The sequence below is a fragment of the Brachyhypopomus gauderio genome, chromosome 11, assembly GCF_052324685.1.
Source record: "Brachyhypopomus gauderio isolate BG-103 chromosome 11, BGAUD_0.2, whole genome shotgun sequence".
Taxonomy (NCBI): domain Eukaryota; kingdom Metazoa; phylum Chordata; class Actinopteri; order Gymnotiformes; family Hypopomidae; genus Brachyhypopomus; species Brachyhypopomus gauderio.
Genome location: NC_135221.1, coordinates 10053578 through 10197756, shown reverse-complemented (window position 1 = coordinate 10197756; position 144179 = coordinate 10053578). Strand labels below are relative to the sequence as shown.

At 46.2% G+C, this 144179-nt stretch overlaps 5 protein-coding genes and 1 long non-coding RNA gene across 12 annotated transcripts in view; 2 read left to right on the top strand and 4 right to left on the bottom strand.

The window, feature by feature from the left end:
- htr4 (5-hydroxytryptamine receptor 4) overlaps positions 1-6032 on the bottom strand; it is a 64383-nt gene extending 58351 nt beyond the window's left edge. For all 4 annotated transcript variants that reach the window (XR_013134012.1, XM_077021848.1, XM_077021847.1 and 1 more), the window contains exon 1: positions 5804-6032. Coding sequence is in view for 3 of the 4 variants with exons in the window: in XM_077021848.1 (XP_076877963.1) it covers positions 5804-5879 (76 nt within the window). In the remaining variant the exon portion in view is untranslated. The remainder of the gene's footprint in view (positions 1-5803) is intronic.
- A 29329-nt stretch (positions 6033-35361) lies between these two features.
- slc26a2 (solute carrier family 26 member 2) lies at positions 35362-43354 on the bottom strand. Its single transcript, XM_077021844.1, has 4 exons — positions 43209-43354; positions 39513-40126; positions 37616-38355; positions 35362-37380 (listed from the first exon to the last, which is right to left on the bottom strand). Exons 2-4 carry the CDS (start codon positions 40092-40094, stop codon positions 36603-36605), a joined length of 2100 nt encoding a protein of 699 aa, XP_076877959.1. The 5' UTR covers positions 40095-40126; positions 43209-43354; the 3' UTR covers positions 35362-36602.
- A 1670-nt stretch (positions 43355-45024) lies between these two features.
- On the top strand, positions 45025-58219 carry pde6a (phosphodiesterase 6A, cGMP-specific, rod, alpha). The gene is made up of 21 exons (XM_077021843.1): positions 45025-45586; positions 46997-47149; positions 47385-47474; positions 47573-47713; positions 48049-48123; positions 48246-48310; positions 48588-48654; positions 48856-48903; positions 49304-49453; positions 49984-50127; positions 50342-50407; positions 50499-50645; positions 50801-50908; positions 51403-51512; positions 51721-51808; positions 51989-52089; positions 52338-52445; positions 52755-52818; positions 53465-53539; positions 53923-54006; positions 54444-58219. The coding sequence occupies exons 1-21, from the start codon at positions 45110-45112 to the stop codon at positions 54696-54698; spliced, it is 2616 nt and encodes an 871-aa protein (XP_076877958.1). The 5' UTR covers positions 45025-45109; the 3' UTR covers positions 54699-58219.
- Positions 58220-58320: 101 nt separating this feature from the next.
- ppargc1b (peroxisome proliferator-activated receptor gamma, coactivator 1 beta) lies at positions 58321-95623 on the bottom strand. Of its 2 annotated transcripts, none has more exons than XM_077021842.1 (12): positions 95278-95623; positions 69252-69437; positions 68357-68554; positions 66395-66508; positions 64352-65282; positions 64059-64104; positions 63532-63596; positions 62460-62973; positions 62283-62355; positions 62025-62143; positions 61724-61900; positions 58321-61394 (listed from the first exon to the last, which is right to left on the bottom strand). In XM_077021842.1, coding segments are annotated over exons 1-12 (2505 nt in total). In that variant the 5' UTR covers positions 95359-95623; the 3' UTR covers positions 58321-61393. The 2 variants fall into 2 exon arrangements, with proteins under 2 accessions (XP_076877957.1, XP_076877956.1); XM_077021841.1 differs by having other exon boundaries at positions 61758-61900; positions 95278-95621.
- A 22306-nt stretch (positions 95624-117929) lies between these two features.
- arhgef37 (Rho guanine nucleotide exchange factor (GEF) 37) lies at positions 117930-132062 on the bottom strand. Of its 2 annotated transcripts, none has more exons than XM_077021840.1 (14): positions 131937-132062; positions 130537-130619; positions 129284-129608; positions 128815-128944; positions 127954-128101; positions 127458-127657; positions 127167-127297; positions 126673-126777; positions 125678-125791; positions 125170-125487; positions 124822-124950; positions 123407-123602; positions 122629-122795; positions 117930-121625 (listed from the first exon to the last, which is right to left on the bottom strand). In XM_077021840.1, the coding sequence occupies exons 3-14, from the start codon at positions 129590-129592 to the stop codon at positions 121416-121418; spliced, it is 2157 nt and encodes a 718-aa protein (XP_076877955.1). In that variant the 5' UTR covers positions 129593-129608; positions 130537-130619; positions 131937-132062; the 3' UTR covers positions 117930-121415. The 2 variants fall into 2 exon arrangements, with proteins under 2 accessions (XP_076877955.1, XP_076877954.1); XM_077021839.1 differs by lacking the exon at positions 131937-132062 and adding an exon at positions 131739-131930.
- A 2347-nt stretch (positions 132063-134409) lies between these two features.
- LOC143526977 (uncharacterized) lies at positions 134410-139837 on the top strand. Of its 2 annotated transcripts, none has more exons than XR_013134010.1 (3): positions 134410-135406; positions 135655-135733; positions 136153-139837. It is a non-coding gene; the product is annotated as an uncharacterized LOC143526977 (long non-coding RNA). The 2 variants fall into 2 exon arrangements; XR_013134011.1 differs by having other exon boundaries at positions 134410-135479.
- Positions 139838-144179: the final 4342 nt, after the last annotated feature.

Sequence of the window (144179 nt, the reverse complement as noted above, 5' to 3'; positions counted from 1 at the left end):
TATCAGCTCACTCTGGCGACAGACGACATGGGTGACCTCACACTGGTTGATGCTCTAAGATTATCCAACACCAATAGGTTTCCAAATAATATTTCCTTTTTTTATTCCTGCCAATATTCAATACAACATGTTCAACTAATATGGCAAAACAGATTGGTAATGATGTAAATGTAAGGTAAGCCCAGAAGTAAGAGCTCTGTTAAAAAAAATTTGTTTCAAGAATGGTGCTGAATAATCACCTTAAAGAAGACAGTAAATGAAAACATATCTGAACCTAGCTGTGTCCAGAATGACCAGACAGAAACAGGGCACTATAAAGGTAATACACTCTTGTCCTTGTAGACAGGATATGATCTCTTTACTACACAGACAGGTGTGTACTACAAAGACAGGTGTGACGCTGGCCAAAAGCATACAACTTCCCTCTCAGATACGGGCCTAATTAAACATGACTCAGCAAACTGAGGATTCCCAAAAGGATCTATAACACATAATGTGAAGTGGGGAAAAATATTGGCACAGAAATAATTATAATGCTTGTCTCCACCAACTGATCTAAAACACTGAAACACTTGCTCACAGTCTCGGGAAGTTCACTATGGTTTATTCAATCATGCAAATTGCTATTGGTGTCAAATTCCAAAAATTCTCACAAGAGGATGGAAAATATCCATTTATGTCTGGTTGATCTGATATCAGCTAAATGCTTTTGTGTAGTGCAAGCAAGAGAGGCCATTATGCCTGTCAAACAGTGAATCTAGAGTATCAGGAAAGTATACAGACCTGTAAAAGAGGTCTTCTTATTCCATTGTTTCGCATTTTTACTTTCTTATAAATAATGGAAGAATTTAGAACTTTTATTTTCCTATAATACTACACTACAATATTGATTCTTATCTAATAAATTCTTAAATGTACTGCATATACACATTAAGGGTGAATAATGCTACAATATGAAAGCGGACTGTATTTGAAATAATGTAGAAATGATTTCATGTATTAAGGAAATGAGGATATAAAAGAGTGACTAAAGATTATGTTACTGCGATGAGCTTCACACAGCAATTCTTCCTGTCACAATCAAAATGAGACAATCCACAACAGAAATGTGTAAATTGTCCCAGAAACTATGAAAATCGGAGGGAAAACGAAAGATTGGGGGAGTCCATGTCCAGGGTGCAGCTATGGTTTATTTCTGACCTTCTGTAGTCAGCAGCCAGTGAGTGGAATGGGAAGTACAATACAACGCCAATGCAGGATGAGCTATGATAAAGTCTCCCTCGCCAAGCCTCTACCATTCATACAAACTGGGATTACAGTCACAAGGAGGCACAGCATACTACACACAACACACTACACACAGCATACTACACACTGCATACTACACACTGCATACTACACACAGCATGCTGTACTGTATCTGTAGTTCATCTGAGGCCTGGGAAATAGGAGCTGGGAGATACGGAGGACCCAGAGCGAAGGCTGGGCTGTGGAATTTGGTGCCAAGCTGCTTCTGCCCTCTTTCATCTCAAACACCCAACAGCGCAGATTCAACATATCACTCTCAAATTATGCTGCATTCTCCATAATCTGCAGGAGGATGAGATAATTTGTTGCTACATTGCTTTGCATGAGTAAGAGTATTAAATTAATTTGCTAAAAGAAAAATTTCACCTGAAGTGTAGGGCAATGGAAAGAGCAACAACAAATCTGTCATAATTTTTATGAAAAATTTTCTTCAAGCAAATCAAATAAGAGCTCACAGACAGCCTTCCCTATTCAAAATGTACGGTAGATTAACATTTCCAAAGGCCAGGTCCAGACGAACTGACCTGGCCTATAACATAAGGATCATTTTGTCATTATAAACTGTAGGTTTCCTCAGTCCGGCCCGGAGAGCAAAGAGTGACATAAACAGTTCCCCCTGCACTTATACAAGACTAAGCATTCTGTTCCTGGGTTTGTTTTCTATCCACAGGGAGCATGGTTCTGACAGCACCATGATGGCCTGTTTTCTTTAATCTTGTAGGCAGTCTCACGTCACGGACCGCGCAAGGCGCATTCCATGAGCGCTAGCTCCCTCGCCACTGGAGAGCACCGGGCCTGCCCACATCAGTTTGGGATTCTTTAATTTTCCCTGTTAGAAGTGAATCGGGAGTTTTGACTGAAGCAATTATGTCTACGGGGAAATTTCTGGAGTGTTTTATCATGCCGGCACAGAAACGTGCTCTACCAAGTAACAAGTAGTGGGACCCGCCGAGCTTCAAGCACACCTCTCAAGGGAGATCTACATGGCAATCTGAATGAGTTTCACATGTGGGCTTCCATTGATTTCCTCAAGCCACACATTTAATAACAAACAACATTCAATTTCTTGGACAATCTAGTCCGTCTAAAATAATTACGTGCATATTTCTGAAGTACAATGTAAAACTCTTAAAGTTCTTGACGAAGACACTTTTAAGCACACTTGAGCAATTAAAAACTAAACTAGACTGTAAAGGTGCATCTGTATTTTGAAGACAAGGACCAAACCGGCTTTAGACACTGCTCCCCGAATGTGCTGGTGTAAAAGCACGCTACATCTAAAAAGATCTGGTGCCCCTAAACGAGCATATACGTCCCCCTAATAGGAGCACTCTTCCCGGCTCCGGCGTGAGCAGTGCTGTCCAAAGGCCGCTGTGATCTTCTCCCAAATGCACTGTAATGTTACTGGGGCATGACAAAGCTAATGACGGAGAACTGATGCCTTATTCTCACCCCGCCAGTGTATATGGAACTCTTGTTCTAACATAGATCACATAGACGGCTCCTGTCAACATAAATGTTACTACTATTACACCTCTCATGTACTTATATTCTCATAGTTTGCAAGAAAATTATTCATTTTTGATTCAGTAAAATTGACAAAGTAATGTTTTCTAAGGAACCTGTAAAACCATGATGATACAATAGTATAAAACACAGTAATACACTGTTGACTGATCTGCTGACCAAATGATATTTAATTATGAATAATGAACATGCACAAAACAATGCAAGGTCTCTAGGATCTGTCTCTTCAGTCCCTGTTTTTGCAATGTGACAGAAAATGATCCCTTGGCCTGTCAATTTCTTGGCGACATACGATCTGAAATGTCAAGAAATGCCATTTTCCTTGCTCTGAACTGCCATCTTTCTGGATTAGAAAATCCCACCAAGTAAAATCCACTGCATGATATCAGTAAATAACAACAAACAAAGGCTAATGAGATGTGCAATGGATTAAATGAGGAATACTGTAAGGAGGTGACAGTTCAAACAGAATTCATCATGCTGTATGTGTCTGGGTTCATGCTGTATGTGTCTGGGTTCATGCTGTATGTGTCTGGGTTCATGCTGTATGTGTCTGGGTTTAGTGCCCAGTAAGACAAGTAAAGAAGAGCAATCGTGCAGATACCCCCCTCCAAAAGAACCACAGGAAACCACTGCATATGAGGCAGCTCTCTTTATAAGACATAATGCTGACCACACAGACACACACCAATGTCATAGACAGCTTTTTTCATATGTTTAAGTCATAGCACACTCCAAAGCAGAGTAAACATAAATGATATTTACCAATAGAATGAGGTATGGCATTAAAAGTAATTAATGGTGCGGCTGACCACAGCCAGGCTAGGAAGGGTAAAATAAGACCTCTGTACTGGAGAATGGGATTTCCTTTAACTGACTGACAAGAGGTCCAAAGTCAGGAAAAGTAATCTTAGTGCACTGAGTAAAATGCATTAGACCTTAATCCGGAGTATTATTTTGAAATGAGAATTCCCCAATTTAATAAATATAAGTGGAAATGTCAGTTAAGGACCGATTAGGAAATAAATAGTAGTGCTGAATAACAGAGGGTGTGGAACCTTATGGCACAGAAGTCTCTGAGCTTTTCTTTTTCTTCTTCAGTGGTTCGATCAAACATGTGACAGGTCATGTGACCAGAGGTATAACCATCAGCAAGCCAGCTATGTGAGACTGAGAAGCGAAATGCTGAAGAACTCATCATCCATCTAATCAACATTTGCCTTGAGGCAGCCAACAGCAAACATAAAGTGAATGTATCATACCGCGAGTTAAGACACTAAAGCTCCTAGCAAAACTGCATTCTTGCATCCTGTCAGCCCTCAGGTTTCACCTTTGACTGCTGCCTTTTCCTGACGCAGTGCCATAATGTGAAGAAAGAGCCGGTTTATTGATCGACCGGTGGGTACTCCATGCTGTGCTATCCATCAAAACACGTTCTTTCATGCCAGGCACGGCAGTATTGACCACCACGCTCGCTATTGCATAAGCACGAATTGACCTGACAGCCCTGGAAGTGTGTGATGAACTTCTCCTATTGTTCACCCTGCTATATCAGCACAGCCGAGTGGCTATTCAAGTGCTGAGCACATGATCTGAGATGCCACATTAAAAGCCTTATTTGATCTGTACTTCAGAGATGAATAACATCGCAGTGGTAAAATACACAGTCACACCATTCAACAGAAACACAACAGTTTTCTTATCAAGGTAGGGCATTCTATTGGATATCTGTATCACTGGGAAGTACGGTAGTAACTGAAAATTGTGGATATATGAGATTTTTTTTATGTGATTAGAAATTATTTTGGTTATGACTGATATTTCAAAACAGCACAACATCACCACCATCTTGAGGTACATTTTCATGTCAAACATAAAATGCAACCAAAGTGGAAAATAAACATCATCCCCTTTACATTTTTAGGAAAATTGACCATTTTAAATTAATATAATTCACTGGACATTTGGGAAATTGGACAAGCAATACCACATAGTCACTACTTGTTTACATGCATGTGAGAATGATCTTTATTCCTTCATATTTTATACTTAAAAAAAAATCTTTATTCCTTTCCATTTTTAGCTTTTCTGCAGTATGCACACTACCCTAAAAGGTGCTAAATTGAATCCCATGGTCTTGGAAGCAATTTTATGTGAGACAGTTTATGTGGACCTTTGAACAAGGTCATTTACTCTGGACTGCCATAAGAGATACTGTACATAATGTTAACTTGTGTAGATTACATAATACTGTGTCAACATGGGAAAAGTTTGATATTTCAAATAAATGGCACATCTACATACACAAACACAAAACACCATGTGCCTTAACCTCCGGTTAGAAAAAGTGGTTTTAATAAGTTATATAATTTTAACTGAAAACTACCTTTTAAAAAACATTTTGCTGGTCTTGAGAATTTCATCTTAGTAAAGCCTGTTGACCTTTGAGTGTACCACAGAAAGATTTTTGCCTCACTTGCTCCAGATATTACAATGCAGTTTGAAAATGATGCTGATGAAATCACGGAATCACTCTTGGCGTGTAGCCTGAGTGTGATTAAATTAAACAGACATAAAATATCTAGTGACAACGCCAACAACTCTGTGTATTTTCATATTCACGTCAGTCTATAAGTTATTGCGCTTTTCAGTGAGGTAACCCAACATATTTCAAAGCAATTAACAGAGACGAAAAATCTCAAACGTGTGAAACATCATCTTTTTTCCCCCTTGTTTCTTTTTTTTTTTTGTTTCCCTTTTCAGTAACATTACCCTCTTGTGGTTACAAACACAGTATAGCCCACCAATATTATACGGTGTTAACGTTCTGATAAACCAAAGGGGAAAAAAAACAGAAATTGATAACGTTACTGCAAAGGCAATTTTAATATAAATCACGCTATTACTATTATTGTAAAATCTTTTCATGTAATAAATAAAAATAATAATATATAAGATAATTACTCACCATTTCCACGAGGAGACCCTGGGTCAAAACCATGGCACGCTTCTAAATCCTCATGTGGGAAATCACATCCTCGCATGTGAAAGGGAGGTTAGTATACGGAAATGAACAACTTCTAGGTTCACCTACGTTTTTCAGCGGATGTCACCGGCAAAAAAATAGTTTTCCACGACTTCCAGGCGACAATAGTAGGCGCGCGAACCCGAAAGCTCCGCTTTACGCGTGCTGCACAGTGGCCAGAACTACAGTTATAGCTCGTGTCGGGAGCGCGCGTCGTATCCAAACCAAACTGTACTTTCAAGTCCCACCTCTTTCGCGTGATTCCGACCTTCATTTGGCCATTGCGTTTACCGCGTAACGCATGCCTCCACATCGGATGTAAGTGGACAGACCGTTTTGTATGACGATTAAAAGAAATTTAGATTTCATCAAGACTATGATCCACCTTCGTCACAAGAGTCAGAAGTTAAAGATGCTCTGAGTCGAAATAAACTCTATACTGTATACATCGGAGTCGGATCAGTCTGAACACTCAGACTATTTATATGAGTAGCTACATATGTCAACTGCGTATTTAATACACATAATTACACTTTACAAAGACATCGCATGTATACTAGTATTTCACACCTGTTCTATATAACGCAATGTTTCTTTATACACACATTATCTTTCATTTAATTTATTTTCATTCATTTTATACTCTATGTGAATCTCTGTGTCTGAGTCTGCCTGGTTTGTCTTTAATGTACAGTTATTACATTAATAGAGAGATATTTCACAAACTTACAGAGATCAGCTTTTGCCTGTCTAAAAAGCTTCTTAAATGTATGATTTTAAAAAATATTTCGTACAAACCCAGTTGAAGACAAGATCCTAACAGTGACATTTCCCTGCAAAACACATTCATTATAAATTCAAATATTTTACCTTGTGCCTTGAGCTGAGAGTTGTAATTGAATAGTTGAAAGAAAAGATGCAAGATGCTCAGTCTCCCTGAGAGGGGGCTTCACTGAAGAATTAATGGGTAGAAAGTCAATCAGGACAGCAGAGCATATCACACAGTCATGCCTTTTGCTGTCATTTAGCTTTCACTGAGGGCACACACTAGCTCCAAAAATTAAACGCGGCAGCAAAATTGGTAATTCTCCTGCAGCTAAGAATGAAAGTGGTATTACTATTTAAAGTATTTTAGGTCATGTGCAGTAACACTACAGTAGATGACTCTAGAACACTGGAGCTCTTTCTGTTTAGCCAGACTATTCTAATTCATCTGAAACACGTACTTCATTATGGGGGTCATAAGTACGTTTTAGAGCTGATGTAGTAGTAGCAATTACAGTCTAATGGGCTATTAGGTTTCTGAAGCACCAGTACTTTCCCAAAAATATTTTTCTTCCTGAGTACAAGGTATAGTATATGGAATATCGTATCAGTCTGTAAAATTATCTTTTTTTTTTTTTTTTTTAGCATTTCATTGATCCTGTCTCATTGCCACTGACTACTGACACTGCTGTCTGCAGGCCTTGTCCAACCAAGTCATCGTCCCTCAGTTTCCACCAGAGGATGTGACATGACTGTGGCTGTGGCATTCGCCGTCACCCTGTATCTGGCCATGTGGAAAGGGGAAAAAAAACAAACCCCTCCCCTCCAAACAAACAAACAAACAAACAAAAAAAGACAATCTAGAAGGCAGAGGAGCTGCAGAGGCATAAGGAGCAGAGGTTCTCCCCGTCGCCTGTCAGTTACCCTCGGTCTGAGGCTGAACGAGTTGTGGAATTAGATGTCACCTCCTAAGCAGCCTTTCACTCACCGTGACATGGCCTCAGACTCCCTCTATCTGTTGATCGCGTGACGGTGTGACGTCAGAGCCCACTTTACCCCGCTGCGTGTTCTGAAGAGCGCACGGCCTCCTGCGTTTCCAGCCGTGGAGCCAGACCTGGAAGCCACTCCCACTCCACCCACTGACATTATAACACAAAATCATTACCCTCGAGGTGCTCAACTTGACATTCCACACCCCGGTGGCGGAGAAACGGGCACAGCCGGGAATCTGGTTGCCCTGTGAACAAGCTAATATGTAGACCCAGTGAAAGAGTGCGCATCAGATATTAGTCATGTATCTTTCAGGGTTAGGCATTCTCCTATTAAATTGTTTATTTACTTCATACCAATAATTAGCCTTTTAGATCCCTCTTGAAACCTAAATGAAAAGCACTGTATCGTTCATACAATGACTTAAAAGCCTGAAGTGTCTATGGAGAAAGTGCAACCAGCTAGACAGGCAGGCAGACCTAAAGCATTTGACTGACCATCTCTATTTTGTCTGCCTGTATCATATTGCTTCAAGATGTAGCCTTAATTAAATTAAGTTCAGAACCTGTGTCTGTGGCTTCCTAAGATAATGTATGATCCAGAAGTCATCCAACCAGTTTGCCTTAACAAAATTAGTAATGATCGTCATATTGCAAAGGGTTGCAGGTCTGAGGTTCTAAGCATCGATGGACCACATCTTCTGTTGAGATTCTAAGTTGGAGATGTTTAGACTCAACGATGCTCCGTTCTGGCTCAGCCCATGGGGGTTAATCATAGTTAGGATCGGTCTAGAAGCCGGTGAGGTCGAGGAGCCGAGTTCCCCCTGCTGAATGCAATCAGACAGGCTTGTGATTTATGAGAGCTGAGTGGAGTTAGCGGTCCTCTGGGGGGAGAGGGAGAGGTCAGGGGAGAGGGTGGGCAAAGCAGCCTGCGAGGAGTGCTTCTGCTCTGGGGGAGTGCTGCCTGCGTTCCCCCTGCCAGGCTCATCACCAGCAGCTTTATTACCCACATTTGGCAAACGTCTCAGAGTACACTGCCAGGAGCAATCAGAATACTGAACCATAGGAGTTTGGTTTCAAAATGTTGGACATTTTAGTTACCTGCTTCAAATACTATATTTGAAGTTATGGCCTTCTAATGCTCAAGCTCTGAGAAACTCTGAACTGGAGATAGGACTGAGGATGGAGAGAATGCAGTACACAATATAAACAGAATTTCATCTTCCTGCCCAGACGTGTAAGCTACTGTGCATAGTAGGAAGTACGAGTTAAAAGAGAAATGTGTGCACATCTTTGGTATTGCAACATTCAACACAATACACACACAAAACAAAAAATGTCTCTGTTAAATGGATATGTTTTTTCAAACACTAGTGCATAATGTTTTTGAATTGTCTTCTTGACCTCTGCAAACATTTTAGATTGCCTAACTATGCCTAACTGTCTTTTTGGACACACAGTGAAAGGACTAGATTTATATTATTAATCTAACAAAAATACTGACAGTATACACTTACACAGTAAGTCATTAAACAGATAAGAATTCCTATGGTTATTATAGCATGAAGACATAAACACATTGGTCTGTCTCAAATTCATATCTTGTGCACTTTTCCTTTGTGGTGTTAGAATTGCACATTTCACAATGCTTCAAAAATGCACGATGCACATAGATGTCAGACACAAAGGCTTTGTGATATCACACAGTGTTTATGAATGTTTGGTCACTCTGCACTGAATGCTGGGCTTTGATCTTTTCATTTTTTTTCTGAAGTTCACAGCCATGTGCAGCGTTTTGGCCCTTAAACTGTCCCCCACTGATCTCCAGGCCACTGAGTCCTGCCTCTTCTACTGCACGCTGGTCAACATCAAAAGAAAGATGCAAAGATATCAGCTCACAAAAAACAAACATGCGTGCTTCTTGGAGTCCAACCATGCACGATAGTTTCGCTTAGCTGTTTGCTCACGGCTGGCTTTTCTGCATGAACGTGGCTGGACGTTCTTGGCCAGCCAGGCTAATTGGCAGAACGATTTGACACATCCCGCTCGCGTATGGTCTGCTGGGCTAGACCTTTTAGCATTGGTCATAAAAGCATACAGATGAGTCTGATGAACTGGAAGCTCCCCGGCTGCCGTGGTGATGACATATAGAGGAGAGGTGGGCTGCAATTAGTCACCGACGTCATGAAAGCTGAATATAGATGCTACCGGAATAGCAACGACACAACAGGTTGACATCAGGTGAGCTGCACTGGGAAACAGGAAATATATACTATAAAAGGAAATATATACTATAAAAGGTCTGAGTTAGGTGGGCAAAATGGAAAACTATCACATTTCACATGTATTAACAAGATTAAACAAAAGCTGTAGTCATTCAGAACAGACGTATGCAAGTTAATGCAGGAATGAATAAATGCAGCTTATAAATAAAATGGGAATAATCCTAAACAAAATGTTCAGAACTTTGATTTCACGAGGAGATTTAATGACAGCAAGGCCACGGTGAAGGAAATATTGTTTCTTTCAGGGGTATTAAAGTCCACAAATGAAATCCAATTGTTGTAGTGACTTGTCTATCTAATTTGAATATCTTTTTTCTTTTACAGCCAGTGACAGAAACACAGATGAAAAGCAAGCATATTACAAATTACACTAGACACTCATTGCCGCCCTATAACCTATGTGAAAACGAGTTACTCTATAGAGCGATTAATTTTGAAATATTGTAGTTTTAATTAACAAGGCAGAGATGACAGCCTGATCGGAGTCGGCTACAATGGCGTCTTGTGCTTCACTTTGAATTTCACTGCCTCACTGTATTTCGCATCACCAATCAAAATTGGCTCTACTGAAGGCTAGCGAGTCGATCAGCTGTAAAGATGAAAGGTGATCTTCCCTCGGCTCGTTGCCCTGTCCCCACAAATCCTGGAATGTTCTTAAGGATTTGACTGAGAAACAGGATTTGTACATCACAATTAAATTTAATTAGTGACATTAGATATATATTGATAGTTTGTTGTTCTCAATGAAGATAAACAGTGCCACAACACACTTTTCCACATTTTTTCAGTAATTATAAATGTCAGATGTACAATGCCTGTATATTGTATAAAATATATACAATATACACTACTACACTTTTGTGTAGTACACTTTTGGGTGACAACAATATGCAAAAATCAGGTCAACAACTGAGCCCTGCACACAATACTTTTATTTATAAGGAGCACATTCCTCAGTATACTCACTGAGCTGACCAAACTCGTGATCTATACTGAGATCTGAGTTGGACTTCAGCTTCAGTTTCAGTTTTATGCCAGATTAGTTTTCACTTCCCTTTTAAAAAAGGCAGATGCCACCACAGATTTGTGTGGGCATTATTTAATAATGACTGGTCCTAACAGGGGTGTGTAATCTCACCCAATCCTCCTAGACTCCTCAGTGTCTCTCCAAGCTGGAAAGAAGACAAATAGCATTTGTGTATGGAGTAACAACAATACAGATGTGTATTCTTAACATTATTAGACATCATCTTACAAATGCCACAAAAACAGCTATCTGGGGTACGGCGTGTTATGCTCTGCTGAGTTAATTGGGTGTCATTTATCACCAGTGAGGAGTGATACAGTGCTGACTTCACAAGACAAAGCCCCACAGGAAAGCGCCTCACAGTCAGTTCTGAGGACGAACAACAGCATGGAGGATCAAAAGACACCATGATATAAAATAGGATGGCAATTCCCTGTGGTTTCTTTTTTGTTAAGCTGTGTGTTTTGTAAAATACTGGCAAGCATATCTAAACCAAAAACAGAAAGTATTGGCATTATCAGCACTGTACTCCTTTCTCTAACATTAGCGCTGACAGGTGGTTTGATTTAAATGCATAAAAGTTTAAAGTACAGCAGTGTACCATTCAATTGTTGTTAAGTGTTGCTGAAAATAGACTTTGTGGCACTAAACATGAAATAAAATAGTTTCTGGGAAATTATAACTGTTATAACTGAGTTGGGGTCATATCAAAGAAGAATCTCAGAAATTATACTTGAACCGGACCATAGCATAGGAAATAATGTTGAGGCTGGTCCATGACAAAAAATTCTACTTGTCTGAGCTAGTGTAGAACTGCAATGCACACACTCCTCACCTAAAACAAAATGACACACAATTGGCTGAGAGCCCAAACCCCTGACACCATGTGACCTGAAATTAAGCCAGAGGACAATATTCCCTCTAAATGATGCCCCATTTGACATCATTACAGCAGAAAGAGTTACTAGGCGTTCTGGTCTTCTAAAAATGTAATGACTTTAGAACATGCAGAAATAGCGAATCATATAGAATATCAAAACATCAATGAAACAGGGAGAAATTCCAGTTATATTTTTGATTTGAAACCAAGAATGCTCTAGCCACAACACCACAGCAATAACGCTAAGCTATACTATACCATACTGTACAAAATATTAAATAAGAATAATAACAACACAATTTTGCTTAAGTATTAAAGTGGGTTTGATATACTTGTCTCACATGTTTTTTAAGCTAGATATTATTAGTCAAGTTAAAATGAGTTGTTTTAAATTGCAGAGTTTATATAATATGCTGGCATCTCTTTTGTATGATATGGGGTGTGGATGTGGGTGAGCAAGTGCAAGGGAGTTTAACAGCTAGAGAACAGGGAGGTGTGGGGACACAGCCTATGTGGATTATATATATATATATATATATATATATATATATATATATATATATATATATATATATATATATATATATATATATAACTATATATATATATATATATATATATATATATATATATATATATATATATATATATATATATATATATATATATATATCCATTTCCACCCCATAACTCCATCCCTCCAATGACACTATTTCTTTAGTGGTGATATCTTGACTCTGAGGTTCAGGCAAAGCGAGTATAAAGCCTATGGACCTCCATTTCAAATCACAACATATGCACATTTACTCCCAAACTGAGCCTTATTTCATGACATAATGCTGACAGTCACTGGCACAGTGAGGACTTGTTGCATGTCTTATCGATGTACACAGTGTTTAGCGGAGGACTTTAACTAAAGTGCACGTCTTTGAGTGAAAATCTCCCTTACTGCCCCCTTTTTTACCTCCATACAGAAGTGGAAATGGAGCTTGTCAGTCTCAGAGTAAATGGCCTGACAGAACCAATCAGGCCTCCTGACTTCAAGCTGCAGGTGGGGGGAGGGGGTTGCAGAGGGCCCAAAGTCCAACTGTGTCCATGTCGGCATCTGCAACCATGTGGAAGATGGGAGCAGACCGTTGCCTGTGGACATGCGGAAGGCTGTTTGTTTGAACTGGCCATGTGCAGTCGGTGGGAAAGGAATTAAATCTGCTGTGTGTAATGTAAACACTATCGAATAATTGATCTAAGCCCATGTATGCAACTCAGGGATCTGTAACTGCACAGTGTCTCAGCTTGTAACAGATACTGGCATTTGGTCTACATGATGGATAGGATTGTCAGAATAAACCCCAAGGGGGTATTGTCCCTGATATTTATTTAATCCATTTTTTCTAATCCGCAAGGCCATGATGGGAGAAGCAGTCACCAGGTAAGAAATGTGGATGATACTCAGCAACGGGTCAAGCAAACTTTCAGTGCAAATGCACAAAGGTTCCTTTTTCCATTCAGTGGGTTTGTGTGTGTGTGTGTCCTCTTTTTTTTACAATTTTAACCACTTACCCACTATTACAAACATTCTTATATTACATTTCCTACTTTTTTCCAGTTGAACAAATATTTTTGTACCTAGAAGCAGTCATTTTCATGTCATTGGCAAGGCCCAGAAGTCAGCAAAAACACCTGATCCTCATTCTGGATGTGATGAACTGGGTTTCTGCTGCTGGTGGTGAATTCCCTGAATTCCCCACAGCACACTTACATCAAGTCTTTAGGCAGTCTGTGTCTGCTCTCATCGCATCTTCAGTACAATACCATCTGGGTGGTGTAGGTGGATTCAGATAAATGAAATGTCATAACTTGCAGTTGTCCTATGCTGAATAGCTTTTTTTTGCTTAACAAAAGAAGATATAGCAGGATGAAACCACCTGTTCTGACTTCATCCGTTCTTCACACCTCTCTCTCTACTCTTCATCTGTCTCTCCTACTGGACATTTGCTTTGCTTCAAGCGGATTGGAGATGCAAATTATGCCGTTCTGGCCGTTTGTTATACAACCCAGCTCATAAAGCAAGTATTATTTATTTACCTTCCGTGTCCAGTAATGAATGCCATTATCCTTCCCATGCACAAATCGCCCCATCGCCCGGTAAAAAAAAAAAAAACCTTGCTGGAAGACACTGACCAGGTCAGGTAACAGGAGGGAACAGAGCCTAAAAATGCAGATACAGGTCCCCAACCAGGTCCAAATCCCCACAGAAGCAGCAAAGAAAATAGAGCACCTCTAATGTTTTACAGGCCTCAGAGGCATTGCTATTCATAGTCAATTAATACAAATGTCACTGACGCAGGGTTATGCACACGCCATTCATCTGTAAGTGCCATGGCCCTTTATTAGAGCCAGTGTGAAGAGAGCATGGCTGCGAGGGTGTTTCTTTTGTCCGTGGCAGGATCCTGAAGGTCCTGGAGTGACCCCAGGAACCCTCCACTCCAAAACGCTCCACCCGACGTGGCGTGCAGATGTAACAAAGTGGGCATCCCAGTTGGTGCTGGATGCGAGGTTTCTAGATTGCTGGGCAACTTGACTCAGCAGATATGAAAGCAAGCTTTCTGTAATCCCCCTGGAGACACAGGAGATGCCTGCAACAGCAAGATGAATCATAACGCCGTGGATTTTCTTAAGAGGTTTTGGGTAAGTCTCTGTAGGCTACATCCACGGACGTAGTTTTGGGGGGGGACGGGGGGGACATGTCCCCCCCACTTTTTCAAAAGCCGGTTTTGGTCCCCCCCAGTTTTTACAGTTAAAACCAAATATTTAAGTAGTGACAAAGTCATGTCCCCCCCACTTTTTAACGGTAAAAAAACCAATATCCAAATAGCGACAAATCTAGCACTAGGATCATGCAGCACCCCCCCCCCCCCCCCCCCCCCCCCCCCCCCCGCTTAACAGTTCGCCACCCCAGGTTGTGTCCCCCCCACTTGTGAAATCAAAACTACGTCCATGGCTACATCGCATGCTCATTCTTGTCACCCCAGTCCTGAGCTTCTGCGACACACGTCAGTGCGTCTTCTGCAGGCCCTTACCGCCAACCCTAATCACACCCAATTCGTATCTGCCAGGCCGAGGAGGAGCTTGGCGGGTCGGTGCCGCATCCAGCAGGCCGGCCCAAACTCCCATGGCTGTGGTCCGCACACCCAAGACGCACGCTTTTGTTTGTCCTCAGAAAGAAAAGGAGTAAAACGCTTGTGACAAGCAGCAGGCAGGAAAGGTGCCCCGGTGAATTTACAAGGTGTCCTGCAGCTCAGCAGAGAGGGAAACATTATTTGATGGCCAGGAGAACAATGCAGTCGTAGCCGCTCGGGAGTGAAGCACTTAGCATGGGCATCCCACTCACGGCTCAGACCTTCACCCAGCCTGAAATAGCAGCACTGCTAAATAGACTGGAGGAGGCAGTTAATATGCCAGGCGCTAAGCAAACATGTTTCAGTGGCTTTTAAATGTTGTGTTTAACGTCCCTGACCGCTAAATACACACACAGCTCAGTGCGTCAAGCTCTGTCAAATAAACAACGCGGCTAAGGTGAGCCACATGATTGCACTTAAAGCCCATCTTGTGTCAGATATGGGGTCTAATTGACCTGCTCTTAATCTTCTTTCCATGGGGGTTTTAAAAACAGTGTGCAGTACTGTTTGAGGGAGGCTAGGGTCAGGGGTCAATCAGGAGACCTTTGTCTCAGCTGTGTCTTTGGCTCTTGGTCAAATAGCACCTAGTGGCTTGTTCCTGTATATGACTTATAAATGTTAATCTGGTGCATTCTGGGATAGGAAGTATATTAGTCCCCTGCTTGGCACAGTCTTTGTAGTTTGCTGAAATGTTAACAAAATGCCTAAGGCAATTAGCCACTAAGGATAATTATTCACCAAGGTAAGAGGTCTTGCAGCTGACAAAACTTGCTGTACCATTTTTGGAATATTGTTTAAGAATTTTCGACGAAAAAACTGATTTATTTTGTAAACGTACTCCTCAGCTGCAGCCAGTGAAGTTTAATATAGAAACTTTTAGAGATGAGCAATATAACTATTCAGCTGTAAACATCAGTTCAATCATGTTCACTCTGTTATGACTTTAAACTGCAAAAAATGGAGACGCATTACCATGAGTGCATGGCGTAAAGCAGGAAAACCTCTATCTATGTTAATCACTGAAACAATGCCACACTGCCATGAAATATCATACAAAACTGTAAGTAAAAGTAACATTAAAATCACTTAATTTTCATGATGGCGAGTGACTGACACGAAACACTTCCAGAACACCGTTCGGTGGACCTAGTACAGCAGAACATATTTGATTTGTTATATAAATAACTTCACGGAATTTGAACTCAAACCCACATCATTCTTTTACACGGAGCCACTCCACCAGCCTCGTGCTGAAGCGGTGCAGCGTTCACGAGGAGCGTGTGTGCTCCTCCAGGTCCTCCCATTACCCACACAGACACTCTCGGTCTCTTTGTGGTCCTCAGATTTCACGAGGAGACTGAGACTCTGTGAAACCAAAGCCTGAGCTGGTGTGATGTGCAGACCATGCTGAACTTCCCCTGGAGCTTTTGCCATTCTTGTTTGGCCCTCTAACGCTACAGAAGCACCGTCCCCAGTATAATCCAGCCACTTTATAAGTCCAGGCGGAGAAGTTAAATGTTTTACTAATATGCCCTCTAATTTATAATGGCATGAGTAACTTTTCAGTGACTATATGGCCTGAGCGTGTGTGTGTGTGTATGCATGAGTGTGCTATTCCATTGACATAACTGACTACAGAACACACAGCAATGTTATGAAGCAGCTCAGGGATCACTGTGGCCCTTGAAACATGAAGTGTTTCTGCATCAAGGGCTCAGAAAGGTGCCCCCATCCAACAGAGCGCAGTCATACACCAGCACAACAGGGTCAAGAACTTTCACACATCCCACAAAATCGAAAGTATATGAAAAAATGGCTGCTAGAAGAGATTAATTTGCAAAGGCAAATGAAACCATTTCTAATAACTGCTGAGTTGAGATCAGAAGTCAATAAACCGGTAGACCGTTTTCTGACATAGTGCTAAAGCTCACAGCTGAGTCTAAAAACAAACTAGGGAGAAAATGAATGAACTTCATCTAGACTTGATCAGTAATCGCGCTACATATAAGGAACATGTGCCATCCAGTGCTTGTGATCTCTTGTAGCATTATTAGGGCATTATGTGTTTAACTGGTAAACCACAGAGCTAGAACCAACTGAACATCAAAACAGACATCAAGATAACCAACTGCATTTTGTTTATCAGTCAACGAAGCTTAAGCAAGGGTGGGTAGTGAAATATCAGATGAATGACATGACCAACAGTCATGATGGAGACACACCCTGAACTTGAACACAGACAGGAATGTGAATTGGAAAGTCAACATGGCAGGTGTAATGAACACTGACCAATTTCTAAAAACGTTTTACTCGAGCACCACAGTTCTATGTGCTGCGTGGTGTCGTAATGTCCAACCGTGTGTCTGTTTGTTCGTCCTCTGAAAGATGGGCTATTTGGCTTGCTTATCTGGGCACCAGCTTATAAAACTGTGATCATGAAGGAGCCTGTGGCAATAAAGAAATGCTTTCTCTGTCACAGCAGTGATATCGCATTACACGCCATGATTACACATGAGGATTGTCTTGATTGTGTCACAAACCATGTTATTTGATGTTGTGTGAGTAGATTCTTCATGCTAATGGTATTAATAAATCATCCCTAATAGTGCTATGCTCATGACATCTAACAGTGAATTGTACTAAAAATATCGAATGACCTTAGACTTTTGAAGGAGAAACGTAGTTTATGATTTCATAACCACGATCCTTACTTTAATCTAACATGACAGAACACACACATTTTGTAAGACGCTGTGGGTTAGAACACCTGCTAAAAGACATAATGCAACTAATTTTTCTGCAGTTTAAAACCTGCTCACTCTTTATGGAAGTGCAATAACAGCAAATAGGCTTTGCGAGTGTGCTCGGAGCTTCTTGTGATGGTCCATTGCATATTTGGAAGTTAATGAGTCAAATCCAATGAAGTAAGGAAGCAAACAAGTTCATGCATGGAATGCCGTTCTTCCAGTAAGGCCGGCCCTACTGTACACAAGCCCCTTCCCCTAGTCTGACCTTCTATTTATTTGTTGGAAATGTAGCGATTTGTTCGCACATCTTGCTGAACCGTAGATCACAAAGCTCTTTCGCATTGCACTTGACATTTAACCAACCATGCATTAAGGGGATTTTTTTTTTGGGACCCAGGCTTTTCAGTACCTTATAGGAAGGACGAGCGAGGAGCTGCATTTAAAATCCCCAAATCCTCTGGCGAGTTGTATGCAGCCGCCACAGGGGACCAAACGGATGCCGGTTGAAAACGCTGATGGATGGGACGGGCTGATGCAGAGGGGTGTGATGCTGTCACGCTTTACAGGTCATTAATTCTGAATATATCCCCCATGTATTTTGTAGAGGCAGTTCTTAAAAGGTGTGATGCAGCTTACCCCTAAGCAAGATCTCGAAATGTCAGGTACATCGCAGTCTGCAGAAGGTCACAGCAGAATGCTGGATGGAATTGTGGAATGTTGCATTAGAGCATATTGGTATTTTTAAATATGCATACTTGCATATTTAAAATAATAGTTTCGTAGACTGTTTAAGGGGTACAGCAATTTGCATTTTGGTGGAATTTACAGAAATGCTTGGTTGCAAGCCAGACTTGATCCGCATTGAGCTGTTAGACTGCCAGCAGCTCTCAGCAATCCTTTACACCCTTTCCTAACAACTCGACCACACACAGAATCTTGCGTGCCTCCATAAACACGACTACTGTTTACAATTATCTGGCAAAGAGCTGGTCGCACACAGCCAATATGAGCTGCTTTGTCAGAGTTCAATGCAAGGATTAGTGCAATCAAGGAAACCCCTCTCTTCACTGAGCCTCATGAACTGCCGTCCAAGTTAACCACCCAAGCTTCAGTCTTATTCACTTCTGTTATGTTTTGAGCGCAGCGGAAGAAAGCAGATTCGAATGATCTAAATCCAGCAATAGGTGGGGAGAAGGCACGAGCGTGTGACTTCGGCTTGCAGCGTACTCTTATTATGCTTTCGACAGCGCTTGCACGCGGTAACACGTAATCAGTTTGCACGCTCACTTGTCGCTATGCAAATTTCAGCCGCCCGACTCTTGACTCCTTTCTACTGTGTCAAGCCGTCGCACTGCTACTGCAGAGCTCTGATTGCATTATTATTGCTGGGCCACTAATAGCATGAGTCACCGGCGCTCTCGGCGTGTGCTGAGTGGGTGTGCTAAGAGGCTCCCGCAGCGTCTTTTCGGAAAGGGGGAGAGAACTCCCGAGCCAGCTCTGACGCGTGAAGCCACTGCTCCACCCGCTCCACCCGCTCCAGCCTGCGTAGGCTCGAGCCCACATCCTGCCGTCCTCTCCGACGTGTGCAGTGCTGAAATGGCAGGGCAGGTGGGGAAGCGATGGCGGTCGCGATGATTCGGAGGAGATGGTGGGGGGCCCTGGCGTACCGCACAGAGCCCCAGCTGACACGAGTCCACACAGGGTGCTAGAAACCCTCCTGGACCCCTGGGAGCATTCTACAAGATAAAAGTAAGTCTCAGGAAGCAGTCCCCTGTAGCTCCATTGGGAGATTATGTGATCTCTGCTAAGAGATTACCAGAGACGGGAAAGAAAAGGGGCTCCTTGTGGTGAGTGTTCTGTTCCACCGACACAAAAGCAACTTCGTTTTTTGCAGGCAAATTACCCAGCTGTTTGCTGCATGCTCTTTCCTCCTAGCTCTCGGTGTGTATGGCTTCAGTGTTACATAACCTAGGCTCTTGCGAGTGTCATAATATCCTTCAACAGATTTAGGGTTGAAGATATGAAAAAAAAAAGCAAACGCACCTCAGACAACCACAACTGTCAAATAAGCAGGTCATGCAGATTTTAAATATGCATCACAGGCTCATGTGACCCCTTGAAGTACAGCTGTCTAGTTTCCCAATTTGTCCTAATAAGTGCTAGAAAGAAATCTTGCCACGAATAACCTTTTTCAAGCCTGTTCAGTTTGTTTCTGTGCACTGCACAAGACTTAAAGATTCTTATAAAGGTAGACTACTAGTCATGTATCTGCCCACTCTTATGTGCTGAGTCTGTTTCTGTTCTCATGGACCTCATGGACTGGTTAACTGCTCCTAGGTGGTTTGCATATGCCTTTGACAGATCTTACCTCTACCAGTCTTTGAACCTCCCCCAATCATATATTCTTCCACTCTGTCAGAACATTCAGTGACACAATCTTAACTTTCAGTGTTACACAGGCAACACTCAGATAAACATCAACACTTCTTGAAAATAAGTACCTTTTGCTTGTTAATCCTAAAACCTTCCTTACTAAAACATGTATCTGTATGTATTTGTATGTATGTATTTTCCACTGACATTCACATCCATTTAAACCTTTTTGTTTGCAATCTTGGTATAGTTTTTTGATTGTGTCTTTTCTTTATTTTGGGTCTCTAATTAAAAGCACTTCAACTCTGCAGCACTGTGTAAATTCAACCTTTACTCAGTCTGAAAGACGGGAAAATGATGCAGGCTTTCACAACGTCACATTCCACTTACTGCAAAACACAGATGGAGGGGTCTTTAGACACACAAAGTGCTCAGCTGTTATTAATCCAGTTCTCCATTACTTCAAGCCAGGGTAATCCCATGTTAGGTCCATCTACTTCCCCTTATCTATAAAGCATTTCACTGGGAGTCCTGTTCCCCTTTACCACACAATACTCTTGCACACCTTTGCCCCAGTTTTAACCCAACGAGCTTGTCTGGTATTGGTCAACTGAAGGTCCCCAGAACCAGACAGGCCATTGTGCTTCCAGACTTTGAAACCACACTTGACAGCATCTTGTGCTGTACTTCAGCAAATATGTCCTGAGACATGTTCTTATTAAACCAAAATCAAAGTGTAATTTATTACTTTTATTACTTACTTAGCTGAGAATGCAGGGTAGTCAGTGATTAAATATGTCATTAAAACAATCCTTCCACATCATAATGAGTGATGAAGTCTTTTTGGCTGACAGGCAGTTACGACAGCAGGTGCCAGAGCTATATTTTATTAGAATGTTATTTTACTCCATGGAACATAATGCCAGAAGAAACCGTGGAGTCCAAGTAATTAAAGTGTGTTCTTTGTGAATTGTTTGAAAAGAGTGTTGGTTGATATAACACACTGTTTTATCACACTGCAGGCGCATGTAAAGACGAGACAACTCCACCAGCTCACTCTCATCTCCCACTACCTCATCCCTTATTTACAAAGAATCATAAGACCTGGACACATTATACTGCCACATCAGGGTGTCAGGTCTTCTGAAATATCAGAAGAATTTTCCTTTTTCTTTTTCCATTCAGGCAAAAAAAAATTCCCTAAACTAAAATGCAACAAAAAAAAACTTGATATTATCAAACAGATAGATAGATAGATAGATAGATAGATAGATAGATAGATAGATAGATTGACAGATGAGACATGTGAGAGTTGAAGTATTAAAAGGTACATGTCTATACTTGAACCTGATGGTTACATTTATTAAAATCATATTAAGACATAAAAAAGAATATTAAGGTAAATGAATATGTGAAGTCAAGGAGCACTTGATAATGGCCCATTTCAGTCATAGCAAGGTGAAAGGTAGGCAGTATATGACCTCAACAAAGCGGTCATCAAGTCTGGATACAGCAGATCATTTGTTACTACTGTGTCTGGTCCCCATGGGCCTGCCATCTGGGCTGGCCTCTGGAGGAATTAGTGACAAGACCTTAGTAATAGAACCACAAAGCATTGGCATGCTAATGAGACGCAAATGACAGAAGGACAAGGTTTCCTCATATGATGAAGGAGGTTTCCTGGGGAATGGGTGGTGCAGGCGTGTAGGTGGGCAAGCAGAAAATGAGACAGACCGGATATGCAGAGGACAAGTGTGGGTACAGTGGGGAAACTGGCAGGATCTGGGCCAGGCGTCCTGACCGGCTGCAGTGGGGTAGGATCAGCTGAATGAACCTGAATCCACCGCAGGAGGTAGCGGACCTCGGTTAAGGCTAGAATGAGGTAGACGCCGCTGCGAGGCAGATGAGTGCCGTGGTCGTGACAGCAGGGAGAGATGTCGAAAGTCAGAGCTCCACGGGGGAGAGGGAGGAGTCCAGCCGGTGTATACCGACAGCCTCCACCAAACGCCCTCACATCGTGAAACGGATTATGCTCCAGGATGTTCCCAGGGACAGGCGGTTCTGAAGCGCACGAATCCCGCTGCCATGCAGATGGTCGTTCGGATCTCAGCGCTGGCAGTGGTCTGGAGCGCCCTCACAGCCTCCGCAGGGAATTCCTAAGCACAAATGCTCGGGCCAGCTGCACAGCACCCGTCCGGAGCGATTCATCTTCCACATGCCATTCTCCACCGAAGCACATGATTCACAGCTGGAGAGGGCAAAGAAATGAAAATACAGTGATTGCATGAAATTTTTTTTTTTGTAGTATTAGTTGCTCTGTGGATGCAATGAGAAGAGAGAAGGTATACTAGAATACTGTCTCTGCCTTTAATGCTTCTGATGTGGGCCTTGCAGATCTTACATGATTAAACCACACCAAGCATTCACATGTTTTAAGCATTCCCAAATGATGGCTTTTTCATATTGAGAAAGTCACTTGTTCCTTATCTGGTTAAAAAAATAATAATGTGTTGACGGACGTCACTTCTCAACAAACAACTATTCACAAATTTATATTCAACAAGAGAATTCAGCCATGTTTATTTCTCTTTTGGGAGTTTTTTTTATGAGAGGAAGAACTCATTTTTTCCCAGAAACACAGGTCACACAGACAAAACATTACACACAATTGATCTCTATGGAACAATTTCATGACAATAATTTGTGATAGAAACTTCTGATAGAAAACATTATAATTAATGACAAGGACTTTAAAATCATGTTAAGTTAGAGTTGGCCTTGCTCTCAGAGTTAGAGTTAGACATGCTCTGAGATTTAGAATTAGACTTGCTCTGAGAGTTAGTTAGACTTACTCTGAGTTAGAGTTAGACATACGCTGAGTTAGTTAGACTTACTTTGAGTTAGAGTTAGACTTACTCTGAGAGTTAGTTAGACTTACTCTGAGAGTTAGTTAGACTTACTCTGAGTTAGAGTTAGACTTATTCTGAGAGTTAGACTTACTCTGAGAGTTAGTTAGACTTACTCTGAGTTAGAGTTAGACTTACTCTGAGAGTTAGTTAGACTTACTCTGAGTTAGAGTTAGACTTATTCTGAGAGTTAGACTTACTCTGAGAGTTAGTTAGACTTACTCTGAGTTAGAGTTAGACTTACTCTGAGAGTTAGTTAGACTTACTCTGAGTTAGAGTTAGACTTACTCTGAGAGTTAGTTAGACTTACTCTGAGAGTTGGAGAGTTAGACATGCTCTGCCAGGTACAGGAGTATGTCATCTTTTCTGATGGTGTTATCTCAGCTTTGTAAGCAGCTGCTTCAGGCAGACCTGCCCTTAACTCAGACGGATGCGTTCCACTTCAAACTCTCAGCTACCGGATCAGGGTGATATCGTTCTATTTCTGGCTTTCTTCACTCTAGGGCATTTCACCAATGGCCAAAACGTACCTCCCTGAAAATCAATACTTTAGCCTTTTGCTAATATTGGTCATTATTGAGGTTAGTTGGAGGTTACATGCCCGCTAGCAAATGAATTATGGCACACAATCAGTAGTTAATTAAACGAAATTGATCAAAGGTACCATAAAGAATCCTTGCTGAATTTAGGAGGTAGATTAGCATTCAAACGTTGGGCAATTATGCATTCAGATAAAAGACTTACTGAAAACAAAAGGATCTGAAAGAGAGAACATTTGAGTGAAGCAGTTCAACAGAACGTCATGGTCGGCACTGCAGTGAGGAGATCAGCGTCCTCTTATTTGTGCTCTCCCAGCCCTGGATACCGGTCCTTATCGCCCGTGGCAATGAAGGTCAAACATCAGACGTCAAGCTGAAGCAGCAGGTTGTGAGCAGAGTTTAATGCGGATGCACAGTTCCTCCCAACAGGTAGGTTACAAGATTAAATGCCCATAACATCAGCGCCTAACAGTGAGTCAGTTGTATGCAGTTAAATGCTGTAGCCTATAGGAAACAGAATATTCGTGCAGTGATGGACATCCATGTGACCTTAAAGGTCATTTAAAGTTCACCTTTTCCACTATACAGCATGGGTAAAGCTACATGCTAAACATGCAATTAATGAGGCCGTTTTCTCCCTGGCTCTTTATATAATTGTTTGTAGCTACACTGATAAATTGATACTACAGAGCTTTTTTGTCTTAAGCCTTGGTTATTGAGCTCAGACAAAGGCAATTCAAACAAGCTGAAAAAGTCCAGAGTGTTGCCAACGGCAGGGCTGTATGTGTAAAGAGTGGAAAATCCAATGTCACATCGAGCTTTGATAACAAGAAGACATGACAGGCTGACATGAGGCAGAAAAAAGCAAAAGAAAAAAGATGCCCAGGCCATAAATGCACTTCTCTCAGCAGATAAGACCGATAAGACTACGTGCCAGTTGTAAAAGCCTCAGACTCATAGGTCATATATTATATTTCAAAACTTTATTTCCAGAACAGACACTATTAAAACAAGCTGCCTTCTAAGGCTCTTTTTCAGTTAAAATGCTGTCTACCCAGTCAGCTGCCTGTCATGGCAGTGGGAATATAGGCAGCCCGCCAGGTATTGGGACACATCCTAGTCCCAACAGATGACTTCCAGAACTCAGATGTGTGGCATCATCTGGGTTCTGGCTACTGCATGCACGGCGGGGGTTGGAGGATTGTCAGTGCCTGAAGCCCAGCGCACACCCACTCCAGTGCAGGCTCAGGCAGACAGCACTGCGTCTGCGGGGCCAGGTGCACGTCTGTCTGCGTTGAGGTGCCACACCTGATGCTGCAGGGCTTATTTCATCCACTGGCACACACTGTCTATACTGCAGCATTCTGGGTACATGGACTGACGAGGGGAAACAGATTCATTGTCACAGTCTCTTAAAAAGCACTAATCAGCGTTTCCTGCATCATTGTTTTTTCCATTGAAGTTTGCTTACAAATTGCTCTGAGGGACATGTGGGCGTATCTTCAAAGTCTTTGAGGTGAGAGGGGCCCAGGGGGAGGATTACCTGCAATCGGGTCATCAGAAGGACTTTGAGGTCATCATTTGGTTTCACGGTCTGCGAACATGGCCTGGAACGGGCCGGAGGCCGTCCTGGTTCGTTCGGCCGCAACGAGGCTCTGATCGCTTCTGGAGGGTCCCGATAACGGGCGCGGTGCCGGTCCATAGGTACGCGGTGGATAGCACCTTCAGCCATGTGAAGTGGATGATGTGTGATTAAGTAGCAGGCTCACTGCAGAGGGAAGTGTGATGGTCTTTTTGCTTGCGCTCCTCTGGCCCAACTAAACACTATCACCAGAGAGAATGCTTGCTCACACCTGCCAAATACTTCAGCCGATCTTATCTGCCTCTTTGGTGGCACTTCTTTCCCAACTGAACATTTTCTCTTTCTTTTTACATTTTTTTCTCGAGCCCCAGTTGTCACGGAAACCCTCCCAAGCTGTCACTGCCCTAAATGGCGCGATACAGAGTCTGTTTTCCGTTTGTTATGACAAAGACAAAATGACAGACTGAAATGATACCTCATTGTCACCGCCGAACAAAAAGAAAGGCATTCCTGACCCCACGGATGGCCATAATCTTAAGCCAATCATGTCTGAAAGAAAACGCAAGACTGTTCAATGATTTCCTGTGCTGTCTTTAAATCAATTGAGCCTTTCTGTGGGGTCAGGCAGCTCAGACACAAGTTAGTAATTGATTGCTCAATATGTGAGGGCGTATGCTTGTCAATCTCGTCTTGGAACATTGTGAGGTTCATCAGTGCACGTGGCAACATGATGGCGAACATTCCTGTCACAAGTTAGCTATGCCCATTTACTGACATGAAGTATATTGCCTATGTCTAGTAACAATGTCTAACATCACTCAATATTCACTATATAGTGGGAATTTGCTATTCTGTGGTAATGTCTAAAAGAGTAGTGTACAAGAATGTACAGTGAACTTGTGCAATCCCACAATCCACTAAAATGTACTTTATAGAGTGGGAACATAGTCCATGTAGAGAGGGATAAATAATATATGTCTAGCTCGCTAATAGGCTAATTATGTATATTACTTAGAAGTTGTTTATATTAACGTGCTATGAGAACGTACATTAGTCTCTGTCTAATACATAAACAGAAACCCTACTCTTCTTTCAGAAATAATAAACTTTCTGAATTAGAGGCAAAACCACAATTTGCTACAGATGGTCAGTACAATTAGCTGTATGTATTACTGTAAGAAGGCAATTGTTAAATTCACAATAGACTGATAGCATGATGTTTCCAATAATGTTTATGTGATGGAAAATCACAGCTAAAGAGTGTACAAAATTGTTTCCTGGACTCCTGGACCCATTAGTTTGCTATATAATGTATGTGAATCTCCTGGGGGCGAACAGGGATCAGACTAATATTCTGAACATAGCGAATGACTGACAGTATGATGTAGGTGGTGAATTGCGCATGTATAGTTTCATCAATTCCTCCCAAAACCAGACTAAACTTCATTTAATTGCACCCAAGGAATATGATGCTGACCATATATGCCTCACCTGCTGCAGCAGTGTTATTGCAGAGTGATCCCAGGGATTATGTGGAAGATCGAGGGCTGGGCCACACCGCGTATCACCAGATTAGGGTGCCGACGTACGCTGTGGTCATGGCAGTCGGAGTCATGTGGCAGATGGTTTGCTTGCTTTCTGATGAGAGAAGAAGAGTAAGAAAAGATGAGATTTGACAAAGCAATAATGGAGAATCGCTTTTGCCCAAAAGCTGAGCTGTAATAATGAGTTTGGTTGGAGGAGGCCATTGTTTAGTGCTGGACTGACTTAAGAGCTTTGACTTGACCGGACCACACATGCCAATTCACAGAGAGAGTCAAAGATTAAGAGCTGAAGATTAAGATCTGAAGATTAAGAGCTGAAAATTAAGAAGCACTGAGATGGTCAATGTACGAAACGCATTCATACGTTTCAGCTAGAGCCAGCTTGTTACACTCCACTCATCTCAAATTCAATTGGATAATCGGATGCTTTATCTGATGGGAGATTAATGTCCAACCACTGGCACACATTATGGATCAAATTATGGACATGAGATGGTCTGAACTCATAATGGCCTGCTGTAGTTAATGTGAAGACAGAGGATGTAAAACATGAAAGCATCATAATCTTATGTCAACAGGAAAAATATGTTACTCAAGGTGTCATGGCAGCTCAACATAAAATTACAATTGACAAAAACAACCTTTATGTTAGCAAACACCTGCTGAAATGAGCTTCACTGCAGGTTGATGATCATTTGTTATGATGGCTACAGAGGAAAATAAGTATTTGAATACCCTGTGACTTTATGAAGTTATCCCACTTAGAAATCATGAAGGGGTCTGAAAATTTTGTCTTAGGTGCATGTCCACTGTGAGAGACATAATAAAAAAAATACAAAAATCACATTGTATGCGTTTTAGATAATTTATTGTTGTGTTATTGCTGCAAATAAATATTTGAATACCTGCCAATCAGCAAAAATTCTGGTCCTCAAAGACGTTAGTCCACCTCTAAAAAGTTAATTTCCATTCCACATATTATTCTAAATGAGAAGCACCTGTTTGAGGTCGTTAGCTGCATAAATACACCTGTCCACCCAACATAATCAGTAAGACTCCAACTACTAACATGGCTAAGGCCAAAGAGCTGTCCAAAGACACCACAGACAAAATTATAGACCTCTACAAGACTGGAAAGGGCTACGGGGCAATTGCCATGCAGCTTGGTGAAAAAGACCAACTGTTGGAGCAATTATGAGAAAATGGAAGAAGCTAAACATGACGGTCAATCTCCCTCAGACTTGGGCTCCATGCAAGATCTCATCTTGTGGCGTAGTTACGATCCTAAGAAAGGTCAGGAATCGGCCCAGAGCTACACAGGAGGAGCTGGTCAATGACCTGAAGAGAGCTGGCACCCCTGTTTCCAAGGTTACTGTGGGTAATACACTGAGACGTCATAGTTTAAGGTCCTGCATGGCACGGACGGTTCTCCTGCATAAATCAGCACATGTCCAGGCCCGTCTTAAGTTCGTCCATGACCATTTAAATGATCCAGAGGAGTCATGGGAGAAAGTTCTGTGGTCAGTTAGACCAAAATAGAACTTTTTGGTCTTAATTCCACTCACCGTGTTTGGAGGCCATAGAGAACCATCCCAAAAACACCATCTCTACTGTGAAGCATGGGGGTGGAAGCATCAGATTTTGGGTGTGTTTTTCTGCACATGGGACAGGACGACTGCACTGTATTAAGGAGAGGATGACCAGTGTATGCCATGTATTGCCCAGCCATGTATTGTGAGATTTTGGGGAACAACCTCATTCCCTCAGTTAGAACATTGAACATGTGTCTTGGCTGGGTCTTTCAACATGACAATGACCCAAAGCACACAGCCAGGATAACCAAGGAGTGGCTTCCTAAGAAGCATATCAAGGTTGTGGAGTGGCCTAGCCAGTCTCCAGACCTAAACCCTATAGAAAATCTTTGGAGGGAGCTCAAACTCCGTGTTTCTCAGCGACAGCCCAGAAACCTGGCTGATCTGGAGAACATCTGTGTGGACGAACGGGCCAATACCCCTGCTGCAGTGTGTGCAAACCTAGTAAAAAAACTTCAGGAAACGTTTGACCTCTGTAATTGCAAACAAAGGCTACTGTACCAAATATTAACTTTGATTTTCACAGGTGTTCAAAAAAATTATTTAAAAAAATCATACATTGTGATTTCTGGTGGACGTGCACCTAAGATGAACATTTCAGACCCCTCCTTGATTTCTAAGTGGGAGAACTTGCAAAGTCGCAGGGAGTTCAAATACTTATTTTCCTCACTGTATGTGCCCAGTACTATGAACAGCATACACAAGACTTCAGAAAACAGAGAAGCAGTCTGGTATAAGCAGCCTTCTGTGTTCATCTTAAGAATACACTCAGCCATTGTGGCTCAACTATTTGAGCAGGTAGTCCAATCAAACTATACTAAAATCATGCTGAGATTGGCTGGATGTCAGTTATTGCTGTTAAGAAGCTGTTGTAGAATATCTTATTTTAGCTCTAATAGGAATGTGCCGCCTTTCATTCCTGAATCATTCAGCAGGGAATTTAGTGGGACAATGGAGACCTTGATTAGGTCTTTTACGGGTTGAAGGGCATTATGTAGTGTTAACTGTGGGGTATCGTACGTTTGTTCTGTGTAATGGTAGCTATGAAGGACTAGTTGGAGGACATAGGACAAACTTTTAGGAAATCCAATGTCATACATTACATTTTACAGTGAAGTAATTGTGTTAAACAGCCTCTTGCCCAACTACCTTCTCAATGTTTGTTTGCCTCCAAAATAACCACCAGCCAAGTGCCCTGTGGTCAAAAACTAACCCATGATAAACATGGCTAAGGATGGCTGACAAACTGTGCACACCAGCTAATGGAGCTACACTTGTGTTGTATACTTATACAGTGAACATGTAAGTGTATGTAATATGTGGCCAGTGCGTGGAGGCACATTCCTGTTGTCCATTTGTACGATCAGGATTTAGTACAGGAGAGGTTAACATGACTCTTTTATGAGTGCCAGGTTGCCAGTAACTTTTACCCAAGTATTGCTGCCATGTCTGATACTGTGGGCTTGGTGCTCCCTGTGCAGTGTCTGTTAAATAAGGACCACTGCAGACTCCAGCCTTCATTACGCTCCCCTCTTAGTCACAGTAAAGGTCATTAATACACGGCTTAGATCTTGGATAAGAAACAGAAACCTGTAAGTGCATTAGCATAATGCATATTACTTAGCATTGCCTGTATATTGGAGTGAAGGCTTAGAATATTTCATCGGTACTTTACAAAACCTACTCACCTAAAAAGTAAAATGGGATCACGAGGAAGGCATTGAGTTATAATGGAATACTGGTTTCTTCTGGTTCATAGCACACTGAAATACCAAAGATGTTCAGTCCCTTTCAAATCCACGTTTTCGAACTACATGTGCAGTACATGTGTCATTTTCCTAAGAGGTTTGTGCAAAGGTCACTTTTATAGTATCTCCATAACCTGACTCATTAAGGTAGGGTTAAAATTTAAATCAAGATTTGGATACCCACAGAGTTGCAAATTAATTTACATTGTCATAAAAATATAAAAACCTTTTCAATAAGGATTATAACCCTGTCATAACTGTCATAACTGTAATAAATGAATAGTGTGCTTGCTAAATGCAATAAAAGTACTCAAAAGCTCAACCTCTGTGACCCCCCCTTACTTCCTATGCTTTTGGTCAGATAACAGTGTCCTTGAGAAAGTGCTCTTGGAATAATTTCCTCATTCCTGTGAACAAGAATTCTTGTGAACAAGAATGACACCAATTTACCAAAAGCAGTGATAAAAAGCAGTGATAATGCATCGCAAAATCCCACACAGTGAATTAACACACCAGCCACTAGAAATGTACCAGCCACTCAAAACATTGCAGATGGGGTCCATAGCACAGCAGTTGCATAGACAGCGATCTGAAATCATTCTGTAGCCTTTTCTCAGTGTTCCTGCTCACCATACTGCTGCTGGATAAATCTTTCCCATCAGCCCAGGCTGTGATGCTGACACATGTATACATAACAGCAATGCTACGGTGCTTGACGAGTTCAGTTCAACAACTCAACAATCATAATCATGTCACTACCACGTCAGTGTTGATTCTGTCAAGAGTGATTAAATAATAGAAAAATGTCCATTCACTAGTGGCGTTGAGGTCAAAACCTGACCAGTGATTAATAAGGCAGAGAGTGGCTGATGGCAACAATGGGGTTACAGTATTAACTATATCTTATATAGAAGCCAGTGAATGCTCAACATTCTCTTATGTAGAGAATTCAACATTCTGTGTGGGCCGTGTGGAGTTCATTTTGATCTGCTAACACTGGAAGATTGCATTTAAAATACCCGTCTAGTTGATCATTCTAAAGTTGAAGAGTCGGTATAACACTTGAGACGATCAGTCTTTGAAAGTAATGTGCAGGGCAGGTGAAGGTGTAACGTTTCAGACAAGTTATAGCTCTGATTCATGCTATTCAGACGGACTATAATAAAGGCTCTATTAAAGTGTTCATGCCTTTGTAGCAGATTGAGTCATTCCCTGAAACCATCGTTACTGGTGAGACTTCCCAGTAAATGCTCAGAATAAAGAATTTGTTCAAAATGGTGCCCGGACCTCACAGATCAAAGCAGACCTATTGGGGAGAAGGAACATGAAATTTGTCGTGGTAGGATCTCCACCTGGCCCAAGAGCTGGAGGCAGTGGTTATTTCTGGATCAAACCCGGTGGTTGCCATGTGTTTTCAGTCCTGCCTCAGAGGCTCGTTCCCACGGTGATGCCAATCCAGCGGCCCAGACCACCTGTTGAGATGACTGATTCGTTGCACAGGATGTGACATTGATGAACCGGTGAGATGCTGCAAACCACTACATGATGCCTCCACGTAGGCCACTGTCAACCTACCGGACACTGAAATGAGGGAATATTTCAGTGATGTGATGGTTTTTTATCATGAGAGCACTCATAGCTGCAGATTATGGACTGAAGGTCTCGCACCGTGTGATTTTGGTTTTGGTCTGTTTAGTTCATCTCTGAGAGAAATGCAGAAATTAACTTTACAGGCCTAAAAGTGTGTGTCCATGTTATCCTGAAATGAAAACAGGAATTAGCCAACCCATCAGGAAGACGTTTGGTACACAAAAATATATTCAAATGTTTATACTTTTATATATATAATTTTAAAGTAACTGAGCATCCTATCATCTCTGGATCAGGTTTCCTGTATATACTCAGAAATCTGATGAAAATAAATGATCCAATAAGTGTTATCAAGTACAAGGCTCAGGAAGTTCTTTACATATCCGATAATGGCTACAACAGAAAGCTTCTTAGATACTGATCAATTTGCTGCCCAAACTGTGGTGTTGGCACAGATATCGTTTCATGAAGATATGTGACGTGCTGTGCAGCGGGATCAAGAACATGCTATTAAAATCCATTACTCTTTCCTGACACAGTACAGAAAGAGGTCCCTATGGATTTAATGAAGATATGCAGAAACGTAATCTACCCCTATGCACCCCAGAGAGTCTGAGATAATAGCTACTGGCCCATTTGGATAGAACACAAGGAATCTGGAAAGAACACAAAATGTCAACTGTCAAAACTGTCAACTGGCTCTAGCTTTGAGAATCTATCCACATTGAAAATGGAGAATGCTCTCCAGAACTGAATTCACTGGGATCTGATTACAGGAGCCATATCCTGGATGATCCACACTGAGGCGATTATTTCAAAATGGGGCCTAAACAAATTGCTCTGAAATGTTCACAGGACTTGACATCAAAAGGACAAAATGAAGCAAGATTCTCTCTCTCTCTCTCTCTCACTCTCTCACTCTCTCAGCTCTGACAGTTCTTGACATGCAAAGTGAGTGTAAAAACAATATAATCAAAAGATTCTGCTTTGCAAAACTCAGCTTCCAAACTATTTTAACATGTTTTATGTGTAATTTCATTTTTATATTATAATGCAACATCATTATTAAAACCCTGTCCATATTGCTTTCTTCGCTAAAATAAACCTTCTTTCTAATCCATCTCTGTCCACTGAAATAAGTTCAGATTTCTACCACTGATCCCCATTACCTCTGTCCATTTAGCAGCTGTTCCATCCTGGTCTATGGCAAAAGCCAGCTGGAGACCCCACTGGCCATGTGAAACCCACCAATCATATTCAACTATACTGCAAACTGAGAAGTGCACAGAAACAGACGGTGGACCAGGCCTGTGGAGAGATAGGGGCAGTGGCCTTGCATTGGCCAAACAAAGCTAGCTCATCAGCTGGCCCTCCCTGTTGGGATCGCTGGCGAAGGAGTGTCCCCGGTCACAGCACGGAGGCCGGGGCCAGGGGCCGCGTGGCCACGCGACAGAGCGCGGCCCTCCACACGGGAAGAAGAAGGACAGCTGCTGGACTCCCTCTTGGGAATCAGCCTGGGTCACGCTCCCCGTCTGGCAAGAGGGCCACAGAGACGAGGAAGATGAGGGACGATGGTGAGGAAGGGTGCATCGCTCTCCTGTAGCCGTCACGCTGGCTGCAGTGGTGTTTCCAAGGCAGCAGAGCGAGGCGAGGCGGGGACAGTGTACAGAACGCCGCTGCTCCATGAATATAAATCAATGGCGACGCAGCCCAAAGTGACCCCCCCCCCCCCCCCCCCCCCCCCCGCGACTTTAAATGCCACTCCTACCAGGCGGAGTATACAGACAGCGACTACCTTTGAGGCAGCTGACGAATGGAGGCGTCAAGCACCTGCCCTTATCGTGGTGCCATGAACCCGGGCGCGCGCCACGGAGCGCCAGGCTGCACGCGGGAGAGAGAGACGCGCGTGCCGGGGCGCTACAGCAGCCTAGCGCAAATATGTGCGAAACAGCAGGGCGTTCCATTATTTTCAGTCAAGTCCCATGCTGAGCTCCGAAACCACTGGGAAAATGGAAATTCTTCTTCATGTTCATTTGGTTTCCTCCTTCTTCTCAATTTCATCAGAACACGTCGATTGGAGGCAATGAGGGTGTTTACATAAGAGCACAAGGACAAATTAGGAACTGAAACTTGCATTTGTCATGTCCTCCACTACCCGTAAGAGCGGGAAGGGGGGGGGGGGGGGCATAGACGGAGTAATGGACGTCCATCGTCGTATGACGTACAAGTGAAATAATATGTTGCCACAACTGCAGCAGGGCTGTTCAGATTACACAGCTGGAGGGCCTTTTTGATGAAATACTGCACTTTAATTTCATGTGCATATCGCACACGTCCGCGACCTGTATTTCTATACAACGTGAGACAAGTAGGCTGAATGTGTGCCAGTCACTGCTAGTGGCTTCAACCAGCCTTCAACAGCAGCAGAGCAGTTCACCTGAAATCCAGCCACACATCACCTCTTCCGGCACTGTGGGCTAATTAGTTACCAAATGAGGTTTCATGGTGTAGATAAAGCCTGTCTGTGAGCCTAAATTGGATATGAGGTCAATAGTCAGAACTTTCCTGTGTGTGACAAGTTGAGGTCAGATATCTTGACGAATAGCCTGAATGTATTCATGAAACTAGAGGAAGTGTTGAATGTATTAATGGAAGCCTTTGTTTATTTGGCTACATCAAGTGAAACTGCTTGAGAGAGAGAGAGAGAGAGAGAGAGAGAGAGAGAGAGAGAGAGAGAGAGAGAGAGAGAGAGAGAGAGAGAGAGAGAGAGAGAGAGTTGCTCTTTCAACACTTGTGAATGCAGTGTTTCAGTCAGACTTGGAAAGAGGTGAGAAGACATTTTTTCTTGACAGAAGACAATCCTTTGTGACCATTTAAAGACAATACAAGATATTTTCCAGATGACAACTTCCAGAGTACAGATAATTCTTCCAGCAGGGATTTCAGTCTAGAAGATCTGTCACCAAAATCATTACCTGCAAAATCTTTGGACAGTTCTCATATGACACGTACCAAAACTGCACGAATATGAAGCACTATATGACACAATGAAAACGTCCGTTTGCAGTGAAAGATGTTTTTTCCTCACTTTGATCATGCTGCCCTCTGGTGGTGATGTTCAGGTAATGCACAGCACTTACACTGGAACTAAATTTGCTGCTGATGGTATATTTGGGACTACACTTGAGACCTTTGAAACCATACTCTCTGTACTTCCTTCATTTCCTTCATACATGTTTCACCCTCAATTATCTGTTGCTATGCTAATGCAATTGGCATGTTACAAAATATTTATGTCATTTTCATATGAATACCAAATTACATCTTAGCACACCAACCAACAAAATCCTAGCTGCAGTCCTGCTAAAATACCACCTCTCAGTGACAAGCTGGAATACCTCTCACAGAAAGGCAGTAATGAACCACAAACGGGGCTGACTTGTTTAATGACCGGGCAATCAGCAGGATTTGGGGTCTGTTTGGCAATCCGAAACCCACACAGAGATAAGCCAAGATTCCTGGAGGAAGAACCACGGTGCTGGGGAGTGAGAACAGGTCTGGGATCAGTCTGGGACAGTCCAGGATGCGCTTACCATACCGTTCCCATCTGACGTGCTACAAATCCGCCCAGGCAGGTTTGCGTTGTCATGCCATGGAATTAATTCACACAGCAAGGATGTCTTGAGTGTTCAGTAATCAATATCTGGCTTCCTTAGAACAACACCGAGAGCAAGAGAGGAAAGAGAGGCTTGCAGTCACTGGATACTTTGTTTATTTTCTGAAACTGTAGATTTTAACAATCTAAAAATGTGATTACAAATTAAGAAAAACAAAAATATTTGCCTAGACATCTTGAATAACCATACTGGAAAAAAACTGTAACAGTTTTCACCACCAGACATAATAATAATTAGATATTTAAATATAAAATCTTACTAAAAGGATAAAAAGTACATCTTTAACAAATCCTTAACTCCATTAATAAAGATGTTTGATATGAAATAAATAATAAGGAATGCAACCTTACCTCTCAACACGCTACAATGATAGAATGTAACACAGAAAGACATATTCCTAAAGTGGGAGAGGTTCGGTAAACATGGCATTTGTGTGACAGAACGTCTCACTCAAACGACATAGTGTTCGCATTACAGCTTTAGTTGGCACACCTGATGTTCCCATAACAGCCTGGACCTTGAGCACTTAGGCAGTTTCTTTGGAATTAGCTCGATTTCCACATGTACAGCTCTTAAAATGTGACCTTCATCCAGGTTTAGTCATATATACTAAAAATCCTGTTTAACAGCACAAGTAATTTAAATATATTTCATAAATTTAAAAAGATATATATATATATTTTATCTTCGAATGATTGCACCATTTTCTTAATGGAGATATTTAAAAGGCTAATTTAAGCCCCTCCCCCTCGCATGAAGGACACCGACATGCTGCACGCAGAACTCCCATTACAAATCAGTCTGACTGCAGCACATGGGGGATGTGAACGTCTTTCACTTAAGTAACTGTGACTCAAAACATTTTATTACATTATTAAATATAGCCAAAATAAATAGTTTTGCTCTGTAATATATAGTAGGCCTTAATCTGGGTGTTTTTGTATAAATATCTTTTCCATATATAGAAAAAGTCTTCCTGCACTTAAGATCAGTAAACGTCTTTTCTTGGGTTTGATTGTCCAGGAAAAATAAGGACATGCCCTGAGACGCATCAATTTAAGGGAGTATTCCCTTCAAACACAAGTACTGTGCAATACACAAACAATAATTGATTGACAGCAATCACTCTTCTGAACTTTATATCTTTGGTGAATTCTCATTTTTACAGAACTGAAAAAGGCACCAAAATGCAGATCACAACTCTCCACTTGTTACAAAATGAGCAAAATACCATGCTCAACTAGAATAAAACCTGACATTATGTTAAGGGACGAGTACTTGACTGCTCAATGTAGTTAAGTGGAGCTCAAAAGAACATTTCAGAAAGCAGTGTCACAGTCACCGTTCTGTGACGGCAGGCTTTGGCCGTAATGGACGGCATCTCCGACAGTGTGAAAAACGATCTCTCCGTTTCCCGTTGCCGGGTCGTAGTAGCCACCTCTCCGCAGGGATTCCATCGCAGAGGTGTTGCACTGTGCCAAGAGCAGCCTCACACCCATCTCCTGAAAATCTTTACGAACCTCCTTCAGCGCGCCGACGCCCGCCGTGTCCAGAAACAGCACTGGGCAGCAGTCTATGACCAGGGTGTGAAAGGGAGGAGCGTTTGGCAGGAACTTACCATTGGACTCTTGGGAGTCTTGCTCCGCCCCCTTCCTCTTCTCTTCCTGCTTCTTCCTGGCCTTCTCCAGCCTCTTGCGTTGGGCTTTCTCCTTCACCGGGTCCAGGCCCGTGTTGCGGTACAGGGACTTCTTAAACAGGGTCTGGTTGGCATAGTAGATGGGGGCCTCGTAGCGGAAGACGGCCACACCGGGCAGCGTCTGGAGGCCCTTGTATGCCACCAGCTCCTTGAAGATGTCACGCTCAGCGCTCTGGCCCAGCTGGAGGGCCTGGGCCCGTTGCGTACGGCCTAGCACGCAGAAGGCACTGGCCAGCACCCCGAGAAGCAGGCCCAGCTCCGTGTTCAGCAGTGCCGACGCGGCCATGGTCAGGAGCCAGATGCTGGCGTCCACGCGGTTGGCACGCCACATCCGGGGGACGTCACAGAACTTGCGCAGCGCCCCCCGCAGGTTCACCAAGATGATGACAGCCAGGACACACCTGATATATAGGAAACAGAGAGGACAAGCAAAAGATGCAAAAAGCTGAAACCATCATCAAAATCTTAGCAACATTTAATTTTAGTAATGTTAAAGTTAATGAACATTTTTTTCTGACAATCTAAGAAAGCAGCGCATCAAAACCTTTTAAAATGATACCACCACCGGTTTAATAAGAAATGTTTCTCTTCCTGTTTGCTTTCTTCTACCGATGCATTTATACCACGTTCACGCACTTCTGCAGGGAGTAGAAGAATGGAGCGATGACGAGGAGAACCAGCAGCAGCACCAGCGCCGTCACCAGGCTGGACATCTGGGTCTGGCAGCCGGTGGACTCCTTCACCAGGGTCTTGGTCAGGGCCGCGCTGGTGACGAAGCAGCGGAAGAAAGACGGGACGATGTTGCAGAAGCCGATGGCGTACATCTCCTGGTTGGGGTCGACCACGTAGCCGTGCTTCTTGGCGAACATCTCGGACAGCGACACCGTGATGGCGAAGCCAATGATGGCTATGGAGAAGGCGTCGACCGCGATGCTGGGGATGAGCGACCAGACGGGGAGCTGAGGGGGCATGAACCCCGTGGGAATGTTCCCCGACACGGACGAGTCGTATTTTTCGTTGAAGCGGCCGAAGTGCGAGGCCAGCGTGGCGGCCACGACCACGAAGAGCTCGAAGGGGACGGGCGCCTTGAGCTTGGACTTGAAGCGCTCGTTCAGCTCTTTGGCGGGCACGAGCACGAGGAGGCACAGGACGCTGGTGACCAGGTCGCACATGTTGGTTTGGTCGAGGCTCCTCAGTAGGCCGATCCAAGTCTTGATCAGCGAGCCCCATCCCTGCACACGAGGCAGTTTCAGGCCCAGAAGGTACTTCAGCTGAGAGGTGAGGATGGTAAGGGAGGCACCAGTGGCGAAACCGCTCAGCAGAGAGTCCGAGAGGAACACTGAGACAAAGCCAACCTGGAGGAGACCCATTAACACCTGAAACCACAGGAACACAGTTCTCCTTTACATTACAGCCTGAACCACACCGGTTCACTGGTTTGGCACCAAACTTGTAAACTACACCTCTACACTCACTGCTGTGGTTGTACAGCCGGTCTGTGGACCTTCTGTTGCTATGCATGGTTTGTGTTAGCCATCCTCTCGCACTCTGTCACTGGGCAGTTTCTAAATCACAAGACCATTGCTGGCTGAATATATCTGAGTGGCGGGTCACTTTTGTTTCAGCAATGGCATTAAAAAAAAACAGAAAGAAAGAAAGAAAGGAAAAGACAGCAGCAGCAATATGGCTGTGCCTGATAAAGACAGCGCCCACACCCATGCCAGCGCCATGTCAGTGTTAATGATCAGAACCTGAGCAGTGAGTGGGCAGCTGAGGATGTCCGAGTGTAACCACACAGGGCAGTGGGAGGCCACTTATAAACGCATCAGAAATGTGGCCGAACCTAATTAAGTGTCCAGGGAGCACAGGCATGAGGGAGATGTTTCTAATTAAGTCTCTAGGGTGATTATACTGAGAAAGATTATAGTGAGCAAACACTATTATTAATTTTATTCTTTATTTGGTACACCTACTCTACAGCTGTAGCCATTTAGGGTACCAATCATTTGTGTAAATTCTTTTCTAAGTTTGTTGACTGACAGCTTGTCATGTTATCAGCACAATTGCATGCCGTGTTCCTAAGTGACCCCCGTCATGAACAGCCCATTTTGAAATCAGGGAGGAGCAGATCTTGATACTTTATGAAAAAACACATATACTGTCTATCACTTTAGGTTCCATTCAAAAACAGTTGCACAAACAGTATTCACAAATGAATGTATGAGATTCAAGCATATTGCCAGCATGCAGCAAACACCTGACCAAAAACTCAAACACTCCAAACCTGCGTACACAGCAGTGCGAGATAGCGGACTTCACCCAGCCACAGTGGTGCCAGCGTGGACAACACAACTTACAGCTGACTACAGTCAGCGGCAGCCTGCAAGGTATAGCTATAAAGTAGCTGTATTTAAAAGTCATCCCTTATTGTCTAGAACATTATATATTTTTGGCATTATTTATTAATCATTTGGCATAAATACTGCTAAAATGGAAAAATAAAACACTTTGGAGCCTCAAGGCAACGTCATACCTGGAAGACTCCTGCTGTGAAGGTAACAGTGGACCCCACAATAATGGCGTAACAGCTGCGATCACATGCTAGGATGGTTCTGTTCTCCAGGACGGTCTGATTGCTTTGGCTGTCCAGGACGTATCCGGCCACGGCCAGCTCCCGCTCCACCACCTGGCCCACCATCAGACACAGCACCCCGAAGATGCCCACCGAGATGTGGCGAGACGTGCCCAGGAAGGCGTAGATGATGCAGGAGAAGAAGGACGTGTAGAGGCCGTAGATGGGGTCCTGGGCGGCCAGCAGGGAGTAGGCGATGGCCTGGGGCGCCAACAAGATGCCGACGATCACGCCCGACATCACGTCACCCAACAGCCAGTCCTTGACCCGATACCGCGGCAGCCACTTCAGAATGGGGACGAAGTCGAGGAGCAGAGCGGAGGCCCGAGCCGGGCTACAGGAGCAACGTTTCTTCAGCTTACGGCTCAGCGCGGCCCCCAGGGGTTCCTCCTCCTTCGAGCGCTCCTCGAGGACGAGGGGGACGTGAAGGTCCCCTTCAGGTCCGGGTGTTTCGCCAGCCACATTGTTGTCACCAGCAGACATCACGCAGTGATCCAGAGCTCTCCCTTAGAACACTGCACACAGATGGACACATCTTTTAATAAGGCCACGGAGGACCGTGATGCAAGCCTGAATGTTAAACATCAGTTTGACAAATTAAGACATCAAGACAAAGAAGTAGGCAGGTGTGCTTATGAGTCTGTGGGAAACGGGAATGCAATATTGACTTTTAATTCGAAGATAAGAATTTTATCATGGTCCAACAATTCATTAGGGCAAGCCCTAGACATTCAATATTTGTTACACAGCACCACAATCATTGATTCATAGATCACTTTATCTCAGCGTGCCTTGCCTCACCTGATGTTAGAAGGTTCGAACAGCTAGGTGCCTTTTGACATCTAGAGCTCAAATACTAAATTTGATATTACTAAGCAAAACAACCCATCATCTTACAATCACTGTAATTCAACCATAAATGTTGAGTCATAGCCTTGTTTTTTCCATTATCTCACTAATCGTTTGACAGGTTTGAGAATTACCAAACCTAACCAACAGACAAATAAATTTAAATGTTCTAATCAGAGAAAGAGCACTACATAAACAGAAGCACATTAAGCAAAACTGTGAAGTACCTTTCACCTTTTGGACTGGTGGTGATATGCAAGAACATATGAAGGCCGTGGCCACACACAGTTTCTAGTTCGTGATGAGGCGCAGCAGCTAAGGCACAACTCTAAGTCAGTCTCAGTAAACCCACTCCCTCAAAAAGCAACAAAGAGTGCTCTGTGGACGCGCCCCTACGCCTCAGCTCCAGGACGGCCCGGCTTCCGGACATCTTTACCGAGCTTCTGACTAACAAATACATGAAATGGTACCTTGCATAGTACCACGTAAAAGTCATTCAAACTGTACTACACTTTATTAGGAAAACAGGAAATCAATGGAAAATATTTTCAACGACATATGCTGACAGCAATAATACTCTGTTGTAATTAATCTACTGATTAACACCTTTTCAAAAAAAGGTTCTAATCAAATATCTTGTTCGACACCTGCAGAAAGGAGAGGCATACTCAAACTGGGGGGATTTAGTAATTAAGTAAACAAATAGCGCATAAAGCGATGCATGATTAACTGTAACCCAAGTTCCCTTTCCTGGTTCAGTCTACAATTACCAAACTGAAATATAACCATGGCTCCAGGCTCCAGCAAGTAATTGCAAAACTAGTTTTATTTCGTGAAAATAGTTTCACTTCAATTTAGAATGACAACATACTCAATCAGGAAATTACAAAATAATGTTACAGGTAAAATAAATGGACTGACTTGTATGTAATATGCGTTATATGTTTGGAGTTCATGAATGGGGACTATTGATGAAAATTCTGCAATCTGCAGCCTACATGTATGTTACTGGACAAAGCAGGAATCAGAAATGGGGCAGACACACAGTTATAGTAGTCAGTGATTGGCTACATCTCACTGTAGTAAAGACAGAGGTCAGAAACCACACCCATCTCCAAACCTGCATCTTCTAGGTGCCAAATGCAGGCTCTGACCACCAGACCAAAGACGCAGCTCTCCCGCCTGCCAGCCAGAACACACCTCCTGGATAACAGCCCCACTGCCCTCTCCATCAGGGGAATGGATTATGCAGGATGTTTATGTAGGAAATATAGAAAATATGTAACGGAGTACAACAAAACGGAGTCAAATATCATCAATAAATCCGCTTCATCTGTCTTATTTTCTGTAGAACATCTGATGTGTAAAATAGCTGGAAACCATGATGCTAGAAGTGACTTCACCAGTGGTGCAATATAGTAATGCACATATGTGGACATCCTGTCAGTAAGGTCACCAGGGCTTCTCTTTGAGATAATAACGTAAAGTCTAAGAGGCCTGTGTGAGTCTGTGGGCTCTTACTGAACGCTGCAGTGGGACCGGCTCCTGGTGGCCTAAGGGTCAGTGTACAAGCTTCAAATGGAACATTCTGGAACATTCCATTAGCAGGCATCTTAAACACTGTCACTTTGGTTTTGGTAGAACATACTATGTTTTGGGTAAGATTGTTTTTGAGAGATGAAAGCCTCCTTGTGAGTCTGTGTGTTGTCTCTACCAAGGTCAGAGCGGTGCAGAATTCTATCTTATGTTTTAGGTGTTTAGCGGAGTTGGTCATCATAAGTACTTATTTATTAAGTAAATAATCATACAAATCATACAATGGGACATCATAGGTAATTTTGCATAATTATGGCTTTTAATTTGCATATACTGACCTATATATTATTTGAGTATAATGATGGAGATTTCAACATTTTTTTGTTCGTTGTATATTTTGGGCATTCTCTTGAAAGTGTGTTGGTAACTGTCTGCACATGGACAATAATAAAGGACATGGACATCTCTTCAACCAATCTTTGGGTCTGCGACATTTTTGTATACGTTTGTAAACTACAGTACGGGTATATGGAGGGATTTAAGCAGAACACATTTTGGGGTATAGAATGTATAGTGGGTAGAAAACAAGCGTTTCTTTATATTGAAAGTCATATTCTGGTGCAGTTATCTCCGCTTAATGAAGAAATGTGTGATACGAGTTTATGTTTAATCATGAGTGTAGTATTTAAATAAATCCTGTATGTGCTAAATGTTGAATGGCACTACCGACAGAACTGACCGAAACACGTCACAACAAAAAGAAATTTGTTTAGGCAGCAATAACCTGCCACATGTTTGTACTGAACAAACAGTCTTACATGTTTACTTTGCATTGTGAATATAAAGAGCCAAACGAACCAAAAGTATCCAAAAGTTCACGAGGTAAAAAGAAAACGAATACATATATATGTATATGTATATATTAATGAATGGATAAAAAAAATTATTTCAGTTTTAAATGACAACATGCAGAATCAGGAAATTATAATTTACATAAAAATGATGAGAGATCAAAAATAAACTGACCGGCTGCAAAGTGCCTTGCTCCTGTTTCATGAATGAGGACCATTGATGTGAAGTCTAACGTACAGCGAGTTAACGCACACGGTTATTTACTTTACAGGATACGTACACGTTACCCAAAAAAGCGGAATGAGAAAAGGCAGGAACTCACAGAACATTAGCTAGAGCCAAAGTCTGGCTGCTACTCACCTCTTAATGTCTACGGAGTCAGTTTGCTACTTTCGTCATTCAAATAACCGCAAAAAAGTGTCCGCTCTCAGCCGGGATTAGATTTAGTGACACTACTAACTTCATGCAACAGTAGAGACCTCTCATGATCACTGTGATTGTAGCAACACTTGGCCACAATTACGAATCAATTCATGTCAAAATAAAAGTCTATATTGAACAACTTTATAAGTAGGCTATACATTCCATTTTAAAAAAGGAACCAAAACATACAGAAAGTATACAAAATACATATTTTATGCATTTTATAAATATTAATTATTAATATTAGACCACCACAAAATTTTATTTCTGAAATGTACATTTTATTACATTAAGAATGTACTTACATACCAGTCATACGTAAAAATCTAAGTGATTGCCTATTTTTCAAAGGACACAGTGTCCAATATAAATAACTTTATAGAGTCAATACTCAAAACAGCAAAACAGACCATGAGCAAAGTTTGTCCCGTCTACAATTTACAGTGTTGCTTATTTGAGTTTACAGATTTTGTTTTCTAGCTTATATTTTGCCAGTTTCAGTGCTCAATTCACTGTACTCCACCCTTGAATTCACTGTCACATTAACTTGTCATGTGGCTCAGGCTTTTACTTATATTTAAATATTAATTGATCAATAATTTAAAAATAAACATGTTCTTTTGAATTATTGATTTTTTTCAGTCTCGTTTGTTTCTTCTTCTAGTTCTACTGTTTTATAACATTACATATGAGTAATTGTGAATTATGGATACCTCTCAGGATACATTTTTTTGACTTTCAAGTTAATGCTGTATTGTATTAAATGGTTCTCTAATATCACAGACTGGAAACAGACACTGTCAGATAAGAATAAATAAATTGGTTTTATTTGAACGAGGATAATCCAGAGCCATAGTCATAGAACATGGGATGGTCAGTAGGCAGAGAGTCCGGGGCACATTAATCTAGATACCAGTCGAATAAACTGAGCAGACCATAGGAGGATGAAGCAAAGACAACAATACAGTAGAGGACAGTAACCAGTAAGACAGACCAAGAGCACAAGAACATGCAGCACACATGAACTAAACATGGCAATACCACACAAACACCTGAAACAGGTTTAAATAGGAGAATTAAGAAAGACTGGTGTGTATAATTAATAATCAGGAGAGGAGCAGCAAATGAGGCTGAGCTGATTGTTGGAGCTGGATGAAATGACAAATGGGCTGCATAGCAGGTGTATGCTGGGAAATGTAGTCATGGAGTGTGAGGGGTTCATGGTTGTTATTATGATTAATGTTATTTGTCATGTCTTATTGTTTTTGATAGGACATTTCCTGAATAATGTAGAAAAGGTTTTCCTGTTGCTCTCTGTGAAACATTGAGTGGATATCTAGTGTTATTCAGATGGTCCAGCAGGGTATGTTATCTGGTATGCAGTGTCAGGGATACAAGGACCAAATATGTTTTATGGACTAGCTCACACAGTCACTTTACTGCACGCAAAAGTATAAGGTACACAATTATTTATGATCTTCGATTATCTACATTGTGCTAGAAGATTTTAACTAAGATAAATAAACTACAAACAAGTCTGCTTTAACAAAATCCCTATGCCCATATCCCTAATGCCAAATATTCATGTAAACAAATGAATTCACTTTTTTTTTATTCCCCATTGATATGGATGTTAATGTAGACTATTTCTAATACCAATTAAATTCATAATCCAAGTTATAATTAGATACAAGATTAGCCTCATTAAAGCAATCCTGATAATCCTCCACTCTTTCTCAGCAGTCCACAGCCTAAGTGCAGAAGACAGCACAAACCACTGAGGTGTGCGCAGGTGCAGTCCTGTGGGACATTTAATAAGCACACACTTCTTCTTCTAAATGGCTGTAGTGGACCAGGATGTGGCCGAAAAGTTTTTGGACAGCAATCCGGCCTTCGCCAAGCAATACTATGACTCTCACTTCCGCGCACAGGTCATCTCGAATCTGCTGTCCACTAGCAAGAAGACAGAGGTGGACACCGGTTCCTACCATGAGCTGAACTCGGTGGAGCAAAGCGAGGTCATCTTTGACATGGTGCGGGACCTGCAGGAACACTTGCAGATGGAGCGGGCCGTGTTCAACCTCATGCGCCACCTGAGCTTCATCCTGCGCGCCGACCGCATGAGCCTCTTCATGTACCGGCAGCGGAACGGCATAGCCGAGCTGGCCACGCGCCTCTTCAACGTCCACAAGGACGCCGCGCTGGACGACTGCCTCGTGCCTCCAGACAGTGAGATCGTCTACCCTCTGGACCAAGGCATCGTGGGACACGTGGCGTGCGTGAAGAAGACAGTAAATGTGTCTGATGTAACACAGGTTCGTCAACCTCTCTCGTACCTTGACAAGAAGCGTGTTTTTCAAATGTGCAAAGCCTAGAAGAAGATATAAGATATAGTGAAGGCCCACTCTGCATGGTATGTAGGTGAGGAACTATGCCGTTCTTGCTGTACAAAATATTAGTTATACCTAAGCAGAGCAGTAGAGGGCACTGCAGGACTGCAAATTCCCATAAGATTCTGGTACACACTGCTATCAGGCTGAAGAGCCATAATATCATTTGCAAACAATCTACCATTTTTGTGCATTAAAAAAATAACAATATTGGTTTTGTACATTCACAGATCAACCATTTGCCAGGTACATATGATGCAACACTGCATTTATATGAACTGAAATGATTGTTAGCGTTAGTTTGAGAATTGTATTTATTTTGTCATGATCAGATCATATTGTGTATTTAAAAGATCACACAGGGAACAGAAGGAAGGATGTGAATGCTATTCCCAGGACCGGCCCATAAATTCCACCTTAATCACACTGATTTATTCTAAAGCACCTAGCCAGATGTGCATGACAGTGGTAAAAGGCATAAAATTCACCTCTCTATTTGATTAACAAGGCACAATCACTTTTGTGAGAAGCACAATGTCACCCTTCCTCTGCATGCAAAACCAGACTACTCATCATGCAAAACGTTTTTCTCTGTTGAACATGACCACTCCAGAGCACATAATCACTTGCAACAAATTGGCTTCCTTTATCTTTGTCGATGGCATTGTGTGACCGAAATCCAGAAGTCCCTGGAAGGCAGCCGTCTAACACTCTGGAAGGCAGCTGTTTCAACACCTCTGTCATCTCCCTTACAAATGACTGTATGGCTTCACCGCACTAGTGCCATAGGATTCTAGAGTGGGGTTTTACAAGCTCACTGTCCTTTGCCTCTGACTGTGGGTGTTACTGTATGCAGGAATAAACTGAGATAATCTCATTTGAATTAGAGCAATCCAGGATTAAATCTAAAGGTCAGAGCCTAAAGCCATGTTCTCCACGTCAGCAGAAAAGCAACCTCTTACTTCTCAGCTCATTCATACTTTATTTTTCAACATAATCTCAAGTCTGCATAATGTGCAAGACATTACCTAAATATCTATTCCAATTAAGGGGAAAAAACAATTGTTATTACCTGCTCAGAAGTGACTGTGTGGGTGAGAAGTCCCAGTTCCCAAAGGTGTAAGGTGTGCAAAACAACCAGGGGAACTTTAAACCCAGACAGTTTTTTTTGTTTATAATGGAAAAGGTCAGACCCCTAGAAAATGTGAACAAACCAGATCCATGTAAACTATTTATGATGTGACAAGAAACTCTCATACAGTTTGGATCAGCACCCCCTCAGAAGTGATGCAACGTACTTCCTAAAGAGTTCTGACACTGTCTCCCTTCCCTCAGTGTTCCCACTTCAGTGACTTTGTGGACACACTGACAGAGTACCAAACCAGAAATGTGCTGGCCACTCCCATCATGAATGGCAAGGACATGGTGGCTGTCATCATGGCCGTGAACAAGATTGACGGCCCCAGTTTCACCGCACAGGATGAAGAGGTGTCTCCTCTCTCTCTCTCTCTCTCTCTCTCTCTCTCTCTCTCTCTCTCTCTCTCTCTCTCTCTCTCTTTCATCCTATGTCAGTTTTTTTTGATAATGTACATCATACTGTCTTTCTCCATCTAACACATAAAATACTGAAGGATCTGAATAAACACTACCATTCATCGCATTTCTGTGTCTGTTTTCTGACCATATTAGTCAGTTAACCTGTAATAAATATCTATTTTGGCAGACGTTGCAGAAATACCTGAACTTTGCCAATCTTGTTCTGCGAGTGTTTCACCTCAGTTACTTGCACAGCTGTGAAACCAGGAGAGGACAGGTGAGATGGCGGAAAACCAGGCTGTTTTTTCATTAGGTGCTGTAACACTGCGTTGGCTCTGGTCTGCTGAGATGGTTGCCTTTACCTCTGCTTCACAGGTTTTGCTTTGGTCTGCCAGCAAAGTGTTTGAGGAGCTGACGGACATTGAGAGACAGTTCCACAAGGCGCTGTACACGGTGCGCGCATTCCTCAACTGTGACCGTTACTCTGTGGGCCTGCTTGACATGACCAAAACAAAGGTGATTTTTTCGAGATACATTCATGTCGCTGCTTGGCCTGGTTTTACACTCTCTTTTTTAATCTTTCCAGTGGACGATGAGCACCTTCAAACGGTCGAAATGTCAAACACGTGTGTTTACAAAAAAGATTTTGACATTAAAACAAAAACAAACGCACTGAGACGGGATTGTCTCTAGATGAAAGAGCATTTTGTTCAGTGTCCTCACCGAGGGGAGTCTGAAGCCTCCCAAAGTCTTAACAGCGTAACAAAAAGTACTGAAAGAGTATATCCCCCTGAAGAATTGCACATCATTAACTATCCACTTCACAAAAACATCTCTTCCAATGCCTCTAGGAGTTCTTTGACCTTTGGCCTGTTCTGATGGGTGAAGTACCTCCATATTCAGGACCAAAGACTCCTGATGGAAGAGTGAGTGTCATCAAATAAACTTTTTGCTAACCTCTACACATTTAGCATTTAAAACCAGCATTCTCGGTCACAAATATGACCTGTGCTGCTTTAGGTTCTGTTTCTTTTTTCCCTCCCATCAGGAAATCAACTTCTACAAAGTGATCGATTACATATTGCATGGAAAGGAGGACATTAAAGTGATCCCGTAAGTTCAGGTTCTGATCTTCTTCTCAGCATTTGATTGCCTGGCTTTTCATTATGACTTTAGAACGAAACACGAAACGAAACACTGGTTTTCACCAAGGGAATCATAATGAGACATAACACACCAATATTTTTTGACATTTTTTTATGTAATCCTGTCAGAGGATATCCTTATGCCAACATGCTGCTTCAGTATTAAAAGCATTTAGGCCACAAGATGCCATGTGTATATGCTCCGTCACGTCTGGTAAATGAGGTGCGTTTGCTGCGTTCTGTAGGAGCCCTCCTGCTGACCACTGGGCTCTGGTCAGTGGACTCCCCACCTACGTAGCTGAAAATGGCTTGGTGAGAATCTGCAGTATTCGCAGACACTTCAGTCATTGACGTCACCTGGAGCGCGACGCCGTTACGGGGGACTGTACAGCTCTCGTGTGCACAGTGATGGGAAATGAAATGTGAATTCAATGACGGGGAGCTGGAATTGTGGGGTGACAGTAATGAATGAAAGCGAGCTGTGTGCTCCCCTCCCCTCTGTCTGCATTACAGATCTGTAACATCATGAATGCTGCACAGGATGAATACTTTGAATTTCAAGTAAGCTCTGCTTTTCTGTATTCTGTCGGTAATCATGAAAAGATCAAACACTGCTTGGATCTTAATCATGAAATAGAGAGCAACCGTGCTCTTGGTTAGTGGCCTTACTATAAAAATACTACTATTACTACTACTACTACTACTATTATTATTAGTAGTTGTATTAGTATTATTATTATAGTATTATTATTATAGTATTAGTATTTTTATTACTAGTATTAATAATTATTATTATTATATTATTATTAGTAGTAATTACTAATAGGTAGTAGTAGAATAGTTAAAGTAGTAGTAGTTAGTTGTATAGGTTTTATAGCAAATAGAAAACATTTTACCATTTTAAATGTATTAACGTTTTGTCAATTGACTACATTTTGTACCCCATCACATTGTTTCACAGAAAGAGCCGCTGGATGAATCAGGGTGGACTATTAAGAATGTTCTGTCACTGCCCATCGTGAACAAGAAGGAGGAAATAGTTGGTGTGGCAACATTCTATAACAGGAAAGATGGAAAGCCATTCGACGAAATGGATGAAACACTAATGGAGGTATTTGTGGGTTTGGTATAGGTAGGCATATCGCGGTTCTGAGTCACAGCTGTATTATTACACAACAGTCTCTGCATTATTTATTTTTGAACTTTTCACCCAGAGCCTGTTATAACTATAAAGAGACAGATTCTGCTGCCATATGCAGAGTCAGCCTGGTAAACAAAGCGACTGGGTCTGTTCTTGACTGCAGTGAGATTAAACTGGGCGAGTGGGTCTGTTCTTGACTGGAGGGAGATTAAACTGGGCGAGTGGGTCTGTTCTTGACTGGAGTGAGATTAAACCGGGGGAGTGGCTCTGTTCTTGACTGGAGTGAGATTAAATCGGGCGAGTGGGTCTGTTCTAGACTGGAGTGAGATTAAACCAGGCGAGTGGATCTGTTCTAGACTGGAGTGAGATTAAACCGGGCGAGTGGGTCTGTTCTAGACTGGAGTGAGATAAAACCGGGTGAGTGGGTCTGTTCTAGACTGGAGTGAGATTAAACCAGGCGAGTGGGTTGGAATCCAAGCTCTTCATCCTGTTTGTCTCAGTCCCTCACTCAGTTCCTCGGCTGGTCAGTGCTGAACCCGGACACTTACGACAAGATGAACAAGCTGGAGAACCGCAAGGACATCTTCCAGGACATGGTCCTCTACCACGTCAAGTGCAGGAAGGACGAGATCCAGAACATCCTGGTGGGTTTCTGCATCATGTGGAGTCCACAGGAACACAACCATAATGAACATCTGAGGATAGATCACCATGCTCTTGAAGATCTCCTTAGAACTCCTTGCAAACCTGCAAAGAGAGCATTTGTTTTATATCTCAGATTGGTTTTTTTAGCAAATATGATATGTATGGGAAAGTGTAGAACAATAATATCAGTTTGATTTGTGGGTTGTGTGGTAGAATACACGCGAAGTGTATGGAAAAGAACCAGACGAATGTGATGAAGATGAGCTGGAAGAGATTCTGGTAAATGATCGAATGTGTCCACCGAAAATGTAATGAGTGAAACACATTTCTATCAATTATTCCCTTATGTGATATTTTATATATCTTTTAGGCGGAGGCTCTACCTGATTCAGAGGAGTCAGAGATCTTTGAATTTCATTTCTGTGATTTTGATCACTCTGAACTGGACCTGGTCAAATGTGGCATTGCAATGTACTATGAACTGGGAGTTGTGGACAAGTTTCATATTCCCCGTGAGGTGAGTTCAGGCTCAAAGCTTAGAATAATCTTATATCCAGAAGTACTTCTATGATTAGTTTAGCAATCCTGCCTCTAAATTTGTTCGTTTGTTTTTATATATACCTTTGCCTAATTGTGGGATATAATGAGTCAGAGGTGCTCTGTCATCCTTAGGTACTGGTAAGGTTCATGTACTCCGTCAGTAAAGGCTACCGAAAAATTACCTACCACAACTGGAGACACGGTTTCAACGTTGGACAGACCATGTTCACACTGCTTATGGTGAGGGATAGTCACTACACAGTAATGCCATGTACATTTGATGGGTATATGTGGTTAATATTAGACCAGCTACATTGCGCCTATGAATAGATCGTCTACGAACACCACCTGTTGACTGCGGAGCTCGAGGTGCTGATGGATTCGCCCTGTGCTGATAACGTGTACTGATCCAGGCTCCTCCCCTTAATACGTAACCCTTCGTGTGGAAAGCATGGCTGTCTAATGAGGCCTCGGGGTATGAAGCAGCTCCCTGCTGCCTCGTCAGCGATCCTAGCGGCCGAGTCATGAGTCAGACAGCACGATGGTGAGGAGCAGGTGGGAGCCCAGCCCTTCATCAGCCCTCGTCACCACCGCTCCCAGGTGTCTCCCAGCCTAATGAGCTCTCCTGAGCCTGGAGAGCCCTGACCCAGCAGACGGCCACCCCGGGTCTGGGCGTCTGGTCTTACACACCTCCACCAGGAGGCCCATTCATGCTCGTCCTGTCATACTTTCAGACAGGCAACCTAAAGCGCTACTACACGGACCTGGAGGCCATGGCCATGCTCACCGCTGGTTTTTGCCATGACATCGACCACCGTGGGACCAACAACCTCTACCAGATGAAGTACGGTCTGCTCACAATTACTACTGCCATGTACTGTCAACATCCCTCAGGTCTCTCTGTGAAATGTGTGAACTGAAACGGTGTATCTCAAAGATGTGCTGTTACAATATGTCTCAATCATATAACGTCAACCATATAATGTTTTGGAGCATTTAATGTTTTGGTGCTTTCTTTTAAAGCACCTCAATTTCCCAAATAATTTTCAAAGGTCAGGGAATCCACTTGCAAAGCTACATGGCTCTTCCATCCTTGAGAGACACCATCTGGAGTTTGGTAAAACTCTACTAAGAGATGAGGTAACCCAAAACTTTAGATACTTTTCAGATTTTCAAAGCTCCTGCTAACACTCCTGTGGAATAGCTGCTTCACATCCCTATCCTTGTGAGCCCCTGTCTAATCAGGGCAGCCCAGCAAGATGGCTACCTTTTCTTTACTGCCACTAGGCAGTGTTTCTTCATCTTCTGTGATCTTTTCAGGCTTTGAATATCTACCAGAATCTTAACCGGCGTCAGCATGATATCGTCATCCATTTGATGGACATCGCTATCATTGCAACAGATTTGGCTTTGTATTTCAAGTAAGGATACTGAATATTATATACAGTTCCTATGGTGTGTGAATACTGAATGCTACAGAAAGAGTAAGAATATTTCTGGGCAGTTAGTGCTTTACAACAGTATATAATCCCCCAAATTAACTACTGCATTAACTCTAATAGTATTCATTTGAGTCCAGCTGGATACGACCACAGCAGTGTTAAGCACTGGACTCTTAAGCACTAGACATTTGGCTATGTGCCCCTGGGATGTTGGTCTTTATGTGCAGGAAAAGGACCATGTTTCAAAAGATTGTGGATCAATCCAAAACATATGAGTCTGAGGAAGAATGGACCAAGTACATGATGTTAGAAACAACCAGGAAAGAGATAGTCATGTAAGTACTGACTAGCGGTGTACAGCCGAATTAGCTCCCACTGGTGTACATCTGGATCGACACGAACACTATAGGTGTCCATCCAACACAGGATCTCGCTCTGCATGTCTGCACATAAGTGCAAGTCAAATTTGCCAGACTCGCAGCAAGAGAAATCCGGTGCGGTGCAGTGATTGTTCGCCTTACGGATGTGACGGATATTTCGTCTTATACTTCTTGCATAGCGCGTTCTCACTTTATGACCATCATAGGTACCCCACTGAGTTCATTCATAACCACAGCATGGCGCTGGTGATGTTTCCACAACAGGGCAATGATGATGACTGCTTGTGATTTGTCTGCCATCGCCAAGCCCTGGGAGATCCAGAGCAAGGTATGGCAGTTCTGTGCATAATGTAATTTCGCTCAGCAGGCCAGATTCCAGCGCCTCTGTATGGGAACAAGCCATGAGTGCACAGAGAAAATATCCTTGCTGCCATGCGATATGCTGTAATGAGTCTCGCCTCTGTTCCTATGGTAATGTGATGATTTGTTTACACTGCGTTATCTGACGCATTTAGGACGCTGTGGCCTCACCCGTTCTTTGAACTTGTGACATGAGATTTTGACACGTCTGAAAGCTTGCTCTTTCTAGCGATTCTCTAGTATGCATTAAAGTATGTAGCCAAGCCAATGGTAACAATTGGACAGGACATGTTAGCTTAATTAATTAGTGATTACAGTTCAGATGTGCCAACGCCCCAGCAAAAGAACTTGTCTGGGGTCAAACTATTGTACTTTTGTCCTGCTGAGTTATTAGCCCAAATCTGCAGTCTGTGGAGATCTTAGGCTAATAAATCCCACTGAGTAGCCAAATTGATAGCGGTGTCACATTAAAAAGCTCACTGAAGCCCAGGGATCACTTCAGACAGATGGTCTTTAACACTTTTATTCATCTGATATATTCCTAACATTGCGTATGCAGGGAGCAGCTTAGCATATGTGTAAGTTAACGCGAGCGTGCCCGTGTCATCCTGCAGGTGGCCCTGTCTGTGGCGGCAGAGTTCTGGGAACAAGGTGACTTGGAGAGGACCGTCCTCGAGCAGCAGCCCATCGTGAGATATTTTGTGGAATGATGAGGCAGAGGGAGGAGGAGGAGGAGGAGAAGGAGGAGAAGGAGGAGGAGGCAGAGATAGGAAAGACAGAGAAGAAGAGGGAGTTGAGATTTCCCATGGGCCACGTAGTGATGTACTGCCCATTATGTGGAGCAGTGAATCAGAAAGAGCGGTCACACTGGTCCAGTCAGCTGCAGTCTTCCCTAACTCCCCTATTTTACACTACGCTGACTCCAGATCCTTTAATGTTGAGCTCTTCAAATTGCTGTCACATGGCTACTAACTTCAAGCCCAACAATTCTGAGCAAGGGGAAAAAAATAGCTGTTTTTCATGCCATGTTTCATTCTCACATAAGACTAATGAAATTCTGTGTGTTCTCCAGCCCATGATGGATAGGAACAAAGCAGACGAACTACCCAAACTGCAGTGTGGTTTCATTGATTTTGTCTGTTCTTTTGTGTACAAGGTGAGCTACTCTATTTTGATAAGTCCATGCAGTACTTGAGTGATTAAAACTGGATTTTTTATTTATCCGGATTGGTCTACACATGGACCTATTTACAGCTGTGACCATAATTAAGAAACTGGTTAATTATTTTATATACAAATGGTGCATGTTATTGAATGGTAACATGACTTGTAAAATACTGGGAGGATGTATTGTTTTAACAGATTTACAATGTCATATGTCGCACAATATCTTTTCTTTTCTTGATGTTATGGAATACGTTGAACTGGAGTTCACCATACCTAGCATGTCAAGAGAATGCCAAGAAATCATTCACTAGTGCGCCATCACGATTCCACAAGCTAACTCGAGCAGCGTCAACAAAGCCTTAGACACATCTCCATCCCATCCCTCATTGTCAACACACTCGCCTCCCTCTTTCTCTCCTCCTGCAGGAGTTCTCTCGTTTCCACGTGGAGATCACGCCCATGCTGGAGAGGCTGCTGAACAACAGGAAGGAGTGGAACAGCCTCAAAGAAATCCACGAGGCCAAGATGGCTCAGCTTGAGGAGGCTAAGAAGGCCAAGGAGGGTGCAGTGGGCGGGGCTAAACCTGCTGCCAACCCAGGTGAGGGCAGAGGTGGGGACTCGAGTCACATGACTTGGACTCGAGTCAGACTCGAGTCATTAATATTAAGACTTTTGACTTGACTTGAAAAAATATTCAGAGACTTAGACTTGACTTGGACTTTTACACCAATAACTTGGGACTTGAATTGGACTTGAACCTGTTTACTTGCAAAGACTTGATTTTTTTTTACCCCAAATCTAAATTTTAAAACGCATATTAATATTTATAAAGTGTGCCCCATTAATTTCATTTCCGTCCTTCTGACGCAGACCGGCGTTACACCAGATTCTGTGACCGTCGAGTTTTGTGACCACAGGGGGCGCTATTTCACAGTTTCTGTTCAGAGGCACAAACGCTTTACGAATGCTACGTAAACTACGCCGATGCACTTTCTTTACTCGTTTTGTTGGTGTCCACGAGCCAAAATATGACAGATGTTTATATTTACATTTATCGTCTCTTAATTACATAAATGTACTTAAACAAGATTTACCATCCCCTCACCATTGCAGCCAACAAAGAAATCATGAATGGGATGTACAGGTGAGCCTTTTTAACTGGGGTCACCAATTCTGACGGCAGCCATCAGAATATTTGACCCCACTGAATCTCCAGGTAACAATAGTAGCCTACACCGTGACCCCACAATAACAGAAAACAATGAAAAATAACCCTAACCTTTTATTAGTCTATATTTAAACATTTTATCCAAATGTTTAGAATAACCATTCGTAATGACAGCATCTTGCTTACGATGAAGCTTGCTATTTTCGTATAAAATGATGTAACGAAACATTCTTGTTTAAGTACATTTATGTAATTAAGAGAAGATAAAATGTAAATGATCTGTCATCTTTTGGCTGGCGGACACCAACAAAACGAGTAAAGAAATGCATCAGCGTAGCATTCGTAAAGCGTTGGTGCCTATAAAAAAAAAAAAAAAAACTCGAAAGGACTTGAAATTCCAAGTTTCAGACATGGGACTTGACTTGACGGTTGCTTGTCTTGACTCGAGACTTGACTTGAGTTGACTGTCTTTGCTTGAGACTTGACTCGGGACTTGAGGATAAAGACTTGGACTTACTTGAGACTTGCAAAACACTGACTTGGTCCCACCTCTGGCGTCAACAAAACACCTTGCATGCAAATGTTCATTTCAAATATTGCCCTGAACCTGTCAGCATGGTGTTGAAGCCAAACAACATATCGATCCATACAAACTGGAATGAACTAAAAATCTGTATACAGATATTGCCGATGTGCTGGTTTCATGCTGAGAGGAACTGAGAAATGTTCTTTTGCTTATGGAGCAAAACCTAAGTAGACACTTTGTGTCTAAGAGACACTTGATGTCCAGCCTCTGCAAGTTTAACCTCTCTTCTCTGTCCTCTTGCAGCAAGCAATGGACCAGCCACACAGTCTAAGACCTGTGTCCTCTGCTAAATCGTACAGGGCCCACAGCAGGAATTTCCAAATATACAAAATGTCTCGGTTAGCAAGATTGAATTATTTTCACATTTAAGACAACTAACTACTTTTTAAGGTCATGCTTAGAAGTTGACAGTCTGATGTAGGTTACTCCATTTTACAACGTTGAAGCTTTACAATCATACTCGAATACAACACATTAATACCCTCAGCGTGTAAACATGTAATGTTGGAGATGACCGTCTGGACGTAGCTCCATTTGCTAGTTTAATTGCTGTATATTAAGCTTACACTTATCTTTCACATATGTGGTCGATCACAGTCGGAAGTGCTGAAACTTAAAGAGAATCGGATAAAAACCTCTGGCCCTGTTGGCGCTCACATAACCCATCAGTGCTTTGTAGATTTTCTGCAACAGCAGATTTCTGCCCAGCAGAAGTTCCACACTTGATTGAGCTTGTGTGCTTGCTAACCGTCCCACGGGAGACACCCGTAATGATTTTCCAAAACCCAGCATGGTGCGGGTGGGGGTGGTGGAGCATAATTGAGTGGGAAAGCAGGCAGGCGGCTGATTGGGCGGCAGGAAGTACAGGAAGAGAGGGGTCAGCCGTGACGCACCAATCAAGCAGCCGCCGCACGTCAGCAGGGTGTGACGTCATGACTCGTCGGAATGTTTTTACCTCAGTGCTGCGGTCAACTTTAGTGGGACACGTGTAGCTCCTGAACCTCGTGATATCAGCGTGCTCACACACGCGAGCACCGATGGCCCGTGTGGGACATGCTGAAGGCAGCCTCGCCCCCGAGACCTGAATCACAAGACAACAGAGCGGCAAACCGCCACTGGAACAACGCGGAGTGCATCATCATGTTCTGTCTAGCTGATCTTTCATCCTGCTACTAGGAGAGCTGAATATCCAACAGTGGCCATTCCCTTCTTTCCTGCTTACGCTGTGATTCAACATGTTGCTGAGAAGGCCAACTTCACACTCCCACCAACCTTCCACCACACACACCCCCCATCCGCTCTGGCCGAGGCCATTTCCTCATATTGACTGCGGTGATGATTTTGTAACTGTGACTGCATACATCATTTAGACTCCCGTACAGGAAAACGGAGCGAGGACGTTTCTCAGAATTAATCTGTAAACACAGGCAGCCATTACCAGAGTACCGTGGTCATTAGGATATTTTTTTATTTTCTGGAGGCAAATAGATGAATATATGTAGTTTGTACAGTATATGAGGATCAGTTTCTACAGTTTAATAATGTAAACAATCTCTGAAAAGAAAGGTATTCAGTTCAAAAGGAAGCCATCTCTTTTAAACTATTTACATGAATTAAAATATAATTTATAACATCAGATTTCCACCATATAATCTGTGAAACTAGATTTTAACAATTCAAAAATACTGAAATGCATTTGTCTCCATTCTCAAGACTTATGAAATCACACAATACAAAGAAAAACACCATTAAAGACATCCAAACTACACAGCATATAAATAAAAAGAACAGACTGAAAATAAAACCAATATATGTAAAAATATAAAATCTTACTAGCAGTATTTACCATATACCAAAAACTAAGTTAAAAAAGGAAAATCATAGTAATCATCTGATAGTTATTAGATGTAAAGACACAATCAACAGAAAAGAAATAAAGAATTCGATGTATGCCCCATGATGCGACTTTCCTTCCCCCAAAAAGACAAGGTCTTGAAGCAGCAAGACTATGACCATCACTGGCTTCTTGGACACGGAGACCTCAGAGATACTCCGATAGCTGATGGTGGGGCAGTAAAAATGTCGTGGAATGGGAACAAATTTGGAGAGTCAGCACAGACATGAGGATGGGCGGATTACTAGGAGTGGTGACCGAGAGGGCACGGTCTGCTGCTCAAGCACTGTGAGAAGATCGGAGATGTGACATCATGGTTTTAAGTGACAATGGGGGTATTTATGTTCAAAATCATCAGAAGAAGCACACGTACACACACACACACGTGTGTATACACACACACACACACTAAATGAGGGCCAAGCAAGCTCGTCATAACATTCGATCGTGAGATGGACTCGATGCTTAACTGCACCTTTCTGGTACAAACATCAAATATACTTTTTGGTCAGGTCATCTCAAGCTTCTGTAGTGATTGCTGAAATGGAGATGTATTGCATTTGAAAAGGCTTCCTTTTGGAAGTTTCTTCTTTTAGTTTGATCATCTCAGTCTGTACATTATAGATTGACACTATGTTGAAATGTATTGAAGTACTTTCAAATGCTCAATAAAATGATCAAAGATCTCTATAAGAAATTATATCATCTATATAGTTATCTACACAAACCCGAATACATATATATTATATATGTACTGTATACACCTTTGATAATATGGCTGTATTGAAAAAGTTACTTAAGAAAACAGATTGGAGTTTTAAAGGACAGTAGACAGTTATTAATAAAAGCTAGCGAGGTGTGTGTTTTTTTTGTTTTGTTTTCCTCTACTGGTTTAAGGCTTTCCTTGGGAGACAGGGCTCTCGGAGTATTCCTTGGGAGACAGGGCTCTCGGAGTATTCCTTGGGAGACAGGGCTCTCGGAGTATTCCTTGTCGGACACACTGGTACGTATTAGCATTGCCCAACAATCCCAGACTTCAGCAGGCCTACAGACACGCACGCTCTCGCACACACACTCACACACTCACGTGCGCACACGCAACCAAGTCATACGTGTTCACAAATACTGCATGACAGTGCAGGGGGATTCAGTAGTCCAAGCAAGGACCAGTCAAACCAGTATGGCTGCACCCTGCTCCAAGGGGACTTCACTTATGGGAGCTTTGTCTAGTGGACACGTTAGTGGACATTTGAGAAGTACACACCACTTCTCAGTTGTGTATTATTTCACTGCAACTTACAGTAAAGGATCTCATTTCAAGGACTGCCCCAATAAAACAACCAACCTCTTACCTCTTAAATAAAACCTTCCGCTCATGAGAAAGGCTCTGTTAGATAATATGTATTGCATCTTAATTCCATTTAAAAAAGAAATTACTTAATTACAATTATTTAAAAAATGAAGAAAATATTTCAATAATTTCTAAAGGGACACTTTTTACAACAGCGTTCGACTTATGAAGCCATAATTCCCTTCTGTATCTCCCTGTATTGCTCAATCTTGCATCACCAGACACTTGCATCATCAGGTCACCTTTGCCCTCCACACCCCGACAGGCCTGCTTCTGAACACACACGTGGACACGTCGCTGTACAGCACACCACCACCATGTTTACATTACACACAGTGCTATGTACATATTATATAGCTATATATATTTATATATATAGATCTATATATAGCCATGTAAACCGGCACATTCTCTCACTTTAGTAGTATACATACTTAACACGAACATGAGTTTTATTTTCAGGATCTTTATGGGTATTTCGATGACTTGGCACACTTTGGTGCTTTTCTCTTTTTTTGTGTGTGTGTTTTTCTTAACGAGCATGTGTATGATCCTTCAGGACCCCTGGAGCTCAGGCCAACAAGGCGCGTCCTGCCAGGGGAGCCTCGCCAGCGCGTAAGGCGTCTCGTACGTAGTGTGTGCGCTCAAACAGAGTCACAGGAGGATTCAGTGATGTAAACATTCGGTTTCCTGGTGTGTTTGCTGAGAAGGCGATTGGGCAAAAGGGTGAGAGGAGGGATAATGCGTAAGGGACACGCGCACATACACAAGAAGCACAAAGCTCTGTTGCACAAGGGCCTCCGGGCTGGGCCCCGGCCCCCACAGAAACAACACACAGACGAGGGAGCAAAAAGACTTCAACTCCCAGCACGCAACGGGGGGCCGAGCCAATCCCTGGACCCGACAAAAGACAAGGACAGCACACCTGGCTACACGTGGATACATTTTTACACTTCAAAAACAGACACGGAACGATTAAGAGTTTGAACTACGAGGAAAGAGCTAGAAAAAACCCGCAGATCTTCCCCTATTAGGCAGGAGGGGATAGAAAAACTGAGTGTTTGCGGAAAGAGGGAGAGAGTGTGTGTTGAAGAGAGGGAGATGTAAACAAGGCAGAGACACGCTGGTATCTCTTGGGAGCTTCGGAAATATCTTCCTCCCAGATTTCCACCACCTTTCTCTCTAGAGCTACCCACAGCAGGGGCTTTCAGGCGCAAAATCGATATTCCATCACAATATTCCAACGGAATGACATGGCTACCGACTGGATGTTCCATACTCCAGGTCAATTTGCACCACCAGACTACGAAAACATCCCAAACTAAGACAGGGCAGAATACATTCAGATCTTGAGGGTTACATTCCCCACCTCAGACGTAAAAAAAAAAAAAAAAAAAAAAACAAACAAAAAAAAAACACCACCCGGTCCATCGTGTTCGTGGCAGATCTGAGTGTTTCTTTTTTTCTGGATGAAACAGCCTGTCGTTTTTTAAAATCGGGCCACTCTCACGTCTGAGGGCGTCTGCCTCGCAACACCGAGGCATCCGTGTCAAGATTCGGACGTGAGGGGTGACGTCGGACGGTGCGGCTCGGGTGGAGGTTTCCCGGGGGTCCGCTGCTCGCTGGCTGAGGCAGGGAGCGATGGAGCCCTGGCAGAGGAAGGGGCCGGCGAGAAACCCTCAAACACTACCTCGTCTGAGTGCATAGATGAAATAAGGAAGCACTACAATTACAAAACAAACAAAACAAGACAGATTTTTTTTCCTTTTTGATTTGTAAACTCTATGTTGTCAGGAGTTTTGAGGCCCCTCTACCCCCTTTTCTGTAACACACAGTTAAATACGCACAAATGTTTGTTCATATAAAGCAATCATTGTTTATACACTTTTAAGTGACAGTAAAAAAAAACAAACAAACGAGACCAACAAAAACAAAAAGAACACACGCACGCACACACAAACACACACACATCACCATGACCAAACAGAGAGAGAGGGTTTGCTACAGCCGCTCAGTATCGGGGACGGCCACCTTGCAAACACTCGCGCGAGTGCGTTCATTGTCCTTGCGTCTCTCTCTGTCGCGGTTCTGTTCCGCGGGTTCGTCCTCGCGCCCCAGGTGCCTTCAATCCTCAGTAAGAGGGAAAAAAAGTCTTTCCTCTTCAAAAAACAAAAAAAAGTTTCCGAATCTAATGTTCAAAAATGTAAACATGAGGCGGAGTCTCAGCTGGGGTTTTGGGGAGGGGGTTGGGGGGGCGGGGCCTTGAGGACCTCGCACCCACACGCATCAACGATGCAGGCTCCTCTGAGCCTCCTTGAGGAGCGTGTCGAAGTCCAAAGCATCGTACTTGCTCTTCACCGGGCCTGGTCCCGCCTCATCTGCAGGAGCAAACACAGCACCGTTAGCGACAGGCCCTGCTGTGCTAAACCATCTCGCGCGCTGAGGTCTTTCATTCAGCAGCTCTCCAGACAAACTTGACAAAAGAAACTTATATATATATATATATATATATATATATATATATATATATATACACAAATACCAAAAACTAAAAAGTACCTCAAAAGAAAAAGAGAATACCGTCTACTGTAAAAGATTCGGGTCTCTACTTCCCCGCCTTACTTAGTGATGTTTATGTGGTGCTCTTATATGGACTGCTTTGATAAATATGGGCCAGGTCAGAGTGTAGAAGCTGAGGTGTCTTCACCAGGAAGAAGAGGCTGACTCCTCTGTGCTCGTACCCAGATCGATGTAACGCTTCCTGCCCAGCCTGCGGACGCCGCTCCCCGTGTGCTGACCCGCGTGCTGACCCGCAGAGTCCCGCCTGGGCCTGCCGCTCAGCTCGCTCGAGGTCTGCCTCAAAGTGATGACCCCACAGCGTTCCCTACACACACGCGCACGCGCACACACACACACACACACACACACACACACACACAGGTGAGTGTGCTCTGCTGCTAGCCCTACTCAGGAAAACGGCAAAGTGGCTGGGCTGGATCTGGACCTACTCGTCTTTGACGAGCACCTCGCAGTCCTCGGGCCGGCCGAGGGCCCGGAAGCGTCTGCGCAGCATGGCCTGGGTGACGCCGCTCGGCAGGTTGTGGATGTAGAAGACTTGGCACTTCTCCTGAGGGTCCAAAACAATGCACAACTCCAAGATCGGCCAATCAACTGCAAAGTGAGTCCTGCAAGCTCGTATCCATTAGTTATAATAGATAATAAACCCCTATAACCCAAACATAAACAATGCTCAGAACTTCACTTACCACATTATCCTCTTGACCCTGGGTACAGCGGTTCCTGGCCTTGTCTTGATGGCACGTCTCAGAACTCTCACAGCTGGGGCAGGCAAAGAGAAGGAGGCCGTTAGATTGCAGCGCTAAAAACACATCCCACGTGATGGGTATACAAATGCCCCGGGGGGGCAGGAACGGGCCCCGTACTTGAGGGAGAGCTGGTGGCAGGGGGAAGGCGGCTGGCAGGACTCCGGGGACTGGGCCTCCGGCTCAGGGCTGGGTGAGCGTGCGGGCGACGGTTGTCCGGTCTCCTCCGGGTCCCCGAGGGCCGGGGGTGAGCTGGCCACCAGGCCCCCTGGCTCCCCCCTCTCGCTGCCCGCCCCCTCTCGCCTGGCTGTAGGTCCGCCCCTCTCCCCCGTGTCGTCCTCCGTCTCCGGGCCGTCGGCGTGGCCGGCGGGAGACGGGACTCCGGCCGCGCAGCGCTTGCGGTTCTGGCCCAGGTTGAGCAGGCAGTAGTCGTGGTCTCCGTAGGCGCGCTTGGCCTGCCCCTCCCCCGCGTGGCCTGCGTGGCCCATGCGGCGTAGTTGGGCGTACAGTTCCGTCTGCTCCGGAACCTTCCGCGTGTGCGCCCGGCCCGGACACGCTCCTTTGCCCAGGGGCTCGGCCTTGAACAGCTCCTCCTCCACAGGCTTGTGGGGGGGTGTGGTGGGCGGGGTGAGGCCTGGAAGACAGAACACACACCAGCTTCACCACTCACGCAACAGCTGCCCTGCACGAGTGAAGACCCCCCATCAATCCCTACACACCGTACAGAACACAGGGGCCACGAACCAGACCCACGACAAGGGAGTGTTTCATGAGCCAACGAAGCTTATTATAATATATATATATTTATTGCATATAAAAAATCAGTAATTTCCCTTTTCACACATGGGAAGGGAAATTAATATCTTAAATAGTTTGGCCAAAGAATTTGATTATGCTGTGTACATTGCTTATACAGGAAGGCAGCGGTACGAGTCAACATGAAGAATTGAGATGTACGTAAGCAACACTACACTATTTGCTATGTAAATGTCATGTCCTGAAGGAGCTTAGGTAATGGAGTGGCGTTCCTGTAATGGAACACTGAGGTTCATTACTCATTTAGATCCCGATCCTTCCCTGTAAAGGCCTAGTCCATGTGTGCCATGTCCCCCACAGCATGCCTCTGTTAGGCAGCAGAGGGGCGGGGCATGGCAGGGAGGGGCGGGGCCAATGTCTGGGGGCGAGGCTTTACCTGCTGTGCCACACAGCTCCACGCAGAGTGTCTGCTCAAAGGGCCTGCTGCCAAACTGGGTGTCTCTGATCATGACAGAAAGAGGCAGAGAGAGGGGGAGAGAGAGACGGCAGAGTAAACAACAAGGCTCTTGAGAAAGGCAGAAACAAGAGAGAGAGAGAGAGAGAGCATGGAGAGAACAGCTGATTCATAACATAAATGTCAGACTGAGTACTTGAAAATGTCCATGTTTGGAAAAATGGATGATATACTGAGTTTACTTAGCGGCAATTATGAACTATGATGTATTGGCTATGGATCTTTCAACAACAAGAATCTATAATTAGTAAACCAAACTGGCTCTGGGTTATTTATAGACCAGTGTTACCATGAGAAGCCAGCAGAGTCTTTTAGGACATTAAAGCTGTAGTGTCATTACAAGACTTTCGGAAGTCATTTGGGAGACGTCCAGGAGCGTCGTAAAGCTTTAATCCTGGATGGGCTCCAGCATTCTAGAGTGGATATGCGAGGGGATGGTGAACACACACCCTGTTGATTTGGGAGTCAGCGGCAGACAGAGGCAGGCGCGTTTCTCTGCAACCAGAAAAAGAAAGACCAAAATTAGACACCTGGTCAGAGATTACCGCAGATAATACAGTAGGTGTTATTAACCAGCTCTGCATGTGCACAAACACACACACACACACACACACACACACACACACACACACACACACACACATCTGTGAGTCAGGAGACAGGGGGAGGGGAGGAGACCCAAGGGTTTGCTCATCACACCTGCTGCCCTGCCGAGGTGGAGATGCTGCTTCCTGTCTCTTACCGTTGTTGTAGCAACGCTCTGGGCTTTTGGGGCTCTTCTGGGGACTGGCCTCCAGGCCGCTGTGGTCGGAGGGCGGGTCCGTGGGCGGGTGCTTGACCTGCCCCTCCCCCTCGCAGGACAGTCTGGCGCAGCAGGGCCGGCGTTTCTTGGCGAAGTGGCTGGGGTAGGAGGCGAGACGTCGGGAGCGGCGCACGGAGAAGGAGCCTCCTTCAGGTCCTTCGGGACTCTTGGGACGCTTGGCGGCGGCCTGCGGGCCCTCGCCGGCCGGGTCCTTGGGCTCGGCTTTGGGCCGGCGCGGGGAGGAGGCGTGGTCGGGCCCGTAAGGCGGGCTGTGCAGTCTGTAAGGCTTGCTCACGTCGAAGGCCGTGACGGCCTCCAGCAGCTCCTTGAGGAGGGAGTGGGCTCGGATCGCCCTCTGCCGGGCGAATGGGACCCTGGGCCTGGGGGATGGGCCCTGCGGGATGGGCCTGGGGCAGCTGGGGGGCGGGGCGCGGGAGGGGGCGGGGCCGTCGGCTCTGGCCCTGCGCGTCACGGACTCGCGCTCCTTGCGGTCCCAGCTGGCCTGCTTGCGCACGGGTAGGCAGTACGTGTGCATGTAGCGGATCAGCTCCACCACCGAGTGGCGCTCTTTCTCGGAGGCGAACTGAGGCTCGGCGGGCTCGGCTGGCTCGGCACACACGGAGCTCTCAACCTCACTGCTGGATGAAGACTCCTCCTCCTCATCTTCCTCTTCCTCCTCCTCCTCTTCAGAGTCGCTGTCCTCGTCCTCCTCCTCCTCTTCATCGTCTTCGTCTTCCTCAGTGTCGGCAGACGGCAACTCCTCGGCATCGGGCTGCTGCGTGGTGGTGAGGTGCCGATGGAGTTCAGTGCAGAGTCGGCCAGCCGGCCTCACGGCACGTGGCTTCCTCTCCACCAGACACATCTTTTCACTCTGGAGAGCGGGGGGGGGAATTGGACAGGCAGACAGGGAAGGGATAAAGACAGAGTGAGAGAGATGGAGAGAGTAGGAGAGGGAGAAAGACAGGGAGAAAGTAAAGGAGAGGTCTATTGGATTCGATTATATAAAAAGAGCAATGGTAACTTAATAGAGCTGATGAATCACTACACTGCATTTTGATGAAGGGCCACTGGCCTCGTTGCCTGGCTGCAAACTCTCTGACCCAAGTCATTTTAAACAAATTGCTAAGCCCAAACAACTTATTCACTCTGAGGGAGTAAACATCCTGTCTGAGGAGGAGGGGAAAACGTCCCGTCTGAGGGGGAAGGGAAAACGTCCCGGTGTGTGGGGGAGGGGAAAGCGTCCCCTCTGAGGGGGAGGGAAAACGTCCCGGTGTGTGGGGGAGGGGAAAGCGTCCCGATGTGTGGGGGAGGGGAAAGCGTCCCGATGTGTGGGGGAGGGGAAAGCGTCCCGATGTGTGGGGGAGGGGAAAGCGTCCCGATGTGTGGGGGAGGGGAAAGCGTCCCGGTGTGTGGGGGAGGGGAAAGCGTCCCGGTGTGTGGGGGAGGGGAAAGCGTCCCGGTGTGTGGGGGAGGGGAAAGCGTCCCGGTGTGTGGGGGAGGGGAAAGCGTCCCGGTGTGTGGGGGAGGGGAAAGCGTCCCGGTGTGTGGGGGAGGGGAAAGCGTCCCGGTGTGTGGGGGAGGGGAAAGCGTCCCGGTGTGTGGGGGAGGGGAAAGCGTCCCGTCTGAGGGGGAGGGGAAAGCGTCCCGTCTGAGGGGGAGGGGAAAGCGTCCCGTCTGAGGGGGAGGGGAAAGCGTCCCCTCTGAGGGAAGCTGCCCTTTAGCTTGTTGGCACTTGTGGCTTTCCTGCGACAGACGGCTATTGACCGCACCACTGGCCCTCACCTCTGGACGAGATGTAGCACAAAGACCACCTGCACCCCCACAAATCCCCACTCAATCTACCATGACTCATTCCTCAGAGGCAGCTACATGCCAGACAGGTGTTAGCATAACGCTAGGAATAATGGTGCAGCGGGAGTGTTTTGGACGGCAGGCGAGTTCCTGCTGACCCTGTGTGTAGGGGGGTGGAGGGGCGGGGCTCACCTTGGGCAGAAAGCGTGTGGGCTTTAGGTGCTGAGACCTGCGGAGAGAACTGCTGTCTCTGTGTGAGTCTATAGCCACAGGCACATTTGGAGGGGACAAGAGGAGCTTTTTCAACTGTGGAGAGAGAAAAAGAGCGAGAGAGAAAGAAGGAAGGAGAGAAAAGGAGGAGACAACTAATTAGCAGGCATGCCACTCATACACAGACTACAGCATCCAGGCGAAGAGTGTGTGCTGCTGATTCCTGCTACTGTAACCACGGCAGCAGGATGCAGGAGGCGGGGCGACCGCATCACGCGGCGATGCTGACGGATGTCCGTTTCATGACTTAAACATGGCCTAACGATCAACGGCTGACAAATCCACTTACACGAATCCCGCCCCCTCCTAGTGCATAGGGGGGTGTCGGGGCAGGAGGGGGCGGGGCAGGGCATGGGCTCTCTTGGCAGCTGTTTCTGCAGAGCTGCTCAGGAAAATGCGGAGGGGGGAGGGGGGCCACAGCTGTTTACGTCGTGAAAACATACGCTGGGCTCTCTCCCGCCTACTCTGTGGCCCTTAACTGGCCCTTACGCCGGCCCCCAGCTCCTCAATACCCCCTTGTTCCTCAGCACAGACTGGCTCCATTGAGTGAGGCAGACCTACACTCACAGCTCCGGCCAGCAGAGGGCGCTCCGCACCTTTGCAAGAGCCTACAGCCACCCAGACAAAACAAGCTCCAACGCTGTCTGAGAACAAGCCACAAGAAGACGGAGGAAGGCTCCATTAGCCATTAGCTGACTGCACAGACAGGAACACATCTGTCTAGGCCTTAATGCTTGGCACGAGGGAGCAGCTGTTTTCCATTTTTTATGATATAGGTTACATAGAAATATTCCTCCACCTTTCGGCCAATTCCTACTGCCAGTCCAATAAGGCCACAAGGCATCAAGAGGGTTGCCAATGTGAAATGAACTTATAGTATGGTTTCACTTTAGATCGCTGCCACCCGAGGCAACATGTGGTCGAGCTTCACGCCTCTGGGCCTCAGAGACACCGACATCAGAGATTCTGATCGGTTTAAGAAGCAGGTCTACATCTCCTCGGCAACCAGTACCCGACGCCCGTTACTCATGTTTCCATCCTGTAATTCAGTCCAATTTCCTTCATGAGCAGGTAGAGCGGTGGCCAAGATGCCAGGCATTCAGTTAGCTGCTATTATTGATACAACAATGAGACCTTTGTAGGCCTCAACAAAGCCAGTGCTCTTTAGCTCCTTCAATAAAGTCCGTATGCAGCACTACCTAGACTGGGACTCTTACTCTAGAAAACGAAGGTCGTACACAGGTTTCAATTCAACAATACAACAATAATGGCAGTAAATGGTGCAGGTATTCAGCAGTTATATCACAGTTCATTTCATGGTGTAGAAAAAAAAAAAGTATAAATTCAACGTTTCTTAAATGTTGCTTGGTAGGGTGTCATGCTGGTTGAAAAGACAGAGGTGTGGAGCAGAGGCAGAGTGTTTTCAGGGCTGACTGTGAAGCAGGAGACTGCAGGGAATAGCAGAAAGAAAAAGAGATTTTTTTTCCTGGAAGTGGCACTTTGCAGAGAGGACAAGCGAGCCTCTCACAAACAGGTGTGAAAACTGCAGTGTGTGACTGATCAGGGGAACAAGGAGGTGTTGCGTTTGAGAGAGGGACAGAGGCAGAGTGTGGAGGGATGAGAGAGAGAGAGAGAGAGGGGGGAAAGAGAGAGAGAGAGAGAGGCCAAGAGGGAAAGTGAGGGAAAGCGAGGGAAGACAGGAGACCTGCAGATGAGGTCTAACTCCTTGCCTGTGAAAAGGATTCTTATTAAAACTGTTGCTAAAAGAGAATTTAAAAGCCCAAAATGAGAAAAATTCAGACCTGTTTTGCCTATCATACCCATGCTGAGGGGTAGTCAGAGGCCCATCCATATCCAGCTTAAACAGGAAGGAAGGGTTCTTACTAGAGACGGGTCTTCTGTCTCTGGACTCAAAGAGCCTGGAAAGGGCTCATTGTCCAAGAGGAGGCAGTCTCCCTCCTCCTCCTCTTCGGGGTCATCCCCCAGCGAAGGAAACACAGACAGGCCCCCTGCCTCATCCTCAACAATGCCATCCAGGCTGTCTGTGAGAGCGGCAAGGAGCGCCGCATTTTCCTCTTCTGTCTGTAGGGGGCGAGAGAGAGACAGAGAGAAAGAGAGGGAGAGAGAGAAATTTAGGGCAATGTGCCATTGAGGGTCCGAAGAGGCTTGTCCATCTGCACGCTCTGCTCTGGGGACAGCGCAGCTATTTCGTCCCCCATCCTGAGACGGGACGACCCCTGCACGAGCGGCTGACCTTTGCGTCCGATCCCCGGCCCTCTCCCACGTAACCTTGCTCTCCGATCCGGTTCTGAGCATGTGCTGCAGCGAGCGGGCGCACAGGAAATGGCGCGGTTTCATCTTACACTGCTCTGCTTCACCTGAAGGTGAGCTGCACTTGGCTTGGAGATCAATGGCATCCCTAACATCTCAAAATAAACCCCTACAGGGATCTTCTGTGCTTGGTGGCTCACAGAAATGAATAAATAAATAAAAATCAATAACGCCTGAGAATTACATGAAGAATGAATTAGTGCTGGATACAACAGACATGGGATCAGTTTCCGTCTGCAGAAGCATGTGCGTTTGGATGTGACCTCAGGTGCTACACACTCGATTTGGTGCTGGCTTTTCTGGGTTCACTTCTCATAGCAAATACACGCCTATGAGCTGAATATGGCTCCATCGGCCCCCTTGTGGCAGGGAGTGGCTGTGTGACCTCCACTAAGATGAGATCCGGGTTGGAGCCGATTGGTTGGGTGACGGGGATTATGAGACTAACCTCGAAGAGCTCAGCGTCCGCCGCGCTGTAGCGGATGGAGGCGGGGGAGCCGTCTGATTGGTCGTTGCACCAGTGTAGCTCACTGAGGCAGTTCACTGAGTCAAAGTCGCTGGTGTCCAGCTGAGAGAGGTCGAAGTCGGGGAAATCGGTGTCCAGGCGGTCCGAACAGACCTCCTCTTCCCCATACTGAGAGAGAGAGAGAGAGAGAGAGAGAGAGAGAGAGAGAGAGAGAGAGAGAGAGAGACAAACTGTAAGGTCACAGGCCTACATCAGAAGGACATTATCTAATAATACACCTCTGCCTTTGAATGCCAAGACGAACCAATAAGCAGGCCTCTGGTGAGCAGGCCACGCCTTCAGAAACGGCCCTTCTGCAGGTATGACCCTTGACCCTGCCAGTCTCCCTCGAGCACCGCCTCCTTACCACTACGTCACGCCTCAGAAATCAGCCAAGCCACATTTTCATAGGAAAACCACCAGACATGCAAGGCAGACTTTGCATGTGCACGTGGTGTGTGTGTGTGTGTGTGTGTGTGTGTATGTCATGTGAGAGTACTGTGGGAAGGGAAGTACTTGAAACCCCCATGGGGGAGGGGGGAGAAAACACCCCATATCTTCTTTCAGTGGATCTGACCATGTGCACCACTGATCCGATGTACACGCGTCCACCCCGGATACCGGCCGCTCGGCCAAGGCAGGCCCTGTTCTGCACTAGCGGAGGCCGGACCGGCCACGTTCTCCGGGGCCAATCGGCTGCACCCACGTCGAGATCTTACACCAGGTGGCCACAGAGGAACAGTAGCTCCACCATGAAGTTACGCAGACCCGGGCAGACGGGTCAGTGTCTGCTTACCGACGTGCTGAAAACACAGACGGCTACGTGGGACGAACAGGCTCACATATTATGAGGATGCAAAGGCAGAGTGTGCTTTTCAAGCTAATGGCTACTAAGCAGATATTAAATGAAGTGCCATCTTTCATTGCATGACGTCACTGCAGACCGCTGAAGTCTTAGTGGAGGCTGCTGCTCTTAATCTGCCAAACCGCAGTACTGTGGACGAAACCAGACGAGTTGATTGGATATTCCATGCTGATATGCCATTACGGTGGGTTTGGATTAGATACGCAGTTATTGCATGATCAGGCGACTGTAAATAACGCTAATAAACAGGCAGACAGGCCAGCGTTGTGTATGCACAGAGGAGTTAGCGTTGAGGCTCTCGTGTGCTGATACAGGTGTTCATCCACACACACACACCACACACACACACACCTCTCAGAGCCAGCCAAGCCCCAGCTAATCAATCTCAACATACGCTCAGTGCCTCACATTTCCACACATGCCTTTGTGCTTTTTTCCCCTATTTTGACCTTTTTTTGCTCTCTCTCTCTCTCTCTCTCTCTCTCTCTCCCCCTCTTTCTCTCTCTCTCTCTATCCCCCTCTTTCTCCCAGTTATAGAGAGCCTCCATATCAATCAATAAAAAGCTCCTTGGGCTCTGAAGGTTTAAGGTCACTTACTGAGCACACACACACACACACACACACACACAGCATGCATGCAAGGACATGCTGGAAATACAAAGCTCCTTAGCACTTGCATGGCTCCTGCATATCGGACAACTTGGCACGAGGCACGTGTCCTGGAGAGCGAGCCACTGAGGTGTGACTCACATACCAACCGCATGCCGCCAGTTTATTCGTGGAAGGTCTGGATTCCCTCCCGCGCTGCCTTCCACAGATATACGGAGAGAGCGATAAAGCCCCGTCTCACCACACGAACCTACACGGCCCTGCCAACACTGCGCATCGGGCAACCGCTTTGAACAATTCAGCTCATATTGGACCATGTGATTTATACAATTAAGGCAACAATAGACACACCTTCGCTCACAGACCGAGTCTGCAAATATGAGCCATGCTGAAACACACAGGTGCTTCTGGAACGTTCTAGGAAACGCTTCCTCGCTGCCTTGCTGTGCACCTCTTCTCGCTCTCTGACCAGAACGTTCTTAAAACAACGGCGTAAAGCGGTCAATTTTTGACAAAATGCGGCCAAAACCGAATTACGCAAGAAGTCTCTCGTGACTATAATGACCTTTAGCCGAGAGTTAATGAAACCGTGGACCATGACGATGTTGTGTCACCAGCGTTTGGAGCAAAAGACCACCGAGTGCTGCCAGGTAGTGAGGTCTGCGGGTTGGACAACACAAGGTCGAAGGGCGTCGTGATAAAGGAAGACGCAAACATGGCAGCCTAGGACAGCGTTCCACTCGTACCGCTTGGCTGAGCCAGCGCTCAGGTGCGCAACTGCACCTGCACAGAAGGACAAGTGGGCGGAGGGGCCCGCAAGGTCACAGGGGCCCGCAAGGTCACAGGCGGACGGCCAGCAGACAGCTGACGGACCGGAGATCGACCAGGGTACTCGCAACGCGCCTTAATACAATTACCACAACTGACAGAAACCGACGGAACAAAAATAGAGCGCCTTCAGTCAATCCCTCAGACCTCCCGGTCCGTCTCTCAACCAATCAAATTCCTCTTGTACTCCCATTCCCGACCACCATTACTCTAACCCCCCCACCCCCCAATCATCTCATTAAATATATCCCTATGTGATCAAAATCTCTTAAGATCTCCTGCTTTCAGGATTCCTGTCACTCACGAATGAAAGAGAAAAGCACTGACTGACGAAACATACGAACTCTTCATTCATCTCCCTCTCCCGGGAGCTAATAGGCTCTTATCTGGGTGCCCTGTTCCCTTTGAGCCTGCTGCTATCTGAGGTATGTTATATATAGCCATTATCCTCAGTCTTATGACTGCCTCTTACACAAGCTGCTTGTGACGGGCACGCCATTAGAAATGTGGCCCATGCCAAATGCAGATGGGCCAGGGCTGAGTGCCTCTCCCAGCCTCTCCTCCCGCACGCACGCACGCACGCACGCACGCACGCACACTCTAAATGGATTCTCTCCCAGGCCGCTGCAGAAGGTACTGGGCTGTTCTGGCCGGCCAGTTCTCACAGTGGTGAGCTGCGCTATCTCTTCTTCAGGTGGACAACCTTCCCAGGAGTCCTCGGGAGCACACGAGCAACAGAGATGCGATGCGGGACACTTCCTGTCCAATAACTTCCCCTGCTGTCCTGAACTCATCGTGACCTTTTGAACTCTAAACACAAAAGAACGAAGCAAACGCCGTCTGAAGCAGGCGGTGCTGGGCAAGGTGCTTCGGGCCCATCCCATTATCTGCTCCAAGTGTGTTCTAAGGCAGGAAACGGGCTCTTCAAGGGGAGGAGCTTAAAGGGGAGGAGCTTCTGAAGGAGCTGCCCACTGCAGCCACTCACAAAGTCTAAATTAACCGCCACTGGTTGGAAGTAGGTCAGTTAAAGGAAGATCTGGGACAGGTGCAGAGAGAGGAGACGTCCTGTCTGTCGTAACGTCCAGTGAGAACAGAGGGACACCCAGCTGGCTATGGACGCACCGCACACACATCCCTCCAAGGCCCGCGCTGATGCTACGGCTTCAGGACGTGTCCAAGGTCCCGCCAGTCCATTCAAACAAACGTGTGTCTACTATTAAACCTACTGATGAGAGTCGGACGGTTGGATAGCACCTCAGGCCTAAGCAACCAAGTTAGAAGGTTCTTATTTCCATACAGCTCTCTAGACCGCCCACGTTGGGGAACAGACGTAATTATGAAAAATTACCCTACATTTCCTAACACTTCATGACAACATACAACTGCATTTCTGAGACAGGGAACCCAGATCCATCTGTTGCCGCTACACAGTGGGTGGAATCCAACTTAAGCTTGACCGTTAAATCATTGTTTTTCCTGCCTGTCCCCATATTCATTCAGGGCTGCTGTCTGCCATTTTTCATCTGCTTTATTCTCGGGACTGTGGAGATTACAAACGGATTAGGGCATTTCGCTGTTGTTTAGACTGGAGGCCTCTCTCACCTCCGTTCACCCCAGAGTGCAGGTCTCTCGCCCGTTAGGTCAGCGCCAGAGTTTAATTAACTGACTCTCCACTGAGAAACACGCGTTTACCACCACAAATCAGCTCTCTGACATTCACCATAAAACACTCGGCCCGGGGCAGGCTGACTCCAAGAGGTATTTCAGTGATGGTGGCGACACAGGTGCCATGCAAGGTAGTGTACTGTGAATGGCTCAGAGCCCAATTTTAATCCTCCCTAATTGTTGTCAGATTAGCCAACTAAATCAAACTAAGTCCGTGTCTCCCAGGTTTACGGACATATCAAGGGAGGGCAAAGGACGAGAAAGTGGTAGTAAGACTCTGAACTCCTAGTGACCTCACACACACTAACATAGTAACTGATTAAAAACAGAATTCGGTTAATAAATAATACTTCTTAATAGACTTGCAATTTGTTAAGACTTCTCCTAGAAAAAACTAAAATACACCAAGAAGGACATTGAGTGAATGTTTCCATTCATGAATTTCGCCTCCCCCAAGTCTGGTAACTGTTTATCCATTCTGAAACGATATCTCCCCAAAACACTACACTTAATGATTACGTCTCACTTCAGACTTCAATACACACAGGCAGTCAGCTGCTCTGAACAACTAGTCAATCCGAACCACTGATGTGCTACAAGACTGCTCTTTACTGATCAAACTCCCCAGTGGTACGGGCCAGAGGACCGAGCCAAGAGCTGGATGCGGACCAAGTTGGCTCCATTATATCCCATTCTCTGTCTCAGTGCTGTTCTCTACACAAGTCCAGTACCCATCTCCTTGCTGTCAAACATCTATGGTGTGATGGTCCATACCTCAGTCCTTATTCATTTAAACAAATATGACAAACTACAGACCCAAAAGATCACTAATGTGAGGAAACAAAATCCAGCTACATTAGATTTAGCTACATTAGCTAAAGTTTCTGAGAGAGGTGATTTAGGTCCACTGTGAAATACCATTTATTCAGTTGCTGCAGGAGACTGGCACCAGCCCCCTGACATGACTCACTGTGAAGTCTGCAGGCAACACCAGTGAAGATGTTTTGACCTCAATTTGGACTTAGCCAAAGTTATTATATCTCTGCTGAGTCCAAGTCATGACAGTCTTTTCCACCTAGGTTCAAAAATGAAAATCCACAGCCATGTCTGTTGAGACTCCTGGACCTGTTCTGATCTCCGTGTAGTCTGTGCTAGCGCTCACGTCTGCTTCCGCACCACCGGGCTCGATCCATCAGCTCGTAGCCCATGCCACATTAATCATATACTGATAACATCTAATTCATTAGGAGTCATTACGTTCTCTCCTGAGGTGTGAAGATCACAAGAAAGACAGCACTGGATTACAGTCAACCACTGGAGTCGCCGGCCTTTTGAAAGAACGATGCGCAGAGCGCAAGCTCATTGGTCAGGCCACAGGAAGAAGGAAGCAGCACTGTGTCCGTGAGACCCCCCATGCACGGAAGAGTCAGAGGAACTCCAAAGGTGGGGAATCCCCCTGAGAATGATCACACACATGCAACATCTCCAGCACCTCCTCCCCACACCAGCTCTTACGCCTCATTAACTTAGGATTATATCTGCTTATCTAAAAATAGCCCTTTTTTTTAGTGTCATTGGGCAAGTCTCCGTCACACACACACACACACACACACACACACACACACACACACACACACACACACACACACTTCTCTCTCAGTAAGATAAACATCTGATGTGGAGTGTGATTCTGAGTGGCATTAATATTATGGGACCAGCTAAGAAGAGTAAAAAGAAGAACAGACAAAAAAAAACTCTCAGCAATGGTTATTAATGAAATAATCCTCTGGTGTTGGGCTCAAGCTCGACTCTCGGGATATCTAAGGCAGGCTGTCATGGCCGGTCACTCATCTGTGGAGCACATCTTGCCACCGAACCAGTCAGGGAACTAGAGATAAAGACAGCAGCTCTGAAGATATGGTCATTTTTTCAGCGTTTTCTGAAAACCATCTGCAGGCAAAGTGCCATTCTTTCTGGCCGACACAGTGAGTTGTGGACAAATACAGTCTGCTATGCTGTGATCACAAGTCAACATTATTTATTCATTTCTGCACATTAAGTTACCTAACTAGTTATCTACTGATGTAAATGGCTAAATGAACATGAAACCTGGAACTATAGCGTAGCACCCTTGCCTTACCTGTGATCACTAACCGAAATCTTATCTCCTTCTTAAATACATGGTGTGCTGAAATGTCCCTATGTCTGTGGGTACTGCACCTCACCTGAATATGCAGAGGGCACCAAGCACGTGAGCACGTTTCACCGTGAGGCGGACGGTAACACGCGCGTGAGCACGATCACCATTACACAGAAATAAGCCCATGGCTGTCGGCCCAGGTCCTGACAACCGGGCTCGGACCGCCTGCTACTTCGCATGCAAATGAGCCGACGGATCAGCAAACGTTCCGAGGTGTCGTCTGCGCTCCCCCTCGGCCCACGCTGGATCCGTTGCGGTGGAGGTACTGGGGGGGGGGGGGGGGGGAGACGCACTTCTCCGGTTTCTCGTGCGCGCCCGTTGGCTGCCCTCTGCACGTCGCCCGTTTCTTGCAAAACCGCATGGGCCAGCACGGCGACCCGGGCACTGGAGCGGCAGCCCGAGCCCACGTGACGGCCATCGGGGGGGCTGTGGCACCTGGGAGGAACCTGGGCGATTAAGTCTGCTGCAGTCACGACTACGGTGCGGGGGGGGCAGAGGGGTGTGAGTCACAGGTCAGTACAGGCAGGCAGAAATTACACAGAGGAAATGTAAGCATCTTTGGGAAAGAAAGCCTCGTCCGTGTGACGGTGTAAAATTGTGAAGGATGAAGGTAATAAATGATAAAAACGGAGTAAAACCGTGGCAGAGATCCCACCGCACTGAAGGAGGACCCGAGGAGTTCTCCTTATGGACGTGTTCTGAACACGCTCTGCTTCAACTGACTCCAGAGGTTCAAAAGAAGACGCAAGAGACGACGAGAGAGCCCAGGACGCCAGGCAGGCCCTCGCTGAGGCGCTGGCTGACGGCTCCAGAGTCACAAACAGCCCAGGAAGATGGCAGCAGGCCAGCTCGCTCTAATTCGCATGCTGAAGTCGGTGTCTTGTCTGAGCTTTGACAACTAGGATGGCAGTAATTAAATCAAAATGCTTTCCTTGCCCAATCTCCTTGAGCGGCAGGGCAGAAGGCAACGTTAGCGATATTAAAGAGTTTTTTTTCTCTTTTTCTGGAAGGTCCACTTTCCAGTGAGCTGAGAAGAATGCATACCTCAGTACACGGTCCTCAGGCTGGGGTCCGCCGAGCTGCACCTCAGCATCCTTGACTGGGCATATACAAGAGAACCAGGACGAGGAAAATGTACCGTACTGCTGCATCTGATGTTGGCTGGCTGGGGCAACACCTACAGCCTGCGAAGTGAGTGTGGATGAGAGTGGAGCAGCAAGTTTGAATGTGCCAATATCTTAGCGTCATGAGGCTAAGCTTGTTAGCGTGAGCAACCTCTTCCATGGTCAAAGACCACCACAAGGGGCCAGTCAAGACTGAAGTTCAGCAGTAAGACCAGGCTAATCTATACAGATCCCTGTAGGTCATGAGTATTAAGAGACTCTTGCTATTTATAGTGGCCATGTATTCATTTCACAACAGGCTCCATCAACCTGCATTCGGTGTCAAAGGGGGAAGCATGGGTCACGGTCAAAATCACTTTCTCATGGGTCTCCGCACAAGACTGAACATCAGAAAGAGGAAAGCTCTCCTTCTGCCTAGCCTATTAAACACAAGGCTCTGGCTAAATATGGACAAACTCTGCGCTGCGGAGGTCTTGAGGTTTGAATTTAGCTCTCCCTCATGGGAACGTCAGAGTGCAGTGATGTGAAAGGGTCTGATCACTGCCACCCAGCTGCAGGACAGAGCTGAGCGCTGCGTTTAAGGCCAGCGCACGCGAGGAACCACCAAAGAGACACAGCACGAGGCCACGGCGCCCACTGCACACGGACCGCTACACCTCCCACAGCTCCCCCTTCAAACTTCTCTCTTTTGGCCACTCAAGACGACCCAGGAAATCAAGGCACAGACTTGTCCGATGACTATTTTGGGGGGGGTAGCTCTGAGAGAACGGGCTTTATTTTGAAACCCAGAAATGAACTGGAGCAGCGAGCTGACCTTTGCTTGGAGGAAGGTTGAAAGGGCAGAGCGCAGACACAGCTGTTCGAGGCGCACACAGGACAAAGTGGCAGCGGCCATTTTGAAGTGCCAGTTTTAAAATATACCACATGCCGTGCCTGCAAGTACAACTCGCAGCCCTTGTGAATACAAACGTGTGCCAGGCCCAAAAGTTTTATTTTGACACTTCCTTGCACATTACCATGACTATTCATGAAATGTTGAGAACCAGTCAAACCCTCGCAGAGACCTGAACAAGCATTAGCTAAATTTCTTGGCTGTATATTAATTCATGCCAACCGTGTACTGACATTTCAGAGAATGCGCTTCAAATTACAGGACAAGCCATAAAGTTCCAGTGCCCCTAATACATGACCTATGAAAGCACGACTTGTGAAAACCTCTGAAACCTCTGCCAGGAGTAATGTCATAGCTCGCGTGACGCCCCTCTAGCTGTCAATGTGGAAAGCTCAGTCCGGTGTGACCTTTACCCTGCATACATATCCATGCCCACAACGTCCTTCCTGACCCCTCACCGCCAGCCTGAGTGATTTTCCTAAGTCAGTGTTGTTTGAGGTCTTAGAGAGGACGGCGAACGACCCACACGGTGCTTCTGGCTTTCTGGTGAAGCTCGGAAGCGGAGACATGACTCACCCTGAATTCCTAACACTCAAACAGAAGGCAGTGCCATCTGCCAGGACTCATCCTCAAGTCACTGCTGTGGGGAGCGTAACAATGCAGGGGTGTTCGAACAAGAAATGCAAACTAGCCGCACAGTTTCTCAGCCATCACACGCTCCCCGTTATCCAGAGGCCTTCCTCTGTGAAGCCTGGGTTTGTGGGTCCCCTGCTTGTGCCAAGACGACTCTTCTTCAGCGACGATATGGCTGACGATATACCAATTTGGCACGGCCATTTTTTGCACCCATGTTATTTAAAGGGAGCTTTCCCTGTGCAGAAAGGCAGCCATGCTGCCAACACTACACTCACTGTCATTCTGTCACTATAGGAGAGCATCAACAGTCTGAGTAACCTGCATTTGTCTCTTAAAAGAATCCTTCAGGTAGGGTTGCACAATACATTGTTGGTTAATATTTATTGCAATACTGGCGTTTGCAATACTCATATCACAGAGGGTTTACAAATGCAAATAAGCCCTCCTACAAATCACAGCTTTTTTCATTGGGTGCAGCGAGTGTCTCAAATCTCCAGATGAGTGTTCTCTGGGTGTTCTGTGGGTGTTGTGATGGACCACGTCATTTACAACGACTCAACTAATGTAAATATGTTAGGAGAAAATAACGCAGGCCACTAGTTTATTCAAATGAAAGGTTTATTGCTGCGTTGTAATTTAATCGAGGGCATGTCGCAAGCACGGCATATACCATTATTAAAAATCTGTGCATATCATCAGACACCAGCAAGGATCATTAGCGTTTAAGGGGAATGAGATTGCTTCTTCTTCCATTTCATTCTCCTACCTTGATGGAGGGAGCAGTCACATTAAGGATATAGTAGGTGCTTAAATCAAGTGCTAAGCTCAAAGGCCAAAGGGGGCAAAAGGTTATGGCAGCCTGGCTACATTAGTGGGAACAGGTCCATAGGAATATCACTGCCTGCTTCTCATTTCTGCCTGACCAGGTCAAACAGCACATGCTCCACCCGTGACCCTCTTGGTGGTGCAAGGTAAATTGCTCCTTAAAGCCACCTCACGGCCATCTGCACATTTCATTCCTCTAAACAGTGACACCCAAACAGCTATGGTGGTTAAACCACTAACCTCACATCTGTTCCTTCACATTCATTTGTGTGGTTCTAGGTCAAAGATGATTAAGGTCCCATTTAGCATTTTCAACTTCTGTTGTTCATTACATAAAACCTGACGAACTGGTTTCATTTTAAAATCTACTTTATGTCTAGGGAGCATAAAATTGTATTTTAGATTCTGTCCACCACAGGACAAAATATTCCAACTGATTTAGATGCACCAGCCACTCTTACAGCAAGGCAAGCAGTGCAAAGACTTATCAAAGTCTCTCGCATTTACCAGGGCTGCAAGGGATGCTGGGATATCGGAACCGTCTGCACCCGCGCCTTGAGATCCAGTGTATTTGTTGAGCAGCCTGGTAAACAGTGTCTAATCAAATAGTCCTCAGAGCATTTATACTCTGCCTACCCAACCATGCCAGTTCAAACCAGATTCATTCCAAGTGAGTAAATTACACTTTTTGACAAATTATTATTAATTCGGCTCGTGGCAGCCCACCAAGACGAATCATGTTCCTCTACATGCACTGCTGCTTTCCTGGAGGCAATATGGGCCTCTGGTGGATTGTTTGTTATTTAAGATCATTTAGTTATTGATGACATTTTTATTATTGACTAATTTTGTCATTGAGTACTTGCTACCTCAAATGATCTAATCGCATAATCTTTAATAATAAATAAATAAATAGATTAAACGACCCAAAAAACAACAAAGATCTTGAGTTCCTTGACTTCCAGAGCCTGAGACCTTATCGTGTGGCGTTCAGACACCTCCCCTTGGCCCGTCATGTGACTCAAGAGCATGCGGCTGATTGGATGTGCAGCCCACGTTCCCCTGCTGCCCGCCCCACGGATCTCAACACCCTGCCTCCTTTCTGTAAAGATCAGGACTTTCCGGTACTAATACCGGGAGGCCCAGCGCGGGACTTGCGGGGTAGAGGAAAGCCTCTCGTCCCTCTGCGTGGCTGTGAGATCAGGTGTGGCACCGGAGAAGCCGGGCATGGCCTCAGCGCACTCTACGTTTCCACGCCGGTCCTGGCCTGGATCGGATTAACACCATCTCATACTCTAGCAAGACCCATGAATAATAAACGCTGGAACAGCAGGGCGACGGCTGCACATCTCAGTTAGTTTAGCTCTGCCCCTTGAACCTTTAGTAACTACAAGCGACTGCTAACTAATTCAAGTCATTAAGAGAAAGCCTCCACCACAGTTACGCATGTAGCCTACGGTTTGGCACATACTCTGAGTCTACGCTATACGAGGGGTTATTCTACAACCGCAGTCCACACGCTGCGTTAGGTGGACACGTAAACCCGTCAGATACCACCTTGGCTGAGGGTTCATTTCCTAAATGATGTGGGCAGCATTTCTGAGTACACGCAGGTATATTCACACCCAAGGCCTGCATGATCAGCAACGCTGAAAATACCATTTCGAGGTTATGCACACACGACACGAGAACACAGAAGTGCACAGCGAGGCTCGCAGGTTCCTGAACCCATTATGAACACACAGTGCCCCTGCGATCGGTGACGCACAACTGTGTCACCACTGTGAAAGACCTCTGCACTCTTAATGCAACACGCACTGGTCTACGGGTAAGAAAAACAGCGCACCCGTCCCATTCATCGGAGTGAACGTTTAACATTTAATTAGACGTGGCGTGAATCATTAGCCTCGCACCTGCCAGCAGAGTTCTCAGACCATTTCGTGACACTTGCCTCCAATGAGCGTCGTGAACATACAGGAGAAACCGGTTTGTCTCCAGCACCGAACCTACTGCAGACCACTAGCGAATAATGAGGAACCAAGGAAAGAGAAGCTGGTAATTGGCTTGATTATGGGCTTCGGGCTTTCTTTGGAAGTCTTTCAATCTATGTAGCTTGGCGTTGTACCAGTGTGAAGCGTACGACCTCCTGTGAGGCCCCACCCCCAAGCTGCCAAAGCATCTCGACCCATTCGTTGTGCTACGCTCTTGTGGTGAGGTTGTGTGTGCTGTTATAGAAATGCTTCTGCCTGTTGCTGAGTGACTGGAACCTCATGCCAAGCCTGGTGACAGATATACAAAGTGAGTCAATAAAGATTAAGGGCACAAAGGGACGTAATTACATCTCTACTATATCCTGCATGCATCTTTTTCAATGCACACTGTATATTGTTTAACTTTAACGATTGAGAATATAGAATGTAAAAAAAAAAAAAAAAGCTGATGCAAAATAAATGTGTAAACATCATTGTGCTATTAAACGTTTAATAAAGGTGCAGCATCATCATTCTGTGGTAACCGGGGGAACCGAAAGTCGAGGTGTTTGATTGGTGGAGGCGAGTTAAATGGGGGGGGGGGGGAGACACACTTTCAGCTCCGGCTCTTCCCCAGCAGGCAGCTGGGTGCAGCGTCTGCACTCCCAGAAGCACCTCATCTGCTCCTGTGCCATCATCGGGCCAGCTGATCTGTGACGTGCTGGGGCCGGCAACACAATCCTGCATTTGCAGAGTGTTAATATTTTTGTCCCCTGAAGTTGCAAAAAAAGGTGGGGGGGGGGGGGGGGGGGGAGATAGAGAGAGGAAGAGAGCATACCCGTGTCCTCAGCCGACCCCTATGCCCACGACCGAGGTGCCAACTGAACAAGAAAGAAGAGGAGAGAGAGGTGGCAGCAGAGTAGTGGGCAGAACAGATATCCGGCAAGATCTGCATTTAAAGGGGGAGAGGGGGGTTGATGGAAGCTTGGAGGGATGGGAGGGGCCATGTGGTTTCTACGGCTATAAGGCCACACCCCTTCATCCAGCCCGCAATCTCCAAGGTGTGTCGCTCTGCTCTTTCACAGCTGACTGCACCGACTGGCCTCCGTAACATGAACACACCTGCACCTCCTAACCTCTGCGGCCGCGTCTGGTGGGGGGGGGGGTGGGGTGGAGCAAGGGGAAGCCACGCCCACTGGCGCACGCACACACAGCGAGTCTGCAGACTGCCTGCAGGGCGGCGCCTCTGCTCCAGCACAAACCCACTGACACGATGGAGGGGTGGGGTTTGGGGGGGAGGGGGCGGGGCTGGGTGACAGGCCCTCCTCAGGGAGGTAACTACAACGCTAAGAAAGTGGTCCTCATCCCTCAAGGCCTCTTACGCTAACATGGCCCAGATTCGCTGCTCGGGAATCCTACAGACACATCACCTTTATCTTGTTTTTTTTTTTTTTTTTATCCCATTTTAGTTCCCGATGTAGAGCAAAACTGAACGCTTCATCTCGGACGGCTGTACAGTCGCCATTTGACAGCTCTCTCTCACCGCCTCCTCGTCAATGCCATGACAACGGGGAAGCCAGTGGAAACCTTAGTAGCATTCGCACACGTCTAACGCTGTGGGAACTGCGTTACTGAAATAGATGGAGACCACCCGGAGAGAGCACTTAAAGGAATTAAAAGAAACTTTGTTCGAAAAAAGAAAAACCTTGACTGTTCTCCATCAAATCTGATGAGAGCTGTGGGCACAGTGCACAATGAGCAACCCGAAATATTGGTTTCATGAAATATTGATATTATGGACCAGTTTAATTCATTATACTGTATAACTAGAACCACACATTACACTTCCTTGTCCTGACAGAGTTATCATTTGCTTACTGACGCAATTAAGAGAAGTGCTCCCTCCAGCAAACGGCTGCCATCTTCCCTCCCCTGCGCCCCGTGACCAGGGTTAAAGTCCATCCGCCTGTCAGCTGGCATTCGCTGGACGAAGGGCACCCACACCTGCCGTCTGAGGGGGAAGGCGGGAACTGGCGTGGCCCTGGTGCGACAGCCCTGCCTCATTCGTGAAGACTTTGGACGGTGTGTGTGCGATTCATTCTCTGCCCTTGCTTTCGTTTCGCCACCACGGCGTGCACACGTTCTGGAGGACTTTGCTTACGGTCGTATCAGTGCAGTCGCAAGATCTCGCCGGTTTAACGGTGTCAGTGATTTCTGAGCCCGAAACACAAAGGTCCATGTTGGTGGCGTTCGGACATTCAGGCATATAGAAGATAGCGGGGGAACCGAGTACGAACCAACACACATTTACTACCCCTCCAACACACACCCACACACTCGCACACACACACACACACACTCGCACACACACACACACACTCGCACACACACACACACACACTCGCACACACACACCCACACACTCGCACACACACACACACACTCGCACACACACACCCACACACTCGCACACACACACACACACTCGCACACACACACCCACACACTCGCACACACACACCCACACACTCGCACACACACCCACACACTCGCACACACACACACACACACTCGCACACACACACCCACACACTCGCACACACACACCCACACACTCGCACACACACACACACACTCGCACACACACACCCACACACTCGCACACACACCCACACACTCGCACACACACCCACACACTCGCACACACACCCACACACTCGCACACACACACACACACACTCGCACACACACACCCACACACTCGCACACACACCCACACACTCGCACACACACCCACACACTCGCACACACACCCACACACTCGCACACACACCCACACACTCGCACACACACCCACACACTCGCACACACACACCCACACACTCGCACACACACCCACACACTCGCACACACACCCACACACTCGCACACACACCCACACACTCGCACACACACCCACACACTCGCACACACACCCACACACTCGCACACACACACACACACTCGCACACACACCCACACACTCGCACACACACCCACACACTCGCACACACACCCACACACTCGCACACACACCCACACACTCGCACACACACCCACACACTCGCACACACACCCACACACTCGCACACACACACCCACACACTCGCACACACACCCACACACCAGCAGCTCACACACACTACACTCAAACAGCAGTGAACGTAAAGGCCTGGGGTGTTATAAATTATTCAGCAGAAGCCATCTTTGGAGAACGTTAGGAGGTCACGGTAGATGCCATCGCCCCCTTCCTGAGCGCTTCCTTCTCATGACTGTCAAGGTCTGCTCTTCTGACAGATGGTAGGAGCCATAACTTACCCCAGAACACCGCCCTCCACTGCCTGCCTGAAGTCAACCACTGTCACGCCCACAAAGACAGCCTCCGCATCTAATCCCTCCCCATCTGTAAGTGCCATTTTGGGGATCCCAGTGTCTGTCTCAAATCAGTACTTATTAGCCAAGAGCTGTAATTACTAACGGTTCATCTTCCGCGAACTAAGACTTCGGATTGGTTTTCCGCTCATAATTATGCTGGCAGCTGATCTCTGCGTGGGAAATGATCACACGTCTGTTCCCCCTGCCTCCGCACAAGTCTCGGGCTTCAATCACACGTGAGGCTCCATATACATGTAGCCTTCCCACTCACCGCACGTCGTTAGCTAGCCTTTAAATCCGTTAGCTAGCTTTTAAAACCGTCATGCGAGAATACTACTGCCTCCAAACGCCTGAAAACAGCAATCATCAAATGACAGCTCAGGCCGAGCCACAGAGGTCAGCCTCCGCTCGGTGTATCGCCAGCAAAATCGCCACGGAGACGCCCTCGAGGGGCAGCTGCAGCGTGAGGGCTGCCTCCGTGACGCGCTGTTGCCACGCTAGCAGGCCATCGCTCAGCCCTCCTGCCACAGTGCTCATCAGCAGGGCGCCGCTCCGTCTCTTCCGGCCTAGCGGCTACGCTGCAGCATGGCTCGCCCCTCCGCCCAAGCTCCGACGGGTCCTCCAGCCACTGCCGACATGCAAACTCCGCCCGACCCAAACCGCGCCCGTTCCATTCCTGCTGCCACCTGCTTACCTCCCATGAGTCTAAGGAGGACACTGGTGCTGTGACCCAAGGATAATGGCATTACCACCAGGCACATTCCCCCCAAGCCGAGTCAGCAGTACACAGTTTTAAGTCCAGCAGTTTTAATGTGAGCCACCTTCAGAAACAACATACACAAATAGCTCCACCTTCACACACAGGAGTACACGAGAAGCTATAAACATTAAATAACTTAATTCCAGGGCTGTTAGTGAGCTTAGCTGGTAGCAGGTGTAGGGAAAGATCAACCGAATGATCTGTGCCACTTAAGGCTTAAGCCACGGCTTTGTACCGGGTTAGGAATTAGACGGCCTTTTCCCTAACGTAGCCTTCACCGCGACATTGCTGTCCTCCCAAAGGAAGAGCCGGCAGCCCCGACTCCAGAGAGGCCTTGAGGTCATGTGCAACACGTAGCCGGCGAGGGACGTTACTGTCACACGCGAGCCAACCCGGGGGGGGGGGGGGGGGGGGGGGGTGATCTTCCCGCTCGCTCGGATACGTCTGCCTCTGGTGTTCTCTCTCCGCTACCCCATAGAAGCGATGGGAAGAGATTAGCATTGCAAACTTGTTTACACAGCAGAAGCAGCTAGTCCCCGCAGCAGCTCTGAGAACGGTGTCACAGATCTGTGTGGTCGTGCGGGCACGTGATGGCAGGGTTGGCACAGCAGCCCGACGCCTTATTTGGAATAGAAGTGAGATGGAGTCGGACGGAGGGAGAGAGTCGCGGCGGAGAAGGGTGCTGGGGGGGGGGCTGAACAACCTGACCAATATTTCCTCAAATCAGTCTAACTGAAGGCGTCAGGGGTGACGGGCGGCGTGTTGTGTCAGTGCGGCTGCTGTCTGATGGGACCCGAATGGTTTCTGCAAAAGCACACATGCTCCTCTGAACATGCAGGACCACTTTGAACTTCACAGCTGTCAGATCAAAGGGGGACGTCCCTTTGAGTTCTCCACAAACAAATGATTCCCCCCATCCGTCATCACAGCCTGCCGTGGTCGAATGCAATTGCACCAGGTTACATCTTCATATTGGGGGGGTGGAGGGTGGAGCAAACATATGTAAATTATAATCTGACACACAAAGCTAAAAGGGCTATGAAACACCTGTCCTTTCTGATAAATTTGACCATCATTCAGGCAGAAGATATCGAGGTATTCTTTTTTCTACCCTGAACACAGGCAGGAGAAATGATGGCGATCGTGGCCTTCACTGAATGTGACCCTGAGGTGGGAGGAGAAGGCCTACTAATGCCTTTGGCCTTCATCTGTCTCCTCTCCTTAAAACCATGAAGGCGTGTAAAAACCGCTTCATTCACACATGATGGCGTGTAAAAACCGCTACCGGTTCATCTCTGCAGTAAATCTCTGACAGTCAGGTTTGAACCGGATCCAGCTGCCCTCCAGCAAAAGACGCCTTCTCTGGACTGCACTAAATAATACACAGCCATGAAGCGCAATCACTCCATCTCGCAGGCGACCCCGCCCTCTCGGCAGTAAGAAGAGTGCTCCTGCGCTCTCTCCTGATTGGCAGACGCCTGCCGCCTGTGTCTTTGCAGCACAGAATCAGTCTGCAGAGGCAGATGATGATCCACAGGGGTAATCGTGTGTCCACTCCATACCGGGTCTCAACCGAGTGACCCACGAGCCTGGAAATTTCCGTCTTTTTCAGCAGTTCCGCGCTGCGGTATCTCCCCATAGGTCCCGTGCCTGGATCGGCTCTTGTGGGCTGCGCTGGGGTGCTGGGTACCGGCGTGACCTTTTTCCCTATGTCCATATCAGGGATGAGAACAGTTACACAGAGTTGAGAAAGTCCTTAGGGACTTTCTGAATACCAGTGCTGAACGCCAGCAAGTGGAAGGGCCATCTCGCTAATCCATCTCTGTCCCTCTATAGCCCACTCCTGAGCAGATTAGCAGACCCAGTCGGAGGTCCCCGTGTCACTGGTTGTCCTCTGAACATTACTTCTGTTCCGGTCTGCTCCAGCAGGGAGCAGACAGAGAAACTTTCGGGGGGGGGGGGGGGGGGGAGTAACTCCAAACAAGAGAAAGGGCCATTTCACTAATGGCCGCCTCAGGCCCCCTCCATCGATAGATATGTATGGTGTGTCTATCCCTCACATTTAGTGTGCCATAGACTCAGGGATAATCACAGTTATTTAACCACTACATAGGTAGGAGTTCACATGTTAATGGATGAAGAAACCGGTCTTGGGAAAGGAAAAAAAATATATAAAAAAACACCTGTAGATTTCCCACTCGTAAATTCCTTTGATGTTAAGCAAGCGATCCATGTCGACATAAGAAGGGCTAGTGGAGTATTTCTGGATAAGAGGGAGAGTTCACACCACCATCAGTGTGAATTCGTGGGTGTTTGCCAGGGGAAGTGGGATTCACTTGTGCAAGTCACAGGCTTGCTATTGGACAACAGGATGGCTTACTCACTTATTATCCCCTGAAATTTCCTCCCACAGCCGTTTCCTGTCTGTCCGTCTGCCTGCGGAGGACACACCGGGGCCCCCACCAAGTTACAGATGAAGCAATTGTTTTTAATGTAAGGTATAAAACCATTGTGTCTGGAACTTCCTCGAGTTTGGGAGAAGAAAAGCAGGAAACCGTCCGCAACGTTGCCGGTTAACCTGCGAGCTGCTGCCTCAGAGAGTTGAACCGCTCTTTAAGAGACGCGCAGAACTGGAACGTCCTACTAAAGCGATTCTGCGAGTCTTAACAATCATGCCTTTTATGCTAACCTTGAGCTATTGGCAAGAGACAAACACTCCAGTGTGCCTCTCCCATCTTAATGACCCTCCTGCTGGAGACGCCCCCAAAACCTTTCACTCCACTCTATGGTCCATCACTAGATCAACGGGCACTTCTGTGGTGGCTCCAATAAAACAAAGCCATGCTCTCCACATGAAAGACCAACCATGCCCTGACTTCTAAGTAGGCGGGATTTGAAACCATAACACTAGCTGGCAGCCGTGCCAGCGCCATGTGACCGCCCTCTCCTCTCCCACCATGTTGGCAGACTTAAAGAGGCGTTTATAAACGAGTGATTTCTGCTTAGAATGGAAAAGCTCACCGTGACCTAAAGGCCCCCATCTCATTAGTTCACGTGACGAAGAATTCCACGTTTTTGGAGCAGCCATCAAGAAAAACTCGGTAGGTGCGAAAGTTATAAACAGCTTTATCCTTTAGAAATAATGTAACCCACAAAAAAAACAGAAAACAAACTGTCAAGAAAGTATGTCGAGGTGCAAATTGTTTTCCTTCTGTGCAATAACCTCAAGAGAAACACATCCAAAGAAATCAATAAGCCATCACAGTTAGGTTGGCTCCCTCATTGAACATCCACCAGTAGTAGTCTTCCTCATCAGGGCGTGGGCCTGAGGAGTCCAATCCCTGAACCCTCCTCTATACCTGTGACAAAGCCTGCATGAGGAAGATAAATAACACCTTGTTGCAAAGCGCTACGTTGCCGCTAGGTGCTAGCTATTAACAATGCATGTCAATTTTGAACTCAGTCAAGGCAAATTCTGAGTCTAATATGAATCATCAAAGAGGCTGTTTGTGCGACCGTGTGGGAAAGCCAAATATTCAAATGTATGCTGGGAAAATGATAATGCTAGCCAATGAGATCGCTGCAGCTCTGTTCTAGGCAGAGCAAGGCTTGAAATAGGGTCATGCACAGACTAGCTGCATCAGGGAGCCGCTGAAAAGCACACGCAGTACTGAGACTACATGAAAGGACTAATGGAGGAGGAGGGGGGGGGGGGCATTTTGTAGAGTGCGCAGAATTCAAGCCTTTGAATTCTGCGACTCTTAACATAAAAGTGAGTCCGGAACTTGTGATTGCTGGGAATAAAAATGAGTCCGGAACTTGTGATTGCAAGAATTCTGCCTGGTGGCAAAAAGCATCGACTGAAAACGGATCTTTGGAGAGTTTTGCTCAGTCTGCCGGTCTAGAGACACCCGTCAAGGCCATGGATCACTGTGCTTGGGGACGGTATGTCAAACCCCCGCCCCACCCCAGGACAAGGATGCAGAATGTCTCGTGGATGCCAGCGATCCACACTGTATCCCGCTGCTTACAGGTGTCTGCACGCTAGCCGTCGAGGTGTTCGCGTGTCGCTCTGTGGGAATCGGGCTCTGAATGTGCATTGTCATGCTTACCTAGAAAAACTGCACTCACCTGGACAACGATAAGACAAGATCGCGCACATCACGTTATGCGCTACTCAGTCATCCAAACCGCGGGAGTGTTGTGAAACCGCCCTCCTTTGATTTTTAGTGCCCTATAGTTATATCTGTAGGTATGGAATGCTTCTCTACAAACATGTGGTATTTCCGGACGTGTCACAACACCCTTTATTACCACATTGCTGAAATGCTCTTTATAGAAAAACACCTCGCTAGGTATATGTTGATTTAATATGCAGGCCTGTACGAGTAAAAGTACAAGTCACGGTCTCATAACTTCCAAGTCACATTTCTGCTAAATCTGTGCTATAAAAACAAATGAGAGTGCAGCACAGCCATGGGACCAAAGGCTGGAGCAGAAGATCAGGGACCAGAGAAGAGAAGAACCAGGCACGTGACGGTCTCACAGCATGACGTGTTCGCAAGTTAGCGAGCTACAGCGCAAATGTTTCATAACGGTGGGTGAAAAAGTGGGCAGAAGACGGTGAGGTCCTCGGCGAAGTGGCTGGATCTGGAAGCAGCCTTGTGACCCCCAAATCAGCAGGATGTCCCTCACACTTCCATGTGCACACAAGAGCGGACCATGTGAGTGCAGCCGGTCCAGGCTGGCTAGGAGAGTGACAAAATCCAGAGGCACAGTCACGCTGGTGTTAGTGAGGCCTGCCAAGCCAAAAGCGCACTGCTGAATTAGGTCACAGACACCGAGGCACGGACGAGAGAGGGGAGGTCCATTCACCTGGTTCTGATCTGGTGGACACCCTTTGTCCTGCCGGGCCTCCTCAATGACCATAATGGAATTGAAGAGTTTTTTTTTTTTTTTATCCACTGGCGGGAGGCCTAGCGAGTCAGGAGTTCAGAGCACTACTAGAGAGAGAGCCGCCCCAGTGCAAGGCCTCCCTGGCTGGGCGATCTTGCCCGAGCCCAACACCCCGTGCGGAGGAACACTGTGCCGCTTTGTTGCTTTGGGAGTGGCCCCCTGCACCCACCCTCGGTCTCGGACGGAAAGTTTCGTGGAGGAGGAGACAGCGTCCCTGCGAACGCTGCCGTTTCCGTAAACACCGATGCGGCATGCGCCGCAACCCGGTACACCGTGGCAACGTGTTCGTCTGCCTCGCGTTGCCGTCCTGTTCCCGTGGGTCTCCAACCTTTAGCTCATAATCTGTCATGTGATCTTCCCCCAAACACTCCCTGAAAAGTCAGCACCGAGGTGGATCTGAATGGTGTTGAGTACAACAATAGCATTGTGCTTCACAGAGAAGATAATAGCTCGGCTTGCTGTGTCAGATAGACTTGTGACCATCCAAGTATGAAAGGATTCATGGACAACAGAACTGTACAATGACATAGATGAAGAACATAAAAGTGTGACATCAGGAGGCCACCAATATGGGCTTAAAACATTTCAACTATACTTCAGCAGGAGTAGTATGGGGTGTAACTGTTGGATCCCTGAAACCTCCACTATACCTGTGACAAAGCTCTATTTATGTCTGAAGGTACTTTAGAGACATTCTTAAAGGAGAACCCTGCATCAATGACAGACTAGTGTGGGGTTTACATATTTGCTGAACCGTGTCTGGATCTCAACAAGTTTCTGGAGTCCCTCGTATGCCATATGCCATTTCAACAACCCACAATGATGGACTCGTACATAAAACATCAGCAAAATGATCTGCAGCCAAAATGTAACCAGGTTTTAAGCAAAGGTTTATATGCCGTTAGCCCCTTAAAAGCGGGCCATCAAATTTCACTGTGCATGGCGCATACTGTAATCGAAACAGGGTCAACAGTGTGCAAGCCTGTAACAACAAGCCTATAGCTAGCATGTCTCCAAACCTGCTTTTTAATTGAATGTTTCACAGGGTTCGTTTATTCCACCTGAGTGGTTACTGGACAGAGCTCATCCTCCCCTGATGTCACACCGCCATGTTAGGGCTTAGTGCACTCGTCTTACACCACCCCAAACCAAACACAAGCCCCTCACACCTTTAGCTTCTTCACAACTGTGATTCACATGGCCGTACATCTTCCGGAAGCATCTGCCCAAAACAAAGGCTGATCCCTTAACGTGAGTTGTCTTAACACGAATAGATGTGCTGGTTGACTGTAGACGTGAGCATTTCCTGTGACCCCTGCAGGTGCTGACCTTTACATAGGTGTGAATTAAGAACAGTGCTTTTCTTACATTCACATTTCCACAGCTGCCATCCTTTCTTTAATGTGGTACTAGGCAAGACTTTCAGTTGGACCTGACTGCAATTTTCTTGAAAATATGTCCAATTACATCAAGAGACAGACTTGGCTAGCAGGCGACCCCAGACCAGACTTTCAGCATAGACCAGGATTCCAAGATTTGGCTCACAAGCCTTAATCAGTGATTTACAAACATTCGGTTGTCTTCCGAGATCTCATGGAGATCAGAAGACAACTGGCTCTAGATACAAAACACAGATGATGAGATCTGGCTTTTGGTGTTACACTGTCCACCACCCTCCACACCCACCAGCACCATCTAGACAACAAAATGTATTGCGTTCATTCATTTCACAAAATCTGGAGGCGATTAACCTTATTTTTGAGACCTGACACACCTGCGACCTTCTTTAGATTGCAAATTTGCTGCCCAGAGTCTGGCTGGCCCTGATGAGCCAGTATAAATAATGACCTCGCCTGCCTGGCTAACCTCAGGCAGATCCTGACAGGATCAGTTGGGTATACTGATCTGCATCATCATTATTAACTTACATTAATTAATAATAATGAATACAATACAATAATTAATCATCTTTGTAACCATAAAAAAATTCATAGCAACATTAAACTTAAGGCCAAGCAAGCCTCAACTCCAATTGAACATTATAATACTATAGCAATTACGAAAATAAAAATTCCATGATAAAATGGCTGCCGAATGACCACATTATAAACACTGTAAGGCTTTAGCCTGCACCTGACCACTATAAGGAGAGAATGAGATATATTCCTGGAGGCACAACCCAAGGTCAGGTCACCTGACCAGCAATAGCAAGCTGGCTATCTATTCAATCTAAATGAGCATGCTATAAGCTACAGACTATAGCCTTAACAGCTACCATCATAATGCATCATTCATTCAGAAGAATGTGGTCTATTAGAATGGCAATACATTAAAAAAGCAGCACACTGAATACATGCTTAACAGTGAAGTAAGAACTGAAAGGCATAAAGAAATGAGAGAAGAGCTGTGGCTAATGACCAAAACAAAAGATGGAAGTTTCTGACTCCAATGGGGATTCATGCCTCAGGACCCAAAACAAAGGTTAACCTTTGATGCCAGTTGTGCAATCAGCTGATGACAGATTAATTGGATTAATTATTGATATCAGACGCACCCCCCCCCCCCCCCCCCCGCCTCCCCAGTCCACAGACTCCCCCACAGTCAGAGACGGACAGTGATCCGTGACAGTGCATCCACACACGTGCCCAGAGGCACTTCGCAAAGCTGCACAACAGACCTCCTTGGTGCTGGTGGAGGAAGCAGCCTCTTCCAACCATCACACTGCTCCCTACAGGGAGGCAACTGGTGCATGAGGACATGCAGCACAGTAACTGGGCTGGAGAAGGCAAAACATCAGAATATCAGTCCGTCCAAAGCACGAGGCGCAAGCAAAGCCATGCGAGCTTCGCTGCAACCAGAAATCTTGCAATAAAAATCCCAAAATAAACAAATGCCCCTTTGCAAGAGGCATGCAGGCACTCACTCTCATACATTAGAAATTAATACACTCAGTTATTAAATGTCTTAAAAATTAAAATCCCAGGGATAGATATTATGCTCCCAGACATAATATTGATAATATTTTAATCAGGAACATTTTTCATAATCATACTGAAGCAGATTTGATTTGTCTGTGTGTGCGCGCGCGTGTGTGTGGGGTGGTGGTAGTGGGTGGAATATGCACAAATTTAAGTAAACGTGCAGCCCGATACCACTATCATAACCGTCCTTAAAACAGCATGCCAGCTCAGCACATTTATGGTAACGAATTTGCATAAAGTTATTAGTTGCACTGTGCAAAGAAACAGCTGAGCCAAGAGCGTTGAAACCTTTCAAGGTGTAAATACATTTGCTTTACTCTGTCAAGACAGGTGACTCAGCCCGTATCACGGAAGCAGAACACATCGCACTGCAGTGCTGCGCATCACGACAACTCTGTGTCTAGTGAGCCTGTGGGCCCAAAGCTGCTGCAGTATGTACACCTGCATGTTCTTCCCAGGCTCTCCGCCTCCTCCATCAGCGCCCCAGCATCTCAGGTATGAAATACGTGCGTGCGCATTTTATTCTTAAATACTTTTTTTTATGGTTCAATGTCATTGTGGAGTGGAGTTGGTTTATTTAGACCGCAAATCTGAATGAATCCATCAGGGAGCTCAGTTATGTTTTAAACAAAAATCCGTGAAGACACGTTAGTAGCGGGATCGGTGAATTTAGTCGTGATTTAAGCCGCTCTACTTTGCGCAGCGGCGGCACATGCGGCCCAGAGGAGGGGGTGTGGCTGTCGTGCGCGCGCGTCACCGCTTACGTTCTCCTCCTTCTACTACGCGTAACGACGGAGCGCGTGACTGCAGCACCTCCGTGTTCCAGAACCCCGGTCACGAGGACGGAGTACTATTACACCGGCCAGACACTCGGTTCAGTCCAATAACATCGACCGAGCGCGTCGTCGGTGGGAGCGGAAGACACTATCGCCGACGCCGGGACAGCAGATGAGGAACACGGAACATGTCCATGTGGACCACGGACAGCTGAATTCTGGATAACCCGGTCCAGTGTGGAAAGTGTGTTCCGCTTAGACCCAAAGTGTTTCACTACTCGTTCAAAACTGGAAACATGCACGATAGAAAGAATTTCGGCAAACATGTATTGACTTTGTTACGGGTGGACGGAGCAGCACTGGAGCAGCGCACGTGCACACCTGTAATCCCACCAATACATTTACATTCACACACCGCGTGTCCAGCGCATCTTGCATGACTGTAAATGCTTCCTTTCCGTCTTCAAACCTGCACGACTCGCTCAGGAAACTGTGCTTTTGAAACGTCTACTCATAAATCCAGGATACGGAGAGAACGCACGCGAAGATCAATACCACGTCCATTTCTTGTTTTGCTCTCAAACTCTTTCAGTTTTGCAAACACAAATGTGCCGGTTACGCAATTATGTACAATTATCTGGCCACAGTCACCTCGTCCCCGTGTAAACAATAAAACACACCTGACAGCACACACGGACCGTGAACAACTTCAGAGTTGTTCAACTTCTCATATAAATCATCAGTGATGGTTGTAATGTTCGTTACAGGAGCGGGATGCGGTCTGCACTGCCCAACTGGCGCATCTCCGTCTGCGCCAACACACAAGCACAAACCCACACGTGAAGCACGCGTATCCTTTAAATCTATCTATCGCACATGGTGAGCTGGTTACCAGCGAGCACAGCTGCCCAAGATTTAATACAAAGCAACTGTCGGCTACGCCAATACCTGCGAAAAGACATGCCGTAGCAATAAATTCGAGTTTCCATTCAATTTGCTGGCTAATATGAGCCCAACATACGGACGCAACGCATAGCGAGAATAAAACGAGCCCCGATCTGGCCGCTTGACAAGTTCACCAGGCTGCCACCCACGTGTCCGCCTGGCCGGGCAATTCGGATCTTTTGGCAAACTAGTCAACTTAATCCCAAGTTTTAATGCAATATTTATCAAGCCTTTGCAAATTTCTAAGTTATATATTTGTTATTGCCTCCGATAAATTACTATTAAACACCCATTTCCGCAATAATTGAATGATGAAATACTTTTCCCGTTGAAGCGTTTCCTCCGAACTCCACGTGAAGCACACACGTCAGGGCTCCGAGACGCCGGCTGCACGGCGCGCAAACGCCGCCACGGCACCGGTGTAAAGATGACCCTGTGCAGCGCTACGGCGAATAACGTTTAAAAACACAGTCGGGGTTTATAAGGCACGACCCTGCACATGCGGAACATGACCGTTTTTTACCTGGCTCGCAGAGTTTTCTGTCAGGTAATTGAAGACAAAGGAAGAGAGCTCCTCATCTAACAGTGAAACGCAGTCCGCCATCTTCTAGAGAATGAGATCCGGAGAAGTCAGAGGACGGAGTATACAGGTTGGATCATGTGCAGTGGCACTGTTCTTCCATGTGGGGGCGCTGTGCAGACCGCGCTCAAGTCAAGCGAGTATTGTTATAAAACTGTTTTAAAATTAATTAAAAAAAATTTAATGTCCTCCTTGGGCATTCAAGGAATGTTCACAGTAAGGGCTGATTCCGTGGGAAAGTTGCGCAAATTGCAGAATTGGCTACCGACCAAAATCAATCAAAAGGCAGGATAGCCTACCTAACGGGTCTCATGCTTCAAGTGTTTCAACCCTCTCACTCCCCGTGACTCATTTATACAGCAAGCGTTGGCTGTTTTTTTATTTCCACTTCACTGACAGCCATATTTAGGCCAGGATTTATTCCCAAACAAGCACCTGCAAATTTCTATATTTGTAAACATTTAGAACTGACATGTACGTTTCAAAGGGAAGCGCATATCAGAACTGTTATCAAGTAATGTGTCAGCAATAAGCAAAACGAAGACGAAATGTCTACAGGTGTACTTCTTTCTACTAAAGAAGGGGATTTATTGGGGAAATTCTGTTAGTGTGTTTCCCACCTTCAGTGATATCTGACCAGCTTTCACTAATAATGATGAAGCACCCTGCTTTTTAGTGTATTGACTATTATCAGCAGACCTTAAGGTTTCAGAGTTGTGTTGTTGATCTTTTCATCACCAGAGTGAGTCACTTGTTTACTCCAGTGCCTGTTCCAGCAAAGACCAAAACAAAAGAGCTTGGCTGTGGCTGCTTCTTAATCGCAGGACTGAAACTGCTGCAGAAAGTGCCATCAAACTAGAGAAATATCTGGAACATAAGTGGGAAAACAAGTGTGCACAGTGGAGTGGAGAGCAATAGATCTGAATGGATGAGCTTTTGAAGTGGAGTTACTACTTCTCAATCAAATCAGAAAGTGCTCTCAGGCCAAAAGTCTATTGAACTGCATGCTGACTGTCCAGGTATTGACCAGCCTAATGTTGTTTTGATGTTTGAGGTCAGAGAGTCAAAGACATGACTGATATGGTAGCATAGGCTAAACAATAGTAAATATAGGTTTGCTTTTGCTTGGAAGTTAAATATGTGTTTCATGCATTAAAATCACTTCTCCTTCATTCAGAATAAATATAAACAATGGATTCTATATTCTGTTTAGGTTGCCTATGGATGTGTTTCACCAATAAACAGTGAAATGTTATAATGTCTTGCTGTCTTGTAGTCTGTAAATGGCTCAAGGCCATATTTAAATACCTGAACTGATGACTGTTGACCCCTGAACTTAGACTAGCATATGATCTTTGATCCCTTTATCATGACTCGGTCAGACCTACAGAACTGCAGGTCCTCAGAGGTGAATAGAAACAATAATAAAGCAGGTAGTGATAAGAGTTAAAGGATGGGGTAACATTATTTGGCTGATGCGACTGAATCAAAGAGAACAAAGGGCTGGAGACATTCAGGAATTCAGGATCTTTTTACAGGCCTACCAGTGGCCACAACACTGCTGTGTGTGTGTGGGTGTGTTACTTATAGCCTGGGTGCACATGCCACCTTGTACAAGGTTACACAAGTCAGAGGCTGGCTCTGTCAGACAGCTGGTTGGGTAGAGAGCTCCCTGTGGCCTGCGAGTGTCAATCAGTGGTTTCCCTCATTTCATCAGTTACATTATGTTACCCATTATCTCACGAGGCCTTGGGTTATGGAGGTCAATAGTGTTGTGGGTTCGGTCCTAGGCAAAAGCCAACAGACAATTCATGTATTGGGAAAGGAAGCTGATGTTGAATGGGACTTGGCTTGAGTTTGACCTTTGCTGTAGCCAAGGGCTGAAATGAACGTGGTGTATTCAAAACATTTCCACGCCCCAATTTTACACACATTCAACTTGTGCAGTGTTTGTTAGTATAAAGAAACGTAATGGAGCTTCTGCTGTGACAGATGGCATCAATAAAAAAGTAGTTTTAGGTCCTCTTTATCAACTTAACAAAAGTAGTCATTTGCCAGGTCTGGAGTGAAGGCTAATTTAGGTGAGCTATGCTAAGACCATTCTTTCAACCAAAAAAGGAAACGTTACATCTTGTTTCAGAATGAGAGTAACTCATGGCAGGAGTGCAGAAGTTGTCTCGGATTTTCCTAGTCACAAGGCAATTCTGGAAAAGCTCAGCAATTCATCGTGCACATTTTTTGGTTGTATGAGGTGTTGGCCCTAATGTGCAACTGAATTCAGAGAACAAGTATTTAAAAATGAGGCTAATGTCAACAAAGTACTGTAGTAATGCATAACAAAAATTGTAGGTGTGTGTGTGTGTGTGTGTGTGAGAGAGGAACAACAATAGCTTTACAGGCTGACAGTTTTTTAAAGCACATCTAAATCATTTAGAAACTCACAATGGTCACATATTGTCATAGGAGTCCTGGGCATATTGGCAATGGTGTATTTTGACAGTGCACTCCAGAGCATTTGCCACGAAGCTGCAATTATGAAGCGAAGGTTTGCACGTCTTTTTAGATGTGCATTCATTGGGTAAACTTTGTAGGAATTACAACCCCTTTTTGATAGTTCTTCCAATCAGAGTGGACCAAAACAATTGCTGAGCTGTTGAATTATTGTTCTGTTGTGTCATTACATTATTTGATTATGTACAAGAGAGCTGACAAAAGGATTCGTTTTGATTTCACGTGTGTGAATTCTTATCCAAAGTGGGTCTCTGCAGGCCATCACAACGCTAAAGCAACAGAATAAATTAGACATAGTCGCACCACCAGCTGTATCAAAGTGTACCAAACTGTTTGGTATATTGCTAGGAAACAAAACATTAATGAATTTTTACTGTAGCAACATCAGATTACCTAGTTGAACAGCGAATGACAGAAGAATGCTTTTGGTCAAGGAGTAGTCTTTAAGCTACTGAACAACTTCTGAAGACTCTATAGGATATAGGTAGAGACTACCATTGAGAGCTCATTGCAAATCACAGATTAGCATCAAGACAAAAATGGCTAGGTTAGGCGTCAATTAAAAAAAAAGCACATACAACACCTCTGTGGAGGTATAAATCATTGCCTCGTGGTTATATGAGATGAAGATTAACCTGTACCACAGTGATGGAATGAGGAAAGTACTTATCCAAACTCAACCATCCCATCTGCGGAACCCGGTGGCATGGGTGTGTGTGGCTTCCACCAGAGTTTGCAATGTTTCATCATTATTGATGATCTGACTGCTGACAATGAATTCTGAAGAATATTTCCTGGTCAGCACCTGAAAAACACCTCAAAACGTATTGAACCTGCAGCACAATCATCACCCCAAATTTACTATTAAAGTAACTATGGTCATTTTCAGGGTGATAAATAGAACTGTTCTTAACTAGCCAAATCAGATTCCTGTCATGGACGCCATTGAAAATGCATTATACCTGAAGACTGAAGATAAAGGCCCCCTAAACAAAGGTTTTCATAAAATGGCTGCTTTAGCAATACAAGGAAAGATAGCCAGCAGTTGGTGGTGTCCATAGCTCACAGACAGCAAAAGATTTGCACACACAATCCTTTTAGTTAAGATTATGTTTATTGGTCTAATCATTTTTAGCTTCTCAGAAATTGAGGTAATGGAGTTAATACTTGTAGGTAATAAGGTAATAAAAGTAATGAAATTTGGTTCTTTTAATATGATTCACCCAGCAAAGGCATAAGACCTAAAGAGTTTAAATGGGACCCACTAGAATATGTTTACATCCATCGATGTTCCAAAAGCACATGGTTTTTCTTATACTGAGCAACACTTATACCCTCTGCCTGAAATACTCTGTTAGAGCCCCCAACCTTGTCCTGTCTGCTCTGATTGGTCAGCTTGCCGTGTCTGTTCTGAATGGTCGACCACCAGAGCAGTTCCACCCCTACACACTCTGCCTTCTGCCCTCTGTCTTGTATTTCTGTCTTGGTTTCCAAGCTGTTTGAATTCTCACAAACAGACATTCAGTTCTCTGCAGGTGGGCAGAACGCAACGGAATACATGGAGTGGGGGGCATTAGAAACTTAGATAACCAGTTAGCAGAAGTTAAATAACTGGCTTTCAAAGTGGCCTGCAAATATTGTTCGCCATCTAGTCGTTGAAAATAAATGCCATATTTCCACACAATTTTAGGTTAAAAAAATGGCTCAGGAGCTGATTAGCAAAACAATTATAGCACAATAAGATTAGCTGTCAACTTACCTTTGTTAGCTCAGAAGTCTAAACTTCTCAGCAGTGGGTCTATCGCTTAGCTACAACAACTCCACACTTGCACAAATAAGAATGCACCTTCCCAGGCTGTGAACAGGAGACTTCCATTGGACCACACAAAGTCGGGACTTCCTTCGGAGTTTCTGAGAAGGAAACAAATCCTGAATTAAACTGCACACAACTTTTGCAGCAGTCAGAAATAATGTGCCATACATTTAAAATAACAGTGGAAGCAACAGTGGTACATGTGGATTTCAATCACTGACTTATTTGAGGTTCTGTCTTGGCTGAGTGTACAAAGGAGATTTTCCCTCATAATGGAAAACGCAGTGCATCATTGACATGACTACAACAGTGAACAAACTCTCCCTGGTCTCCACATTAGCCAAGCATTGTGGTAGGACATGCTTGCCAATTGGTGGAAATATGGAAATATGTCGTTGTAAAAGTACATATAGACTGCTGCCTCTGTCCGAGCCCCTGTTCCTGCCACTGGAAAACACTACTGCAGAAGTGTGTATGTTGAAAAACCCTGGCGTGGTTATTTTGTCTTAGCCATAAAGTAAATTACCCTGCAATTTCCTCAGCGACCCCAAGCAGCAAGTCCATTACAGAGACACCCCGTCATGATTGCTCGTTATTAATATTTTGTTTGTGCATTTGAAATGATGACGGATGAAAACAAACAATTCCTTGCAGAAAGCATAATTGCTTATTACAAGGGTGGGGAAGGCCACTGACATTTACAGCCAAAGCTTTTTATGATAATGCTGGTGCGAGGTTCTCTATGAGGCTTCAGTCTGCTGAATTACCTGATCCTAATGGTCTCTTATTGGGAGTTAATCTTCTGAGTACAAGCAAAATCCTTCCACACCTTTTGAGAATACACAGTGTACTCAGTGAAATGGAAAAAAAAACGAACAGGACAGGGCAGTGAGGGTTGTTTCTCCTAACCTTGAGCACTGTCAGGAATACAGAAGCAAAACTCCCGAAAAACAAGCTGAACGAGCTTCGGGAGAAATGGGCCGTTTAACTACAGACGAACACGTCATACTCATGTCCCGAAGGGTGAAGTTTAACCTAACAAAACAAGGTAGTTACTCTGTGCCACACTGATATGCAGCAGCTCCAAGCATACTGGACTAAGAGGCATGGCTCAGAAAATTCCACACTATTGGCTGGATGAGAAGCCAGGCAACTACAGATATGCAAAGCACGCAAGGCAGGCCAGGCTCTGATTGGCTGGGCGTGCTGCAATCTCAGAGGCTGGAGAGAGGGGGAGTGTGTGGAGTGTGTGTAGTAGCCCAGGCCGTGTAGTGCTGAAAACCAACCTCTGAGCCAACATGTGCATGCTTGTCACATGACTTGCTCTCCGAGCGCCACTGTGGGCGGGAGCAATGAATTCACAGCCTGTTAAATAAACGGACATTTGCGCAGATTACAAAAGTTTTCAAAGTCATCAGATCTTTCACAAACTCACTACAGACGGGTTAGGGGCCTTAAGCTAGTTTCACACTGAATATTTCTTCATTTTTGACCACTTAGTACATCTTTTCTGACATTGCAGTGCAGACAAACGATGTAGGAGAAGTTGTAAAAGGCAGGAGTTTCCATTGTGTACGTGCGTGAAAGGAACAGACAGAGAGAGGGAGGGAGGAAGAGAGGAAGAGAGGGAGGGAGGAATAGACAAGACTGATATGTTAAGCATTCTTTCACACTCTCCTCTACTCTTCCTTTCTTTATAATGGTTGCTGTTTCATATTATGTCCAATAAAAAAAAAATGTCTCCATTCACTTTGATGGCTTAATGAAAATTTACATCAGAGATTAACTTCACTTTTTGTGCTTTGAGAGATTTACTTTTTTGGCTCTATATCTATATCTATATAGCAATATACTGAACTCACGTTCTTACACACACACGTATCTATGAACTCACATTGAAACTGATTTGATTCCACTGTGTACTACTTCAGTGCAGAAGTCAAATTTCAAAGTCAATATTCCTAGAAAGTAAAGGTCAAAGCATAGTAAGATTACAATGTACATATAAAGTGGAAAAAGTAACATTTTCATGACGCTTTCCCACCCAAACAGTGTAGGGAAAAGGTGAAAGTCCAACTCACTCAGACCTTGGCTCTATGTTTATGTCCCTTAACTTCTGAGAACATGAACTTCTCCCTCCCTGTATTTCACTTTCATCTTTGACCTGACCTGGAATCCACTGTTACCCCAGAGCACGTCAAAACAAGGCCCGGCCTGGGCCAATGGCTGGAGGCCTCTCCATTCAGGCCGTCTGTGAACCGTTGACCTACGGCGCTGTGCCGATGGCTAGGGAGAGACTCGCTACAGTGTGTGTGTACACTGCTGCATGTGTGGCATTCCTGCCTTTGTACTGATGTTTTGAAGGACTTCGTTTCCCGCCAGTGTTGTCCAGCTCTTGCTCAGGAGGCTAAACCTGCAAAGATCCCTCAAACCCTCATCACCTCATGCCTCAGTTAGAAAACAACTGTGTGGCAGAGATGAGAACGCCCAAACCAATGCCGGTGTCAGCTTCCATTACACAAATAATACCATGAGCGTGTGCTTGCTAAGGCATGCGGACGCAGAGCTGGAGCAAATCCGGGGCTTTTCCCGAGCTGATAACTGACATTTACACACGACATGGCTGCAGGCCACAGGGTAGCAGAGAGACCCATCACGGGTCCCTCAGGGTTTTGCCAGGTGCGCATGCAGAATTGCCTCCTGGGAAGAACCGGCTGGCCTGGCCACTTCCAAGGTCCTACTGGTGCCCGACTCCTGATTTAATTTCAGACACAACATGGTTCCGTGGAATGCGGTCACCTTGGATGTGAATGAGGTAGACTGATTTGTTAAACTGTAACCACGAAGCTGATGAGTAAGTGTATTTTTTTGTTGTTGTTGCTGTTCAGGTTGTTGTCTGAGCGTTTTGTTTGGGGCGCGTGCTCATGTGTAGCTCATCTGCTGAAACACAGAGTACATAGTCGGATGTTGTTCAGGCAAATGAGGCCACTGTTGGAGGTGCTGCACCTTTCCCTTAGCTCAGCAGTGCTGCTGGAAGCTCCCCAGAGACCCCCTGTGTTACGGGTGACAGCCGGCTGAGGGACACGAGGGGTGGGGTGGAATACACGACTCCCTCCCTCTTCTGCAGGTCTGGTGACCAGCATGTTTAGTGATATTGAAGACATGCTTAACAGATGAAGCGCTGACCAGTGCTCTCTTCAGACGTGAAATTGACAGGGGTAAGAGCTCACAGACACAGTGGTGCCCTGAGATACAGCTGCACAGACACACAACGGTCCAGACACACAAGGGCCCAGACACAGTGCTGCCCAGATACACAGCTGCTCCGACACACAGCTGCTCAGACACACAAGGGCCCAGACACAGTGCTGCCCAGACACAGAGCAGCTTCGTTAACTCTATGGGAATGCCATTAAGTCAGGACTCAAGGACAGGACCACAGACACATCTTACCTTATAAAGACAAGCACAGGAAGTGTTTCTGAGAGCCTCGGGACATAAAGACAGAAAGCCAGAGAAAGAGATAAAGACAGAAAGCTGGAGAAAGTGGGGATGGAGTGTGTTTTATTTATCTCCGTACACTTTTCACAAACCCAGAGGCATGTTTGGATAAGCACCCAGGTGCCAGTTACACAATGTGAAGGTACTTGCTATACTTGCTATACTTGTGTAGAGGAAGAAGGAGTTCACAGGTGGAATGACCATGTGTGTCGTCTGCAACACTAGCCTCCCGACAAAAACTTGCCAGCGTTTCACGCATGACCAGGAGTTTAGATCTCACCAGTCTGCTCTCATGAATCTCACACAATGGCTAATGATTACCTAAATACTTGACTGTCCCTAAAGGACAACTCCATAATTATGGGAATTACTGCCCTGGCCCTTCTGTTCAGCTCCTGCTCTGAACAGTCACCCAACCGTCAGCGTCTCACAGGAACATTTGTGCCCAGAGACACAGGACCAGATAACACAGCTGGCTTATCACATAGCCACAGTCCTTTAACGGTGAACCTCTGGGTAATTGAATTGTGCACGGGACTGTTTTTCTGAATATGAACCCCACTGTATGGCCAGTTAGGGCGTGTGTGTGTGTGTGTGTGTGTGTGTGCTTTGCTGTTGTGATTAGTCATACGATGGTTGCACAACTCCTAGAGCCGACACCATTCCACCTCACACTCATGAAGCTGAGTGCACAGCTAAATATAAACATGTCCTGTAGGTCTCCTGTAAAGGCCAGAGTCAGATGGAGGTGTTCCACATGCAGAAGACACTCCTCTCTAGCCCACGCCGCAAAAATGAGGGGACATATGGATTCTCTCAGAACAATATTGCATAAATGGCCCCACAGACCTTCTTTTCGCAGAGATAATCTTTTTCTTTCTCTCTGTCCTTCAAAGTCTTCTTCAAAGCGCAAAGTCAAAATGTCTTTTGTTACAGTTGCGATCAGCTGTGTCACGGCCCATTTGAACAGAGGAGCAACAAGAAGAGATTGACACCTTGCATCTGAGGCAGGTTACCGGGTTACCTCTGCACTTGGGATTAGTTTGTTTACTGCACAATCCTGCACCCACCATGACTGAAAATTCAATAGATGTCTGAAAAAAAAAAGAATTAGTGATTTTTGTACTTGGGTACAGGATGAAAAATGAGGCAATGAGAGGAATTCGGTTCAGTTATCACTTCCTGTTCCCTGTTCTTTGTGTAGTAGGGGAGTGTGAGCAGTCCGGCCGTGCAGGAAGATCCAGAGTGAGCTCATCTCACCGCTTTCAACGCAAAAGGAAGAAAATGAACATGTGACAAATGAATCGAAGCCTCCTCATTCCTCATTTTGACTCGTGAGAAGGAACTTTGTTCTCCCGTGTGTATCCCTTCATCTTCATCATAAACAAAGCTGTTGCCGTGTATCCCGCTGACATGCCCAATGGATATTCAGCTCGTGCACGTGCAACACACACACACACACACACAGCCAGCACTTGCTTGGGCTCTAATCCGTCAGCTATTCACCACATAGGTTTGACAGCTGGAGATGCTGCCAGGTCTTTCTCAACGGCAGGCCTTCCCTTCCGTGGGGTCAGAGGTCAGTCTGTGAACTCTCAGCCAGCAGCAAGGCACACACATCACATGAGTGGCTTGAATGTCTCACAGGGCAGTAAGGGAACACCAACATGCTTTAAAAGTGTCACACCACCATGTGCTATACAGCACAAGTCTGTCCCCCTGCTCTGGTCCTCTTCGCACCCCTCTCTCTTAAACACGAGCATGTGAGCAGAGGCAGCTGTAGTTGGGAGGAACTCAGAACACCAGCTTACCAGATCCATCTTAACATGTGCACGGCCCTCGTGGGGTGGGGGCCGGGGTCTTTACCATGCCCACTGCTGTTATCTCTCCCCCAGGAGACGAGTCACACCGTCATCACGCAATTAACACGCTAGCCGTGCACTCACTAACGCGTTCCGCTTTAGCATGTGGCCCTGTCATTCTGACGCATCTCCGTGATCACGCATACGGGGCGGTTGAGAGGCAAGCACTGTGGCCAGGGAGCAAGAGGAGGAGAGAGGAGATGCGAGGGGAGGTGGGAGAGGTGGGTTGGGCTGAGTCTCAGTGAACTAATGATACGGAAGAAAGGAATAAGCTCCTTTAAGATAAGCATTAGTCATCTGCTGTGGACCTGGCAGCACACAGCATGACAATCTCCTCTGTGCTGCTGTACTTCTGATGACCTTTGAGCAAATGGCTTCTGCTTTTGCGTAAAGATCGTGACGTCTGCCGTCGTGCGAGCAGCCCAAACCTCCGCCAACCCCCCCAGAAAACCCCCCAAGGGTCCCTGCAGCCAAAGAACATGGAGAGTGCGATGAGACCGCGACAGATGTGTGGGCCTGTCGCAGCCATCTAGACGGCTGCTGTGGCAGAGGAATCCTCGGGCTGGGGCACTTCTGTCAGGACCCTAACCTGTGTCACCTGTGTCCCCTGCAAAGGCAAACGTGAAGTTTGACTGGCGGGACACCGCAGCTCGGCCACGTCTCCGCGTCTCGTGCTCCATTCCGAGGTGGAACTCCAGCACCTGCTGCGTGTGAAAAAACACAGCCGTAACAGAACCGAAATGTAAACGTCGACAGAAAATATCAAAATGCAACAATTACTCTTCGTTCGGTTCTTTCTCCTAGTGCGTGAAGGTATGAGACACGTATCCTGAAGCCTGGCACCGTGGAACCTGGCAGTGCCACAGCACAGACCGCACGCTGATCTTTACACTAGTCTTATTGTTCTCACTTCCTGTTAGGCTGTCGTAGGGATTCTCTGGAAGACCGCACTCCTGCGATGTTGCGACATTACCGTTGCGCAGTGTGTGCCCATATCTCGCGACGTCTCTGTGGGCAGGATCGCCTGGCTTCTTGCCACTCAAGATGACAATCAAAAAGGAGGAAAACAAAGTATAGAAATGCAGTGATATTTCATACTTTCTTAAGAAGCCCTTTAACTCTTACCTGTCAGTCTCAGGCGCCAGGTAAAGGCTATTTAGTCAAATTAGCCCAATTATTCTAATCATAAAAGACTTTGTATAGCCAGGGATATAAAGATAACAATTAGTTTGTAGTTTGTAGTTAGGGCATACAGTCAGAGGGGTGTGCGCCAAGCAGGAAGCAGTGTTTTATTGGTGGTACTGGCAACATGTTTTGTTTGTACAAAGATTTAACTGGATTTTGGTTAGAGTAAGGGTCAGGATTAGGATCAGGGTGAGAGTACTATTTGGATTGAGGATAATGTTGGGGTTAGGATTAGGGTTAGGATTGGGTTTTAGGTAGTTTAGGTAGGAGATAGTTTTGGGATGAGGTTGGTTTGAGATCTGATTGCTGGTTCCACTTGTGAGTAAACCTGACAGCAGTCGTGTCTAAACTCTCCTCTGATTCATCCATGGCAATGTGACAGATACTCTGCTGAGAGTTTACTAATTATGTATGAAGGACCTCTTACAGTGTTACCAAAATGTAATCTCATTCTACCACAAAATGTAACATACAACTGAAGACAATAACAGAGTTATGTCTATATATGTCTATGTATATGTCTACATATGTCTATATATGTCTATGTATATGTCTACATATGTCTATAGTTATGTGCCTAATGACCAACTGTCACCAAACAACATATACTCTCTTTGGAGAAAGACTATATAGAGTCTACTATTCTAGCTCTATCTGATTCATGCAGAACAAAAATAATTCACACTGCATGGCAGAAAACAGATGAGTTATGAATCTAAAATACGTTAAGCAGAAAGGTTATAGCTGCAGAAGTGTAGAGCTGCTTGGCTTGATTGGTTGATTTGTTTGTTTATGGGCTTTTCTCCCATAAACCTTCCTTCCTCAGTGCTGGATATTCTGCCACACATCAGAATTGCCCAGAGTTGATATAAACTCATTTTACTGCAGAGGGCTGTTGTTTCTGAACAGAGAGTCAGGCTGTGTGCACCTGTTAACCCCTATGTAGTGTAGATCACTGACCTCTCGCTCACATGCAGTAAATCTTATCGCTCTTTCCAGGAGCAACCAGTGAGCCAGGAGACCCACCCAGCCCACACGGCTCAGAGTGAGGAGAAGAAATCAGTCCCACCCACTCTGGGGGGGGTGGAGCTTGTTTCTGTTGGGGGACTTCACTGGGGACCGCACGGTGTTGGCAGAAATGGAGGTTTCGGCAGGAACCCCCCTCTCTCAGTGTTATGGCTTTGCCACCACAACACATCATTAGCTTTCTTCTCTCCACATCACACGCCCAGCGTCTCTCGCCTTGGTTCCTGGCGCTGTTGGTGAAACCCAGCACCCGGTTTCCATTCCGCCTTGTCGTAGACGTGAGCTATGAGAACTGCGTATAGAGTTGCGTCTGGCTGGATGCTATTCTGCCATTGTCTTTCCAGTTTGGGCCCTAGGTATTTAGAAACACTGGAACATGGCACCACACCCCACTCACACCACCTCCGCTCCACCCGTCTGTTTCTCCCTATAAGACCGGAAGCCTCTGGATGCTCCACCCATGCAGGGCACGACAGGTGAGCCTCAGAGAGAGGGCAGAGTTCAGCCGCACGGACCTGCCCACGGCGTAGAGCACTCCTGCCCTCCTTACGCCACACTATCACAGCTTGTAATGTTTGCATTAATTATCTTATCTAACCATGGATAAATCAGTATAGTAATGCAAACCAAAGGCCTCAAGGAAATGTTTCATAGCAGATCACTGCACTTCTGAACTTCGGAAAAGCAGCAGCTGAAAACGAAGCAACTGAAATAAGTCCCTTGCTGAATGGAGTACTTATTTGTTTAAGGTTTTCTTGTTAAAGGCTGCACACCGATTCTGACCTCAAAGTGGGAAGTAATGGCCATGTAGTTGTTAAGAAACGTACGCAGACAGAATGCGCCGGGGCCACTGACAGGGCGAAGGGTATGACGGTTATCCTCCAAGCTCAGAGAAAGGAGGGCAACAGAGGGCAACAGAGCCGCCGCCCCCCCCACCAGCTGCCCCACTCCAGGGTGCCTGGCATCTTCGCAGGTGCTGGATGTAGATCTGGCTGGCTGGGCTTGGATGGAGAACCCCTGGTTCTTTCACATAACCCAGCGAGAAAAGCCGCGGTCAGCAACCTCAACCAGAAGTCCGTTAGCTGAAGGACACGACTGGCAGAAGGTCAGTTCCGCGTTGATGCCTCCACGCAGGACATCGCTCAGTGTGTGAGAACCAGTGGCTATGCCAGTGTGACCTCCGAGTGGCATTTACATCTGGGAAGGAGCAGAAAACGGTGCACAGGCAGAGCGGGAGTTTGCCGGGCAGGTGAAGGAGGGGGAAGGAAGCCTCAGCATCTCTGGTTTGATGGGCGCTCCCCAGGGAAGAGCACCGAGAACACTTACATCCAGGCCAATGGAGGAACACCTCTCCCTGTGCACTGGGGGGGGGGGGGGGGGGGGGGGGTGGCGGGGGGGGAGGCTCGCCAGCCTACAGACTGATGACTGCGCTGGGTTACATGGGGAGGTGATAAGCCCCCATCTAATTACACAGCAAGGCCGGTTCAAGGCCGTTTCAGATCTTCTGCCGCTTTGCTTCACCTTAGGAATCAATATGCATTCCATCGCCGTCACGTCTACGAGTCAAAATGGTGGTGCTTAAATCGGGAACCCTTTAAGCCGGCACGGGAAACGCACCAGAATGGAAACTGACAGGATGATAAGTGTGGAGCAATGCGACAAGGCGTTTTTCTCTTCTTCTTCCAGGGATGATGAGATCCTCGTGATGTGCGAACGGCCATTTCACACCACCATGTCTCCCATTTCCTGCTTGTGTCTCACTTTCCTAGCAGTTGAGCTTCCCTCCATGATGTGTGCCTAACTTCCTGGGATATTTAGACAGTTGGTGGACTGGAATTCAAAACAAAAGTGTAGCATTGGTTCTCCAGGCCCATCTGACCCCCCCCGGACTCATGTGACTCCCCCCCCCCCCCCTCCACCGTTACTTGTTTTCATAACTGCATGCAAAGGTTACGTCCGGCGTTGTTTGTTTAACATACACACACGAGGATAATATCAGGAAAACATACCTCCTCATGTGACTTTTAACCCTTTGGAGCACAAGTTTGGCTGCAGGCAGCTGTGCTCAGATCCACCTCCTGAGGGAGGGAGGAGGGAGGGGGCCCAGAGCTGAGCCGCACCTCCCACTCCTCCATGGAGCGGGCCGCTCAGGTGAGAGGGGCAGTCACCTCACTGGGCATGTCAGAGCTGTGGTGCTTACAATGGGGGGGGTCTCCCGATGGGTCTCTGGGGGAAAGTAATCAAAGGAAACGCAGTAACCCCAAGTGCTGTTTAACATGCACTTTTCATGCCTTTTGCTAGTTACTAGTAAGTACTAGTGTTGCTAGTTACTTTTGCTAGTTACTGTGCTAAGTACAGATGTGAGCTGAACCACAAATCCACATGGACGTGTGGGAGTAAGAGAGAAGGGGCCCACTTCTCCCCCCCCCCCCCCCCCCCCCCTCATTCCCCCCCACCCCCCGATGGGTCTCTGGGGGAAAGTAATCAAAGGAAATGCACGAACCCCAAGTGCTGTTTAACATGCTTAAAAGAAGTTCATGCCTTTTTGCTAGTTTTCATCGATTCAACGTACTAAGCAGATCCGGACACAACACACACACACACACACACACACACACACACACACACACACACACATATAAAGCAGGTGTCTCTGACAGATGCAGACTCATTAGATTAACCCCTCAAAACAGGATCCTGACTGGTACCGTGAGGAGCTCCAAGCATTAACCCCGTGTGTCCCTGTGAAACGGGGGTCCTCTCTCCCGGGCGGAGAGTGGCGGTCACACGGGACCACAGCAGTCACGCTTTGTTGTTCGCGATGAGTGGCCACTCCACCCGCAGCACACCAGCAGGTTTGGTTTAAAGTTTAAACATATCAAAGTGCATGCAGGCCAGTTCTGCTCGGACGGCTGTTCAACAGAGCGGGCTGGCAGCTGCGGTGCTGAGGGCCGTGCACTCGTGCCCATTGTCACCATGTGATTTGGCTCTGGAAATAGCCCTCCTACAACAAAGGAGGGCCGGATCGGACCGCCCGCTCTGGCATGATGGAAATACAACTCTCAGAGGTGAACCTCAGGGCCATAATGTTTCACCTCATTCCTCAGCTGCACCCAAAATAAAGCTTCTAATATCACTGCTAAGAGACAGAGGCAGAGACTGAGAGAGAGAGATAGAAAGAGAGAGAGGGAGAGGTTACAGGTTTAATCATTGGTGTCAGGGTGGAGAAGAAATTGCATTTTGGTACTAAATCTATGTATTCGACCACACCTGTCACTGTATATATTAGTATAATAATTATTGTAATGGTTAACACATTTATTTTGTTATGATTTTTCCAATTATTATTGTCAGTAAAACATTTTTATTATATCAGTAAGTTCAGCCCTAAATTCTATATGCTTTGGCCAAATAGTACCTCATACAGTCATACCAATAAAGCTATCTTGAACTGAAATGAAATTGAAATGATTTATTAGATCTATGTGCAGTAACGTGGCCATCTAGTAGAGATCAGTCTGCCCATACCATGCTAGCTGACCATAAGAGAGGTCTTCTGTGGAGAGACTCTATTATGAGCCTTCCAGCTACCCTCTATATTGAAGTAGAACCCCTACAGCAGTTTTTTTCATGTCTTACCGAGTAAATTTTCCATTTGAGGTTCTTGCTAAAAGAAAGAAGAGCTGACGGAGAGAACAGTATCTCTTCTGACTTCTATGCCACTGGCTGTGGTATCATGATATTGTAAGCCAGCAGCAGGAATATTGATGTTCCAGAGAGTCAGCCAGTGGAAGGTTTAAGTCTGAGGAGGAGTCGCGAGAAGAGAAACATGAGAAGTGATGGAAAAAGAGAGAGACATTTTGCAGGCCCTCTTATTCAGAGCGACTTACTTATGTATCAGTGTGACAGCACGTGTGCTCCCAGGGAATCAAACCCGTGACCTTGGTGTTACTAAGAAGAGCGCGAGAGGGAGAGAGGGAGAGAGAGAGGGAGAGAGAGAGAGGGGGAGAAAGAGAGAGAGTGTGTGTGCTTCCCGTGTCCCTTCCTTTGTCCTTCTTTCCAGAATGATCTTTCTGGAACAGTCCCCGTCTTTCTTACTGCACAGTGCTAGCCAGCCGAACAAGAGGAGCAGTGTAGCTCCAACAGGCGACCCCACCTAAACATAGACGTCCATATTCTTATTAAGACCAGCCGGGCCTACGCATCAGTCTCACACAGCACCGACAGACAGGAAGACCCACTGTGCACACCCCTGCATATACCCACATGTGTACACACACACACACACACACACACACACACACACACACACACACACACACTCACTCACTCGCTTTGACTTATGGGCATATGAGCACTAAAGGTCATATGAAACATTAATGGTCCTCCGTGCTGCCGTTAGAAATAGCCAAAGCAACAGACATATAGATTCTGCCGGAAGTGGCCAGACACAGTAGCATATACTTGAGCACAATATCCAGCTTGGTGAGAGCACACAACTGCACACACGGGGGTGAAGGAGGTGCGGCTCCTCTTGCACAAATGCAGTTGAGCGCCACTCAAAGCTGCACACACACACACACACACACACACACACACACACACACACACACACACACACACACACAGGCCTGTACACGAATGCATACTAAGTGAATCACCACACGAATGCATACTAAGTGAATCACCACCACAGCCAGTTAATACTTTATTGCCATTTGTTACATTTACATTTCCTATGTGGTTCTCTGTTGCTTAACCTGTATGTGCAAAGGCTGCTAGAAGCATGTGAAGCACGCGTTGTGGTTTCAGCAATGATTCATCCTCCCATCCCCCCTTTAGTACCATACTCCCCTGTTTCTTCTGTCAAGCTCGAGGACACCTTTCTCTTTAGAGAATGTGTAGCGTACGTGTGTGTGTGTGTGTGTGTGTGCGCCAACATTGACAGTATGTTCCTGAGTGTGTGTGGGCAGCATTGATCTGCAGCTCCAGAAAAGGCCCCCCCAGACCTAAACGATGATGACTAAGATCTGGAGCAGCTCACAGCCTGTAGAGGAGGGAGAGTGGCTTAGGTCACATGACCTAGAACACACTCCACTCAGGCCCAAACCCCCTGGTCCAGCGAGCCTCGGACACGGAGCCTCTCTGGGCAGGTCTGGACGTCCCGGATAAGCGGTGCGGCTCGGAACAGTGGCACGTGAGGCCCGTGTGTGCACACGCCAAGTGCTGGAGCTCCTACAGGAGGGCAGAACAAACAGGACACGCGCAGGAGGAGACGAACGACGTCGCTCAGGCGTGCGAGGCGAACGACGCCCCGGGCGAGCCATCCGTCAGGCTCAAATGGCCGTGAACAACCCCATTCAAAACCTAATCGGAAACTTACCTTACAAGCGACATTGCCCCTTAGAGGTCGGCCTTATCTCAGGGATGTAATCTTTGCACATTCTTTCGTAGAGATTACAGAAGTGTAAATTATCTGGCTAACAGTGCACAGCTCCCCATTAGTAGTTTGCCTAGCGGCTGGCAGCGGCCATAAGCAAACAGCCACTGCCGCATGGCGGAGTCGAGCAGCTTTAGCACACAGAGGTCATTCAGGTCATCATAGGCAGCACCGTCGACAGTTAACCTGAAATCTCCCAGGGTTACGGTTCATGTGGGAATCAGCACTCTTATGGGAAAACACTCGGACCTAACAACCGAGGAGTGAGCCGTGTTCAGTAGTGAACAGCACCAGAGTGCAGCGTGTCAGGCAGGATCTGTTGGGATTACATTCAGCAGGAGCTGCAGCAGGATAAGCATCTAACGTCCACGGCTTCGCTTAGCAGATTAGTGCACAGGGACGGAGGGCGAATGGCGGAAGTGCGTATAAGGAGGCCGCTCTCCATTTATTTAAGCAGCACATAAACACATTTTTAGCTTAACATTTTTAGCTTTTGCCTTCACAAGCTTTACACGTTCAGCATCAGCAAAACGTGCGTTCTTCTGGTCATAAGCAGATCTGATCGCTTGGGTGAAGTTGGGAGCCTGTCTAGATGCATTAGCCTTCGGTGGATGCTGGGAGCACTGCGGCCAGGTGGCTGTCGGGTACATTGAGCGTTTTTGCAGAGGGAGTTGGCTCATTCCCGGGTTTCATCTGGGCCCGTCCCACAGGGTGCGGGTGCGCGGCGAGGTGGTGCTGTCCGGTTCTGGCCCAGCGCCCGCGTGTTGGGCGGTGTGCGCGCTGTTAGAGGTGCGTGTCTGCATGCCAGTCCGCTGTCCTCTCCGCTCCTCAGGGGTGGAGGGAGCTCCATCTCTCAGGATTAAGAGCTCAACAGTGAAGATCTCATCTCTCTCTCACTCTGCACAACACACACACACACACACTCACACACAGTAGGAAAGAGAATCCAGGGGAGAGGGGGAGGCGTGACACACACATCCCCGGAGAATCAGCGAGCGGCAGCACAGAACACACACCTCTTTCTGGCACCTGAATCTCTCCTGAACCTCATGCAGAACCTGACAGGAATATGGGACTCGAGTGTGTGACTGAAAAGCACGGATGCATAAGCAGGTGCAGCCGGCCGGGCAGTATTGATCCAGCGAGTAGTCTGGACAAGCTATTGATGAAGTAATCAACCGGACCACAGCCATCTGGCCAAATGATCTCTACGCACTATATGACTTATTATTGAAATTCCACATCAAGTGAATAAATAAATAAATAATTGACTTGCTGTGGAATACAGTAGTCACATTACCCACTGAGCTCCAGTTTCATGAACTCAACAGTGACATTGACTCTCTTCAGTATGTGTACATCGGTTCTCTCCACAAACAGGAAGCGAAAAGCAGACTTCAAAGGTTCTGTGAACTCTCGGCTGTGAAGAATTCTAGTATAATGCAACACTATAATGTAAACATTTTCTGTCTAAAAATTTTAGGTCCTCGTAGCATCTAAAAATATTCCAGAATCAGTACAACATTCTTTCCTTCACAAACGTTATCTGTTTACATTCAGTCCCTGAGAGAATATGGCACTTCCTGGTGGTTTTCAGTGATATTCACCACTTCCTGTTCATCTTAACTGTAATCTTGAGAACAAACTTGTGTGCTTCACACTGTGTATTAAGTACTGTGCACACTAAATAAATTTAATATGATAATATTTTTGTCCTCTGCTCCAAAGGTGTTGAGTATACAGTGGAGGTTTACAGCCACAGTGTGGGTCTCCTTCCAGGCTGATTACACTCACAACGAGGACAAAGACGATCAGGAAAATAATAATAGTCAGCAAATACAGTAATGCATTTCAACACAGCCCATTTAACGTAACCTGGTCCTGGATCAGTGGCGTACGCCAAAGGATGCACATGCAACCAAGTGAGTGCCGTTAAGAGTTAAGGTCTATTCCTAGAAGGCTCTGCACCCAGCGTGATGGTGACTGGAGTGGTGAGTAATGGCTACTCGCCTGGAGAAGTCTCAGAGACACAGCCGCAGAGAGCACGGAGGAGGGAGGCGTTCTCAATGCCCCAGACACAAGCTCATGTTTAATGAAGGCAGGCAGCAGCCTAAATTTAGTGCACAGGTGCATCACTGTTGCCTTGGTGCAACACACTGCTTTGGGCCTCTCCAGACAGATGATAGTTGCAGGTTCCGTGAAGGCAACCCGCAGTCAAAAGAACCACAAGAACGGACCAAGTCGCCAAGTTCGACCGAGCATCTCGCAGGAAGCGTATCGGGTAGAGTCACGGAACCTGAGGACGAGCGGAATGGGAAAGGCAAGGTTCCGTCTGCTCTCGCCGCTCCGTTAGAATGACTAGAATACTGACCGTGTTTTAAAAGCAGGAGTCCAGTCCTGGGAGCTCGTGGGAACTGCTGCTGAACGTGATGCCATCAAATCAGGAAGCTGCACGTCGCTGACCCAGGGCTACCTGTGCCACTATGTGCGCCCCAGTGCAGGCGGCTCCCTGCAGGGGGTCCGCACAGGGCCCGGATCCATCACAAATCGGTGAGAACGGATCAACAGGGACTACCCAGCAGGGAGTGTGACATGACCCCTACTCTGCAGTCCCTCTTACGCCTACAGAGCACCATTGGCAGCCAGACACATTTCTACCATCTTTCTTCCATCTGAGCTCTTAGTTCATGGTGAGACGGCCCCGCTAACAGCAGAAGAGTCGACATCAGAGTTCCAGTCAGGGACGTGAACCTTCATCAACTTTAGTTCATTTGAATTGCTGCTTGCTGCAGGTGAAGATGGGGGTTATTTAATTCATAAGTTACAATATAAGACCATTTTTCTGCCACTTGTTCCAAAAATCCCCTTCATATTATCACCTTCTTATATGACAGACGAAAAGCTAAGTTTGTTCAGTGCGATTTGAAAGATAAAGAATACGCCCTCTAGTGGTCTAGTTGGGAAGGTGCTACAGGCAGAAACGACCAGTAACATTATCCTGCATTTCCAGCCAATGGCTGACAAAAGATGTCACCAAATTCCAAATTTTAGCCCTGGCCAAAACATCAGCGACAGAACCCTATGGTGAATTTCAAATGTGCATGAATTCATGTGCCTAATCCAAACTAGACTTGGATTCAACAAAAAACAGAGCAGTTCTAACAGAAATACAAATCCTGAACACTTCAAAAACCTTTCTGGTTTACTAGTTCACTTTCAACATCATTGGTTTATTGAGCCAGTATTTCTCAGAATCCTCTACATGGAATATTTACAGTAGCAGAACCATGTACCATGTTGCCTGTTTTCATGTAAACATATTAGAGTGGAGGCAAAATAATGCCTCCTTGTACTCTGTGAGGAGAAGCAGACTGAATGAAGACGCAGATGCCAGTAACAGCTAGACTCAGGCTCTAAAGTCACTCTGTCTGCACTAGGGTATGCAATAAGCTATAAGGGAAACAGGTGTTTATGTGGACCCACTGCTGAAAGACCACGTGACCCCTGACCCCCCTTTACAGCACAATGGGCTCAACAACTGTTCTCATACTAACTCCTGAATGTGGAAACATTGGCGCCCATGAGCTCCATTATGGGATCAAAGTAGAGGATCTTAACAGCCTTGCACACCTCACGGAGAAGCACTGCACAGGCTGCAGAGAAAACTGGACTGGGGGGGGGGCTGTAGAAATTGGGGTCAAGGGTCAAGGCAAATGATTGAGAAGATGGGAAATCAAAAAGCAAAATAACAGGCAGAAGACGAGTGCTGCTGGGGGTTGTGAGTGCGGAGTCAAGCTTCCAATCCTATAGCAGTTTCAGGCCTCAGACATCTCCATTCGCTCCAGATTAAAGTGCCACGAGACCCTCTCTGACCTCCTGATCTCACCGCCTTTAGTGACGGGCGCTTCCTGCAGGGTGGTCTGCTGGGTGGAGTGTTTCACGTACCAACTCTACCATCCCGTCCTTCGTTAATCTCCTCCACATTTCCCTGGAACATTCCGGCGGCGTGCCGGGACTCTCTAAATGAGCCTGCACACACGGTAACAGGCCGGAGCTGAAAATGTCAGCTGGGTCTCCACAGCTCCCCCCGTCACCGGGCCGACCTGAACGGGCGTCGCTGTGGAGCGAGTGGACAACGTCGCTAATTAAAGAACGGGCTGCCGGGGAAGGAAGCGTCGGCGGAGCCACACGTTTGATCATATCCACACGTGTAATCAGAGCCACGCGTGTGATCACAGCCTGACGCGCATGGCATGGCTATTTTTCCCCTTACACGCGTGTGCACGCAGCTGATGGTGGGTTTGAACACAGAGAGATGGCAGCTGGACGCCACAGCGCGTCCCCGTAATAGCAGTGGACGGGAAGACGGAGAGGTGGCAGGGACACAAACCCAGCGACCGTACAAGCACCACTCAACACATCTGGATGACACTGGAGGCAAGAACTCACGTTAACTAACACATTCCAATCTTTAATATCGAAGTGGTTCTTTAGAAGAGTATACGTGAAGTGAATGTAGGTTTTATTCATAAGCCGTATTCCAAAATTATAGGCTAGGATGAAAAATTGCAACGCCGATCATTTGGTGACATATTTAAGAAGACTGGCGAGGGGGAGGGGCAGGTTTCAGACGCTGCTGTCATGCCCTTTTATAGGAGGGCCGTCCACATGTATGGTCCTCAAAGACATAGCACCACTTAAATCGTTTATGGCCAGGAGAGGTAAGAAAGTGCATCAGTAAAACATGGCAGCTTTAGACTGGACTAAATCAGAGAGGAATGAAGGTCACAGTGGAGGAGATTTTATATTGTGTATATATATATATATATATATATATATATATATATATATATATATATATATATATATATATATATATATATAAAGGGGAAGTTGAAGGATAGAAGGAGAATGGGAGAATGTGTGCATGTGACAGTATGGATGCAGTAATATGGGGGACTTGGACACGTGAGTCAAGTCGTGGCAACTGTGGAGAGGCAGAGAGTCCTGGGGGGGTTGCTGTGGACATGGTGGATATATGAGCGTAGAAATGGGAGACTCGATCTCTCCCCAACACTGCATCATCATGTCATCAAGCACAGAGCAACTCCTTCAGTCTGCGCCGTGTGTGTGGAAGACGTCGGCCTGCCAAGTTCTCTCTCAGCAGCTTTAAGGAGCTGCGTCACCACATCTGAATTATGAATTTTGAAAATAAAGCTGAAGGTGTGTGAACATGGAAGGCCCATGGGACGGATCACAAAATCACTTTCATTTTATTAAATGAATGTTCAGTGTGACACTTATAATCAGGTTATAAATAATAAACTTAGGAATTAGTAGTTTGAAAACACGCGTTTTATGCAGCTTTGAACTAAAGATGAAATAAAAATTGATTAAGTACAAAAGGCCTGTGATAGAGGCTGTGAAGACGAGTGAGGTCCACAGTTCAGCAGCAGCGTGATTGAACGTCACATGTCAGTGTGCCACCCTCTAACCTGCCTGGCATGGGAGGGGTGTCATTTGAAGTTCCTTATCAGGTTTCTGGAAAAGCACGTTATGCAGCCTTCAGCCTAGCATGTGTGCCACCATACCACTGCCTTACAGACAGACACAGACACACACACACACACACACACACACACACACACACACACACACACACACACACACACACACACACACACACACACACACACACACACAGAGTGAAGCCCTCAGTCCCACTGCTGATGACTGACATCATTTACATTTCGGGTCAGCACTGTTTACAAGAACCTAAGAGTGGAAAGAAGAAAAACAAGACATGTTGGGGTGGGTGTCAGGGTGTGTGTGCGTGTTTGTGTGTGTGTGTGTGTGTGTGGGGGGGGGGGGGGGAGGGGGGGGTATAAAGTTCTTAAATACTGCGGTCTTGCTGGAAGAGGAGGCCAACTGTGAGCATCGCACCATCAGTGACCCACACGCGAGTACACCCCCCCAGAGTGGGTGGGACTGATTCCCTCCTCTCACTCTGAGCCGTGTGGGTCTCCTGGCTCACTGACTGCTGCTGGAGACACTGATGAGATTTACTGCATGTAAGCGAGAGGTCAGCGATCCACACTGCCACAATCACACAGCACCATTTTTTTGTTTTTAAATTGTCATTGCTGAGTCCCTCCAATCTACTCAGCTTCAAGTAATAATCACACACACACACACACACACAAACTGGAGTGTGTTGGGGCATGAGGGCTGCATGAGGAGGACTGGTGGTGCATGTCTGGCGGGTCTTAAACCGCTTTAACGAGAGTGGTGGGAGGAGCCCTGCTGAAGGTTACATCCACCCGTGCCACCGCCTCCCCGTCAGCTCCACCAACACCTGCACCGTGAACACGGCGGGAGTGCAGACCCAGCGGACACCACCGCACTGCAGCGCCCAGCACAGCCCCGCCCACAAGCAAGCAGGTGACCCCCTCAGCTGACTGGGGACCAGCTTCACCTTGGTGCCCACATCAGACCTGCGTCTGAATCAGAAAGGTCATCCAGTGCAGCACTAGGTGCTAAGATGTATAAAACTATGGTGCACAGCTGCTGCCCTGCACACACACACACACACACACACACACACACAGTCATTGAGAGTGTAAAGGGCATTAGGCCGGTTTGATCTCACACTTGGAGGCACTCCACAATCTATGCTGTTACAAGGGAAGTAAACCATATCTGATTACCTTAGTGTGTAGCCCTGGCTTTGAGACGAGGGTTAAGAAATAGGGGAGACACGATTCACTGTTACATGATCCACTCTGCCTCCCACAGGGGGGAGAGAGGAAAAACAGCTGCACTTCTCGACAGCTCCAGCAGGGGGAGCTCTGCGTGGCACAGGGATCTTGCCGACAAGAAGCTATATTTAGACCATTGAATAGAAAAATGTATTTATAGAGCTTTGGGTTCAGCTACAGTGAGGGCGGTGCAATAGCTGGAGGGATTCAATGCATCAAATCACTGCTGACAAACGCTTCTTGGCCAACTCTGGAGACGCCGCCAAAAACATACCCCGCACACACGCACGCACGCACACAAACATACACAGCCTGCGGTGACATTCACATGCTCTTAACTCTGCATGTGCTAAAACCAGTATCAACACCACCACAATGCTTCCTAAAACAATCCCCCCAAATGAGAGGAGAATACGCAGCTGCCATCACGTCATGCGTCTTTAATCCCCGTGGAGCCGAGAGGTCAGACCACCCCGCGCGACGTCATCACCTTTATCCCGCCACGCGGCATCACTGCAGCAGAACGTCGCAGAACAAATTCTCGGGAGGGGTGGGGGGGTGGGGGGGGCTTCATGCTTTTAGATTTAAAACCAATTTATATAACAAGAATGTAATCTCATATTTTCACAGTCAACACAGACATCATTGCACAGCATTGGCACTTAAAATAAATTACAATTAAATACATTGGAAATGTGTGTAGTATGAGAACATGAGAACATATATTAATCAGTAAACAGGAGAGTGACTGCGTCTTACTGGACACAGGTGAGGTGGCCGAGCGCATCACGGTGATCTGTGCTAACGCTCACAGCGATTAGGCCACCGCCTGGTCAGATATCGACAGTGCACAGCCCCACGCAGCGCGGACTACCCACATCCTGGCTGTGATCAGTGGTCAGGACGCACTTTCACCCAGTGATACCAGGGGACAGGTGGTCTGCGGATGGCGCTGTGCTGCCCCTAGTGGAGAGCTGATGTAATGGCGGACAGATTCACCATGCAGCAGGGACACTGCAGCAAACCAAGTGCCCTTCCTACATTTGATGCAACACTGATGATGATTAAAATCCCAATAAAATGCTAAATAAAATGTATTAGTAAGTGGTAGGGGCATTTTAGTACTGCAAAAAAAATTGAAATAATAATAAAAATAGAAAAGTTCATAGCAGAATGCACACTGGACCAAGTTACTTGTTCTGTGAAGTAGTAAACAAATTTAAATGAATATTTACAAGGTCTCAAACATTGTACACTTATGAATGTAGAATGTAGTTACCACAGTATCTTACCATCAGGGAAAAAAAAACAGTTTCATCTTGTACAATTTTTTTTCAAGTCTATATATAACACAAAATTAGCAGCAGTTCCAGTCAAAAAATGTGAAAAGCAGCTTATCTATTGTTAAAAAACAAAACAAGTTCATCCAGTGCTAAGAAGAACCCAGTGAGAAGCAGCCCACTCCGGGCAGGGCAGGAGGATCAATGCCCGCCTACAGAAGGCCGAGGTTCACACGACCTCCAGAGCAGCAGAGAGGACTCACAGGCCCAAATCCTTATTCTGCAGCAGAGCAGGTCCTGAATCACTCTGTATCCGGCGGAGGCAGACGGTTCCGAGCGTAGCCCGGGGCGTGTGGTCCGGTGCGAGGTGAGAAGGGGCTGCCGGGGTGCCGCTCCCCCGTCTCTCCGCCCCTGGAACTGCTGAAGGGCTGGAACAGCCTCTCCACCGCACGCCTAAGGGCCTCTCCAGTTCACACGAGTCGCTGCAGAATTGGTGCCAACCCCCACGTGTGTGGAGAGCCCTTCACGAAAAGTGTTCATGGTGGTCTGTGTGTGTGTGTGAGAGAGAGAGAGAGAGGGGACAAGCAACCACAGCACCTAAACGAGAATCATAGCAGCCATGACACAGCAGCCATAGGGCTGCCGGGCGTGGACAGGAGCTAGCGGTGAGCAGCTAGCGGGCAGGTGCTAGCACGTGGCCAGCAGCTAGCGGTAGGGCAGGGTGGGCGAAAGCGTGACGGTGGGCAGCATGGTGAGGTAGTTAGAAGGCACGTAACCCCGGTGGCCCCGCGCCTCAACCAGGCTCCACGCTCCATTGCCCCGCTTGTCGTGGGCCTCCACAACCCGCACGGGCTCGCCGGCCCTCAGAGACAGCTCGTGACCGCTCCGCGCTGTGAAGTCGTACCCGGCGAACACCTGTAGGCCAGGACGGACAGGGAAGGGACGGTGGGGTTAAGAAAGGGGAAGAGAGAGATAGAGGAGTAGAGCACAGGAGAGAGGGAGGGAGAGGGAGGAAGGGAGGGAGGAAGGGATAGACAGAGGGAGGGAGAGTCAGATTATCATTATAATTATGTCATTATAACTGAGCAGACACCAGTGTGGAATTTTAGCGGCATGCAGAGACTTCACCAGACAATAAACCTCCTCAAGAGGAAGTCAGAAAGCCCCAACCACACACACCCTTTCCACTTTGAAATCACATGCTGAGGAGGACACAGAAAGTCAGTTCTTCCGACATGTTCTAATGCAGAGGGAAAAAATGAGTCCCATCATGCAAGATTCTCCAAGCATAGGACCAAGTATTCCCCCATGTGGCCACCACAGGAACTGTCGACTCAAAACACAAATACAAGAGACTTCAAACTAAGAAAATACTTCCAAGCTTCTCTTTTTTTTTTAATAGCCAACGGTTTGCTGCCAAATGATGAATCCCCTACCTGAACTCGCAAAGGTGAAGGATACAATGCATCTGTGGAATTGGATGTCACCTGGCTGTCTCTTCTGGATAGGAATGAGGAGCATTCTGCACTAGTGCGATGATTAATGACCCTCAAAGCCTGGGCCCAAAAATCTATCATGCCTTTACGATTGCGGGGGCGATACATCTCCCACGCTCAGACCAGAACCTCCTCGAGTAATCAGGCAGAATAACTTGCTACCATTGGACAGCGAAAAACACACAAATGAATAATTCAGCGTGTGGATTTGATTCTAATGCGACAAAGCTGTGCTGTTGATTTCTGTGTGCATGGCAACGCTAACACTATTCTGGCAGGGCTGCAGCTAGCGCACGTGCGTGAACAAGTGCGTGTGCGCGCACGTTTCTGCGGCGACTGATGATCAAATCGAGGGAGAGATGATGGCGGACCTACGCTGCCTCCCACTCGGGCTTAGCCGAGCTCCAACGACCGACGCTCACCTGGACGCAGGTCGGCGCGGCGGTGGTGAGGTGCTGAGGACCGGGCGAGTACGAGTGTCGCCGTCCTGGACCGCTGGGTGTGATGCTGAGGTTGGTGGTAGGAAGAGTGCCCACGGACACCTGGTGGTAGCGGGTCAGCTTGGCGGCTGGAACGTAGCCCCTGGGACCTGTGGAGGCAGCCACAGAGACATCGGTGGCGTTAAAGATCCTCGGGGGTCCTCGGGGGGTTGGGGGGGGCTGCAGTGTACTTGGATGCATGTTTTGGCTTGGATGTGCCAGTGCAATGATGTGGTGTGACCAGCAGATGGCTCTGCATACACTATAAAGGCATTAGATAATCACTGCTGTTGAATTTTACAAATATGCTCTTTAAAATAAAGTACTACTGACACCACATTACAATAAAGCTTTACAACCATGAGCTAGAAGGGCGTTCAAATATCGCCTCTTTCCAAATATGCAAGCGTCACTCCGGCCCACTATGCTTACTAATGAAACCGCCACCACTGCCCTGTGCTTGTGCAAGCAAGAAGAAAGTGTTTTGAATTTTAAAGAACAGAACAAGCTGATTCAGAATAATAGCATGTAGAGACTGAAGATAATGCATTTAAAAATAAAACACTGGGGAACCATGTAGTGCTTCAAATAATAATCACTCATCATTTTTCTTTGCCTCTACTGTGAGGCTGGAACAAAAACAGATAAATAATAACTAGGAATGGGTAAACCAGGACTTTAAGGTTGTCTGATCTCAGATCAGGTTGGCAGTGGCGCATACCTCCAGCGTCCACCAGCCAGCGTCGCCGGTCCCCACGCGTGTCCATCTCGGTCAGCACGGCCACCAGCTCGCCCCTGTTCAGGTTGAGGTCCAGGTCACGCGTGGCCACCACCGGCCCGGTTAGCTGGTAGATCTTCTCCTGTCCGTGCTTGTCAACCAGAACCTTCAGACGCTTCTCTGCCTCAGCGCCAAGAGCCTGGGAGAGCAGACGTGTGAAATACGGCCCGTCAGAGCGCCGAAGCGGCGACCCTCCAGCCCTCGTACGAAAGCACCGGCAGTAAGGGACTCGCATTTGCAAAATGACATTCATGAATGATGACAGCAGTGTCACAGCTAGTTAGTTTTCCAAAACAAAATGTGTTCCCGAGTATCTTAAGGATTAGTGTAATCACAACGCACTGCCGAGGATCTCTGGTGTAAGTCACAGATCCTGAGTCACTGTGAATGCCATGTGCCTAGTGTAATTACTGCCTAAGCCTTTAGAGGTGGGGCGAGTTCTCAATACAGACTTGCACACAGCCAAAATGACAGTAGGCTATAATGACATATCACTGTAAATTACATCACTGCTCACGCAATATGACAGTTGGATTATTCTTCATTTGCTACTGCTGTGAGAGTCTGGCTCAGGCTGTAAATGTCTGTAAATATCTCACCCCCATCCCCCAAATAACCCCCAACTACAAAGCTAACAGCCGTCTGACAATCCCCATCGCCGAAACTGAGCGGGATTTGCAGAGTATCTGCCATGTGTGGGTTTTATTCTTTGATCACCGCAGGCCTGAAGACATCAGTACGAATGTGTTTGGGTGTACAGAGGACACCAGGCTTTGATTACGTTCTGCAGGAACATACAGCTGACGGATTCATCCGGAACTCGTCCGTCAGAATCGGCCCTTTCAACATCCTCACCGGCTGAAGTAATGGCCCTACACCCAACGCCACGGGCGATGAAGTAATGGCACTTTGCAAAAACGAGAGCGGCTCACAATTATGAACGATGACAACCCTGTCAGAGGCACTTATTCCAGCCAAGCAAAACAGGAGGATTATACCTCCGCGTGTGGACCAATGGACCTTGTCCTCAAACCCTTGGCGCGTTGCCTGATGCTATGGTCTTCTCTTACATATTTTAAGCAACAGCTCAAACAGAAGACAGCTGTTTGCTCGCAGCTGTAATAGAGTATGGCTCGTCATAAAAATGTTTGGCTTGGAGAAAAACACTCCAAATGGGTGGATACATTCAAAACACATGACACTTGTGTGGGCTAACTGGAGGTGAATGGTTCTACTGAGCATAGTTTCCTACATCCATTCCACAATGGCTCCCGAGTTCTCAGAGAAGCTCGGCGTGTATGTGGCGGTCCCCGGGCAAAGGGGAGGGAACAATCACAAGGCCCTGTGTTGACACGAACCTGCACAATGGGGGCACTGAGCTCATCGCGAACGTTCTCACACAGCGCCTGGAGCTCGGCGGCACCCTGGCGGGCGGCGCCCTCCGCCCACTCCCAGAATGCCCTGCTGTCCAGATGACTGTGTGGGAGCTGTGTAGAAACAGAGAGAAGTGTGTTAGCAACACTAGTCCTAATCCGCCCCCGCTCTCTTCACGGAGTCGGCGAACACTACGACTGGGTGGAGCCCGTCGTAGGTTCTTAAAGCAGCGGACTGGCACGAGGCGCAGAAGATGAGACGGACGATGAGACTCGCTCGGCGCGAGCGTCGCCCCGGCCCCACACGCGCCCCCGCTCTGCCCGCACGCCCACCTGGTGGGTGAAGCTGCCTGCGAGCTGCTCCATGTCGGCGGCCAGGTCCCTCTGCAGGACGCTGATGGAGCCCAGCACCGCCCACAGCAGTTGCAGGGCCTCGCTGTTGAAGCGTGGCAGCTCGGCCAGCAGCAGCGCGTGGATGGTGGTGTAGGCGCTGGACGCCGCCCGCTCCTCGAAGGTCAGCTCGCCCTTCTCCTCCAGCCGTTCGAAGTCCAGCAGCTTGTCCTGACGCTTTCGGATCAGGTTGCGTGGGCCGGCAGTCAGCTCACGCAGGACGCACAGGGGCTTGAAGACCAGCGCCTTAAGGCGCGACTCCTGAGTGACGCACAAATGCCAACATGAGCCACTCGGAACGGATGTTGATCACAACACATCAAGGAGCAACATGTTCCTAAAGTGATACTGAGATCACGCGTCCAGTAAAAAGTATAAAAAGGGAAGAGACTCGAGAATATTTTGAGACCAGGCTCTTTGCCGTAGTGTGTTGGAGAAGCGGCAAACTCACATATGCGGGATATATCCACTGCCTGACCGCCACGGAGATCTCCTTGGAGAACAGAGCGGCCTTCTCGCCTTCCAGGTCCAAGTCGGCCTCCTCTGGCCTGCAGCTGAGGAATCTCTGCAACAGAACACCAGAGCTCACAGCCGGAGCCGCTGGACGCACACCCTACACGCCCCCAGATGTGACCCCAGCTGTTGCCCCACTGCGTCCTCTAGAGGCGCTTGCCCTGGGGTGAGTCCCATCTGGGGTCCCCGTTAATACCCCAGCTGTTGCCCCACTGCGTCCTCTAGAGGCGCTTGCCCTGGCGTCCCATCTGGGGTCCCCGTTAATACCCCAGCTGTTGCCCCACTGCGTCCTCTAGAGGCGCTTGCCCTGGGGTGAGCCCCATCTGGGGTCCCCGTTAATACCCCAGCTGTTGCCCCACTGCGTCCTCTAGAGGCGCTTGCCCTGGCGCCCCATCTGGGGTCCCCGTTAATACCCCAGCTGTTGCCCCACTGCGTCCTCTAGAGGCGCTTGCCCTGGCGCCCCATCTGGGGTCCCCGTTAATACCCCAGCTGTTGCCCCACTGCGTCCTCTAGAGGCGCTTGCCCTGGGGTGAGCCCCATCTGGGGTCCCCGTTAATACCCCAGCTGTTGCCCCACTGCGTCCTCTAGAGGCGCTTGCCCTGGGGTGAGCCCCATCTGGGGTCCCCGTTAATACCCCAGCTGTTGCCCCACTGCGTCCTCTAGAGGCGCTTGCCCTGGGGTGAGCCCCATCTGGGGTCCCCGTTAATACCCCAGCTGTTGCCCCACTGCGTCCTCTAGAGGCGCTTGCCCTGGGGTGAGCCCCATCTGGGGTCCCCGTTAATACCCCAGCTGAAACAGCAGAGCAAACTCACCAAGCAGAACAATAACAAATGGACGAATTGCTTTATCTCAATGTCAAGATGTGGAAAGCTAACATGGAGGGTTGAGAGCAGTGTGGTGGTGGAGGTGGTGGAGGTGGTGGTGCTCACCCACCCGTAGGTGACTGAGGTAGGCCTCCATGTTGTCATGCAGCTCCATGATGCCCTTCTCCAGAACGAAGAAGAAGCCAGCCAGGGCATCAAACTCTTCATCTACGAGCTGCAAGGAGAAAGAGAGAGAGAGAGAGAGAGAGAGGGGGGAGAGAGAGAGAGAGAGAGAGAGAGAGAGAGAGAGAGAGAGAGAGAGAGGGAAGAAGAGTCAGATAGTAAAAGACATGGAAAAGCTTTGTGTCCTGATGATATGTAAACACTAAAGCTGTTTAACTTGAAATCACACCTTTCAGCACACACAGTTTCTTTATACACAATATATTCATCAAACACCAACACTAATTTTCTGTTGCCATTTACAAGAGTACGTTCTTGTTAAATGCATTGAGCACACACACATTTGACTGATGTGACTGATGCAGGCTGTGAGGACAAATGGCACTCATGTGTAATAATTAAGCCATGAATGATGTTTAACGGTGGACAGGTCCGCTCTACCTTCGGTACCATTCCAGTCTCATGTTTAATGTACTGGCTTAGTCTGGCCGTCTTCTTGGCTATGCTGTGGCCACTCAAACGGTTGATCTTGTCTATGATGGTCAGGTTTTCTGTCTTCTTATACTTATCAGCTTTGAAAACATGGAGGGGATCAAGAAATTCAGAATTTAAAAAACACAGAACAACATTTGAAATAACTTCCTTTTCTGCGTCACCTTCCCAACACTTATACAAGCCACTTTGAAAGCACTGGCTGCTTTAGAAGCCTTGAGGTTAGCCTCGTGTCCTCACCCACTTCACGGAAGCGCTTGTACTCGTTGATGGTGCAGTTGATCTGGATGGCGGTGTGGACACTGTGCTCCAGCGGGCCGGCGGCCTGGTGTCGGGCATCTGTGTGCTTCTGTACCATCTGCAGCAGCAGCGGGTAGCGTGCGATGCGCTGCACGGGCATCACCAGGAAGAAGGTCAACGTGGAGGCGTTCACCTCCGGCCTGAGCGAGAGAGGGAGACACACACACGCACACACACACACAGAAGTTATGTAAAGGAATGCTTGAAATAGAAAGAAGTGCTTCTTACATGTGTATTTATTCACTTGCTTTTATCTTCTTATAGCGTACGTAGACTTTCCTGCTAGGTATCTACTAATTTCTGTTCATGTCTTGTTAAGCATGTCAGTCACTGCAGCACAAACACATGGGGTTGCTTTCTGGAATGTGCTGAAGGCCACAGATATTCTGCTGCAGGACATATTGTGTTGCTGAAGCCCTGGGGTGTGAGAACTTACGCTGAGGACTTGATCACCTTCACCATTTCCATCCACTGGGCCTCCTTCTGTTTGTAGCCATTTTCTATGACTGTGACATTATTGTAGTGGGCCAGATACTCCTTGTATGCCGTCTCTATGTCTTGTGACACACTCAAGAAAGATCCACCTGGGAAGTAAGACCATCTTCATTACTGTGCTGAAGCAGATTTGGATGATGTCCACAAACTAATGAATTATAATCTGCATGCCCCCCCCCATCCTCGTCCCCTTCACACCCAAACAAACCTATAAAATAAACATGACGATCTACATCTATTTCTGTAACACCATGAACATCTAAACCAGACGTAAATGACTCTGCTGTAAATATACCAGGAAACGATCTTGTCAAGGAGGAATCATCAGAGGATAAAAATCGATTTCATTTTAGCCCACACAAAGTTAACGCCGCTAACTAGCAGAGCATCCCCCAGGCTAAGAGCTCCGTTCTTTGATCTCTAGCTTGATCTCTGAAGACTCTGGCTTCCTGTTTACTCTTTCCTTCCTGTAACTTCCTGTAACGTCATGGCCACTAAACAGCTGATGGACTGCAGAACTTCAGCAGATCAGTCGTACCATTACACAGCAGTTCCTGACAGTGTTTGAGAGCTCGTTTCAGTAGGTTTCCAGCACCTTGTCTCAGACAGCTAGCACATGACTGGTGAAAATGTGTCATAGATCAGAATTCACTGGCAAGAATTTAAACCTGAAATTCCTGTCTGTACTATAATGCTTTAACAGAAATTCCTGGTATTCAGAAGTTCAGGACAGTGTGTGGCACTACCACAGAACACCAGAGGAACCGAAACATGGTGTTTTGAATTTGACACTCATACTCACAAAGCAGTTCCAGATACTGAGGATTGCCGGGTCCAATCTGAGCTTGGTCGAGGAGGCTGAGGAACCTAGCAGACACATCCATCACTTTGTCTACATGCAGGAACATGCTGTCCAGATTCACCAAGGGAGGCTACAGGGACAAGGTGGGTGTTCAAGTCAGTTTAAGTGACCTTTTTTACTTTGACAATACTCATTCACAGCAATAATAAACAAGTCAACCAATCAACTAATCCGGTAATTATTGGAATGGCACAAAACAAAACACTGTAGTGTATTCAGTAGGAATAATGGCCTCACCCAACACCATCACCCAAGACAAGAAATCTTGATAACATAATAGCATAAAAACAAAATATGTGGTTGTTCTGCAGGAATCGGACGCTTGTTGATCCTCCAACTACACATTTGGAAAACATCCGTCTACAAGTCAGAGAGCAGCGATGGAACCAGCGCAAAGTGACGAGCGAACCTGCAGTTGCTGAAGGTTGGCACGAATAATACCCGTGCAGATCTGAAGGTTTCTCAGGTAGTTCCTCTCAGTGTCCACCAGCTCCTGGATGGCCATGAACTGCTTGTGAGCTGCCTTTTCCTGGTCCGTAGCCCCCTCAGCCCTTTTCACTTCCGCCTCATCCTCCTCTTCCTCTGGCACATCCTCGACAGGTTCTTCCACGTCTTCCTTCTCCCCCCAAACGGGTCTCGAGGCCCTTTCTTCCTCGAACGCCTCGGGCATTCTCTGTCTTCTCAGACTTCCTGCCGAAGGCCCGTTGTCTCTATCCATGCTGGGGCTAAGGAGGCTGGAGACAGACACACGTCTCTGAGCTATAGGCAGTAAAAGCGTGCACAGCTCAAGTTCAAACTACCTGTACTGATTTCTCCATTCGAAGCAATAATAAACAAGTTAACCAATCAACTGAATCAGACATATCAAGAGCTGCGGGTAGCAATTTCAAAACAACAGTAACAGGTTCACAACACAGGAAGGAAGGGAGTGCCCAGAGCATCTGCCAGATAAATCATTTGAGCTTTGGTCAAAACAAACTTCAAGTTAGACTTTCAAACAACTGAAAACTAGAAATTAGAACTTCTCATTACAAATCAGTAGTACAAACTCCCTAAGTTGGATGAATGGTTTATTACAGGATTCTCCTGCTTCTTAGACGGCAAACATTACAGAGCTACTTTTGAAGAGTCTGAGTGGCCCTGAAGGACCGGGGGGAGTCCTGTATTGTTGGGTGTCCTGCACTGATGCATGTCCATGGGGTGGAGCACAATGTGCTCATGAAGGAGGCACTTCTCCGTCTCAACAAGATGCTGCACTTTTAAAACTCCTTGATGAACGAACAAAACGAGGGCAAACAACCTTTATCACCATCAGGGACGAACTGTGTGACAAGCGAAGGAATTAGCTACATCTCAGTCTCGATATTTTCACATCCATTCTGCTGCTCATGTGTGCCAATGTTTACAGAAACACTAAGCTTAAAGTTACACTTTACCAATGTTAATCTCTTAAATCATAGGCAGGGATTCAGTGTCCCACATGCACGTGGAGAGAAGTAGCAGCTCAGCGAGTTTCCCCAGAGGGACTGGTGCAGGCGCTCCGTAAGCCCGGTTTACAGTGGTGCAGTGCAGGTCTGCACTCCCAGCCTGCCAGTCTGGGACTAAACTACAGGTTAACAGCAAGACTAATCACAAAATCAACAGTAAAAAGTGAATCATTACCTTCAGAGGTGGAGAGAAGGCTAAGCTGGGTGTCGTGGCACAGAGAAACCTGGGATGAGTGGTGCACTATAGCAGAGGAAAGACTAGAACACACACACACACACACACACACACACACACACACACATATATAGACACTCGGTAAGGTCTGAAGTAACTTGCTCCACTGAGTCACACTGCGGGGCCTCGTGTGGCATGGGTGTGTGACTGGAGGGGGATGGTGGGAGTGTGTGTGAAGAGTGTGTTGGGGCAAGGAGGGGCTGGGAGCAGCAGGGAACACACACACACACACACACACACACTGCTGAATAGGCTGATTGACTGCAGCAGCCTATGCAAAGGAAGTGATGAGTGCAGAGGAAGCAGCCTACTTACAGGGTTCTAAACAAGACACACACACACACACACACAAAATGCAAAGCCCCTCTTAGCCCACAGTGAGCTTAATGTAAATGTGTCTATGGCAGAAATACAGTAAGTTCTACTTCATATGGAGGGTATACATATGCCACATTTAGATTTACTTATGAGTGAATATAAATGTACACTTTGCCTTTCACACACAGCAAAACAGCTTCGTTGTGGCCAAAAACGTGATGGCTAGGGGCAAATCACGCTCGGCATTATACAGCCAAAACCACACGTGCTGACTCCAGCGCTCGGACAATGGCACCAGATGCCCTCGGTAACTGCGCGTGGGAGGCGCTCCCTTACACACACACGCTTCTGCTTCAAATCGAAACGTGATCTCGTCTCCAACGCAGGAGATCTGGTTCACATATCGGTATATATGCACGATGAGTGAAATTAACCAAGAAACGTAATATGAAGAACGAAGAACTGAAAACAGACTTTGCTGTCCATTCATGACATAGATTATGAAGATACGTGTTGACGACACTGAAGAAAAAACTCGTTCACCTAGATTTGCTGTTTCACTTGTTAGATAATTAATTCACGAATCTTCTGCAGTTATTTGCCAATCGTGTGAATGGACAAGTACATTAAAACAATCTCGTAATTAGAAATGCGAGTCTAAAATGTCCCATCCAGTCGAGTTCTACAGGTGTCAACTGCTGAGAGGTGATGTATACAGTTCAGAGACTTCCTTTTATACGATAGAAAACCATTTCTTAAATAACACAGATTACAGCAAAACGTGTCACCGACTAGTGTTTACATCTCACCTCGCCTGCGCTTACCTCAAACACTGCGTTAAAAAACGGTGAAGATCATTTCACTCTCAGGTAAGTTTAAAGTCATTCAAAGAAAACCATGCGTCGTTGCTCGGGAGCCTCATGAATCCTGGTCATTCACAACAGACTTTCAACAAGACAGAAAATGGATCGAAACCGCGACGAAGGGTTGGATGGGCTGGAGACATTACAAAGTGATCATACCGATCCTCTTTGGCGTCCACGTTGCCCGTGACAGTCGCATTCCTCCAAAAACAGGTTCGCCTGGGGGTGACGTCACGCATTCCGCTCGCGCCTCAAGAAGGCGAGAAATGCTTCGTCACGTTTGACATTACGTAGAGTGATATATCACGGGGATCCTTAATCCGCACTGTGAGTTATACACTATGTGTTGCACTTGCACGGTGTAGGTTGCACGGGCGTTGTTCCGTTTTTTTTCTGCTGGTTCAAAAAAATTTTTTAAAGGTGTGTGAAAGGCAATTTATGTACAAAATATGAGGATGAGGATTTTAAATCGCTTCCTGGAGATGAACCAATATGTCGCAAAACATTAAATTGCCTGATCGTTGAGAAACAGAGACACCGTGTGGTTGTTTTTATTTGTGTTCGACGCCCACGACAAACTGACACGCGCGAGATCTTATCGTTATTTTATTTTATTCTAGTAGTACTAGAAGTTGTCATAGCAGTATTTCTGGTTTCTGGAAAGTGTATTACGGCGTCCTAATCTGACTTCTAGCAAGTTTCTGCTATCTACATGTACATTTATGGTATTTAGCTGACGCCCTTATCCAGAGCAATTTACAAAAGCTCTTTGTTATCTACTCATAGAATGTATCCTAGCCAGTACATGAGAGGCAAAAGTTCAGTCGAACTAGAATACTGCTAAAGTAAACAAGGAATCAGTACTGGTACAAAAGAAGAAATACACAAAAAAGTATTACATCAAACAACAATAAGTGTAATACCAAACAATACCACAAAAATAAATGTTAGAAGTTTTCTGTTAATTACAAATAGATGAGTATTCCGGCTGCGTTTGAAGACAGCAAAGGACTCTGCTGTTTGGACAGCCAGTGGAAGTTGAAGAGACTTGTTGCCTGTCTTCCAAGAGACTTGAAGCATATTATTTCAGGCCAGGCTGTACTTAAGTTTGCAGTGCTTGAAGTATAGCTCAGACTTGGACCACTGTCATCACGTGTGTTTTGTAGGTGAGCATAAGGGTCTTTAATCTGATGTGAGCAGCTACAAGCCAATGAAGAGAGGCAGCAATGGGGTGATGTGTGAACTCCAGAAGATTGAAGACTAGTTGTGCTACCGCATTCTGGACTTTTTGTAATGGTCCGATGGCCTGTAGAGGAAGACCAGCAGGTGATTATGTAATTAACGTACTGTGCAGTGAGTTGCAGTAGTCGTGGTTTGACGAGACACTGCACAAGCACTGGGGGAGTTGTGTGTGAGAGAAGGATCCTCTGTATGTTACAAAGGAGAAATCTGCAAGACCGGGTCACATTTGAAACATGAGTCAAGAACAATAACTGCCAGGCAGCTATTATGTGGATCAGTGTGTGGAGCGGTCCAGATAAAAACAATAACCTATTATTCTGATCACGGATTGTTTTAGGACAATGGCACAATAAATCTCTCAAAACAAACCAGACTGGAAAGTGTTGAAAAGACCCTCTTCTGATGGGAGTTGGTGCAGAGGTGATCACAGCCTCATGGTGCACAAGGTAAAGACACTCCAGTATTATTACTTTATATACTCTAATTTCTCTTCATTTATCCTTACTGTTTTTGGCACGCCAAAAGTGAATAAATGTCCAAAAATGTGAAAAATAAGTGGATTTTTGGCTCTATTGCCTCATTAAAATCTTTCATCTTCATGGATGTGAGCATCCACGCATTTTTCCTCCAGCATTTTCAATAACCCAGATACCATTTTCCGTGGAAACCTTATTGGCTTCTGATGTGGAGGTTAACTTGCCCTGGGCTACTGAAACATCTTAAAGGAATGGTCATCGAGAGTAAACAATCAATACCACAATACCATTAAGATGAAAACAACAACGACAACAAAAAGTACAAAAACAAAAGAATGACTTTCCACATCCTATAACCATAGTTAATTTGCAGGAGTTAAATGGGAGGAAGCAAACCATCTAACTCATGACGCTACATCTCAAGAATCTAGTTCTCCTCTCAGGCAGTGATTGAGACATCGAGGGACATACGAAATGCGAAGTCATGTCTCTCCACACGTTCCGCCTCCTGGCACGTACTCTGACACACGTCTTCCATGCTTGGTTGACTCTTGTTTCTAGCTTGCAACTGTGGTTTCTGGGTTTCTTGGTGTTGGGGAGGTAAATTGTAGCCCCCTTTTCTTGGAGAAGCCACAGAGAGGAGTGGGATTCAGATTCAAGGAGTCCTCAACTGTGCCTTCGGTCACCAAGGTGACATGTTTGAGTTTAACCTGCCAGCCATACCGGGTACCCAAAGCACTGAACCTGTCACTTGGAAGCCAGCTGAAAGCAAATCTTTTGGCCAGGACTGGCCATTTAGGAATGTTCCTTCTTGCTGTAAAAATCAATAAATTTTTAGTCTTTTAAATGAAAATTATAATCAAATTGACCATGGCATAATAATAACCCTCTTCAAAGCAATAAGCAGGCCTGCCCCAGGGCTCTGAAATAAACATATGGTTATAATATCTCATTTTAGTTTTTTCCCTGACCTTTTTGCTTTAACAGTTAAACATCTTTGGGCTTAAAAATTATTATATGCCGCTAAACTTCACTGAGCAATTGTTTGAAATTTTATATTCTACACACCATGTAGTCAGGAGTTTGGATTATGATCAGGAAAATAAATGTATGAAATAATAAAACAAAATCTGTGTGTGTGTGTGTGTGTGTGTGTGTGTGTGTGTGTGTGTGTCCAACATAGTGGCAGCCTTGGTACTACCTTTGAGGTTCTTAAGGAAACATCTAGGGGAGGGATGGCCTTGCTATGATTCATAGGCAGAACTCTGAACGCCAAACACAACAGTGAATATAAAGTCTTAAGTAACCCCACGAGGCAATATAATTAGACAGTGAATCTAAAATGTGTCCTCTCCGAGAGGCAGTAAGAATATATCATATTTTCTTTGGGTTTGGCTTTACAAATCCCTTCCTGTAGCTGTAAAGAATAATGAGTAGGCGAATGGACAGAGGCGATCATAACAGCCCTATTAAACATCTGAATCACTGATCTCAGTAATACAGATGGAAACGGAAACGTCCTTTTCCCCCCAAGTTTACCAGTGTTAAAAAAGCAACCAAGAGGGGGCAGTACAGGCAAACGAAATATACAACAGTGCTGTAGGCCTACAGTAAAAACCAACGAGGGCATATAGATGTTATTCATTTAATCAGTTAGCATGAAAAAATGTAAGCAATATGATGAAAAACACTCCATTGATTTTCATACAGTGTGACAGGCACAGACTGGAACTCATTCTATCTTTTTTTAATTTTTCTGTGTTGTGTGTGAGAGCGTGCCAAGCCCAGTGCGTCAGGAGACTCGGCTGCATGTGGAGTGCGACTACAAATGAAAGAACCTGGACTGACGCACTCCAGGGCTGATCCAGCTCTCACACATGGTTCTGCACGCACGCGCGCGCTCGCGGCCACGTACGTAATAACTGGGCTCGACCAAAACGTGCCAAAGCAAACACTTTTAACCGTAGTGAGAAACGCGCGTTGGGTGGGTTGTCACTGTTAATATGACCATTTCCTTTTCATATTTGGTTCCGTCAGAGATTTGTCATTGTGTGTATTCCCGCGCGCATAAACACTAGATGATGGGAACTTTTAGTGTTTGGTGTCTTTCGCTGAGCTGGAAAATCAATGCAAGTAAACAGTGCCGTCATGCTTCCTAGGGGTGGCCCTGCTGCTGGACAGGAGCGGTGGTATCTGAGCGCCCTTCCAGGAGACCGCATCCATCTGTCTCCTACACAGGTACGGTCGAGGTGAGAAACACAAGGGGACATAAAGACAAAGATGTGCGATGCGATCTGTGTGAAATGAAGCCGGTCTTGATAAGGAAGTCAGATGATGTTTGAATGTTTTAAACGTTCCGTACTGTGCGAACATATAACATTCCCTTTTATTTCAGCCGATAAACAGCTAAACCGAAAATGAACTTAAATCGTTTAAAGACAGAACATTAAGTTTGTGCGCACTATATTCATTCGTTGGAGGCCTTATTTGGGGCGAGGGGCACCGTTCTTACTCGGGCAGCTCGCCTCAAGCCTTCTCCAGTGAGGACGTTTATGAAAGAATTCAGTCGTTTCTGCTGTGGTTTGAACTCCGTTTGTGTTTTACGGGGATTTTTAGGGCACAAATAATCGAAAACGGCTGCACGCTCGCTTTTCCAGGTTCTGCTAAACCAAATGTGAGAGCGTTTGACCTCGGCCGATGAGAGGAGCGCCGTGGAGGCCTTGCTGCTCTGAACATCCCCAGCGCCTGCGGACCACGTCCCGGGACCCACGGAGGCCGCCTGCAAAACTACGGGGGAGTGGGAGACATTTAGCATGGGTTGGGGGCAAATAAACCTGTATCAAAATGTAATGGGGCCTGATTGCAAGAATATTAAAGTGTACACGTTTTAGCCGGAGGGGAACTTGGCCGACCCAAGAACGAGTGCGTGCGGCCGTCCACAGTTAACTGTTTCAATGAGGAGGCAAGTTCACCGTAATCACAACCGTGTGGGTTTGACAGGCCCTGCTGAAGCACCATGCCACATGTAACCTTCACTTTCTCTTACTCCGATTTACACAAAGTGGCTGTACGTGAAGTAATGCAACAGGGCAAGGTTGACGGGTCTCACGGGGGTGGCCCTCAGCATCACTGTGTTGTCTGTGATAAATGCGACGTGGTATTTCGTACTGAATCACACGCCAGCCTATTTTTAGTCGTTAGAACCTGCCGTGCAAATTCCTCGCTCCCCTGCACGTGACTCCGTAAGGTCCCCCGGTGGCTAAACGAGCATCTTTATGTGCGTAGTGCCGAGGGCACCTGCGCATGCGCTCGTCCGGCCCCTCCTGCCCCCTGACTGACCCTCTCATAACAAAGGCAAGAAGACACTCGCCCTGAGGTCAGCGGTCACTCATCGCACTAGTGTGTTTTTTATGGCCCTGTAAATTTTACGCCGACATCAGAATGAGTGACGTTGCGCAACCCCCCCCCCCCCCCCCCCCCCCCCACGCACACACACACACCCTGTCTTTTTCCCTCCATGTTGCTGGAACTTTCACGGTCCCCGCCGAGGTGTCCCGGGACACTTTCCCTTCTCACACTCGGAGCGATTATGTTTACCAACGCACTGAGCTTTTAAGTATGTGTGCAGTACATTAATTACAAGCACACAGAGGCAAGCCACATCAGTATTCCCCAACTAAGACCGTGTGTATAAATGGAATAGGAAAAAATAAATACAGACGGAAATACATTTCCTCTCTCTCCCCGGATTAGCTGGGGTCAAACTGCAAGGCTGTGCCAGTGTCTTGTGTGCAGTGGTTGGAGCAGAGGCAGTGGTGCGGCTGCACTCAAGATTTACAGCTGTGTCCTTGTCTAGTCACACCCATCTAGTTGGTAAAATGGCTAAATACATGCTGCTATTATGACAGGAAAACTCAAAAGAAAACAGTTTTAAAAGCACTCAAGGCTGGTTAGTATTAGCAGAATTAGAAAAGCTGTTTGTCACAGTACGTTTTGCCTTCTGACAGTCTGGATCTGAGAAGGAAGAAAATAGAATTTGAAATGGAAAGGGGGGGGGGGGTAGTAGAAGTCTCTCTTCCATATTTAGTCTTTCTTGTTGCTAAACTGTCACAGGCAGATTTTCATTTGCCTACCTGTAGATCATCTGCCATAATCTATATTTATCACTGGAGTAAAATGTGAGTCATTTCTCAGTCGAATGAGCTCCCTTGGTTCAGACGCATTCCACAGACATGGCGTACCCACAGCTTATACACCACTGTTTTAACCATGTTTTATGATTGTACATGCTCAGCTGCTGATTTAAAGCACCCTTATTTTAAAGAGGCTCATGTGCTTCTTTACGTGAGATTAGTTTCCTTAAGTTTTTTTTTGTTTTTATAGTCCAATTTAGGCAGAGAGCACTGCCTGCAGCTCGCTACACTTTAACGTATCGTACCTGGAATTAAAACTTATAAACCTCTGTTGGCCAACAAGGCCAAAGGTTTAACCTCAACCACAAACCTCCCAACTGATGTAATGCATGTAAAAACAAAAAACAAACAAAAATCTCTTTCTCTCTCTTTGTCTCTCTCTCCGGTTATCATATCTGCGACACCCTGCTTTTTCCTGAGAACACAGATGAGACGCGGGTGGCTCTCAGACACTTTTGGCTCCGCTGACACGGCAGCAGCAGATTAGAGGCCCGTTATCGTAGGAGGGGAGGGGCCTATCACCACCATCAGCAGTGTTTTCCTCTTCCTGAGGTCCAGGGGCTGGTTGGGGGGGCAGACCCAGCTACGCCCCGCCCCTACCTCACCTCCGCGGGGTGCACATTGCAGGGGGCAGCGGGAGGATCCCACTACTGGATGAGACATAGTTTCTCTCTGTCTCTGTGTTGCGGTCAGATAGACATCGCTTCGCTGAAAGGGCCGGTTCTTTCCGTGACACCTCCGACAAAAACCACCTTTCCTCAGCCGGAGATGGTTGCCAAGCGACGGGCAGGGTAAACATCCTCTGCGGCGTTGTTGGGGGAACAGCTGATGGGCGGTGTACTCCGCTGATGAGGCAGATTGGCAGTGTGGGGCAGATAAGGGGCAGATAAGGGAAGAGACAACCCTCTGCACTTCGATAACAGCCACAGCTCTCTGTTCGTGGCTGTCGCCATGCCCTAGCCTCTTTGATCTACGCGGGATGCGTGATTTGTGGTGCCGTCTCTAAAGCCAGCTGTCTGCTGTCACCCAGAAACCTGTTTACCCAGTTGCCATTGCCAACAGTGTTATTGTTGTGGTTGTTGTTGTGCACCTGCAATTTAAAAGTCCCTGTGATGAGAATGAGAAATACTTGAAGATATTCCTAAGATTACCTGTGCTGACATGTTGTGTCTCAGTGTTTTGATGCAGACTCTGAACCCAGGACATCTAGGGTTATTAGGGGAGAGATGGTTGACCTTTTTTAAACAAAAATGATGGTCAGATATGTGGTCTGATAAAGTATCTTATGTGGTCAAATTCCTGTTCAGGTTGTAGCTTTTGCTAATGCTTTATAAAGTAAACAACATTTTTTGCTTAGTGTGTTATTTCGAATGCACGTCTGATCTTCAGTATTTTGTGCTGTTTATCTGTCCTCCAAACAAATTGGTCATCATTTCAGTCTGTCCTTATCAGCCCGGACCCTAATATGAGTATTTCAAAACCAAACACAACTTCTCTCCCTCGTCTCAGATACTTTCCAGACAGCCTCGTCATGGTCAGTAAATCCCCCCCACCCCACTCCAGTTCTGTGTCCTGACCTGAGAGCAGTCCACTAGGGTCAAGTCATTCATGATGGTTTACACACAATCCCATACAAAAATCAATGCCTAGAGAGAATGTGTGGATTGGTGCACCCCTACCATTAATGTAATGCCTCCTCATTACTAGTATTACTAGTATTCAACAAATATAATTTCCTCTCAATAAAAAACAATCTGTAAGTTGATGAATTTACTAACCAGTTCTCACAGTAACACGTTACTGTGTTTGATTAGGAGTTTATGGCCTATGATACAGAGCCCAGGGAACCAATCACAACACTGGGATTTCTAAGCAGGGAGGCTCCTCTTAAACCTGACATCGGTTGGGTTCCAAGACTGAACACACATAAGGTTCACACACCAGTCTACAGTGTAATATATACAATTATGAGCAATGTAGTATCAATGTAGTGAAATGGAGAGAGAATACAAATGCATTAGCAGATATAATGCTCTGTGGAACATCAGGATATATTGATAAATTCACCCTGTGAACCTAAAAGAAAAAAAAAGGAAAAGCAATGGTTTATACTTTAGGTACACAGTCATGAGGGGCATGACCACTAACCCCCCAACCCCCACAATGCACCTGCTCTGCTCCCCATCATCGTACTATTAAACACCTGCGCACGCCTGCTGTGTTTCTCTTTCTCCAGCCCACAGCTGCGCTTGTTCAGTGCGGCACGTCACTCGCCCGCTCTTCGCTGACAAAGATGCCCCACAACTACCCTCCCTTCTGCCCTCTTCTACCCTCCCTTCTGCCCTCTTCTACCCTTTCTTCTGCCCTCTTCTACCCTCCCTTCTGCCCTCTTGTACCCTTTCTTCTGCCCTCTTCTACCCTCCCTTCTGCCCTCTTCTGCCCTCCCTTCTGCCCTCTTCTACCCTCCCTTCTGCCCTCTTCTACCCTTTCTTCTGCCCTCTTCTACCCTCTTCTGCCCTCTCCCCGTGCTCTTCTCAGTCGTGTTTTGCTCTCCTGATGAAGAACAGACATTCCTCTCACGCAAGTTTCACTCCCTCCCTGCCGACGTCACGAAGTTCAAATAAACCGATATTCTAAACTGTTTGGCATTGTGTAATTGTAGTTGAGTTTTCATTTCAAGACTCGATCATGGTACAGACAGACCTGGTCCTAGAAATTCACAGCCAGCCTTACACTTGGTCTAGACAAATACACTTTATGATAATATGCATTTCTAATCATGCAGATTTTCCTCTCATAGTTTATTGAAAATAACTAAGTGTTGTACATATACAGATTTGTACATATTTGTCTCTGGTTGCAAATATTATGACAAGAATGAATTTTTCTTTTAATGCTTAGAATGTATTAAATATTCGCTCTGCTTAAAGATAAGCAGTTTGTTTAAGCTGCATATTTGACAGCGTGCCAAATTTTTACTGCTGATCTATCCACACCCCGCGCCCCCATTCGTCCCCCAGAATACCGCAGTTATGTTTCTCCTGCTGGAACCAGAGTCGTTCATCAAGGCAGCCCTGAGAAACCCACAGTCTGAGGAGCCTCAGATGGGGCTCGTCTCCCAAACTTCTCAAACATGTAGCAGTCATTCTCGGGAAAGGACTAAAAAGGTTACGGTAGCATTAATTCCACGAAAAGTCTCCCCAGTGACTGTACAAAGGAGAACTCGGACACTACACACATTACACTTGCTTTATAACATATATGGGTGGTTGTGAGGGAAATAGAGCCTGTACATTTTTGCGGTTGGATTTAAAGCTCAAGTCCAGCCATTATCATCGTGAATCTGATAGTTATGTCGGAACATGAATAATTCTCTTTTAAAGGAGTACACAGAAATATCAAATGCTTACTTTAACTGCTCTGACAAGAATTTCGGATGAGTGTGTGGGGTACGATTCCACCTTATTGATTCATTATGTAAATGTGGCTGCTAATAAAAAGAGATATAAATCAAGTTCACATTTTATACGGGAGTGTTGGAATTATGCGCGGCCAGAATTTCGCTTCTCAGTAAACCGAGGCCTCATTCCAGGATGGTGAGAGAGATTGATGAGCACACAGGCGAAGGAACGGGGGAGTCTGAGAGGCTTCGGAATACCCGGAATTACTGCTCTGCTGGGACGGAGCGGAGGCCTGAGAACCTGAGCAGCACCGCTGCGTGGGTCAGGCGTGGCGCAGGGGCTGGACACGCAGGCATCCTGGTCCCGGCTGGCCCTGCGATGGCGGCTCTTCCCGTGTCCCCTTTATCTCCTGTCTACTTCTGCCCATTGTAGTGTAAGGGAAGCTGCTTGAGTAATCAACAACCGAGCCGAACTGCCCTAAGAAAACATGCCCAGAGACAGATAACGAGAGACGGGCCGCGGCCCATTATCGGAATAATGGGATGGCCAAGAAGAAAAAAAAAAACAAGAGAACAGCGTTTATGTCTGGCCCGAGAACAACTCGAACAGTGTCCAAACCGAATACCAATGACAGGGATGCTGCCAAGTCGCCATTAAGGAGATCATTAACACCACAAGGGGGCAGTATGAGCTGTCACTGCAGAAAAAACATGATACTTGGACGTCCATAACAGGATCTCGTTAGTGTTCAATTATCCACATTGTAGTCTAGGCACATTACAGTCAATACATTTCCTACTGTAAGCAATGTTACACCGTGTGACACTCTATAAGCACGGTGTTCTGTTCTATTACAACATGTAGTCTTTGCACGGATGATTGTTTTGAAGTAAACAAACAAATCCACATATGGATCCCCTCACAATCTCATGGTCACAGACAGCAAAACAAACACAGCACGGCTTCGTGCTGCACGGAGGCCGGGGCAGAGTGCTAGAACTCACGACTTTGGGCTTGACCCAAGTCTCGTTCAGCACGGGGTCATATCGTTGGTGTTCTGGGGGAGAAGCCGCGGGTTTCCAAGGCGTCTGGCCCCGGGGCGGCGCGTTGTTTAGCTTCTAACTCACACATGTGCTCCTGCTTATCATCTTTCCTGACTGCATCCACTGTAGTCTACCTCAAGCGGTCCAACGAGGGCTTTAGGAAAGTGACACCGTTTATGTTGGAGCGCTCTTCTCTGAAACGAGAGAAGCTGGACCTGACCTGAGAAGTCACTCGTGGTCCGGGAGATAGCACGCTAAGACAAATAAACGCTGTTTACAAAATAACGTTCCGATCCAAAGATATTCGGAGGGGAACCAAACAGAACAGAATCATGTCAGCTACTCTTTAAGTGAATTTATAGCGTTGGCCTCCGTGCCGCGTCACGCCGTATCATTATGTGGTCGGCGGCGAGGCCTGTACCCACCGCACTGCTGCGCCAGCCCGGTTCTGTTTAAACAAAGCCCGAACTTCTCGGAGGCAGCAAGCCTCGACCTGCCCACGCGGGCGGGCCGGCACCGCCGTCCGGGCCAGCGCCGTTGGCCCTGCGTGCACCGTCAGCCCGCGTGACCGCTCGCGATGACCGCGTCACCGGCTCGAGCTCTCGTGATCCTGGCTAGGAATGTCGGTTCTTACAAATGCACTGCTGTTATTTAAAGTTGAATGCTTTTTTATCGCTCTTATGATTATGTAGGATGAGCAAGAAACAGCAAAAAAGACGAAAAAGACAAGAAACCCAGCAAAAAAACAGATGGAACTGCTGTAACTTGTATAACATTTTAAACAAAGATGAAAGACACCCCTAATGTAGTTGTATGTGACATGTCATGGTACATAACTTTAAACCAGAACACATTAGACCCGAAATTCTTTAAAAACTGCTTTGAGACAACATTAGTTGTTAAATGTGCTATGTAAATAAAATTGAATTGAATTGAACAGCACTGTCAACACTGCATGCCTCTCATCTCCTCTCTCTCTCTCTCCTGTCGTCCATGGCTGTGCAAGCCCTCCTCCGTGATAAACTCCAGATGTGGAAAGAGCTCCAGTGAAGGTGCCGGAGTTAAGAGTCGTTCTCCCTCCTCCAGCGACTAGGTCAAGGTATCTTAGCTGATCATTTATCAGAAGAGGTTTTGGGCCAGATAAGTGAAACAGACTAATCACCTGTAGGACTTAATAAAACATTCTTAATTAAACATAGCAGAATCCATGGTGTACCATAAACATTCAGATAAGCTATAGTCCCACCGCGCCGGCGCCACTAACCTCCAGCAGGGCATTGCTTCATTTAGCTAATGTTTAGCTTAACATGTAGAATTAAGTTTTTTTAAAAGAGCATGAGCGGAGAGGCTGAACACTAATTTGATTCTACAGCTGCGTTTCTGTGCTTTCTTTTCGGTTGATTGATGGAACCGCTGGCCAATGACACGCGGTTCTGCCCATCCACCGGCTTCCTGCGGCACCTCCCCTTCGATTTCCGTTCACGCCGCTTGGCTCGTCGTTCTCTCGGCCGCCCAGAGGTCAGCGCGTGTGCCGCCGTGAGATCTATCACTCCGTTGTGTTATCTTCCCCATGGTTGGGGCCGACAGCAGCTGGATCAACCCTTCACTTTAATGGGCTCATATGTGGACCTTTCAGACTAATGGCAGAGAGGCCAAATCAATCGCTGGCTGCAGTGTTTGAACTGTGATGCGCCCTGTCAGTTATTATAAAACGCAACCTTTATTCCTCAGTGATATAGGCAAATAATAGACTTGCATCTCAAAATCAAAAATGACTGACTTTCTTACTCTGTAAGTAGCACTGACATCAGACTTTGGAGAGTTTAAGGAGGTTGGGTGTTATAGCGAGACTCTTACAGTGCTGCAGTAATGTCTGTTTCCACACTGATGTGCTGAGCTTAGCTGCTATCTTCCCAGAAATCACTACTATGGTTTGCACAATATCGTAAGATCTGCAAGTCTTTAAATTCTTAACCAGTTAAAGCGGTCTTTACATGTTTTTGAAAAATGTAAGCTTTGTTTATTTTGATATATGATGACTCATATA

Excerpts from the sequence above, each read along its gene's own strand:
- pde6a (XM_077021843.1), top strand. The coding sequence starts at position 45,110 with ATGGCTGTAGTGGACCAGGATGTGGCCGAAAAGTTTTTGGACAGCAAT. Across the intron at positions 48,311-48,587 it reads GAGGACATTAAAGTGATCCC|GAGCCCTCCTGCTGACCACT; the intron begins GTAAGTTCAGGT and ends TGCGTTCTGTAG. Across the intron at positions 50,128-50,341 it reads ACGAGATCCAGAACATCCTG|AATACACGCGAAGTGTATGG; the intron begins GTGGGTTTCTGC and ends GTTGTGTGGTAG.
- slc26a2 (XM_077021844.1), bottom strand. The coding sequence starts at position 40,094 with ATGTCTGCTGGTGACAACAATGTGGCTGGCGAAACACCCGGACCTGAA. Across the intron at positions 38,356-39,512 it reads TCACAGCAGGAGTCTTCCAG|GTGTTAATGGGTCTCCTCCA; the intron begins GTATGACGTTGC and ends CTGTGGTTTCAG. Across the intron at positions 37,381-37,615 it reads TTCTTCTACTCCCTGCAGAA|GTGTGTCCTGGCTGTCATCA; the intron begins GTGCGTGAACGT and ends CCTATATATCAG.
- arhgef37 (XM_077021840.1), bottom strand. The coding sequence starts at position 129,592 with ATGGATAGAGACAACGGGCCTTCGGCAGGAAGTCTGAGAAGACAGAGA. Across the intron at positions 126,778-127,166 it reads AGACTGGAATGGTACCGAAG|CTCGTAGATGAAGAGTTTGA; the intron begins GTAGAGCGGACC and ends TTCTCCTTGCAG. Across the intron at positions 125,488-125,677 it reads AGTGGATATATCCCGCATAT|GAGTCGCGCCTTAAGGCGCT; the intron begins GTGAGTTTGCCG and ends TGCGTCACTCAG.
- ppargc1b (XM_077021841.1), bottom strand. The coding sequence starts at position 95,358 with ATGGCGGACTGCGTTTCACTGTTAGATGAGGAGCTCTCTTCCTTTGTC. Across the intron at positions 68,555-69,251 it reads CGGACGCTGAGCTCTTCGAG|ACAGAAGAGGAAAATGCGGC; the intron begins GTTAGTCTCATA and ends CGCCCCCTACAG. Across the intron at positions 62,974-63,531 it reads GGAGCTGTGTGGCACAGCAG|GCCTCACCCCGCCCACCACA; the intron begins GTAAAGCCTCGC and ends TCTGTCTTCCAG.